At 43.3% G+C, this 144179-nt stretch overlaps 4 protein-coding genes across 8 annotated transcripts in view; 2 read left to right on the top strand and 2 right to left on the bottom strand.

Moving 5' to 3' along the window:
- MYOZ3 (myozenin 3) overlaps nt 1-10077 on the top strand; it is a 15267-nt gene extending 5190 nt beyond the window's left edge. Inside the window, exons 3-6 of the mRNA XM_080672245.1 lie at nt 2909-3063; nt 4110-4239; nt 4679-4841; nt 7758-10077. Of these exons, the coding sequence (XP_080528371.1) occupies nt 2909-3063; nt 4110-4239; nt 4679-4841; nt 7758-7926 (617 nt within the window). The 3' untranslated portion in view covers nt 7927-10077. The remainder of the gene's footprint in view (nt 1-2908; nt 3064-4109; nt 4240-4678; nt 4842-7757) is intronic.
- A 9562-nt stretch (nt 10078-19639) lies between these two features.
- On the bottom strand, nt 19640-31881 carry RBM22 (RNA binding motif protein 22). Of its 4 annotated transcripts, none has more exons than XM_080677075.1 (11): nt 31734-31881; nt 31233-31286; nt 30126-30229; nt 29549-29681; nt 25690-25790; nt 25411-25583; nt 24399-24599; nt 23297-23461; nt 22289-22377; nt 21978-22109; nt 19640-20720 (listed from the first exon to the last, which is right to left on the bottom strand). In XM_080677075.1, the coding sequence occupies exons 4-11, from the start codon at nt 29631-29633 to the stop codon at nt 20590-20592; spliced, it is 1077 nt and encodes a 358-aa protein (XP_080533201.1). In that variant the 5' UTR covers nt 29634-29681; nt 30126-30229; nt 31233-31286; nt 31734-31881; the 3' UTR covers nt 19640-20589. The 4 variants fall into 4 exon arrangements, with proteins under 4 accessions (XP_080533201.1, XP_080533200.1, XP_080533198.1 ...); XM_080677074.1 differs by having other exon boundaries at nt 30126-30320; nt 31734-31879; XM_080677072.1 differs by lacking the exon at nt 30126-30229 and adding an exon at nt 30291-30320 and having other exon boundaries at nt 31734-31873.
- A 5467-nt stretch (nt 31882-37348) lies between these two features.
- DCTN4 (dynactin subunit 4) lies at nt 37349-71191 on the bottom strand. Of its 2 annotated transcripts, XM_080671679.1 has the most exons (14): nt 71000-71166; nt 68216-68286; nt 65235-65413; nt 58058-58101; nt 55559-55666; nt 54146-54166; nt 53313-53386; nt 52961-53073; nt 52553-52662; nt 50172-50245; nt 46443-46497; nt 45096-45203; nt 43221-43318; nt 37349-39951 (listed from the first exon to the last, which is right to left on the bottom strand). In XM_080671679.1, the coding sequence occupies exons 1-14, from the start codon at nt 71132-71134 to the stop codon at nt 39738-39740; spliced, it is 1404 nt and encodes a 467-aa protein (XP_080527805.1). In that variant the 5' UTR covers nt 71135-71166; the 3' UTR covers nt 37349-39737. The 2 variants fall into 2 exon arrangements, with proteins under 2 accessions (XP_080527805.1, XP_080527806.1); XM_080671680.1 differs by lacking the exon at nt 54146-54166 and having other exon boundaries at nt 71000-71191.
- An 11986-nt stretch (nt 71192-83177) lies between these two features.
- Nucleotides 83178-105073, top strand: SMIM3 (small integral membrane protein 3). The gene is made up of 2 exons (XM_080677065.1): nt 83178-84844; nt 103723-105073. The coding sequence occupies exon 2, from the start codon at nt 103734-103736 to the stop codon at nt 103914-103916; it is 183 nt and encodes a 60-aa protein (XP_080533191.1). The 5' UTR covers nt 83178-84844; nt 103723-103733; the 3' UTR covers nt 103917-105073.
- Nucleotides 105074-144179: the final 39106 nt, after the last annotated feature.

The raw sequence follows: 144179 nt of genomic DNA, 5'->3' as shown, positions 1-144179 counted from the left end.
GTAGCACAGGGCAGGGGAAGCTGCTGAGCAAGGATGCGGGCTCAGCTGTAGCCCAGATTCAGTCTAACCCTGGGGGTGCCACAGAATTCATCCCGTCTTCAGCAAAGACCATGACCCCTTCTGTTCACCTGGGCAGTTCTCTGTAGAAGGTGGCAGTTGTGGGCTGTCAACCACTGATAAAGGGCACTTTGGCAGCATCCACCACAGACTGATCCCAGGTTTCGTAATTTGAAACCTCACTGTAATAAACATTCTTGTATTTATATCTTCGGGCATGTTTATTCAATTTTTCTCCCCAAGAATGAATGCCTGAATTGCTTAGTCAAATAGGTTTTGTCTATAGCTTTTTTCTTTTCTTTTTTAAAAAAAAATATTAAGCTCTGTTCATCTGGATAATATTTAAGAATATAATGCCAGGAGACTTTTTGTTATGTATTTGTTTTTTATATTTTTGTTTCTTTTTTTATTTTTATATTTTTAAGTGTGCAGTACATTTTCTTGTTTTAAAAAAATAACAGTGCAAACAATTACCATTTCTAGCCCTCCTTCTTCCTATGTCCCATAAGTCATCACTGCTAATATTCGGCATGGTCCTTGCAGATTTTTCAATGCATGTATGAACATATATTTATTTTTTTAAATATACAAGTGGGACCTTAGACTATAGATTCTTCTGAAACGTACTTTCCCCCTTCTAACTTACAGCGGTTTTCTTTATGCCTCTAACATGTAGAAGGTGCTCTCTCTATATCTGCTGAAAGAAGGAAAAATCACCCTCCTTTTTAGAAAGGCTCTGCAGGAAGGAGTCCATTGAATGGAATGAGTCACAACCCCTGACTGGCCTCAGTGCTACCTGATGACCACGTCCATCTCCCCGGCCCACTCACCCTCCCGCTACTCTCAGACAACTTTGGCACCCTCTCTCCTCAAACCTCCAATGCCTCCTCCCCCATCTTCATTCTCAGTCAATGCCTTCTTATTTCATTGAGAAAAGTGAAGTCACCAGAAGAGAACAGCTGCAAGCTGCCTCCTCCACATCTGTCTATTGCTTGGCCTAAGTCCACGTTCTCAGTTTTTCTCCCTGATGTGGTAGATGAACTCTCCTTGCCAGCCTGAAACCAACCCTTCTAGTTGGGCACCGGATGCCCTCCCCTCCCTCTCTCTTACTCAAGGATAGATATTCCTTCAGTAATTCTCCACTCTCTCTATTGCACTGTCAAATCTTCCCATCAGCTAACAAACATGCTGTTATTTCTCCCTCTTTAGAAACAAACAAATAAACAAGCAACCCCTCTTGATTGCACAGCTGCCTCCAGCCATGGTCTAGAGCAGCGGTCGCCAACCGGTGGTCCGTGAGGTCAGAAAGTTTGGCAACCACTGGTCTAGAGCACAGCTCCTCAGAGCAGTTGTCTCTATTTTCTTCCCCTTCTCCTCTTCTAACATTTTACCAAGCCAATTTCCAAACACACATAAAAGTAGAGTGCAAATCCCCATGGCCCTCCTTTCATTCCTGGAATCGAAAGCAAATCCCAAAGAGTATGTCATTTCATGCTCTAAATATTTCCAAATGCACAAAAATCATAAAAAGGACTTTTCCTTACACACCAAAGTTATCAGCACACAGAACAAAATAAGCAATACTGTCTAATAACCAGTCCCATAGTCAACTTTCTCCAATCTCCTACTTTGTTATAATGAGGATTCAAATAAGGGCCATTGTTTCTATTTGGTTGCTATGTCCCTTAAATCTCCTTTCATCTAAAACAACCCCCACTTATTTTTCCCATGTCACTCACTCTTTTGAAGAAACCAGGCCAGTTGCCCTGTAGAATGTTCCACATCCTAGATTTGGCTCATTGCTTCCGCGTGGTGTGGCCCAACAGTTCCTCTGTCCATTTTCTCTTGAACCCTCTCCAATAAGGCTTTGACACCCAATACTCCCCAGCAACTGCTTCTGTGAAGATCACCAATAGTAACCGCACATTACTAAATAATCATAGTCAATTCAGCCCTCATCTTACTTGACACATCAGCAGCATCTGACTGTTGATCAGCCCATTTTCCTTGAAATGCTTTAATCATTTGGTTTCCTGGACACCATGCCCTAGATTTCCTCCTGCCTCGCTGGGTGCTCCTCCCGGCCTCCAGGGCTCTGTCATTCCTCAGTCTAAATGTTGGAGCCCCAGGCTATAAACTGGCTATTGTCTCAACTATAAGAGGAGAAATAAGTGTGAAGTTGTTCACTGAAAACATCACACTTTATTTCTCTTCAATCTTTATCTCAGGTCAGTTACCTCCCATGAACTCAAGTCTCTCCATCTGGATACATACAAGTCTCTTTAAACCTTATATGCCCAATTTTGAAGAAAATTAGGGGGCCTTAAATACAGAGTAAGCATTATATAAGACAGAAATATGCTCATCTGGAAAGGTGGAGATCTTAAACTGAATTCCCAACTCTCCCCACAATTTCTCTTGCTCCAAACCTTCCACATCTCAGGGATTGCCGCTCCAACCTTCCAGTGACTCAGGCCAGAAAGCCTGCCGTCACCCTCCACTCTACCCTCTCTCTTTCATATCCCTTACACAGGGATTACCTTTAAAGATACCTAGGACCTGGCCATTTCTCACTACCTCCACCGCTGTAGGCGAAGAGCTGCACAGGAAATCCATGGAATACGTAAATACAAATGGCCAAAGGACATCTGAAACGTTCATATCACTGTCAGACACATGCAAATTAAACTCTGAGGTGTCATTTCTGCCCACCAGGTGGACAGAGTCCACTGAATGATGGCTCTCAGTGTTGGCAAGTATGGGGAGAAGCCGGCATCCTCACACACCACGGACAGTACCATGAGGAGATGTCCTTAGAAGTGTCTCTGAGTGGCCTGGCCTCTCCCCGCAGTCCCTTTGCTGGACCTGGGCAAGAAGCTGAGCGTGCCCCAGGACTTAATGATGGAGGAGCTATCGCTACGCAACAACCGAGGATCCCTCCTCTTCCAGAAGAGACAGCGCCGTGTGCAGAAATTCACCTTTGAGCTTGCTGCCAGCCAGCGGGAGGTAAGACAGCATTGTGCTCAGAGGGGAAACTAAGGCCCAGAGAAGGCCAGTGCTTTGCCTAAAACCAAATAGCCAGGTGAGGACCTCTGGCACCTGGGCAGTCCCTCAAGCTCCAGCTAGAGAAGGCTGTGACATTCCCACCAGACTGACCCCCTGCCTTGCTGTGTGAGCCTGGAAGTTTTATGTCTTCAATGCACATCTCTCTCCCAAGAGAAAATATAACATGGAGTGGGCAGGGGAGCTGCAGAGTGAAGGGGCTCCAGCTCCTACAAATAGTGCTGAAAAATAGTCATGTGTGCTGGGCTGAATTTGCAGCAAGCTAGATTTAGATTCGACCTGATCTAAGATGGAAAACACAGAATGCCTCTTTCTCTGCTTCCCACTGGAAGGACAAGACCGCGGACCAGGCAGCTGGTAGAGAAAGGAGGCAAGGATGCTTATCCTCAGGCTTCAAAAAGGCAGCAGGCAGTTTCGGCCACCCTAATGAACGCAGGGGCATCTCATCCGTGCTCCACGCAATTTCTGGATGAGACAGAAGGCAACTGAGGAGTTTTATGGCAGAATAATAACGATAACACTTACCTTTGCTATGTATCTAAGACACAGCTAGCTAAGCACTTAAATGTTATCAGCTCATTTATCGCTCAAAAAGTGAGATTATCATCATTATCTCCATTTCACAGAGAGGGAAACTGAGGTTCAGAGAGGTTATTTGCCCAGGGTTAATATTATAGTAGCCAATATATACAAAGCATCTCTCTGTCCTGGGCACTGGGTTTAGGGCATTGCACAATTCACTCATACCGTACCCCCCGCAGTATCTCCAGGAGGTGGGTGCTAGGATTATGTGCCCCCCTTGTTTGTGGAGGGTGATCCCTGGCCCCTTGCCCATCCCTCACTCCCACTCCCCAACGGTGGCTGGAAGAGCACCTAGGGGACAGTGACTTGGAACAGCGAAACCAGGGACAGTGTGCGTGGAGGGAGACACAACAGCAGGGGACGCTGGGTGATGGGGTCTGGCAATATCAAGGCTATCCATTGCCCAGGTTGCCATCAGCCCGGAGTTGCAGAACTGCCGCTCAGAGCTCCACATCTTCCCAGCCGGGGACCCTGAGGATGCCCAGCCTGAAGCTTCCCGAGTGGAGTGCGCCCCTAGCCCCAGTGCCCTGGCACCAGGTGAGTGGCCTCCCCAATCTGGACCAAAGAGGAAGGGCGGGGGTATGGGGTAGGAATCAGAGCATGGGCGTGCTGCTCCACAGTGGGGCAGGAAGAGAACCCAGAGCATCTAGTCCAATCTACCCCCTTCCCTATCCAAACACACACACCCCTCCATGGACCTAACCCAAAAGAAGCAGCAATGCACCCCAGATCACACAGCAAGTCAAGATTAGAAGTTGAACCTCAACTGGTAATTCCCCTACTCCAATCCTCCTTGTTTCCAGGAATGGGGAAGGTTACCTTTTGAGGGAACAACTTTTGGCATCACTCTCCCTGCCACACCCCACACACACTCCCCTTTCCCAGCTTCGGTCTTCCCTCCCCCAACCCTTTCTGAGGTGGGTGTGAGTGTGGGGGCCCAGGGAGAAAGGAACCCACATGCCCTGCTCACCTCCAGGCTATGCCGAGCCACTCAAGAGCATCCCGCCAGAGAAGTTCAACCAAACGGTCATCCCCAAGGGCTACCACTGCCCATGGCAAGAGTTTGTCAGCTACCGGGACTACCAGAACGATGGCCGAAGTCACACTCTCAGCCCTGCGCAGTATCGAAATTTCAACAAGTAAGGCAGGGTGGGCAGTTGGGGAGAGAGCGGGAGGGTGCACAGGTGCCAGTCATAATCCAGCAGTAGCTAAATTTCCTGAGCACTTTCTACATGCCAGGCTGTATCTGAACACGTCATAAACATTCATTGAGCTCTTGCTAGAACTTAATAGAACTCTTGCCTCAGCACATAGTAGGTCCTCAATAAATGTACAGGGAATGTGCCACACATCTCATTGGATCCTCCCCACAACAGGGTGCGGCTGGTGCTACAGTTTTCCCTATTCTGCCTGTGAAGAGACCTGCTCAGAAATATCAGCAACCTGCCCAAAGTCCCAAAACAAGGACGCGCAGGGCAGGGCAGGGGTCCAAGTCTGGGCTGTCTGACTCCAGAGCTTGGTTTCTTGTTCTCCATCACTGCTGTGTGCCACCTCTTTGACGCATCCTTCTTGGGTGGGACCTCCAGATCTCACCAGTCCTACATAGCTCAGCCTGTTCATTTTCATCAATGCCTAGGAAGTGGCTTTGAGGCTGCACCAAAGCAGGGAGTAGCAGTGAGACGTTGGACACTAGAGATGAGGGTCACAGAGGAGTGGTTTGTACTGTTTACAGCATGGGGCCTCAACATGGGCTTAAATGCAGACTCCTTACCTGGCTGTGTGACCTTGGGAAAGTGACTTAACCTCTCTGAGCCTCCAATTCCCTATCTGTAAAATGAGACTATTATTGTATCTACTTCTTAAGATTGTTGTGAGGATAGCATAAGAAACCATGGGCAATGTTTCTGGCAAGCAATAAGCTCTCAATAAACAAGAGCTGCTATTATTATCATTATTTACAGGTTGAAATGATAGTTGGAAAAGCTAATGGGGAATAAGAGGATATATTTAACATTCTGCCCGAAGGGCTCAGAAACGAATCATAGGGGTCCAGATAGGAGCTTGGCACTGGAGGAAGACCTTGGGCTAGGGGATGGATTTCAATTGCAATTGGCTTCCTCAGACTGATGCTATTTCTGGAAAATGCTCCTCTGGCTTGGACCACAGTAAGTGTGAAAGTGGAGGGTCCGCAGAGAGGAGGCCCCAGTCCAGCTCTTCTGGCATCTGCTCAGACCACACGTGGAGACTATGTCTGTCTGACAAAAATTGATGGGTGGCGCCAGGGCCTGGAGACCAGGCCCTCTGAGGAAGAGCTGAAGGAATGGGGGCGGGCGGGGGGGTGATGAGCTTTGAGAGGAGACTGCTGAGGCGGCATGTGACTGCCCTCAAAGTCAGGGAGGGCCTTGATGGAAAGAATTATACCCAACGGGTGCTGTGTGAGCCACAAGCCATTGGCAGATGTTCTGGGGTCTCTCGCCAGCCAGGCCTGTGCTCGCTCACCTCCTGGGGCCATCAGACCCTGCCTGCCCAGCTATTTAAAACCCTCAGCAGACATTCAGTCCTGACAGCCAGTTTCCAGGCTGGCCAGCTCAGGTTGCAGCCCCATCCATCTAAACCTCAGGTATGAAAGACAGACACATTCTCACCAGCAGAAGGGTCTTAGGGAGCCCTGAACCCGGGTCCTTCTGGGACAGAAGGACCAACTGAGGAAGACTGAAGAGGAACAGCAGTGTTGGTGGCCAAGCTGTGCCCAGGAGCCAGGTCTCTGGGCTCCTTGTCAAGGGCCCAATTGTGAGGCTTGCATTGGCTTGGAAACATCCTAGCCTGTCCCCCAGGGGGCTTGGCTGTTGCTGCCACAGCTTGGGTTAGTCTAAGCAGAAACCCTGTCTCGGCTGGAACCCAGGCCCTAGCCCAAGTTCTGCCTTTCCACCCCAGGGGCCAGCACTCTCCTCTTCCCATTGGGCCCAGCCTGTGGAGAAAACAGCACATGATCAATGCTTTTTATTTCTCTTAAAATTAAAGAATAGTTTTCAAGTCACATACTTACATTCTCTTAAAAACTAGTTATACAACTACAAAAGAAGGGTTCCTTTGTTCACTGTCCTCAATCCGTTTCCTTTCCAAAGGTAACACTGTTGTCAGGTTGGTGTGTAAGATTTCAGAACATTTTCTAAGGGCAGCCACATACCTATAGGGGATATAACATTGTTTTGTGTGTATACATGTGTTCTAATACTTCGCATTTCTTTTTGTAACTTCTTGTTTTCACTCAACATTATGCTTTTAAAATCTACCCTACTTTATATTGATCTTTTCATTCCTTTTGAGCTACTGTATAATATTCCATCATGTGACTACACTACCTCTGCTGTGTCCGTTCCTCTGCCAATGGACCCTGGGTTGTTTATGGCTTGTCACTAATCCCTGCTCATATCTGCTTCCTTGTGCCGTATGTGCATGTGCTTCCCGAAGCCATGTGCTTACAGGTAGAGTTGCTGGTGGCAGAATTTGCGTATTTCCAGATTAAAATGATCCTGCTAAACTATCCTCCAAGGGAGCAGCACCAGTGTGCCCTCCAAACAGTAGTATATGAGTGAAGCTCTGCCCCGTTATCCAATTATTTCTTCTTGCCAGTCTTATGGTTAGAAACGCAGGTCTGTTATAATCTGCACTTCCCTGATTCTCAATGCTCTTTCTCATCCTCCCCTTTTACTTCAGTTTGTGGCATGTTTCTCTGAGGGGAGATGAAAAGACAAAGGAAACACCCTGTCCCAACTCTGCTGCCTTCTGGAGCTTGCTTATGGGGAACCTAGAGTTCTGCTTAGGACAAGCCAATTCCAGCTCTGAAAACTTGACTCCAATTTCTAAGCAACAAGCCATCCCAACTAGGGGCAGAGCTAGAGAAACCTGTTAAAGGTAGTGCAAAACCTTGCTGTACAGAAGGGGAAACTGAGTCCCGGAGAGAGGCAGGGAGAGGACCCACATAGACCTGCATGTCAGTGTGCTGCCGTCTCGTTCCTTCCCAGCCCACCTCTCCTGCTGCTCTTCTCCCCTAGGACTCCCGTGCCCTTTGGAGGACCCCTGGTGGGGGAGACCACGCCCAGGGCAGGCACCCCCTTCCTCCCAGAGCTCACCAGTGGCTTGGAACTCCTCCGCCTCAGACCCAACTTCAACAGAGTGGCCCAGGGCTGGGTCCGCAACCTCCCAGAGTCTGAGGACCTGTAACCCCAGCCTTCAGTCCCCGGTCTCAGAGTTTGGGGAATACCAGGAGCCAAGATTTGTGGACTGCACTTCACAGTTTACAAAGGGCCTTCACACACCAAACCTATTGCAAATGGCCTCAAAGGTCACAAAGTTCAGTAGTCCACAAATATGGGGTTTAGAAAGTTTTTCCTTTTACTGAGATGCAGTTAGTCTTTATTCATGCTCTAACATTTACTAAGCACCTACTATGTGCTAGACATTGTGACAGCTCCATGCAGAGGAGTCCGGTCCCTGACCTAGAGTAGGAATAGATAGTAGGGAAGACAGATTTGTAAAGCAGTAAATTATCTTAATTTTGCCTAAAGCACCAGAGGAACAAAATGTAGTGAGGCAGGGGAGGGCATCTTGAACCCTGGGTGTGTGTGGGGGGAGGGGATCTATTACAGGACACTTCCCAGAGGATCTGAACAGGACTTCAAAGGAGGAGTAAAGTTGATTAAGGGAAGAGGGTGTGACTCCAGGGGAGGCAATCCAGGCCAGTGGACCAGCATAAGCTGGAAAGGTGGAGAACTGCCATAGGACAGGGTGTTCCAGAGTAGGGAGAGGGCTATGTTTGAGCAGTCAGTGACTCCTTAGAACGGCGGTTGCCAACTGGTGGTCCTTGAACCACTGCTGGTCCGTGAGGTCCGAAAGGTTGGTGACTGCTAGTTTAAGGAAACCTTTGGAGCAGCGTCGCCAACCGGTGGTCTGTGGACCTCTGGTGGTCCGTGAGATCCAAAAGGTTGGCGACTGCTGCCTTAGAAGGCCAGGTTGGGGTAAGCTGCACTAAGAAAATGGGGAAGTTTCTTAAGCAGGGGAGTCAGGAAGCCTTCCAGGAACAAGGCCTGAACTAGGGAGGTGGCCATGGGGATGGAAAGAAGGAACACCTCTCTGGGCACCTGGCAGGACAGGTGCAAAGTGGAGTACCTATAAAGACTCCTTCTTCCCACCTCCTTCTGCTCACCACTCTGAGCAGGCCTTGGGTAGATCTTGCTTAGTTTCCAATAGGAGTCATTCAGGGCTCTCCTCTGGCTCATTGGGAAGAGGAGAGAAAGGAATGCCTTAGTTCAAGTGGTGATGATGATGTGGTGATGATGATGGCAGCTTTTTATTGGATGCTGCAGTGCTTCAGCTGCTAGGAGGTTCTCTATACATCCAATTTCTAAAATTCAGTACAACCCTAAAAAAAAGTATTGTCCCATTTTACAGATGTGAATATCCAGGCTCAAAAGGAGAAAGAGGGTTGGCCAGGGACAGAGCCACAATGGATACTGACATATTCCAGTGGATGTCTTTTTGCACTGGGTGGCCAACCCATTGCCCGCTCACTCTGGAATCACCTCATAATAGTGCCCTGCCTTAGAGTTTAGAGGTTAAGAGTGCAGGCTGGGAAGTCAGACTGAATGGGATGGTTCTAATCGCCACTTCCAGCCATTTCTGTGGGCCTCTGTTTCTCACCTGTAAGATGAGGACAAGAATAGTAGCCCCTGTAAGGGGTTGTTGTGAGCACAATGATGGACACATACATAATGAGCACTAGATCATTAGACTTCATGCAACTACTGCTCTTAACTGAAAAGATGATCTTGTGGTGGATGCAGCTTGAGAAGCAGGCCTAGGACGAGACTGGAGATGAGCAGAGCAGAAGCCTGAAGGAAAGGAAGCCTCTGATCACTGCAGGGCTCCCTTGGCCCATGAATCACCTCTTCCCTTTGTTTCCATCACCTCTCCCCCGACCCCATTTCTCTTGAGGAGATGAGAAGGCCAGGAATCCATCTGGTTCCCAGGGCATGTGGGATAGCGGTTGCCTTTTCCTTTTGCTCTGGACTTTCCTTGTGTCCCACACAGTCTCAAGGGGCAGCAGCCTGATTCTTAGAATTGCTTGCAATCAATGTGTCTTGAATTTGGGCACCGTTGTATAAAGCCATGTTTCCATGAGCTGAAAACGAACCACTAAAGTGTCCTAAACAAAGAAGAGGATTAGGACCACCTTGGGTTGGCTCTGCTGTGCTCTGGAGGGTAATAGCAGCCACCACAGCACAGCTGACAAGAGCCTAGTGGGAGCCTGCTACACCCAAAGCAAATCCTCATTCCTTTCTTCTTTTGATAATATGCCTTTCACTGATGTTGTTTAAAAAAAAAAAAGAAAGAAAGAATTCTTACTGTAAAGATTTATATACAAACAAATAAAGGAAGAAGTAAAATGTGAAAGTAAAATCTGCCCACATAGCTCCTCCCCTGCAACACAGACCTTCCCGCCCTCCTGCTCTCTGCCCCATTCCCACATACCACAGGTAACCACTGGTAGCAGCTTGGTGCTTCTAGAATTCTAGGATTATTTGAACTGATAAATATGTACAGTGTATAGTTGCATAAGTGCGAAGATATGTTTTTGTTTTCATGGGATCATACTGTATTATATTGTATTTTGCTTCTTTATTCAACAGTAAGTAAAATGTGGATCCTGAAAAAGCCATGTCATTAACTTTTCATGTAATTTAGGGGCCCAACAAACCCTTCAAATAAAACTCTATACTTTTGCCTGGTTTGTTCTTTATGTAAATGAAATCATATAGTGATATGGAAATGAAAAGGACTGAGAACAGCCACAGCACTGGGAACCTGACATTAGTACACAGCAGTCCTGAACATGAATGAACTACAGTTCCATGCAGCAATACAGAGGCATCTCAGAAACAAAGTGGCAAGCAAAGGGAGACAGGTCCATATGTATATGTTTAGTAATGCAAGGCAGTGTTAAATAAAGTCCAGGTAGTGGTAACTTTGGGGGAAAGAAAGGGTTGTGCTTGTGAGAGGACAAACTTCTGGGAGAGCTAGACATTTTTATTTCTGTGATTGTGACACAGACATTGACTTTAAAATACTTAATTTAGTTGTAAATTTGTGTTTTATGCACTTTTTCTGTACATACGTTATATTTTACTAAAATAATCCTTCCTTTTAAAAAAGTTAATAGATTAACAGCAGATTAGATGAACACGAAAAATTAGTGAACTAAAATCAGCATTAATATACTTCAAGAATTTGCGAACCCCCACAATGGGATGAAATGGACAAATTCTTAGAAAAATACAATCTCCCAAATCAAATCAGGAATTATCAGAAACCCTGAATAGGCCAATAACAACCGATGGAATAGAAACAGTAACCAAAAAAGTCCCAGCAAACAAAAGCCCTGGTCTGGATGAATTCACAGAGGAGTTTACCAAACATCCAAAGAAGAACTAACACCTATCCTCCTCAAACTATTCCAAAAAATCCAAGAGGAGGAAACACTTCCAAGCTCTTTTTACAAGGCCAGCATTATCTTACTCCCAAAACCAGATTAAAAACACTACACAAAGAAAAAGAATTACAGGCCAATATCCTTGATGAACATACTATAGATGCTAAAATCCTCAACAAAATATTAGCAAATTGGATCCAGCAATATATTAAAAAGATCACATATCAATAGATGCAGAAAACGCATTCGACAAAATCCAACACCCATTTTTTATAAAAACGCTCAGCAAAGAAGGAATAGAGGGAGCTTATCTTATTACTAGAGGCCTGGTGCATGAAATTCGTGCACGGGAAGTGTGTCCCTCAGCCCAGCCTGCACCCTCTCCAATCTGGGACCCCTCGAGGGATGTCCGACTGCCCGTTTAGGCCCAATCCACCGGGATCGGGCCTAAACGGGCAGTCAGACATCCCTCTCACAATCCAGGACTGCTGGCTCCCAACTGCTCATCTGCCTGCCCTCCTGATTGCCCCTAACCACTTCTGCCTGCCAGCCTGATCACCCCCTAACCACTCCCCTGACAGCCTGATTGATGCCTAACTGCTCCCCTGCCAGCCTGTTTGCCCCTAACTGCCCTCCCTCCCTTGCAGGCCTGGTCCCTCCCACCTGCCCTCCCCTGCTGGCCTGATCGCCCACAACTGCCCTCCCTTGCAGACCTGGTCCCTCCCAACTGCCCTCCCCTGATGGCCATCTTGTGGCAGCCATCTTGTGTCCACATGGGGTCAGTCATCTTTGACCACATGGGGGCAGCCATCTTGTGTTGGAGTGATGGTCAATTTGCATATTATTCTTTTATTAGATAGGACAGAGGCCTGGTACACAGGTGGGGGCCAGCTGATTTGCCCTGAAGGGTGTCCCGGATCAGGGTGGGGGTTTCCTTGGGACGTGGGGCAGCCTGGGCGAGGGGCCTGAGGTGGTTTGCAGGCTGGCCACACCCCCCGGCGACCCAAGCGGAGGCCCTGGTATCTGGGATTTATTTATCTTCTATAATTGAAACTTTGTAGCCTTGAGCGGAGCCAAGACTCCTGCTCGCTCAGTGGCTGCAGCCATGTTTGTTGGGATTTATTTATCTTCTATAATTGAAACTTTGTAGACTTAAGTCGAGGCTAAGGCAGGCCAGGGCAGGCGGAAAGCTTGGCTTCCTCCATTGCTGGGTAAACCCAAGCTTCCTGCTCTCTCCGTGGCTGCAGCCATCTTGGTTGGGTTAATTTGCATACTCGCTCCTGATTGGCTGGTGGGTGTGGCTGGTGGGTGTAGTGGAGGTATGATCAATTTGCATATTACTCTTTTATTAGATAGGATAATAAAGGCCATATATGACAAACCTACAGCAAACATCATACTCAATGGGCAAAAAACATTTCCCCTAAGAACAGGAACAAGACAGGGATGTCTGTTTTCACCACTCTTATTCAACACTAGAGGCCCGGTGCACGAAATTCATACACAGGGGGTGTGTCCCTCAGCCCAGCCTGCATCCTCTCCAATCTGGGACCCCTCGAGGGATGTCCGACTGCCCGTTTAGGCCCGATCCTAAACGAGCAGTCGGACATCCCTCTCACAATCCAGGACTGCTCGCCTGCCTGCCTTCCTAATTGCCCTTAACTGCTTCGGCCTGCCAGCCTGATCACCCCCTAACCACTCCCCTGCCAGCCTGATTGCCCCTAACTGCCCTCCCCTGCCGGCCTGGTCACCCCTAACTGCCCTCCCCTGCAGGCCTGGTCCCCCCCAACTGCCCTCCCCTGCAGGCCTGGTCCCCCCCACCTGCCCTCCCCTGCTGGCCTGGTCACCCCTAACTGCACTCCCCTGCAGGCCTGGGTCCCCCCCAACTGCCCTTCCCTGCAGGCCCAGTCACCCCCAACTTCCCTCCTCTGCCGGCCTGGTCACCCCTAACTGTGCTCCCCTGCAGGCTTGATCGCCCCCAACTGCCCTCCCTTGCAGGTCTGGTCCCTCCCAATTGCCCTCCCCTGCTGGCCTGATTGCCCACAACTGCCCTCCCTTGCAGGCCTGGTCCCTCCCAACTGCCCTCCCCTGCTGGTCATCTTGTGGCAGCCATTTTGTGTCCACATGGGGGCAGGATCTTTGACCGCATAGGGACAGCCATCTTGTGTGCTGGAGTGATGGTCAATTTGCATATTACTCTTTTATTAGATAGGATAGAGGCCTGGTGCACGGATGGGGGCCGGCTGGTTTGCCCTGAAGGGTATCCCGGATCAGGGTGGGGGTTCCCTTGGGGTATGGGGTGGCCTGGGCGAGGGGCCTGTGGTTGTTTGCAGGCCAGCCACGCCCCCCGGCAACCCAATCAGAGGCCCTGGGATCTGGGATTTATTTATCTTCTATAATTGATACTTTGTAGCCTTGAGGGGAGGCCAGGGCAGGCCAGGAAGTTTGGCTTCCTCCATCGCTGGGAAAACCCAAGCCTCCTGCTCACTCTGTGGCTGCAGCCATTTTTGGGGGGATTTATTTATCTTCTATAATTGAAACTTTGTAGCTTTGAGCAGAGGCCAGGGTGTGCAGGAAGTTTGGCTTTCTCCATCGCCAGGGAAACCCAAGCCTCCTGCTTGCTCCATGGCCGCAGCCATTTTTGTTGGGATTTATTTATCTTCTATAATTGAAACTTTGTAGCCTTTAGTGGAGTCCAGGGCCCGCCAGAGTGGGCGGAAAGCTTGGCTTCCTCCATCGCCAGGGAAACCCAAGCCTCCTGCTCGCTCTGTGGTTGGCCGCAATCTTGGTTGCATTAATTTGCATACTCTCTCCTGATTGGCTGGTGGGCGTGGCTTGTGGGTGTAGCAGAGTGATGTTTAATTTGCATGTTTCTCTTTTATTAGTATAGATAGTACTAGAAGTTCTAGCAACAGCTATCAGATAAGAAGAAATAAAAGGCATCCAAATTGGAAAGGAGGAAGTAAAACTTTCATTATTCGCTGATGACATGATATTGTATATATCGAAAACCCCAAAGACTCCACCAAAAAACTACTAGATTTAATAAATGAATCTGCCAATGTAGCAAGATACAAAATCAACACCCAAAAATTGATAGTTTTTTTTATACACCAATAATGAATTCTCAGAAAAAGAAACTAAACAAACAATCCCATTTACCATTGCAACAAAAAAATTAAAGATACTTAGGAATAAACTTAACCAAGGAGGTAAAAGACTTGTACTTGAAAAACTATAGGACTTTGTTGAAAAAAGAGATAGAGGAAGATATAAATAAGTGTAAGAATATATGGTGTTCATGGATTGTTAGAATTAACATCATTAAAGTGTCCATACTACCCAAGGCAATCTATAGATTCTATGCAATCCCTATTAAAATACCAACAACATATTTCACAGATCTAGAACAAATACTCCAAAAATTTATATGGAACCAAAAAAGACCCCAAATAGCTGCAGCAATCTTGAGAAAGAACAAAGTTGGAGGAATCACAATACCAGATAATCAAGTTTTACTACAAAGCCATCATAATCAAAACAGCCTGGTACTGGCACAAGAACAGGCATATCTATTATAATAAAAGTGTAATATGCTAATTAGATTGATGTCCTTCCAGACATCCTTTCAGACGACCTTCCGGACAAAGCCGCAGTGCGGGGGCCAAGGCAGAGGCAGCTGCCGCAGCGGGAGGGGGCTAAGCCCCTTGCACAAATTTCGTCTATATAGTAAAAGTCTATATAATAAAAGCCTAAGCAACCCTGACGGTGGAACAACCAGAACGACTGGTCGCTATGATGCGCACTGACTGCCAAGGGGCAGATGCTCAACACAGGAGCTGCCCCCTGATGGTCAGTGCACTCCCACAGGGGGAGCGCCGCTCAGCCAGAAGCCAGGCTCACGGCTGGTGAGCGCAGCGGTGGTGGCAGGAGCCTCTCCAACCTCTGTGGCAGCGGCTGTGCTAAGGAGCAGCGAGCCAAGAGGTAAGGAGCAGCGAGCAGGTGGGCATTAAGGAGCGAGGGTTCCCAGACTGCAAGAGGGATGTCTGCCTGCCGGCTTAGGCCTGCACCCCCCGGAAAGAGACCCCAGAAATCGGCCCAAGGCATTACACTTAATTAATATTTGACAAAGGAGGCAAGAACATATGATGGAGTCAAGACAGTCTCTTCAATAAATGGTGTTGGGAAATTGGACAGATACATGCAAAAAAAAAAAAAATGAAACTAGACCACCAACTAACACTATACACAAGAATAAACTCAAAATGGATAAAAGACTTAAATATAAGTTGTGAAACCATAAAAATCCCAGAAGAAACCATAGGCAGCAAAATCTCAGGCATCTCTTATAGCAATATGTTTATGGATACCAGATATATCTCCTAGGGCAAAGGAAACTAAGGAGAAAATAAACAAATGGGACTACATCAAAATAAAAAGCTTCTGCACAGCAAAAGAAACCATCAACAAAACGAAAAGGGAGCCCACAGAATGGGAGAACATATTTGGCAATGATACATCTGAACCTATATGCAAATATGCATAACCATGGACACAGCCAATAGGGTGGTGAAGGCCTGGGGCAGAGTGGGATAGATGGGGTCAATGAGAGAAAAGGGGACATATGTAATACTTTCAACAATAAAGATTTTAAAAAATAAAAAAATAAAAATGCCCATAATGTATCACAGGAAGTAAAGAAATGGAAAACATGAGAGAAAAGTTGAAAGACATGGAAAATAAAATTAAAATGCCCAACACTACTACCAGGAGTTCCAGACAGATTGTACAAATGACTGGGGGTTTCTCAGACTTGATGAAAAACATAAACCCACATAGTCCTCACCCTGTCATGAGAAGGATAAATTAAATCCATACTTCAGAAACACTGTACTAAAATTATACAACTCCAAAGTCACAGAGAAATGTCAAAGGCACCCAGACAAAAGTTAAGATTACTTACAAAAGAACAACACTTAGAAGAATGAAAAAAAAAAATCTTCAAGAAGTGAGAGCCAAATAAATAAATTTTCAGACAAATAAATATTAAAGAGTTTTCCACTTACCGCTGCAAGAACTACAAAAGAACATTGTTTTGGGAAGGATCCAGAAAGAAAGCACAGAATTTAAGAAGCAACAGTAAGCAGAGAAATCAATTCCATAGGCAGCAGAAAGAATGCAAAAGAAGAAAAGATAAATAAAGTGATATAAATACATTCGACCACATCGGTTATCACAACAGATATAGATGGATAGGACTCACCAGTTTAAAGACAGATTCACAGATCAGATAATAAGTAATTCCAGCTCCATGCTGTTCACAAGCAGCACTCCTAAAAATATAACACAGAAATAAAATAAAGAAATGGAAAAGGATAAACCAGTCAAATACCATCCCAAATAAATGTGTTCTAGCTGGCCAATTGTGCTCAGTGGTTGAGCGCTGACCTATGAACCAGGAATTCATGGTTCTATTCCCGGTCAGGACACATGCCTGGGTTGCGGACTCGATCCCCAGTGGGAGGCATGCAGAGGCAGCTGACCAATCATTCTCTCTCATCATTGATGTTTCTATCTCTCCCTCTCTCTGAAATCAATAAAGATATTTTTTAAAAAAGAAATGTGTTCTACTCTCATACACTGTTGGTGAAATTATAAAATGGTATGGACACTATGGAAAGCAGTATGGAGGTTCAATTAAAAATAGAACTACTGTTTAACCCAGCAATTCCATTTCTTGGGTATATATCCAAAGAAATCCAAAACACAAATTCAAAAAGATATATGCACCCTTATGTTCACTGCAGCATTATTTACAATAGCCAATATATGGAAACAACCTAAGTGTCCATCAATAGAGAAATGAATAAAGAGGTGGTGCATATATACAACAGAATATTATTCAGCCATAAAAAAGAATGAAATCTTGCCATTTGCAACATTATGGGTGGACCGACCCAAAAGGTATTATGCTAAGTGAAATGTCAGACAAAGAAAGACAAATACCAGATGATTTCAGGGTATGTGTAGAATCTAAAAAAAAAAAATAATAAATGGACAAACAAAACACACACGTAACTAGAGAAAAAAATGATGGTCACCAAATAGGAGGGGGATTGGGTGGATGGGCAAAAAAAGTGAAAGGGACTAAGAAGTACAAATTGCCGTTATAAAAATAATCATGGGGACATAAAGTACAGCATAAGGAATATATTAAATAAAATTCAATAATATTGTAATAACTATGTATTGTGCCAGATGGATACTAAACTTATTGAGGTGATCTAGTCACTATGCTGTACACCTGAAACTAATATATGTCAACTATAATTGAAAAATAAATTTTTTAAAAAAGAAATGTGTTCTAGCCATATTACTAGAAAAGTAAGACTTTCTGACAAAAAGTATTATTGTGATAAGGATCTTTACATAATGATAAACCTATATTCATAGTGGAAGATTTAATAGTTTAATTCTTGACCAGTTATCAGATGAGTAAAGATATAGAAAATTTGAACAATAAAAATGTAGAATCCTGTACCAGCAAATTAGAGAATACTCATTATTTCCAATTACCTATGAAACACTTTTAAAAAATGAACACACAAAATGAAAAACTTTTGTGTATCCAAGGACACTGTAAAGAGTGTGAAAAGGCAACTCACAGAATAGGATTATGCCTCAGAGAATCAATATTCATGATTCCATAGTGATATGACTCAATAAAGGGGGCAAAGGGACAAGCCTTACTTCTTTAGACTTCCAAATAATACATATAATCCCCCCTCCAGGAGGGGGGTCGTAATTCTCCTCCTACTGATTATAGACTGGGCTTGTGGTTTCCAAAGAATAGAGCATAGGAAGGGAAAATATTACCTTTACCAAGAAACCTGCAAGACACCATCTTAACCAAGTGATCAAGCCAGAGACCTGGGGACAGGGGTCACTCTAGACCCCCTCCTCTTTCACCTCCATTTATTTCAGGTTCAACGTCTGACTATAATTTGCCTTCCAAAAATCTGTCACATCACACTCTTTGCCCCATGGGCAGTCACTTCAGTTGTCATGATGCTATTCCTTCTGAGCCTTCTCCATGAGGGGAGAAGCTCAAAATACAGGTAGTGAAAAGGGTTAGGTGAGACATTATGATTCGACAGAGATAAGTAACATGACCAAGGTCACACATCTGGGAGGTGCTGAAATGAGGATTTGAAATCAGGTAATCTGGCTCCAGAGTCTGTTTCAACCATTACTTAGTATAAACAAAAATGGTTTTTTAAAAAAATTTTTTTATGATTAGGTTTGACTATATCGCAGTAGAGTAACAAACACCAGCTGCTTTAACAGAAAAATCCCCAGGTCTCAATGGCTTACTACAACAGAATCCTCAGGTAACAGTGCTCTCAAGGCAGTGACAGGGGAACCTACGCCCTTCGCTGTGTGACTGTCACCTTCCAGAGATGGTCCTGCACATTTAGCCAGCAGATTGGGGGGTGGGGGGGGGGGAGCTCATAGGGTTGGGTGAGATGTTGTCACAGACCAGGTCTGGGAATGGCAAAGGTTACTTCTCACCAGTATACCCCCAGCTGTGTGCCCTAGAAGAGAAAGAAATGGAGTTTGGTGAGCACCTATTTTTGCCAAAATCTAATTGCTCTTAATTCTGACTTAAGAAACACTAATTGAGCATCTATTCTACACTTCAATTTACACTGACTTATGCTTTTCAAAAAATATGTATATATCCATTGCCAGACAGTGCACAAAATTTAGAATCTCTTCCTTCTCAAAAAGGCAATAGACAACTGGATAGTCATACATTTACTTATGCATATATACATATATATATATATATAGGTATCAAATTTGGCAATTATTAAAACACTACATGATTCATCTTATTCACAAAACGGTTAAAATCTTCTATATGCTCAAAAGTAGACCAAAAAAAAACCCCACAAACAATAAACCCCAAACCCTACCCAAAATGGTGTCAAAATATGTGAAAGTACCCTGTATTACTAGAAATAAGATCAAATTTTTGAAGTGTTTCTAACTTTTATATATTTTTTTTAAAACCCTCTAGAGGAAAACAAAATTTCTTCAGTGAAGCTATAAAATGGTGCTTGTTATATAGAGTATGTCCACCCCATAAATACATATTTTAGATAAAAGTAACATGGAATTTTGGCTTCAGGAAAAAGGGATTTGTAGATAAATTTTGCATTTCCTTTTCAAATACTTGTATAATATGAGAATGATTTTTTTTAAGTTACCATTTATCAACCACCTGCTGGCTGTGGGTCTTTTTATCATCAGAGTGGACAGAGATAAAAATCAAGTCTAAAGTAAAAATTTACATTTATATATAGCTTGTTTTTAACTTCCATTAACCTCAGTTCATCTACCAAAGGATAAAGAAAACAGAAATATAGAAATAAGCCTATGACATCTGGAAAATTGACCCGTTTTAATTTTTTAAAAACAAAAAAACACAACACAACATCAAATTATGTTTTACCATCTACAATTCAGTTATATCCAAACATTCTAAGACCAAACAGATTTCCCTGCCCAGAGCGGGGAATTAAAATGAGACACACGAAGGTGAATGCTGAAGATCAAAGTTCCAGCCGAGGTCACAAGTCTTCCATTCACACTCCAAAGCTTTTCGTTTCAGTCTGTTAAAGTGTTTTATAGGAAGTTCTTTAAAATAATTTCATCCCAGACACCAGGTTTCTTCAATGATACACAGCTTCATGACATTTGTTTCCATCCAAAAGGAATGCAAAGTAATTTTTATTTTTGTCTCTTTTGGTAGCGTAGAGAAGTAAAACTATCAGCCAGATTCCTTTAGTAATCAATGAGGGAAGGAGAGGTTAAGAAGAGAACTGGGCAGAGCTGCCTGCTGGATTCCACTTGTCTTTCTGAGGGTGTGACTTCAGAAGTGTTAAATCACACTTATGCCACTACAATGATTAGTACTAGTAATCTTTTTTAGATGATAAAAAGGAAAATACCTAATGGACATAAAAATGGTCAAAAGATTCTTTCCGCAGGTTAATGCACCCCCCTCCAAAAAATTAATACAAAATGAACATATAATTGGGATGGTAACTCCATTGGATATTCCAATTCACCCCATTGCTTGCTCCCCATAGAAGGGGAACAGGCATTAAGTTTTATTAGTAACCTTATAGTAGTAACCAGATGTGTCAATGGCAGCTTATTTGAGGTCCATCAATCAAAGCATGGCTATTGTTTTCTGACTGCCCACATCTGAACACATTCAGCTACTATGGAAACTACAAAGGAAGGAAAAATATATTTATTCCAGGATTCGTTTACTGGGATTTTTAAGCGCCATGTCTTCTGTAGAGCCCCAGAATGGTGATAATGTGCTAGGGGCTGCTGTGTTTCCCAGCATGAGCTCCCATTCTCTGAGGGTCCTGAGAAGGATAGTGGATTGGTCCTGGAGCCCTCATGAAAGGAGGAGGTGGTCCCATTGGGTGGAACATATGTGGCCCAAAACCTGCAGATGGGAGAACAAATGTGTTAGGCTTGCAGTTCCCCTGACAACCTTTCAAACCTCTGCATCTTTCTAAGGTGCATAAACCACTTGCACATAAACCAAATGACAAGGAGCTTCAGAAAATGTCAGTCCATAGGACTTGCTTATGAATGTCTCCCTATATTACTTCCTCCGTTTGAGAATCCATTCCTCTCAGTCCAGGTTAACAGAAAATTCCACAGGGCTCAAGGTATCTGATAATATGTCATCTGAGCCCCTGCTAGCTATCAAACATGCCAATCCTGCCAAGCAGGATTCCATCAGGATCTGGGAGGTGAGGAAGAAATCAGGCTGACCCTGAATTGATGGAATCAAATGATGGAAGACCCTGTCATCATTAACCTCAATGATTTATATTAGAATGGAGGGTGTTCTAAACCAGGACTTTCTTCAAAGAGTATGGGAACTCTGCCACAGGAGCATTGGCCACCTGTGACGTACACTGTTCACACTGTCACTGACATTTAAAAAATGTACTTTATTGATTTCAGCAAGGGAGAGGGAGAGAGCGATAGAAAAATCAATGATGAGAGAGAATCATTGATCGACTGCTTCCTGTATGCCCCACACTGGGGATCAAACCCGCAACTCGGGCATGTGCCCTGACCAGGAATCCAACCGTGACCTTCTGGTTCATAGGTCGACGCTTAACCACTAAGCAACACTGGCTGGGCTGTCGCTGACATTTCCTAGAGCAGCACTAACAAAGTGCCAGTCCTTCAAATGTGTACTACTGGCCACCAACAAGGTAAAGACTATGAGCCGAGTGTAACTAATTACACAACCAAGCACACTGTTTAGTTTGTCTTGTAATTCTTTGTATCAAGACTTTCATTTACATTCTGGCACAGCTCCTTATCTTTGTTGTAGACAGGTAACAACACTTTGTGAACTGTTGAACATCCACAGCCTGCACTTTAAGCAATGGTGCTCTAGGGCATCAGGATTACATCAGAACAGGGAACAAACTGGCCATATGTCACTGTAATCTATTAACTCCCATTCTGATTTTAAATATACTCAGATCTTTAGAAAACTGGTGACTTTCCCCTCCTCGGCAGGCCAGGAAAAAAAATATATCAGGAATCCTAACAAATCAGATTTACTTGAGGATTCTATGGGGCAAACTCAAAGGATTTAGACCAATAGACATGACTTGCAAAGGAACTTTTTGGGGCTAAGTCAGACTTATTTACTAAGAAGGAAGGTAGAAGGTACCTGGAGGTGGGGGTGGGGCAATTCCAGGTGGTGGTGGCAGGGCAATGTTCACCACAGCTGGAGGGCCACTGGGGGGCAGGTTGAAGTAGTTGGCAGAGGCTTCTTCCTCTGCTGCAGGAGGAGGAGGAAGAGCTGAAGGAGAGAAAAGAGCCAACAGTTAGAAGGGAAGACAACTGTGCAATGTTGTTTCCACCGCCTTTAAATCTGCGAGTTCCTGAGAGGAGACAGAGCTGTTGCCGGAGCCAGAGACCTGGGTCTAACACTCCGGGATCATCAGAGCATCTGTAGCTAGCAAGAAAGCCTGCACTCACCTCCTGGCAGGCCTGGAACGGGCTCCAGCTTGATGCCAGAGTCTGTGGTTCCATCTTTCTCTTTTTCTTTTCCTCGGGCTGCTTGGGACCTGAGAGACAGACACACACATCAGCACTGAATCCCTTCTCTCACACCTCTACTTCTCATGCTTCCTAGTCAAATGGAGTTTCTTCACTCCTTGCCTCACTTTTTTCCCCTTAAATGCCACAGTGCAGAGTGGATAAGATCAAAGGGTTTTTGTTTTGTTTGTTTTTTTCTAAAATATATTTTTATTGATTTCAGAGAGGAAGGGAGAGGGAGAGATAGAAACATCAGTGATGAGAGAGAATCATTAATCGGCTGCCTCCTGCACACCCCACACTGGGGATCGAGCCCACAACCTGGGCATGTGCCCTGACTGGGAATCGAACCATGACCTCTTGGTTCATATAGGTTGATGCTCAACCACTGAGCCATGCCAGCTTGGCATGACCAAATGTTTTGAAGCCAGAAAGACCTGGGTTCAAAACTTGCTGGAACTATTGTAAGGACTAGAAGAGGCAACCTATGTATGTTTAGTACACAGCCTAATTAGCACCCAGGAAGCACTCCATAAGGGTCGCTGCTGCTATTAGCAATCTTCTCCGTGGCTCCAGCAAACATGTTCCCCTTTGAGCTTTCAGGGCATTTCATCACTTTCAAACCTAAATTATTCTTCCCCACTGGACAGCCAGCCTCTAGAGGACAGAACCTGCGTCTAATTCATTTGTATACTCTCAAATCCACCTTCAGGCCCTGGCATTATACTTGGCCTATTGTAACTGGTCACAAAATACATGAACCCTCAAAGATTACTACACCAAAACCCAGAATAAAAGTCCAAAACAGGATACTTTGAACAACCACAGGAATGAATGTTAGACAATGAAAAATTCTTTTTGACCTATTCACCAAAAGCTCACTAGCCCCAGGTAATGAAACAGTTTTCTTGAAAATCTCAAAGATATTTTAAAATAGTCCATCCTCACCTTCCCCATTTCACATTAAGTCGACGGCCATTGACAATTAGCTTATTAAAGGACTTCTCCGCAGCCACTTCAGCAGCCTGCCTTGTGGCAAACTGGATGAAAGCACATTGCTGTCTCTGCACCACGGTGATCGTCCGAATCTCTCCAAACTGGTAGAAATGATTTCTGAAGGGATACAGGCAGAGAAAAATGATAACAACACACACGTTCCCAGAGGGTGACAGCAGATTATTCACTCTTCTACTGACTCACCACAAGGTACATGGCCCCATGGTCATCTCCCTAACTACCTGCAGGTAGTTTCCCCAATACCTTACCTACTATGACGCTGAGTATTGAAAGGAAAAGAAAAATAATGAACAAATAAAAAATTTATTCAACATCTCAGGGTCTTCCCCATGGAGGAAAGGGGGCCCAAGTTCCTTAAGGACCCTAAACCCTAGATAAGGGGATAGCCAACTATAGCCTCCAGGGCCCCACGAGCCAAGAATGTTTAAAGAAATGTTTTTAAAGGTCGTAAAAAAAGGAAGAGAAGGAGAAGAATCTGCCACCCCCTGGGGACTGTCTAGCTCACTTAGAGTGTAGTGGAGACAGGCTACCAAGGCAGCTTATGTTATAGGAGTTTCTTCTCCACTTTATCTCTTTGGGAGAGGTATTTCCACTCTCTGCCCAGATGTCTCATTTAGCTGACCAAAATACAAGCCAAGAATTATACAAATTTACCAAATGCCAATTTCTTTAAAAAGCCAACAATTTAAACCATAAGAATCTTATAATGACAAAACTTTCCTTCCCCTACATAAGTAAGCCTTCTTGACTGTGCACCCTATTCTAAAAACTCTATTTGGCTATTAGGCCAAATAGAATCTCATGTAATTATCACCACATGCAAGGATGGACTAAGGACTGTTGTTGAACATTACTACTCAGGCATCATAAAGAACAATTATATAAAAATTCTAGTCGACATATTTGCTGATTATAAAATAATTAAAGAAAAATGTATTTTTAAAGGATTATCATGCTTGCCTGTTTTTGCCCCCCACAAGTTATTCCAAGACAGTTTAAAGCAAAAAGAGCTCATAAAATTATATCCACAAACCTTAGATCTGTCTCAGTAATGGTATCGCCCAGACCACCAACATATAGTGTGGTGATAGTCTTGTCCTCTGGCGGGTCCAAACGAGGCATTGTTGAAGCCCGCTTTAGAAGCTTATCTGCCACAGGGTCATTGATTCCATAATATCGGTCTTTAATGTTCTGATCAGCAAGGGGGTCATCTGGATCTGTAGGCTTCTCATGTCTTTGGTTCAAGAAAGAACAATGCATAAAGATGAAACAAAAGAAACAATTTATAGGTATCACCCAACAGTAGCTACACAAGTGCCAAAAATATACCCGGAAATAACTTTTAAACTAAAACCCTGGTCATACCAAAACAAAATTATTGATATAGAACTGATATCAAGTGATTTACTGTATTACAAGGACTTGCCAGCCTCCTGAAATCCATTGAAATGACCATCCAGGGCGGCAGAGTTTCCTTAGAAATATTTTTGGCACAATCCACCCCCAAACAAAGGGTAACCAAAACATTGTTATCTCTCTCAAGGTCAATGGTTCTTAACACATTTGAGGTCTTGCATTCCACAGAGTATGATTAAAGCTATGGACCCAGGCCTAGAAAACGGAATAATATTTTTGGTGGGGGTGGGGTTAACCAATCCCAAGTTAAGAGCTCCTAATCCAGATGCTTGGCAGTCTTGACGGAAACATACTCACACACCCTTAGATGCCTTAATCTGACCTCATCGACTCACTGAGATTCAAGCCAGTGATACCATAATAGTGAAGACTTGCATCTCAGGGTAAATATCTGTGTTATACAGCACAGCAATTTAGCTTCCCAAGGCTCAGCTCTAAGTAAAAGCTCCATTATACGTAAAACTTTAATCAAGCTTTCCTAAATTTAACAGTCTTAAGATATGAGATATACCACACTAGTTGTATATACTTTTAGATTTTAAAGCAGAAATTGTTTAAACTAGCTCCTCCCACTTCTTAGATGACTAATCATCTAAAAGCAAATACTGAAAATGCACTTCAGCTCTTACCTGTATGGACATTCCTCTCCTCTCTTACATTCTCCTTTCACCCAGAAGGAGCAAATGTGGGGTCGATTTCTTTTGTAGTAGGGTGTGGTCCGGGCCAGTTTGAGCAGCATGTCACTGGTGGATGTGGCTTTCCCCAGCATGCCAACTGGCCGTGTTCCATCAGAGTTAGAAATCTACACACAGGGATGGCAAATTCAAAAGATAAATTATATAAACTGTGTCAATCCACTAGGATTCTTTTACCAAATATAAGACTACATCAAGAAAGTGGCAGCGTACCTCCCTCTCCATATTCTGTGTGTAGTACTCTTTGTTGACATCTGATTTTGGCATGTCATCCTTAAAAGACAACCCTGCATCACGAACCTGGATGGGCAGGCCTGGTAAAGGGAAGGAGGAAAAACAGGCATTTTAAAACATTATTGAATATACACACAGAATACAATATCATCCTTCCTCCACTTTATTTAGTACCAGAGGCTTTACTATATTTTTACTGAAAATCTTTAGCACTATCAGGCAAATATTGCTACAGAGCATTCTAAGAAATTGTCCTAATTCCTGAGCTATCATGATTCTGAACAAATGTTTTAGAAAATCTTTTAGATGAACAAACTTTGGGTATAGTCAGACTTGACCTGTAAATTAATAATGTATCTAGCTTTCATTATATCACAATTTATGTCAAATAAATGTAGCCAGACGGTGTTGCTCAGTGGACTGAGCATCGCCCCAGGCACCAAGAGTGTCAACCCAGGAGCTAAGAGATCATGGGTTCAATGCAGGCTTGATCCTCAGTAGGGGGCGTGCGGGAGGCAGCTAATAAATGTTCTCTCTCATCGATGTTTCTCTCTCTCTCCCTTCCTTTCTCACTCTCAAAAAAAAAAAAAATCAATAAAAACATATTTTAAATGAATGTAAAAAGTGGTTCATTTTAGGTTAGTCCTACAGATTGTCTGGATAGTCACGGTCATATAACAGGTCATTGTATTATAGAACCAGAACCCCTCCTTAACAAACATATAAATAGGTGACCAGGCCCTAGTTGGTTTGGCTCAGTAGATAAGAGTGTCGGCCTGCAGATTAAAGGGTCCCAGGTTCAATTCCAGTCAAGGGCACATGCCCGGGTTGTGAGATCAATCCCCAGTAGGGAGTGTGCAGGAGGCAGCCAATCAATAATTCTGTCTCATCATTGATGTTTCACTCTCTCTCTCACTCTCCCTTCCTTTCTGAAATCAATAAAAATATTAAAAAATAATGTGACCAGGACTGAGAAGCAGAGTAGCTTTCTGAATTTAACATATATAAATTCATATTTTCCTTTTACTATATAGTAGAAACTCTTGTTGAAAAAGTATTTTCTGAGAAACCAAGATGGCGGCATAGGTAAACACCTAAACTGCTGCCTCGCACAACAATTTCAAAACTACAACTAAAAGACAGAACGGACACCATCCAGAACCACAGGAAAGCAGGCTGAGTGAAAATTCTACAACTAGAAGGAAGGAGAAAAGCTCACAGAGAATTGGAGGTACGGCAAAGGGGCTTTGTGCGAGCAGAGAGGAAGGGCGGCTGAGAGCTTGGCTGACTTCCTCTGGCGGAAGGGGGAAGGAAGCCTCGGACCGGACCGCGAGCTGGGAAAGGCAGAAGTCTGAAGGCGCACACGGGCCAGTGCGCACAAAGGCTGCGGAGGTAGCCATAGGCTTTCCCTAGTGAAAGGGAGTCAGAGGATCCTGACTGAGCCCCAGTTCTGACTGCAGTGAACCCCGGTTCCAGGCGAGCCCCTGGGGACCCACGCTCTTGTAGGGGGAGTCTGGACTCTCGGGCGGAGACTCAGGAGCCGGGGAAGGCGGAGGACTGAAAGTGCGCACACGCGCCGCGCCGGTGCGCACAAGGGCTGCGGGGGTTGCCACAGGCTTTCCCTAGTGGAGGGGAGTCAGAGGATTCTGACTGCACCGAGCCCCAGTTCTTACTGCAGTGAACCCCAGTTCCAGGCGAGCCCCTGGGGACCCACACTCTTGTGGGGGGAGTCTGGACTCTCAGGCGGAGACTCGAGCTGGGGAAGGCGGAGGACTGAAAGCGCACATGCGCGCAGGGGCGGGGCTGACAGGAAGCCAAGACTGAGACTCCACCCCATCCAAGCTGAGCACAGAGGCTATTGCAATTTGGCAAGTCTAATCCTATAAGGCTGTCTCCAGCACCGGGCTTCTCCCAGCATAGACACAGCTGATCCTTACAGCCAACTGGCCCGGAGGTCAATTCTTCCCAGTGATACCAACAACAATAAAGACTTAATTACAACAAGGCTGTACACACAGTCCACAAAGGGGTGCACCAAGAGTGTCCACCTCAGGTTAACTGGGGAAGCAGACCCACTGGGCCATATTGAAAACCTAGCACAAATATCTACCTTACCAACTCAGGGATTCAGTGAAAATGCGGGGTCAAAGAATCAGATCACAAACGAAAGAAATGGAGGAAAACAAACGACTGGATATAGAATTCAAAACCACCGTTATAAGACTTTTTAAGAATATCCTAGAAAAGGCCGATAAATATAACGAGACCCTCGAAGATATGAAAAAGGACCAACTAGAAATTAAACATACACTGACTGAAATAAAAAATATTATACAGAGACCCAGAAACAGAATAGAGGAACACAAGAATCAAGTCAAAGAATTGAAATACAAAGAAGCAAAAAACACTCAACCGAAAAAGCAAAAAGCAAAAAAAAAAATCCAAAAAGTTGAAGATAATGTAAGAAGACTCTGGGACAACTTCAAGCGTACCAACATCAGAATTATGGGGGTGCCAGAAGAAGAGAGAGAGCAAGATACTGAAAACCTATTTGAAGAAATAATGACCGAAAACTTCCCCCACCTGGTGAAAGAAATAGACTTACAAGTCCAGGAAGCCCACAGAACCCCAAACAAAAGGAATCCAAAGAGGACCACACCAAGACACATCATAATTAAAATGCCAAGAGCAAAAGACAAAGAGAGAATATTAAAAGCAGCAAGAGAAAAACAGTTAATTACCTACAAGGGAGCACCCATACGACTGTCAGCTGACTTCTCAACAGAAACTATGCAGGCCAGACGGGAGTGGCAAGAAATTTTCAATGTGATGAATAGCAAGAACCTACAACTAAGATTACTCTACCCAGCAAAGCTATCATTCAGAATTGAAGGGCAGATAAAGAGCTTCACAGATAAGAAAAAGCTGAAGGAGTTCATCACCACCAAACCAGTACTATATGAAATGCTGAAAGGTATTCTTAAAGAAGAGGAAGAAGAAAAAAGTAAAGAGAAAAAATTATGAACAACAAATACATATCTATCAACAAGCCAACCTAAAAATCAAGTGAATTAAAAACCTGAGGAGCAGAATAATCTGGTGAATATAATAGAATCAGGGGCATAGAAAGGGAGTGGGCTGATAATTCTCAGGGGGAAAGGGGTATGGGGGGGTTCATGAAGAGAATGGACAAAAATCATACACCTATGGATGAGGACAGTGGGGGGGAGGTAAGGGCAGAAGGTGGGGTGGGAAAGGGGTGGAGGGGAGCTATGGGGGGAAAAAGGAGAAATAATTGTAATAATCTGAATAAAGATTTATTTAAAAAAAAAAAAAAAAAAAAAAGAAAAAGTATTTTCTCATAACTCATAAACAAAAAGTCACTTTCAGTTAAGAAAAAAAAGCTCTTACTCTGAAACAGTGGCAGTATATCAATCCTAACAATACAGTTGAGGCAAAAACCTAAAGCAAGATTAGCCTATGAACTTCTGGTAGGAATTGTGGAAAAAAAGCTTTGTATCTAGAAAGAAGCCCAAAACAAAGAAATTACCTACCATAGGAATAAGGCCTTTACCTCCCCTTGGCTACACGGATGCACATGAGGGAGTTTTAGGCTAGTTCTAATTAATTCCCAACTTTTCTTTAAGTTCCTACTGTTGTTCAGGAGTTCTCTAGGATGGCCTAGTATGGTTCTCCCCTTACAAGAAAAAGCAGAGCACAGCACACATTCCAAACTGGGGTCAGAACCAGAGGTAGAGCAGACATGGGAGATTAAAAGATTGGTTTGTTGTCTAGGGCACCTGCATCCTTTCAGATTTATTGGACAGGGCAAACATACCATACTCTAGATCCAAGAGGCAAGTCTGACAGACATTCTTCAATTTACTACAGGTTTGGCACACTTCAGTCTTCTTGAAACGCATGCGGACTCCGGGGCACCAGCGAAACACTGTGAATGGCCTGGCACAGATCTTTAACACAAAATAAGAGCCACAGAGTATGAATAGTCCTGACCTAGACAATCAATCCAGGAGACTTACTAACAATGGGGGATTCAAAGAAAGGATCCCCAAATCTAGGGTTTACAAGAAACCTTAGCAATCATCTAGCCTAAATGCCATTTGATATTTCAATCATACTTACAACACCCTGCCCCAGTAGTAAAAAATTCACATTGCACAGAAAGAGGAATTTTCAGTCCTTTCCACCCCATTAATAATGTAACCCTTAATCCTTCTGGGGGTGAGTGGAGAGTGTCAAATACTCCTTTGAGAATCTTATGACAGCTGTGACCTTCCTCCGCAGCTAAAATTCTCATGTGCACAATCAACACTTGGTATACAATCTCAGGGGGTTCAAAGCCCATCCACAGACACCAGTTAAGAACCCCTATAGTGAAGGGCTCATTTTCTTACCTCACACACTAAACAGTTAACAGCCAATGAGTATATAAATGATATATGAAAGTTGCGTAGCACTGACTTTTACTGGAAGACCTCAAAGTTCAGCAAGTTGAAAGCTAATTTGGTAGAAAAAAGGAAAATAAAATGACATAATTACTCTTTAACAGACATACTTACTTTGCATTCCTTCCCGTACTTTTCTTTGGTCTGAAATAGAAAAAACAGAAAAGAACTGGAGTTCCAGGAAAAAAAAAAAAAAAAAAAGACTAGATGTCTGCTTCTTCCCCAAATACAACCCAAGAAATGTGTGTGGCATCCTAAAGGGGTGGGGGGAGGGGGCGCAGGTATAAACTCTAATCACCTATGGATCTAACACCAAGTAGCCTGTGTCTTTAAACAGCCACAACTTTTAGGTTCACTACTGTCTCCCAAGAACGAAACTTCCTAACTGTTCCCACAGTTCCTGATTCAGGAAGGATGGAGCCATGGCCAATCCATTTTTTACAAAGTTTAGTCAGAAAGTAACTGGCATAGGCTGTGCTGATAATCCTGCATATAGTAAACGTTCCCTTCCCATAAGCTATTCAACATCTCGCACAAATCAACCTATCAACACCTGAGACTGTCACAATAATACAGTCCTAATTACTATTCAACGTTAACTAATTTAACCCTTATTTGTGACGATAGGAACACCTGACATTAAAGAGACAAGGTGCAGTGGCCAAAAGGCATTTGTTTAGGAGTAAGGAAACCTAGCTTCTAGTCCTGTTTCTCCTAACTTGCTGAGGTCCCTGGAGTGAGACTATATGAATTTAAATCCCAGCCACACTCATTACTTGCTATATGAAAAGAGATAAACTCAGCTTCTGGTTAATAGCTCTATCTCCCAGGTAAATGCTCAACAAACCCGAGCTATTATTATGACTCCTACATCACAGAATTGTCTGAGCTTCAAAGCGACAGAATAAGCATGACAGTCCTTTGTAAACTGTCATAGACCCTGGGTTAGTAAAGGAGCATCTTACTTTCTGCCTGGCTGAGAGAAGCAGTTCACCGACAGTTTGCAAGTACGTTGACAGAATACAAATAATTCCCGTTTCACACACCATCACTCACCATTCGGATATATGGGTTTTCTCCAAGACACGTCTGGCACAGAATGGGGAAGTCCTGGTAAAAATGGGAAATCTGGTTGAAGGCCAGGCTCCGAAGACCCTGCCATCTCAGCCACACCAGCGGCTAACGGGGAGATGGGGGGTGGGGGGGAGGGACGAAGAGCGAGGGCGGGGAATCGCAGGGCAGGAACCCGAAGTCTAGCGCGGGCCCGGTCGCGGGAGGGGGCGCTGCCTGCTCTTCCGGCAGGCGGCGGGAGGAGACCAGCACGGAAAGAGTGGAGGAGGCAGGCATGCAAAGGAGGCTGGTCTCGGACCCTGGCTGAGCCCCCTCCCTCCACGCCCGCAGGAGGGCCGCCCTCCGGCCTCCCGCTCCAGCCCAGCTAGGCCGCGGCGCTGACTCCTCCCAGGAGTTCCCTCGGCGGCGCCGCAGCCACGCCGGGCCGGCCCGCGGGAGGCCCGGCCTCGCCGACTCTTCCCGTCCTCCCCTGCCAGGCACACTCACCGCATCCTCCCAGTTCTGCCTGTTGTAGGTGTTGGAACCCAGAGAAGTCGCCATCTTGAGAGCGTCCGGAGGCAGCGGCTGCTTCCGAGTTGGAAGATAGGACCGCCACAATCCCGTCAGGTCCCGCGGCTGTTTCCCGGCCTGTGACGTCTTATTTGAGCGTCTCGTGCGCCCTTGCGGGCGGGGCCTTGTACGCCTTGGCGTCACCCGCTCGGAAACGCTTCACGTGTGTAGTTCTGATGTGTTAAACCCTGGTGCTGCCCTCTGGGTCCCTGCTTGGGATGAAGAACCACAAGTACATCTATCTGACTTATTTAATAGTTGAGCGAAAGAATAAAGGAACAAGTAATGAATGAGGGGGTGGGATTAAAGCAGCGTTAGCTCCCACTGAGCGCTGGGCGAACGTCGTGCCGTGCTAAGTCAGTGTCTTATTTAATGCTCACAACCACTTCTGTAGGGTTGCCAGAATTAGCAAGCAAAAACACAGGACGTCTAGTTAAATTTAAATTTCAGATAAACAACGAACCATATTTTAGTATAAACATGTTTCAGACATTTATACCCCAAAAATGACTCATCTGAAAGCCAAATTTAGCTAGATGCCATGTATTTTATCTGGTAACCACTACCCTCTGGGCAAGTATGATTGTCCCTCTTGTACTAGTACAGGAAAGGAAACAGGTTGAGAGAGATTAAGTAACTTGCTCATGGTCGTGTAGTAAGTGGTGAAGCCACAAATCCAAAGACAATAGTACTGTTTTTCCAGCTTCTGAAAAGTGTCTTAAAGATCAATACAGGTATTGTTTTATCGTTGGGGGACAACTTATAACCACTCTGCCAGTATTTTACTAATTTCAAGCATTCTTGTACCACGTTCATAATTTTTTTACATATCCTATCATCAAACTACCTAAGACGTATCACCTACTTTTTAAATGAGGTTTATTTAAAGTATAATTTCTGTACAGAAGTTTACCTTCTAATTATACAGTTAGGAAATTTTCACATACATTCCCCACAAATATAGCCTAGTTCCACCTCAGGAATTCCCTTGTGCCCAAATCAATCTACTTCCCACATACACTGTCAGTGGCAATCACTGGTCTGTGTTCTGTCTGTATAGTTTTGCCTTTTCCAAAAATGTTATAAATGGAATCCCATATAGCCTTTTTGGGTCTAACTTCTATTTCTTAGGATATTGTATTTGAGATTCATCAATATTGTTAGACATATCAATAATTTGTTCCTTTTTATTTCTGAGAATTCCATTGTATGGGTATACCAGGTGGGTTAAAAAATTCCATTTGCCAGTTGATGGATATTTGAATTGTTCCAGATTTCCATGACTATAAATAAAGCCATTAAAAACATTCATATACAGGTTCTTATAAGTACCTAGTAGTGAGATTATTTGATCATATGGTAAATATCTATTTTCCTGTATGAGAAAGCACTTGGATTTATCTGAGCTTCTTGATCTGTGGTTTGTCTTTCATCATATTTTGAAAATTCTTAGATGTCATTTGTTCAAATATTCTCCTGCCGTTTCTTCTCCATCTGAAACGTCAATTATACATTTTAGACCATTTGAGATTGTCCCATAGATCTGGAATATTTTGTTGTTTCACCCTTTGGGGGTGGGGATCAGTTTGGATAATTTCTATTGACCTGTCTCCAAGTTTCCTGATTATTCTTCAGCTATAACAAGTCTACTGATGAGCCCATAGAAGATATTCTTCATGTCTGATCCTATATTTTTTATTTCAATTTGTCTTACAGTTTCTACTTCTTTGTTGAAATCTGTTCACACTTATTATCCATATTTTCAACTGATTCTTCAACATGTTAATGAGAGTTTAAGTCTTCATTTGATAGTTCCAACATCTGTATATGGTTTTGACTGTCGATGAAAAACGGCTTGGTTTTTCTATGAGTATCTCATTTATTTTCTTGATTGCCAGTCAGTGCTTATCTGGGTAAAGGTAAGTAATGCTTGGAAATGGACTAGAGACTGGATAAAGAGTAGTAATGCTTGGAAATGGACAAGCCTCTTCTTCTGTCAGGCCAATTGTGTGGGTTTGGTCAATTTAGTCAGGAATTGAGCTGGGTTTGGGTTTTGTTGTTGCTACGGTTGCCTTCAGTGTACCACAGCTTTCCTATCCTCCAGCATTATTTTGTGCTTTAGGTTAGAATTGAAGAACTTTTCTTAAGTGTTGATATTTCATCCTTAGCTTTCAGCTGTCCTGCATACCTGCACCATGTGGTTAAGTCTGTGCATTTGCTCACCCCCAGTAGCTGATGTTTGTTACTAGCTGCTTCCTAGGTGGTTAGTGGTGGAGGGGGTCAGGGGTTCTTTGTTCTAATTCAGCCTCAGTCTTAAATAGGTCCCTTGTGGCCAGGTCTTGGGAACAGGTCTTTTTTTAGTATTTCTGCCCCTCCTCTCTGTGGCAACCAAACCCTGACTTGTATTTGCAGCTGGCCCTTCCTGTAGTGAGTGGTAGGAGATCTTTAATGGAATTGGTATAGAATCCTGGGGCTGTCAGGACTGTCCCTCTCAAAGTTGAGTTTTTTCTTACCTTGTTCCAGCAGCAATGGAGACAGGATTTGTTTCACCCCGTGACTTAGGCCTTTATGCTCCTTATGGGGGAAGGGTATAAGGGGGGAGGCAAGCTTTCATGTCTTTTCTAAAGTGGCAGCAGGTCCCTCCTGCATGCCTCCAAACCAAGGGAGGCTCTGAGAGCTCCAGCACCAGCCCCTGTCCCCGCGGGTCTTTCTTGTGAACACCCGGTGAAGGTCTTGGGAAGAGTTTGTGAATGCATGCAAGCTTCCTTAGCGTCTGAAGCTTTCTGGGGTTTTAAAATGCATGTTAGCCCAGAGTTGGCCTTTAACAATTCTTTAATTTTTTTTGTTGATTTCCTCTTACCTGCTCATATGCATTCAACACTTCTTCCTCCCATGTTCTGCTCCAGGTGAGCCACTCTACTACGTCTGATCTCTTTGGAGGATCTGTCCCTCCTTGAAATTCAGGGTATTTGACTGCTCTGCCACAACTCCAATAAAATGTATGATTTTGCCATCTATCGACCTTTTGTTTTCGAGGTGTCTGCATTATAGGCAGGAGGAACTCCTGAGTTCCACTTTTATTTTATTTACGTTTAAAAATATATTTTTATTGATTTCAGAGAGGAAGGGAGAGGGAGAGATAGAAACATCAATGATGAGAGGGAATCATTGATTGGCCACTTCCTGCACACCACACACAGGGGATTAAGCCCACAACACAGGCATGTGCCCTGACTGGGAATTGAACCGGTTCATAGTTTGACGCTCAACCACTGAGTCATGCCAACCGGGCTGGTATCATGTTTAGATTTAGTCTTAAAAACAAGTACAGGGAAAATGAAACATTTTTTAGTAAGTAGCTACTGTTTCTGCCAAAGGCTCTGAGCCAGAGGCCTGTTTAAAAACATGTGTTAGATGTGCCAAACTAAGAGTGATTCTTTTTCCTTGATTTTTAAAAAAGTATGTTTTTATTGATTTTAGAGAGAAAGGAAGAGGGAGAAAGAAACATGGATGAGAAACATTGATTGGCCACCTCCTGCATGCCCCCTCCTAGGGATTGAACTGCAACCCAAACAGGTGCTCTGACTGGGAATTGAACCAGTGACCCCTTGGTGCATGGGATGATGCTCAATCCACTGAGCCACACCAGCTGGACTTTCCTTGATTTAACCAGAAGAATGGGGGCTGAGGGGACATGAGAGGAAACAACTTTCTCACTGTTTGATTCCATATTATTTAATGTTACATTTCACTTAACACTTAGTCATTATCTTATGTGTCTCACATTTAAAGCGAAATGTATTTCACTACAGATGCCCTTGACCATAAGAAAATGAGGATAAGTACAGGAGTGCCCTCTTATCTGTGTGGGATACCTTCCAAGACCCCCAGCGGATGCCTGAGACCATTACAGTACTATATATACTATGATTTTTCCTATACATACATTCCTCTTCACATCAAGGAAGCACTTTATGGTGTCTCCTTGGCATATCCCAATTGCCAGCATCTTAGGGGCCATTATGAAATAAAATAAGGGTGACTTGAACACAAGTACTGCAAAACCAGTAGTGGATCTGATAACCAAGACAGCTAAGTGACTAATGGGTGTGTACAGCACGGATAGTTAGACAAAGGGATTATTCATGCCCCAGGTGGGAAACAGCATGAGGTTTTATCATGCTATTCAGAATGGCATGCAATTTAAAATTTATGAATTGTTTCTATCTGGAATTTTCCATTTAATATTTTTTGGACCATGGTTGACTGCAGGTAACTGAAATTCTGAAGAAGGGAAAACTACTATATTACAATTGAGCAATTGACTTAGCTCTGAGTTTTGTGTGTGTGTGTGTTTTTTTTAAGCAGAAATATTTTTAAATATATTTTTATTGATTTCAGAGAGGAAGGGAGAAGGAGAGATAGAAACATCAATGATGAGAATCATTGATCGGCTGCCTCCTGCACGCTCCACACTGGGGATTCAGCCCACAACCTGGGCATGTGCCCTCACCAGAAATCAAACCGTGACCTCCTGGTTCATAGTTCGATGCTCAACCACCTACCCATGCTGGCCTGGCTAGCTCTGAGTTTTTGAGTTTGCTCCAGGGTGCCCTTTGAATGGAATACATGAGAAACAGATGACGAAGAGGCCTGGATTTGGCCCTGAAGGAGTTTGCAATCCAGCAAAGGAGTTACACACATACAAAACCCCATCATACAAGGAAGAGGTACTACAGATTAAGATCACACCTAGATGGAAGTAAGGGAGAGATGGGAGGAGGAAAGTAATTTTGGAGGTGCAATGAGAGGGAAGAGTATTCATAGAGAAAACACCAGAACAAGAAAGCTCAAGGCAAGTAAGATATTTGGCTTATGACAAAGAGACATATGTAGATGAAAAAAAGATAAAAGATCAACAGCTATATAAATGATGATATTATTACTCAACAAATAGTGGGTGCCTACTATTTGTCAGGCATTGTTCTAGGCTTCACAGATAATTTAAAAAAAAAAAATCCCTGCACTGTGGAGGGTATATTCTAGTATGAGTACTCAGAAAATAAAGAGTACACAGTTAATGGGCTGGTGCTTAATGCTATGGGGGTGGGGCCACAGAGGGGGATAGGAAATGTATTTAGCAGGGAGGGCAGTTTACATCATTCAATATGGCAGTGAGGGGAAAAGCCTCACAAGGAAATACAGGGGAGGGCAAAACAGATGAAGGGGGTTGAGTGGCTACTGGTTGCAGTTGGGCCATTTTGTATACTTGAAAGGATATCTTTGGGAGCAATGACCAAGGATAGAACCTGGTAGAAACCAGCAACCTAACATTTATATAATGGTTCTGAATGTGTTTATAAGGAGCTCAAGTAACATCTACCCATACTACGTCACACTGAACCAACTTGATCTGAGGTTTCGGCTTAGTTCACGTAAATAAATGGACAAAGGAAGCATGCCCTACTGACTCTCATACTAACTCTCTGGACTCCACCCATCTTCTGACTGATCCATGCTGTTCCAGTCTTCATGAAACCAAACCAAAGACATCCAAGCTTTGTCTGCTTTATTTCACTACATTACGTTAAGCAATAAGGCAAAACAGGAACCTGCCATTCATAAAGATCAAGGAGTGCCCCTCATTCCCAAGAGACCAAAAAGGATGTTTCTTCACAAATATGCATGACATTTAGCTCATTACGCCTACAAACATTTTGAACAAAAGAAAACGTTGGTGGGCTAATCAAATCACAAATCCAAATTAATTTTGCCTTACGTTTCCAAAAGTAGTCTCTAGTGCTAATGACATCTAATTCGCCTGCAGTGGTGCACACTGACTGTGCATTAAAAATCTAATCTAATACACAAAAGCAACAAGAATTCTGAATTCACCAGCTGCAGGTGGCGAACCATTTCTACTCATTCACAGAATACGAGCTTGCACTGAAAACTATTTTGAGGAAACAAATCAATGGTTCTGTCATTCTCTAAGTTCATTTGGCTTATGAAGAAAAAAAAATTCTATGATCAAAAGTGTTTTTGTGTTTCTGTGTCACGGGGGGTGATGAGACCCATTACTTCAACCTTATTACTTTTGGGAATAAATACCAGCTATATGCCATAAATGTACAACATACAACTGTGTGTAGTCTATGCAAATGTGTAAACTAAGAAAGCTATTGTCTACTTTGATTCTCTTTCTCTGCTGGCAAATGGGAGCAGTGGCTTCACAGTAGGCTCCAGCAGGTAGTGAAATAAAAATTAATTTGACACTCTGTGGGGGATCACAACAAATTAAACTATTTCTATAGTTTGCACATTTGCTATTATACAACACCTGCCCCAACTTTTAAGAGGCTAAACCTTAATTATTATTGTCATAATATTAGGAATAAGTATTTGTTCTTACACTGTAGCATATACCAGTATATTACTCTGTGGAATATTGTTTCATAAAATTGGCTTGATCTTAAGAGTACCACTTAGTGTCTTTCAAAGGCTTCCTAAATATAATTATCTTCCAGGGAGCTGGCAAGATACTTGGTCTTGTCTATATCGTAGATTTCTATATATCTTAACCTTTTCTTCTAAACTAAAGGCTTGAACTTAAAAACAAAACAAAGATAAACAGAAAATTTCTCTTTTTACCAAAAGTCTGCTGGCCATCTGCTAACAATGCGTTTACAGAAAATGTGGTACAGCTCATGGTCTATCGTCTCAAGTTTCATTGTAGAAAACATCACAGAAATTCAGGTTAACAACCCAACTCCAGGATACAGAATGGAAACAGAATGTGTGCTGTTAGGCAAGTGTTCTGGGCTGCTTGCTGAGCTATTTTACAATCAAAATGGTCTTATTTGACACACCATATGATAAAAGTCAAACTCAGGAAGGGGAAAGGTTCTTTCTTAATATCCAGTTTGGGATTCAAGAGATTATAACTGTTAATCTCCCCTTGAAATCAATGGAAAGAACATTAGTTCAGATCATGCTTACAATCTAACCTTTAATATGTTTTGTGCATTCCAGAAGTGAACTTGTCCACCGAGTTTTCTTTGGACTCTTTCCAGGTCCCATATATTCAGAACAATCTATTGAGTTAAAGAGGCAGAGCAGAGAAGGGGTAGGGAGTTAAGACATATAAAGACTGCCTCCCTGTGGAAGCATTAACCTCTGGGTATTGTAGCAAAATTTAAAGTGAATGGAATTTGCCAACCCTTTGATATAACATGTAAGTGCCTTCTCAAATTCTTAACAAAAAAAAAAAAAAGTTCCATATTCTACTGGGAAAATTTTTTTTAAGAGCAACCAATAAATAAGTACCCTATATTCACTAAGAGAGCAAATGAGAGTGCCTTAAAAATTTCCAATCATCACAGAACTAAAGACAATGTGACAATTCCATTTTTCTGTCACATGGAAATCTATGGCACAATGGTAGCCATGATGGCAAGTGAAGAAGTATGTTTAGACTGCTAGGTTATATCTAATGGAATTCAGAAAGCAGTTGGTACATTGAGACCAACGCCAGATCGTGGCCAACAGGCCTACCTTTCAGTTATCATTTTCAGTTCATCTGTGAGATTACGATCCTGTGTGAGGTCAGACCAGAAGATAGTATGTCAGAGTTTCTCAAGTGGTAAATCTAATGCCACTCCGAGGAACAGCATCCCTTTTCCTCAGATGGAGCTATGCTGTTGTATTCAACGTGCGGGGTTCAGTGAGGGAGACACAGACTTTCTGGTGTTAACAGAAGTGAGAGGAACAGCAGTTGCCCTGTGTTCCTAATGCCTTGCCTATGCCCCACCCTCCTAGGACAGGATTCAGTAGTGTGTGGGTACATTGTTATAAACAAGGGCTAATGAAGCAGCGGCTTCCATGTTTTCACGTGGATTTGTGGTGACACTGTTCTTTGGGCTCTGCCCACCAGTGAAACCTTTAAGGAAGAAGTGGGCCCAAGCTGAGTTCCACATGCTGAGTGAGCCAGATGACTTCTGTGCCCTGGTCACTTTCCTCGATGGGGCGGATGGGCGCTGCCAGGTTTTTAAAATCATGCTTCATCTTAAAGCACACCGTCACTTCGCCCTCCTCACGTTGTGGGGTCACTTTGATGAAAATGCCCACTTTGTTGGCCTTTCTGAAGGCTATAATGCTATGGAAGGAAATAAGCACAGCGTTAGGCAGGTCACAAGTCAGCCAAGCCACTAAGACTTACAGTCATTTTATGGCCCAACAGGAAATCTGATGACAAGATAGAACCACCAGCAATGTTATCAGCAATGAAGAGTTTCTTCAGCAAAATGTTGATCTTCTTATTTTTTAAGTGTTACAAAAGTAAAATATAATCAAATTCAAATGGTAAAAAGTAAAAGCCTTTGCCCTTATTATTTCCTTCTGCATGAAGGAAAAACTGCAAACACTTTGGTTTTTAACCTACCAGATATTTTTCTGTATTTATAGTTTTCTGCTTTTTTAACCAACACAAAAGGGACACATTATTCTACAACTTGTGTTTTTTTTCACTCTGTTTATCAGAAACACTTTTCCATATTGGTACATAAAGATCTTCTCCATTCTCCTTAGTAGTTTCCTAGTATCCTATTCTATATTACCATGATTGTCATACACTGAGGTTGTTGTCAATGTTCCTATTATAAACAAGGGTGCTTCGAAAACCCCTTTTTTACCTTCATCTTTGTGCATATCCTATCTAATAAAGTGGTAATATGCAAATTGACCATCACTCCAACACACAAGATGGCCGCCCCCATGTGGTCAAAGATGGCTGCCCCCATGTAGACACAAGATGGCCGGCAGGGGAGGGCAGTTGTGGGCGATCAGGCCAGCAGGGGAGGGCAGTTGTGGGGGGACAAGGCCAGCAGGGGAGGGCAGTTAGGGGTGACCAGGTCTGCAGGGGAGAGCAGTTGGGGGGGGGGACCAGGCCTGCAGGGGTGGACAGTTAGAGGGGACCAGGCTGGCAGAGGAGGGCAGTTAGGGGTGACCAGGCTGGCAGGGGGGGGCAGTTAGGCATCAATCAGGCTGGCAGGGGAGTGGTTAGGGGGTGATCAGGCTGGCAGGCAGAAGTGGTTAGGGGCAATCAGGAAGGCAGGCAGGCGAGCAGTTGGGAGCCAGCAATCCTGGAATGTGAGAGGGATGTCCAAGATTGGAGAGGGTGCAGGCTGGGCTGAGGGACACACACACCCCTGTTCAAGAAATTCATGCACCGGGCCTCTAGTGTAATAATATTTCTATAGAATAAACAGTGATCATAACTCAGAGTTAAAAAAATTTCTAGAACACCATAAATCAGTGTTTTTGTAAATAACTTCTATAAATTAGGAATTTTTAGAATAGAAAAAATTCTCTCTAGTTTATGTTTCCATTTCAGTTTTCTCTGACATGCACTTGAAGTTTTTGGTTTAATAACTTAGCTTCAGCCCTAGCTGGTTTGGCTCAGTGGATAGAACGTTGGCCTACGGACTGAAGCGTCCTAGGTTCGATTCCGGTTTAGGGCACATGCCCAGGTCCTGGCTCAATCCCCAGTAGGGGGCATGCAGGAGGCAGCCAATCAATGATTCTCTCTCATCATTGATGTTTCTATCTCTCTCTCCCTTTCACTTCCTCTCTGAAATCAATAAAAATATATTTTTAAAAAATAACTTCAAAAAGTAATAAACAGAATTTGAGCTACTGCCCAAATGATACTCAGTCACCCTCAGAAAAGTTATTGGAATTAAACATTTACATATTTAAAGAGTACTGCCTAACTTTAATTTCCAGATATCTAAAAGTCCTATAAAGAATAGTAATGTGAAATGTAATTAATTCAATTTTGTCAATCTGTCATGTAATTACTCTGACTGGAATTTAATATCTCAGATGATCTATAATTTGCACTGGCTTAACAAATTTATGTACCTAATGAATGTAACTTAAGGACCCACATAAAGCAAAAGATTAAACTTTTGATTTGTATCAGATTCATTTTTTTAAATTCAGTTAAAAATAGAAAAAGGAAAAAGTCTGTCTGTCTTTCTATCCTTAATCCCCCAGGCAAGCATTGCCATCTGGGAAGCTTAAAAAAAATTCCAGATGTCTGGTGCCCCCCTAAACCTGTTGAAAAGAATCTCTGGGGTGGAGCCCAGGATACTACAGAGCAATAAAACAAAACAAACCACCTGCCCTGGTACTTTCTCAACTTAATCCATAATCACTGTACTAATCTTACCTTTGCTCTCCCTTTATTTTTCCAACCCATCCTATGTTCTCTCTTCTTTCCAATATCTTGCTGAGGGAGCTTTTGATTATTCTGTTACAAAACCTTAAACGTTCCCTGTGCCAGTCTATTAAGCTACTGCTTCTCAGCTCCAGGCCCACCTTCTACATCTTGGTTTGTGACCCAGGACTCTACTAATCACATTTCTGCTTTGTAAGCGGCTTCCTGTCAGGTTCCCGTTAGGGGGACTCTAAAGGGAGACTAGAGCCTGCAGGAAGGAGGGGCTTGCTCCTCCCTGGGAACTTGCTGTTTGTGTGTGGTTCCCATGGGCTTCACTCCAGCAACGCTCCTTCACCCAGAAAGTGGCAAGAGCCAGCTACAGTTTTCCAACTCTTGCATAACCAGCTGTATCGTGCAGGCCTCTGCTGCCACCGAGATGCCAGCTCCTGTAAAGCGTGTCCCCTCTCACCACCCCACAGGTCTGAATTTCTGCTCCACAGGGGTCCTCCTTCAAGTTTCTACATTTTAACAATTTTAACCATTTCCCTTTGTTCCCTCAGCCCTGGGGTGGTAGCTCTTTCATAAAATTGCCATCTCTGGGATACTTCAGAGTTTTTTTTAACCTTTGAAGTTACCCAGTTAACAATTCTTTATATTAAGTCCTCTCTGTTCAAATAACTGACGTGATTTGTCTTCAGACTGGATGCTGATGGTGCATTCCCCATTCAGGAAAAGGTTTGGTCTTCCACTTTTCAGTTATTAGGTCTGAGAGTAAAATCTATTAATTACTCTAAAAGAGTGAGGGTAGGGGTGGACAAATCCAGTGATAAATCTATAGGGATAGTAGTGTATTCTGTTAGCAACCTGTATTCTGTCCACAACCATTATACATCATGCACTTGAAATGTTTTTAACATGGGAAAATGTATTTATGTGAAAAAAACAAAGATTAAAACAACATGCTTACAGAATGATACCAATGATGAAAGAACAAACACCAAAATGTTAATGATGCTTATCTCTGGTGGTTAGATTTTATTTTCTTCTTCATGGTTTATACGTATTTTCAAAATTTCTATAGTAATTATTTTTATAAGAAGGAAAACATGCTTTTTAAAATGCAGATAAAATATGTAGGATCTATAAGTGGGCCTCCTGTATCAGCCAATGTGGGGGGTGGGGGGTGTCAGAGAACGATCACTCACTCGGGATCATCCTGAAAGTCCTGGGGCTCTGCCAACTCGTCGTACTCAGCGGCTGCGTCCTTGCCGGCCAGCACCAGTTCTTTGGGCGGCACCACCACCTGGAAAACAAGAGAGGCCTTCCTTAGAAGGAATCTGTGTCGTAGGACATTCATTCAACAGAATACAGCAAAGTATTACAGTGATGCAGACATTTAGAAATAATTAGCAAGACTCAAGAAACATAGTATGACAGCACTTACATGAAGTTTAAAATCACTGTTTAAAAAACAGATATTTCTAGTAAAAATATAAGGACAGAAAAATTTAAGGGAATGATAAAGTCAAGGGAGTGTTTACTTCATTGTGGCTGCATTGGGAAATTCAAGTGGGAAGGGCGTAGAGGTTTTAATTGTGTCTTTAATATTCTATTTCTTAAGGGGATGGAAGTACATGGATTTTTGCTACATTAGTCTTCAAACTTTGTGGTATATCTGAAACAGTTCATCCTTATAAAGGAGAAACACTGGTTGAAACATAGTATTTTCTGAAACGGGGATGTTGGGTATGTTTATGGTCATGGAAAACAAGCATTCTTCAGACTTACCCTTCTGTTGTAACTAGGCTTCAACTTTGCTATGTCAGAGGTTAACAGATAACGTCAACTACATTTCTAATTATGGATACAAATATGGCTGAGGGGTATAAAGACAAAGAAATACAGCAAATTCACCAGCTGGTTATATGCATAGGCAGTTATTTCTGTTTCTACTATTACTGGAACAGCTTAGTGTTATTTAACAAAAATAAAAAGAAACAAGGAGAGAGGTGTGTCATCTCTCTTTGGAAGTAATGCTAACAAGTGAAATAATAAGTCCTTCACTTAAGAACTAAAAGGAAGAAAGTTCTCATACATAAAGCACAGGAAGAAAAAAAGGGATGGGATAAAGACATTCTCTACTAAGAAGTATTATTTGAATAACAGCTAATTACAGACAGTGGTATCCTTTCTATCAATCTCTATTAATAAATATCACGCTGAATTATGAGTCAGTAATAGATGGTCTATAGAGAAAGGTCTTGATCTAAAATATCAAGTACTAGATGAATCACCAAATAGCAAAATGGAGAAAGGCCACATTTCATTTATTCACCTAACACTAAGAGTCAAAATCACCTATTTTAATATTTAGTTAGTGCTATGCATCCTCTATATAAGCAGAACGCATCTAGAGGAGGCATACCAGCTTTTAAAGGAGATGCTACTTCCTATGAGTCTTGCAGAATAAGCATTCATTACACTGAAAGAGTGGTGTGGGCATGTATGCCAGGGGAGTGGGGACAGGAGAGGCATTCTAGATAAAACGAACAGCATATGCAATTCTCCAGTGTGAAAGTTCACAAGCCATGGGATCTGCCTGGATCTCAACCATAAATATGTATGATTTGGAGAATGCTAGATTTGGGGATCTGGTGGAAAATCATCTGAAGAACAGAGAGAGGTGAGGACATTAAGGAGCTCTTCTGCTATGTCAAAGAATTTGAATTTCATTTCAGAGTCAGATGAATAGCAAGTAATCAGCATGTCATGATCAAAATCAGATTTTAGAAAGATCACCCTGGTGACAAGACAGAAGGTAGACTGGAATGGAGGCGGGGTGGACTGAAAACAGTGAGGTCAGTTAGGAAATTACTACAGTCCAGGGAAGAAAAGATGAATCTTTCAAACAGGGCAGTGGCAGTGTGTCTGCAGAGAAAGTAAAACCTTCGGAGGTAGAATCAAAAGAACTGATGACTACTTGGATAGAGAAATGAGAGACAGTACAGAGTCCTTTAAGTCACGTCAAATGAGGTCACTCCAGGAAAAATCAGGGTCAGAACAAGGCAAAATGCTCCCACCTTAGCAGTGCTGTTGATATTATCAGGGTCCCCTTCATCGCACTCTAGCAGTGTCACATGGGTGAGGTTCTCCACTGGATTCGTAAGAGTCAGCAGAACTTGGCTCTCCTGTGAAATAGGAAAAGCATCTCAGACATGTTCCACTATTGCCACCTAGGTCCACTTTCTTAGCTGCTATACCAAATATTTCACAAAATCATCAACACTCTTCCCCAATCAGTTCTGAGAAATAACACCCACCCATACCTCTCCATCACTGCATTCTCCAAGTGCTCACTCATTCCTACTCTATTATTTATATGTTAGGCCATATACTCTCTAGAGTCGCTATTTCACTGAGGAAATGGGACAGATCCCATAGAAAGGGCAAGTTACTAGATCCAGAAATTCTAAGAAATGTATATAATCTAAGTGATTATTTAAAGTTTACAATTTTTGTTACACCCAGTCCTCCACTTAAGGACTAAAAGGAAGGAAGCCCTCATAAATAAAATATGGGAGCCACAGGCTCATCAGAGATAATAACAGAAAAAAATGGCACATCAAGACTGTAAGATGTTTAAGATTTTTTGAACCATAGTTTGTCCTTGTGTACTCTCTTGAGATTAGCAAAAAAAGTTTAAAATGAACAGGGACTTTATAAATGTCTTCATGGGCACCATGAAAGGAAAGAACTAAAGAGGCTGCTGCAGCCCTAGCTAGTTTGGCTCAGTGGATAGAGCGTCGGCCTGTGGACTGAAAGGTCCCAGGTTCTATTCCAGTCAAGGGCACGTGCTGGGGTTGCAGGCTCAATCCCCAGTAGGGGGCGTGCAGGAGGCAGCCAATCAATGATTGTCTCATCATTGATGTTTCTATGTCTCTCTCCCTCCCTCTTCCTCTCTAAAATCGATAAAAATATATTAGAAAAAAAGTAAAGAGGCTGCTGCAGAATGTTCTACAATTCATAATGGGATGTAGGGGGAGGAAAGGGCATAAAGACCTCAAAGCAGAGAGGCGCTGTGGTAAAGAAGAAATCTAGACGCTTCCTGTTATCTGCTGCATATGCACACATGAGATGATGGAAAAGAGCTAAAGATGCCTGTGGGGTCCAACGTCTTTCTTTCCCCACCCGTTTCCATCTCTCTGTATGTGCACACTGCTCCTTCTGCATACATTCATAGATGCTATTGTTAAGAATCCCAGCTAAAGAACTTTAAAATCTCAATCCCTTTATTATTCCAAACTTTCTTCTCTTTTATCCCTTGCTCACTGTGTCCATACCAAATATACACAGCCACCCACCCATACATGCACACATTTTCAACCAAGGAATTCTTTCTTTTCCTGTTAATAAAGCAAAGTACTAACCTTCATGTAGCGAAGATTGGGAATCGACATGATTCTCACTTCTGGGATGTAATTGCTGTGAATGAATAAAAATACATTAATAGTCACTGGAGTCTTCATAAACTTATTTTTTAGATAGTGCAGCAAAGATATGATTTCTTCATGTTAATTAGAACATGTCAAATGAAAAGAATTTTAGAGAATCATATCTTCACTATAGTAAGAACCTAAGACATTAGACCAAATTGGTAATGAGTTCTTTCTAAAATCTTATGTACGTTTCTACTTTGGAGCCAATAGTTGTGTGGGTATCATGGAAGATATATATTTTTGAGATTTTATTAGTTCATTTCTATAAATCTAAAAGCTAATTATAGGATCCAAGAATGATTGAATACCATATTGCAGGAGTATAAAAACACTAGCACACACTTTTATATAGTACTTACTATGTGCCAGACAATGTTTTAAGTACTTTTCAAATATGAACTCCTGTACCCTTCACTGCAACTGCATGAGCTAGGCATTATTATTACCCCCATTATAAAGACGAAACAGCTAGGCTTGGGAAAAGAACTTATTTGCTGATAAGTGGCCAGGATTCAAACCCAGGCAGTCCAGCTCCAGGGTCCTTGCTCTTACCCACTATCTTATGCTGCCTTTCAAAATAAGACCACAAAATTGTACCATATGTGTTTATTCTGGATTCAAACTGTCCAGGTTCAAATCCCAGTTCAATATTTACATACCAAAGTATTTCTTTGTAAAGACCAGGGCAAGATATTTACCTCTTTTGCTTTGTTTTCTCAATTTTAAAATGAGAAGGACAATAGTATCTATGTCTTGAGGTTATTGTGAAGAATACATTAAATAATGTATGTAAAAGTGCCTGGAACAAAGTACTCATAAATGTTAGCAATTGTGCATATTCTATACGATAAAAGGCTAATATGCAAATTGAACAAACGGTGGAATCACCGGTCGCTATGACATACACTGACCACTAGGGGGCAGACGCTCAACGCAGGAGCTGCCCCCTGGTGGTCAGTGCACTCCCACAGGGGGAGCACCACTCAGCCAGAAGCCAGGCTCACGGCTGGTGAGCGCAGCGGTGGTGGCAAGAACCTCTCTCACCTCTGTCTGCGGGGAACGGGCCTAAGCCAGCAGGCAGACATCCCCCGAGGGGTCCCGGACTGCGAGAGGCCGCAGGCTGGGCTGAGGGATTCCCCACCCCCGCCCCAGTGCCCTAATGTCGTGCACTGGGACTCTAGTATTAACGTTAAGACAAAATCTATTGCAGACACTAAAAGAGTGTGTTCGGGGGTGGGGGGTGGGTGGGTTACAGGGAAGTGAACCTTAAAATAGAGGTAATTAGGTATTTTAACTTCAGACTAGATATTTTCCATGCTGGTCATCAGGTCTCTCTGAGTAACTTAATACAAATTCAAGGGCCCCATTATCAAGGATTGGGATTTAGCAGGTGTGACGTGTGGTGTGGCCAGAGTACATGTATTAAGATTCCCAGGCAAATACTGCCATGATGTCAGAAAAAAAGCATTTTTGCTCAAAGCAAGCTTAAGAAATTAATGCTAGGTACATCCTGCCATTCAGGATTTCTGTAATGTGTGTAATTCTTAATTAAGAAAGATGTGCGTACAAGACTTCACATATACCATTTTTATAGTTTTCTTCTTTGCTAACCAGTCATGTATTAAATAACAGTTAGGAAAATAGAACATATTTTATGGTGATTGACATTTATAAAGCATTTGCAAACATAATAGATCAAATGATTCTTCTCACAACCCTTAGAGCAGTGGTTCTCAACCTTTCTAATGCCGCGACCCTTTAATAGAGTTCCTCATGTTGTGGTGACCCCCAACCATAAAATTATTTTCGTTGCTACTTCATAACTGTAATTTTGCTACTGTTATGAATCGTAATGTAAATATCTGTTTCCGATGGTCTTAGGCGACCCTGCTAGCAGTTCTCAACCTGTGGGTCGTGACCCACAGGTTGAGAACTGCTGCTGTAGAGCCTAAGACCATCGGAAAACACAGATATTTACATTACGATTCATTAACAGTAGCAAAATTACAGTTATGAAGTAGCAACGAAAATAATTTTATGGTTGGTGGTCACCACAACATGAGGAACTGTATTAAAGGGTCGCGGCATTAGAAAGGTTGAGAACCACTGCCTTAGAGGGAGGCAGGATTGGTATTCCCATTTCAGAGACAAAGGAAGTAAGTTTAGACAAACAGTAAGTAACAGAACCCATACGAAGCCCTTTTAGTGCCTTCCTCCTAACTCACCAGATCAGCACTTCTCAACCTTTTGACTGGCACTGACTTTTTAATTGCTGCATAATATTCTACAGCACTAGTGTATGTCAACTTAATCAACTATTTCTTTGATAGTGGTTAATCAGCTTGACATTGAAATTATTTCAAGCTTTTGTCATTAAAATGTTACAATATACATCCTTATAAATGTATCTTTAGATATTGGTACTTTTGTTTCTACAGAATAGATTCCTGAGATGGTACTGCTGGGTTAAAAAGTCTATGTAATTTCGTCTTGATATTTTAGACCATTCTCCAAAAAAGACAAGCAAATCACCAGCCTGCCATCAATGTAAGAAAATATTCACCCAAATTCTCAGAAGCACCAGATGCTTTTTATTTTTTTAAAGATTTTCTAACAAGTCTCAGCATCTTTCCATTTGGTATTTATTGGCCACTGGAATTCCTCTTTTGTGAGCTGCCTGTTCAAATCCTTTTCAATTTGTGAGGAATTCTGCAGTCCATGGTATTAAACTTATTTGTCAAGAATGGCAAATACTCTTTTCTTTTTTTAATTTTTAAAACATATATTTTATTGATTTTACAGAGAGGAATAAACATTTGTAGAGAAACATTGATGAGAGCAAAACATTGATCAGCTGCCTCCTGTGCGCCCCCTACTGGGGATTGAGCCCACCACAACCAAGATACATGCCCTTGACCAGAATTGAACCTGGGACCCTTCAGTCTGCTGGCCTTCGCTCTATCCAGAGCCAAACCGGTTAGGGTGGCAAATACTCTTTTCTGTTCTACTGTCTCAGGACTTTGTTGTTCTCGATTTTGTTTTTACAATTCATGTTATTGTTTTTTGCTAAGGTCAAAGCTGTCTATTTTTTCCTTAGTGGCTTCTGATTTTCCTGCATTACTTAGGACCGACTCTCTCACCCTAAAGTCAAGACAATATTTTTTTCATTTATCAAAATATTCTTGTTTGACAAGTGATTTTCATACACAAAAATTCCCTCCTACTAACAAGTCCCAGTGAATTAACACTAACTTAAATCACTTATCACATTCAGTGAAGCATTATTGGAACACAGTTAAATAAAATGAACATTGTTACAGGGTACTCTTCAATCTACTATACTTTATTATTATTTTTTACTTTAATTTTTAAAAGATCATTTCCAAACTTTGGTACTTTGTAATTTGTAATGAATTACGTGTGACTCTCTACCCGACAATCCACCTACCACAATGCCCCAGACCACACTATCACTGTGTCACTAACACAAACACACCCTGGATTCTGTCTATAGATTTGCCTTAAACTCCATAGTGTATATTTCAAAACATAAACAGGAACAGAACAAGATTATTTTGATGTAGTTTTTCTTTTTTAAGGAAAAAAAAAATCCACACACCCAAAAACAGTAACCAAAAATACCCATCCCAAAATACTCACACAGCAACCAGCTGGATTTTAAATTTGATAGATGTTGGATTAAATTCTGGCTTGCTCAAATTATGTTCACATTTCTAAAAAAGTAAAAAATATATTTATCAGAGGAAAACAAGAACACATTCTGCTGATCCAGAGAGCTACTAAGTTTAGAAGGATAGCATTTACTAGAGTTTTGTTTTACTAGTATTTGCTGCAAAACCACGTTTTGAAATAGTGTGTGCTACAGATAACCAAAATATACAAAAGATGTTTTGAACTTTTGGATATAGCAACCACACTATCAAAAATTATACTTTTGCAATGCAAACTACTGAAATAATAAAACTAACATACTGAGTACTTACTATATGTGCTAAACAATGTAGATTTTGTTGATTTTTCTTCTTTCTTGTTTTCTTTTATATTATTTTTCAGTCCTTTTTATTTCCTCTCTACTAGCCTAGAAGGTACACATTCTTGGTTTAAGTAGATTTAAACATCACATCAACTTATGAGGTAGGTGTATTATTATCCCCATTTCATAGATGATGAAAATGTGGGACAGGAAGAATACATAATCTGTGCAACTTCACGGAGCCAGTAAGAATTGGAGCTGGGATTTAAATGCAAGTAGTATGATTCCAGATATCATGCTTCAAAATACAGTAACAATTATTTACTTATATCTTGAATGGATACTACATGCACCTGGTTAAAAAAATTGTTTTAATATAAAAAAGGTACACTAAAAAGATACCCATTACCTGTCCTGTCCCCTTGTGCCTCTCCCCTGAGCCAACCAGTTTCTCATATGTTTTTTCAGATAGCCTATGCATATAAAAGTATACAAATACATCAACTTTCTTTTTCACAATAACATAAAAGGACCATTCTTCTACCCTTTGATTCCCCACCGCCCCCCGACTCAATCTGTCTTGGAATTCCATACTAGCACACACAGAGGTGCCTCTGTATCCTACTGTAAAGATTCCTAATACTTCTTTAACTATACCCAAATTGATGTTTCTATGATTTTGCTTCTACAAATAATGCTGCAATAAGTATTCTTATACATCAATCATTTTCCACATGTGTAAATATTTATATAGAATACTTTCTTAAAAGTGGATCATTGGGTATGTGCATTTGTTATTTTGATAGATACTGCCAAACTGCTAACTTCTGCCAACCTGGTAATCTATGAAATGGTATCTCACTGTAGTTTCAATGTACATTTCTCTGATTACTGTGTAAGTCTGAGCATCTTTCCTATTTATTGGGTTTTGGGATTTCCTCTGCCATGACTTGTATGTTAGTATCTACTGTATTTTTATACTAAGATACCTTTTCCTTACTGATTTGCTAAAGTTCTTTACATATTCTGAATACTAATCCTTTAATTATATACCTTTCAAATTACTTTTCTCAGTCTATGGTCTCTTTTCATTTCATTATGGATTTTCTCTGAAGAGGGGGTTATCAAAATGATACCCCCCCTTCCTCTCTCTCTCAAATCAATAAATATATCCTCAGGTGAGCATAAAAATACTATTATTATACCTAAAAAATGAACAATTATTTTAATAGCATAAAAAAATACAGACAGTGTTTAAATTTCCCTAAAGGTTTCATAAATTTTCTTTCCTTCCTCATTCTTCTCCTTCCTTCTCTGGTCCTGTTCTTTTTTTTTTCTGTTGTTTAAATCAGGAATTAGATAAAGTCTACACAATGTGTTTGATATGCCTCTTAGGTCTCTTCTGACTTCATGCTGTGTTATTTGTTAACAGCAGCCACTATTCACATGTGGCTATTTAAATGAATTTAAAATGAAAGATTCAGTTCCTCAGTTGCAATGTCACATTTCAAGTGCTCAGTAGCCACATGTGACTAGTGGTAACCATGCTGGACTGTGTGATACAGAACATTTTCATCATCAAAGGGAGTTCTGTTGGATAGGACTGATATAAAAGGTTTCTTTTCTGTAGTTTTTTTTTCTTTTACAACTTATTTATTGAAGAAACTCTGTTGCTTCTTCTATAGATTCCCAGAGCCTGGATTTTTCTTCTTTCTTACTTTATTTTAAATTGATTATTTTTTGTCAGTCCTCTTTGTTTCCACTCTACTAAACTAATAGCTAAATATTCTTTCACTAATCTTTTAGGGGTTAGTACTATGAACTTAAACTTCTGATACCTCAGGTTCCACATCTGTAAAACAAGGGTAACAATAGTACCTACACTCACAGAGTTGTAAGGATTGAATTTATGTTGAAAGTATTTAAAATGTGCCTGGACACCTATACGTTCTATTTACTACCTTCCAGAGATTTTTATAGTGGTCAAACACCAATCACGTTGACTTTATTTTTGCTTTTCCCCAATACAAATGGCAACTCTACTTACCCGGCAGCGCAGGGACCGTTTGATCAGAAGATGTTTGTGACGAGGATAGAGCTGAGAAGCACAGACTGGCTGGAAGTCAGGCTGTAAGAGGCGCTGCTGAAGGGTGGTTACTAGCATGAAAGGCAGAAACCAGCCTCAGTTTAGTGACTTGCTCAATATCAGACTTATACAAAACAATTACATAAAACAACACTGCTTTTGTGAATAGTGTTCTTCAAAAAACTACCATATAGGAATGGGACATTTTAAAGTTCAAATGTTTATTTCTATTATATCTACTTTATTTTCTACGATTCATTTTACTTCTAACAACTATGCTATTAAAAATCTCAAATCACAAGGCATAAGAGTAACAAAAGTAGAATTAGTTGTAAAATATAAACCAAGTAGAATCATGTATAAAATTACCCTCTGTTAAATTGACTGGTCTTGTATAATAGTCTTCAGGTAGAGGTTCCACTTCATCTACAGCTTGAGCTGGCTCAATCTTTATCTCTTTCTGGTCCTCTCCTTCTTTAAGGCTAAAAGAGAAAAAGTAGTAATTTCTCAAGGGTCCACCTGATTATCTTCAAATTCTATGATATCAAAAATTGAAGTATTCCTTTATTATAGAATATTCTTTCTGTTTAGGTCTCTTCTAAGTATCAGAATCTTCTTCACTACTGGCAACTGTTATTTATTTATTTAAAAATCACATTCCTTCAATATTCATTTTGATACCTGCTTTTTCTCCTTAAAGGCACATAATGTCCAAACTTACGAAAGTCCAGCCAGGGTACTGATGGTTGCACCAGCTCGTGGTCGCTGAAGCCTGGTTCCAAGACCATATTTGTCCTAAACAGAGTTCAGAAATTCCTATTAGAAGTTCCACCTTTAAACATTCTATTTATCAAAAGAAAGAATTTTGGGTGGGACAGCATGAGAAGCTCAGGGAAATAAGCAAAAAACAAGCAAACAAAAACAAACTAATTTGAAAGCATCTTTTAAAGAGAGAAATTTGTAGCCCCACATCATCTTATCCTATATAATAAAAAGGCTAATATGCAAATCGACCGAACAGTGGAATGACCAGTCGCTATGACGTGCACTGACCACCAGGGGGCAGATGGTCAACACAGGAGCTGCCCCCTGGTGGTCAGTGCGCTCCCACAGGGGGAGCGCCGCTCAGCCAGAAGCTGGGCTCATGGCTGGTGAGTGCAGCAACGGTGGCAGGAGCCTCTCCCGCCTCTGCGGCAGCGCTAAGGATGTCCGACTAAAGGATGTCCCAGGGAGCGGGCCTAAGCCATCAGTCAGACATCCCCTGAGGGCTCCTGGAATGTGAGAGGGTGCAGGCCGGGCTGAGGGACCCCCTTCCCCCCAGTGCGCACAAATTTCATGCACTGGGCCTCTAGTTCTTAAAATAATAATTAAAGCACCAACATGGAGACTGAAAATACATTAACATAGTAAAACTGAACAAAATGTGATTTTTAAAAATAATCTAAATATCTAAACTATGGTTTAGACCAGAGCTATGTGGAATGTCTTCTTGGAACACCAGTGATCATCTACTAACTTCTTCAGAGCTAGCAAGAATTATAAAAGAGAACTTACCACTACATGAATAGTGTGTTGCTGTAGGCCCCAAAATAGCAGCAGGTTGCAACAGAGATAAAAAAAAAAATGCGGCATAAGATAGAAGCAAACTCATACAGCAGGCAGGTTATATGGGAAAGTTGGAAGAATGATGCATTTAATTCAAATCCCTCTCCTAAATACACTAGTGCATATGCTGTTTGTACCACTGGACTATGCAGAAAAACTCATTAAGATTTCATTAAGTCTTTGGCAAATGTAAATGCCTTGTGAGTTTTTTTTATTTTTTATTTTTATTAATTTTTTTTTTAGACAGAGAGGAAGGGAGAAGGAGAGATAGAAACATTGATGAGAGAGGAACATCATCAATCAGCTGTCTCCTGCACGGCCCCTGCTAGAGATTGAGCCTGCAACTGAGGTACGTGCCCTGGACCAGAATCGAACCTGGGACCCTTTAGTCTGCAGGCCAATGCTCTATCTATTGAGTCAAACCAGCTAGGACTGCCTTGTGAGTTTTAATGCTTTATTAAATTCTAGATATTTTTATATAGACCTTACCAATTTTTAGGGTTTCGATAGCTTAACTAATTCTCATGCAGAAGCAGTATGACAAGTTATTTAACCTATACAGATCACATTTCCTCAACTGTAAAATGAGGATATGCAATCTTTTCCACAAGATTATTATGACGATTTAATAAAATAATATGTGTAAAGTGCCTAGCACCGTGCTTAACACATCATTCATTGCCATTCAACAAATAGTATTTATTAAATGCCAACCTGCATGGCTCCAAGCAAACACAAAGAAAACAAATTGTTCTGTGACAGCAAATAAAACTTGGGGACAATAATAAAAGCTCCAAATCTTAATCTCTTCCTTCTGATGGGTAGCATGCAAGTAAGAATGACTTCCATAAATACTTCCTATCAAAAATTACACTTGCATATATTACTATCTATGTAACCACACAAATACACTGTGTAAAACTCAGTGTTTTCTTTATACTGGAGAAATATGGGAAGGTGCCCCCCAAATTACAACTAGAGCCAGAAAACCACCACTCCAAGGATGTCAAAGGTGGGCTATGTGGTAATATGAATAAAATCTACCACTTCCGAATTTCTGTAATATCCCAAAGTTGTTACAGTTCTGTGGTGCCTATAGAATTAAACACTAGCCTCTTTGGAGAATAATCAGAAGAGAAAGGGGAGTGATGGAGAAACACAAATGTCCTTAAAACTCAGAGAACTAATGATGTGGTAAGAGCATAACTGCTGGACTTAAACACCTATAATTTGAGGAAGCTTTCTGTAACCCATCCTTCAGGAATCCAGGGACAATGGCCACTTTCTGAAAGAGCCACAGTTCTCATGTCACAGAGGTCTTGATCAATGAACTGCAATCTCCTTTTTGTGCTAAGTGCTCACCGAAAAAGCCAAAGGCATATAGTTTCTACGTCGTGCCAGTTTCTTGCGATCTCGTTCAACCTTCTCTTTCTGAGCAAGCTGCTGGTAATATTCAATCAGTTTGTTCATCTGTAACAAATCAATGACTCAGTATTTTGTTTCATGAAAAAGCTAACAGGAAACATACAAAATTAATCAACTACACTAGCTAGACACATCATAAACAGAGAAAACAAATTATTAAGGTGGCAGGTTTGCCCTTTTCTTCAAAGAGAATTTATCTTCATTACATGATCTATTTCGGAATTGAAATGGAACCCTCAGGTGAACAACGGGAAGAAATGGGCAATGAAAAGGCTTGGAAATGTCATGCTCTCTCTTCACTGTTCTTTTACTTCATTACTTATTTCCTCTCACAAATGCTCCTATTTTTTCTGCATGCCCACAGGACCATCTATTTCTAAGAATGTGACATTTCATACTCTATTTTCTCTGCCACTGCATCCCACATTTTCATTTTTAAAATATATTTTAATAATAAAAACAATGTTATGTTAATTGGGAAAAATTTAAACAATGTATAAAAAAAAAATACGTGAAACTTCTCTTTTATCTCCTGTGCCCAAATCTACACTGCCCTCTATATGTTAATGATACTTCCAAGAGTATTTGAGAAAAAATGGAAATTCAACTTAGTTGGTGGGTTATGTGAAAAACAAAAGCATATTGTTTCCTTTGTCCAATTCACACTCGCGTATAGAACTAAAACTATACCTAAAATGTTCTATTAACTTAATGGGGAAAAACTGCCATTGTGATTTAATGTCTTACAATGAGAAGCACTTTCTATGTGTAATAGACACCAAAATACATGTTGTGGGCTTCAAAGCATAGGCCATATCCATTGATAAAATGGAAGATCCTGAGTATTTTTCTCCATCCTTCCTTATTTCATCCTCTCTCTAATGACCCTTTACTTACCCATTGAGTGTGAGGATTTTCAGGTTCCTGCCAACCACCACTCGTGTATAGACATACAGCTTTTATATGTATAAAATAAATACAGGTCTTTTTATTTTTCATGTAAGAAAAAAACTTGTAACATTCTTTTCCACTGAAAGTATCATAAACTTTCCATCCAGTACAAATACATCTGCCTCATTCTTTTTAAAAGCTGCATCTTATTACACAGGACAGATGTCCTATTAGGTATTTAACCATTTCCTATGATAGGACCTAACGGTCTCCCGGTACCCACACTTGTCCACTCACTTCAGTAGCAATTACGTTTTAGAAACACTAACCTGATCCTGGCAAGTCTTAGCTTAAAACCTTCAAAGGCTTTTTAGACTCCTTACCTCGGTCTACATGGTCTGACAGCAAGTACTTCTCTCCAGTCGCTCAATGCTAAGCTCCACTCATCACACCTTGTCTACAACCTGCTTTGCTTCTTCCACTTATAAAACTCCTTGCATATGCTGTTCCCCTGCCTTCAATTCTTTCCCTTCTGTGCCTGCTGTCCTCAAATCTTAGAAACGTCCTCAGATATAGACCTAACTAGTTGAAATTCCCCCTAATAAATGTCCACATGGCACAATTTCACTTCTTCATATTACTTAGTTTTTCCTGTACCTGAGGATTATTTGATTGATTTTGTTTTCCCATTAGACTTAAGCTCTATGAGGGTAAAAACCATGTATCCTTATTGTTCAGGACAGTCCCTGGCACATAGTAAGTGCTCGATAAATGTATGATGAATGAATATATATTTTTGTGCTTAAGTGTAAATACTTTCATAGGTCAGAGTCCAGAAAGTAGATACTGCTGAGAGCTCAAGAACTTTGTACTAATTTCAACTTAAAACAGTATATGTAAAAAGGTCCAATTCCCCACACCATCATCCAGGATATTTTCAGTATTTCTAATTTCTGCTAATGTCATAAGTGAATAATTATAACTTGTATTTAAACTGCAGTTTGTACATACTTCATTTCAATAGCATTTCATTATCTTTTTCACATTCTAGTTCCAGGGGCAAAAAAAATCAGCTCTAATGTATACTATAGAGATCAGTTCTGTATGAACTGTTAAAGGATGCTCCAGTCATGATTCTATAAGCAACCACTATTGAGTCAAAGGGCATCTTTTAAATTTGTGGTGTTTCCAGGAACTGAGATGTCTATATGTTAATGATACTTCCAAGAGTATTTGAGAAAAAATGGAAATTCAACTTAGTTGGTGGGTTATGTGAAAAACAAAAGCATATTGTTTCCTTTGTCCAATTCACACTCGCGTATAGAACTAAAACTATACCTAAAATGTTCTATTAACTTAATGGGGAAAAACTGCCATTGTGATTTAATGTCTTACAATGAGAAGCACTTTCTATGTGTAATAGACACCAAAATACATGTTGTGGGCTTCAAAGCATAGGCCATATCCATTGATAAAATGGAAGATCCTGAGTATTTTTCTCCATCCTTCCTTATTTCATCCTCTCTCTAATGACCCTTTACTTACCCGTTGAGTGTGAGGATTTTCAGGTTCCTGCCAACCACCACTAGCTGCAAAATAAAGGAAGATTAAACAAGAATTTTATAATTTTATTTTCACAAAAATAGGTCATTCTGCAGGCCACAAAATAAAACTTAAAAAACATAAAATCACAGAACTTCCAAGAACGAGTCCTAGAAATGATATAAACCAGAATGCTCAGAATAAAATTTTTTCTTTAAATATAATAATGGTGATAATGACCAACACCACAGCTAACATATGTATAGCCAGGCACATTTTATTCTCATAATAATGTTGTGAAGTGGGGACTCTTATTATTAGCCTTATTTTACAAATGAGGAAATTGAGGCTCAGGAAGTTATATAACTTGCCCAAAGTCACAAAGATAGTAAGTGGTAAAGCGAGGATTCAAAGCCTGACTCCAGAGACCCTGCTCTTATCTGCAACACTGCAATTTCTGTTTTATGGCCCTGGTTTGGAAAATAAGTTCTTAATATAAGAAACAAACTGTACAAATCATAATGGAAAAGATTATTCCAGAAAGCTAAAAGTAAAACCATAATGAATACTTTCAACAAATGGTGCTGCAACAACTGGATACCCATCTACAAAAAAATGAACCTTTATCTTACCTCACAACACATACGCAACTTACTCTGAAATGGACAATAGACTTACATGTAAGAGCTAAAACTATAATCTTTCTAGAAGAAAACATCAGTGAAAATCTTAGTGACGTTGGGTTAGCCTAAGTTTCTTCACTAGGATACAAAAGGCACAAACTATAAAATAAATTGATAAATTGGACCTCATCAAAATTAGAAATTTGTGTTTTTCAAAAGATACTGGTAAGAAAATAAAAAGGCAAGCCACAGACTGAGAGAAAATATTTGCAAAACATATACTGAACAAAGAACTTGTACCCAGAATACACAACTGTTACAACTCAATAAAAAGACAAAAACTCAATTAAAAAATAGGCAAAAGATTTGTACAATCATTTCACCAAAGAAAATATATGGATGGCAAAAAAGCACATTAAGACAATGCAAAGTAAAACCACAATGAGGTATCACTACACACTCACTGGAATGGCTAAAATGAAAAAGACTGACAATATGAAAGTTGTTGAGGAACTGGAATTCTCCTTACATTGCTGGTGAGGATCCACATGGTATAGCCACTCTGGAAAATAGTTTGGCAGTTTCTAGTCATTAAATGTACACTCACCCTACAATCCAGCAATTCCACTCCTAAGTATTTACGTAAGAAATATAAAAACATATCCATACCAAGACTTGTAGGCAAATGTTCATAGCAGCTTTATTTATAAGACAAAAACTAGAAAAAATCCAAATGTCCATCAACTAGAAATTTAATAAACAAACTGGTATAACCATACAACAGATACACTACTCATCAATAAAAAGCAAAAAATATGGGTGAACCTCAAAAGCATTATGCTAAATGAAAGAAGACACAAACAAAAGACTATGTACTACAAGACTCCAATTATATAAACCTCCGGAATAGGCAAAATCACAGTGAAAGGAAGCCTATCAGTGGGGCAGGAGCCAGGAGGTCAGGGCAAGAAACTGACAGCAAAGGGGCATGGGGAAACTTTTTTGGGTGATGGAATTTCTGTTACATGATTGTGGTGTGGCTATATGAGTATACACATTTGTCAAAAATCATAGAAGTCTACACTTAAAATTGGTGAGCTTCATTATACGTAAGTTATATGTTAATAAAGCTAATAAAAAAAGTGAAAAAATGAACTACAATGAGATGCCATTTTACAACCATCCTTTCGGAAAAACAATACTAAGAAATGCCAAGGGCCCTGGACGGTGTAGCTCAGCGTTAGAGCGTCAGCCTGTATACCAAAGGGTCGTGGGTTAAATTCCCGGTCAAGGGCCCATACCTGGGTGATACCTGGCCCCAGTCAGAGCATGTGCAGGAGGCAACCAATCGATGTATCTCTCTCACATGGATGTTTCTGTTTCCCTCTTTCCCGCTATCTCTCTCTCTCTTTCCCCCACTCTCTCTCTTTCTTCCTCCCTCCCCTCCACTCTCTCTAAAAAATCAATGGTATCCTCAGATGAGGATTAAAAAAAACAACACAAATAAGAACTGTCAAGGATCTAGAACACGGGCTAGTTTACTTTTATATATTACTAGGGGGAGGAAAAACTGGTAAACAATTTTAGAGAGCTAAAGATGTACATAACTTAAAACCAGCAGTTTTACTTTTAGTTATGCAGAGAAATTCTTACTCTTATTACTTAAGAAATACATACAGGAATTTTTCTAACAGTACTGTGTCGAAAGGAAAAAATTGACAACAACCTAAATGTCCATTAGGAGGAAACTGAGTAAGTAAACTGTGGTAAGTCATGCATGAAATCAACTACTATTATAAATATAACATCGATAGAGAGAAGTTGTAGCAGGATACATATGGATTTCCATTTGTTCCACACTGATAAACATGATTCGCTAGTGGTCACATACATATGTGGAGAAGTATAAAGACAGGCCCGGACACAGACACACACTGACTTCAGGATCGTGATGACTACCTCTCTCTAAGAGGCAGGGGAAGGGGGATGAGGGGGAGGCAACACAAGTGGTTTAAACTGATTTGGTTGTACTTATTCTGTTAAGCTGGGGGATAAATATATGAACGTGTATTATTTGTATAAGTTAAAATAACTCTTTTCAAAACAAAGAGGACTCTTGCTGAAGGTGTCACTATGCTCCCTTGCAAGAAATGGCAGCAATGACAGCCTTTAGTACATTACTCATAATTTAAAGTATGAGCAATGTACTCATACTTAAGTAGGCAACCATGACAAAGAATTATTTAAAAGAAATGTTTTAGCTGTAATATTTTTAAAAATCTAAATGTTCTACCCAATTGCTTCTTTAGAACTGGTAATTTATTCTAAACAGTAATTTGGGAGAGATAACAATGTCATTATGAGTTTTTCTCTGCACATTACTGACACAATGGCTTACTTACAAACCAAACAGTTCCAACTAAAGTGATTTTAGAGCTCCTCAGACACCAATGACAACATGGAAAAATGAAATTATCTGTACTCTTTTAAGAGCTCCAAGAACTCAATTATCACTGTCAAGATACCCTAGAAAAGAGATTTCCAGAAGCAAGCATAGGTTTTAAATTCTGAAAAAAAATTCTCTAATCTTAATGGCTCTCAATCTAAAAAGCATAAACATTCACTTACAGAGGAACAAATTGAGAAATCTACTTGGATTTGTACACTCTGTTTCTTTAATTTGCTAAAAAGAGACAGAATACAAACATGGAAAAATAATTTAACTCAATGAGGCATATATTATACCACTTCGAGGTGGTTGTTTTTTTTTTTTTTTACATTTAACTCAAACAAATTCAAACAACTTGCTTGCTACATTGAAATTAAAACATATACTAGGTGTACCAGTTAATAATGCAGATTTTTTTAATAGATGGAGGTACACATATGTTGATATGTATGCTATTTTGTTGTATTGACAGCAAGCTTCAAAACTTCATATGTCAAATTTGCTGAAGGTGTTAACATCATAGATATTTTTATGCTTAAAAATGTTGAATTTTGTGCCAAAAAAAGAGCATTTGCAGGAAGTTTTAATTCATTACTTTATTTTGAAGAAAAGTGCTGCTGAAAGTTATCATATACTTCGGGAAGCTTATGGTGAACATGCTCCATCTCAAGATACATGTGAACGCTGGTTGAAATGTTTTAAGTGATGATTTCGATGTGCAAGACAAAGAAAGTCCAGGACAACTGGAAAAGTTTGAAGACCAACAATTACAAGCATTATTGGATGAAGATGCGTGTCAAACTCAAAAACAACCTGCAGAAAGATTAAACGTTGCTCAGCAAACAATTTCTGATCATTTACAAGCAATGGGAAAGATTTTAAAGGAAGGAAAATGGGTGCCACATCAACTGTACGAAAGACAAATGGAAAACCGAAAAGTCATCAGTAAAATGTTGCTTCAACGGCACGAAAGAAGTCTTTTTTGCATCGAATTGTGACTGGCGATGAAAAGTGGATTTATTTTGAGAATCCCAAATGCACAAAATCATGGGTTGATCCAGGACAAGCATCAACATCAACTGCAAGGCCAAATCACTTCGGAAAGAAGACAATGCTCTGCATTTGGTGGGATAAGGAAGGTGTGATGTATTATGAGCTTCTAAGACCAGGTGAAACCATTAATACTGATTGCTACCAACAACAAATAATCAATTTGAACTACGCTTTGATCGTGACACAACCAGAATGTGCCAGATGACACAGCAAAGCAATTTTGCTTCATGATGATGCACCATCACACACTTCAAAACCAGTTACAGACATGTTAAAAGATCTTGCCTGGGAAGTATTAACCCACCCACTGTATTCACCAGATCTTACTCCTTCAGATTACCACTTGTTCTGATCGATGGCACACGCACTTTCTGAGCAGCACTTCAAAACATACGAAGAAGTGGCAAATTGGGTCTCTGAATGATTTGCCTCAAAACAAGAAAAGTTCTATTGGGACAGTATCCACAGATTACCTGAAAGATGGGGGAAATGTGAAGCTAGTGATGGACATTACCTTGAATAAAGCACTTTTGATGTTTCTCTTGAAATTACCATGTTTTCTTTAATTACAAAATCCACCATTATTAACCAGTACACCTAGTATATACAAATATTTACTCAGGGTCTAAAGAGATGCTATGGAATCATCTATAATAAAAGCGTAATATGCTAATTAGACCGGGCAGCTGAACGACCTTTTGGATGTCCTTCCTTCCAGGTGAAGCTGGGGCTGCGAGGGCCGAGCCCCTTGCACAAATTTTGTGCATCAGGCCTCTAGTTCTAATATAAATCACATTTCAGGAAATATCTACCCTCCAAGCATTTTTAAGGAAATAAGATATACTTGTCAATATTTTTGTTTTTGTAGAATATTTTATCAACTTAAAGTATAATGTAAAAAAAGACAAGAGCTCAAGCATTCTCAACCAAGAGGCAAAGTAAACAGACTCAAAGATTAAATTTTTAACAACAGAGTTAAATCTAAAGAAATGTCACCCATATTTACTTCCAAATTGTGTAGAAATTGTCCACCTTCATTTTAGTATCACAAATGACATAATGAATTTGTTATGAGCTTCTTCATATGTTAGTAAGCTAAAATCTTCTATGAAAATTCAAAATTGGGAATTTTTAACAAGTCTAAAAAGTTTTCAGGTAATTAAATGAAATTTCAGAGAAAGAAAAGAGACAATGGAGAGTTAGAAATGCTATTGTTTATATAAAAATTAAATAGCAACTCAAGATTTTGAACTGTCTAAAGAGTGCTACTACTTTCTGATGTTAACTAGGAAGTATAGAAAATGTAAAAATAAAGCAAGTTTCCTAATATAGATAATTGCAACCTCCACTATGAAATGCTCAAATGATGGACAGGTAATTAATTAATGCTGTAGGTAGTTTTAAGTCCATATACACATAATTTTTGTTTCACTGATAAACATATGTGTATACACATGTATACATAGACATACACGTATCTTTGAGCACATGTTTGAATGTTCCAGTATAGAAACTTGGGACATGGAATTGCTGGGCAGAAGAAAAAAAGCAATTTAAAATTGTAGTCTGACTGGTGTGGCTCAGTGGTTGAGTGTGGACCCATGAACCAAGAGGTCCCAGTTTGATTCCTAATTCCCATTCAGGGCACATGCACAGGTTGCAGGCTCGATCCCCAGTAGGGGACATGTAGGAGGTAGCCTACCGATGATGGCTCTCTCACTGATGTTTTCTCTCTCTATCCCTCTCTCGTCCTCTCTCTCTAAAAACAATAAAAAAGTAAAACTTTAGAGAGTTAGAAACATCGATGAGAGAGAAGCATCGATTCAGCTGCCTCTTGCACACTCCCTACTGGGGATGTGCCCGCAACCAAGGTACATGCCCTTGACCGGAATCGAACCTGGGACCTTTCAGTCCACAGGCCGATGCTCTATCCACTGAGCCAAACCGGTTAGGGCTAGACAATGAAAACTAAATGAAGAATTCATACATCCAGTACAGGTCTTTGTTCCCAGAGAACTCATATTAGAGTTGAAAACAATTGAAAAATTCACATATAAACAATATTAACAGTACAAAGTATTTAATGATAGCCAAAGAAAGAGTACAGATAAAAAGAAAGGTCTATAAAATTTTAGAGGAAGGAAACATGAAAGGGTGGAATGTGAGTTATGACTTCAAAAAAGGTTAAGAGTCTTGCCCCACCAATGAACCAGGACGTCATGGTTGGATTCCTGGTCAGGGCACATAACCAGGTTGTAGGTTTGGTCCCCAGTTGGGGCATATATGAGAGGCTCTCTCATACTCTCTCTTCCTCTCTCTAAAAATAAATGCGCATGTCCTCGGGTGAGGATTGGAAAAAATAGAGTGTAGAGCAAAGACCTATCATTTTAATCCTACTGTGGCCCCTTCAGTATGCACATTTTGGTTACTGACCATTTTTATTTCCACTGTGAGACCTGCTGTTCATACCTGTTGCCTACTTTTCTACTGAGTCTCTTTCTTATTTATTTGTAAGTATTCCTCATTTTTGGTTATTTATCTTTAGTGTCTTGTATAAGATCCAAATACTTTTCTTATTTTGTCACTTTTATTTTTAATTTTGTTTATGGTGTGTTTTGTCATCAGGAGCATTTATTTATAATAAAGAGCACCAATATTTTGACTCTAAGGAAGTATCAGATTTATAAAAGCTATTTGACAAACTCTAAGAAAACTAAAGAGCCCTGGCCGGTTTGCTCAGTTGTTAGTGTCTATCTGTGAACCTAAGGGTCTCGGGTTCAATTCCCGGTCAAGGGCACGTATCTGGGTTGCAGGTTTGATCCCTGTGCCCTAATGAGGGCACATGCAGGAAGCAACCAATCAATGTATCTCTCTCACATCGATGTTTCTCTCTCTATCCCCTCCGCTTTCCTCTCTCTAAAAATATCAATAGAAAAAAATTATCCTCGGGTGAAAATGAACAACAACAAAAAAACAAAACTAGTTAACATAGTCTGTGGGCAATTACAGCACTACTAATTTCACAAAATCTCATGTGGAAGTCTACCTCACTCACCCACAGATTTGTCTGCCATGCCCACATCTCTAGATGTCCAGCGACAAAATCCACAGGCCAGGTAATAGGCTTTCTTCATGGTGGTCTTGGCTGGGTCATCTGGAAGCTGTGTGGAGATGCTTGTGGCCCGGGTGGAGAGGGTGTGCATGCAGCCGGGACAGTCAAAGCAGTTGGCGCATCTATCATACAAAAAATACAACAATTCATTCATTCCACAAGTGTTACCAAGCACCTACCAATACCAGACATTGTTCCAGGTGTTAGGAATTCAAGAGAAAACTGTAAGGGAGGATTGTCTCTCACGCAAAAAGAAATAATCAAGTACTCCTGAGACTCTTACAAACTTTGTTTTAAAATTTCAAAAGCATTATATGTTCATTATTAAAAAAATAAAAAGCTAAATAAATAAACAAATAAAAAATAAAAAAATAAAAAGCAATCATCACAAAAGTTCCTGAAGAATTAGAGCCTGACCCAATCCTACTCTACAGAGAGAATCAATGTTAACAGTCTGGAGTTAAGTATTTCCAGACTCATTTCATGCTTGTACAGACCACAAAGTTCTGAGGAACACAGAAATGTCAGAGTTTATGCCTTTAGAGAGAACAGACCAACTGCACAATGGAAAACTGACAGGCAACAATACAACGATCAGGAAATTGGTTTGGAAAATAACTTCTTATTTGCTGTGCCAGAAAGCTGACACAGATACCAAACAATGCTACAAACCGGAATGCTTCAGAAGTGCTGCATTTTCAGGCTTCCTGGCACTATTCTCCTAGTGCTCAGTCAACATTTCCCCTTCAGGGGCCCCTGTACCTTATTCCTTTTGTTTTCCACAACCAGAGATTACCAAGATTTCACCACCAGTCCTAGACTTGGTCTGAAGTTCCATGTCATAACTCCAATCAGCACTGATATTTTGCCACCTGGATAATATCCTCAAATAAAGATAATAGTATCCACCTCACAGGGATTATTTTGAGGATTAAATATTAAAATTAATGTGTGGACAGCAAACAAAACTGTCTGGCTTATCAGAAGGTATTTCTCAGAGACAGGAAAGAAATAATAGTGGTTCATATCCATGGAGGCATGTGAGTGGTGGCAAAGATCTTTCACATCAAGCAAAAAACCAAATGGCTCCCAGGAACAACGAGCATACCTACTATCCAGATCTTGGTTTTTGTTTTTTTAACATGTTTTTACTAATTTTTAGAGAGAGAGAAAGGGAGAGGGATAGAAACATCAATGAATGAGAGAGAAACATCATCGATCGGCTGCCTCTTGTACACCCCCTACTAGGGACTGAGTCCACAACTTGGGCATGTGCCCTAACCGGGAATGGAACTGGTGACCTCTTTGTTCCTGGGTCAATGCTCAACCGCTGAGCCACACTAGCCGGGCCAGATCTTGGTTTTTAATATCATTCTCCAATAAAAGGAACCAGGGTTCCTTGGAGAAATGGCTAATTCTAGGAGTGAGGCAGAAAATACACAGGATGAGCCTAGAGTATTTTGTAGTACCAGAAAGTAAGAAAGTGCTCTAATGAATGAACAAACAACCCCCCCACAAACAATGACTGGGGTTAAGTCAAAGGAGTCCAGTTACCAATAGCCAAAGGTAGAAAATTTGAGCAAAAAAAGTAGTACTGGATTATAACCTAAGGTATAAAATAAATATCCAGGAGCCCGTTCTTCTTCAAGTAAATGATTAACTAAATAAGTGGGGAAGAAGAGAAATATCTTTCATGTAAATTCCAAATAATTTATGTAGACAACCCTCACAGAGGGGGAGCATAACTTCCTACTATTTAAGTGTGGGCTATGTACTCTTCCTTCTAAAGAGTACAGCATGGATGCAGTAAAAAAGTTCTTACCATTTGCAACAGCATGGATGGAACTGGAGAGCATTATGCTAAGTGAAATAAGCCAGTCAGAGAAAGACAAATACCACATGATCTCACTCATTTGTGGAATATAATGAACAACATGAACTGATGAACAGGGACAGATCCAGAGGCAGAGAAGCATCAATCAGACTGCCAGACCTCAGAGGGAAGGTAGGGGAGGGTGGGGGAAAGGAGGAGAGATTAACCAAAAGACTTGTATGCATGAATATAAGCCTAACCAATGGACATGAACATCGGGGGTGGGGGGGGGTGAGGACATGAGAGGGGGGGTGGGTTGGGGGGTTAATGGAGGGATGAGGACACATATGTAATACCGTAATCAATAAAGAAATTAAAAAAAAAAAAAGAGTACAGCATAGAAAAGGAAGGGGGCTGGGGGGGGGGGGGGAGAGAGTAACTTTACATGGGAGAAACCTGATAAGCACTAGATAAAGCCAGGTAATCAAGGTTAACATCAACAGTTGATAGTCATATTGAAAGTATGTTTCCTTGATATGCTGAGAGATACACTTTACTTCAGTGATCCTCCTCCCCAAAAATACATGCTAGCTGATGAGAAAAACAGACACATTCCATCTAGGGGGCATTCTACAATGTATCTGACCACTATTCAAAACTTTTAAGGTCATCAAAACCCAGGAAAGTCTAAGAGGATGTCACAACAATGGGAAACTAAGGAGACATAACTATTAAATATAACGTGGATATCCTGAATAGGATCCTGGAACAGAAAAGGAGATTATAAAAAAAAAAACTAATCTGAATAAAATCTGGAGTTTATTTAACAATAATGTACCAGTACTGTTCATTAATTGAGACAAATACACCATTCTAATATAAGATGTTAACAGTAGGGAACACTGGGTATGGGGTAAAAGGGAATTCTCTATCATCTTCACAATAATTCTTAAGTCTAAAATGGAAAGTTTATTTAAAGGATAAGTTTATCTTTGGCAAAAGTGATGCAAAAAAATGGAAAGAGCTAGTTAAAAAAGAGTTAGTTCCATGTGTTTTCTTACCAGCTATTACAAAAATAATTGAGAAAACAAAAAATGAATCCTGGTCTTACCTGTTCTTTTTTAGTTTGGCTTCAGCTGATGGCATATTTTCTAAGCAACTGGGGCAATAATGAGAGTCCACCTAGAAAGAAACAAGAAACCAAAAAGTCAGAGGAAAGGAAATTCAGTTTAGCTTGTCTCTGCCAAACAGTAAAATGTGAAGTATGTTATACTGAAGCAGAAGGTGAGAAACCACTCATCTGGCAGAGAACCTAAATTGTTTTCAGCTTAGGGTTTATTCCTCAATCACCTGTTTGTTTTTTCAAACCATCCAGATTTTGTAGGCCTTCTATTTTTCCGTTCTGATCTTTTCTGTGCCCTTTCATCAGGGTTTACGAATTAGATGTGTTAAAAATTGTCTATGTAAAAGAAGAACTCTATAATAACCTAAAGAATAGATTAATAAATAAAATAACCTAATTTGTAAAAATGTGATCAATTCTTCTTCTACCTGGTTTAGCTTTATTGGATTGTAGTAATTTGACCACACTTAAATTGTGAGAGACTTTAAAAGTTTTCTCATTACTGAAGCAATACATGTTCACTGAAGAACAGTATAAATTATCATTTACAGAGTCAGCTACAGCCAATGAGAGATATTTAAATGACAAATTAAACTATTAAGCTAAACTATTGTTTTTAACTCAAAAACACAGTATAAAAATTAAATTCATTGTATTTTTTAAGGTCTGAATAATTATTTTCTTAAATGTAGACAGATTCTATTTGACAATTCTAGAACTTTAGTGACCTGCAGATGGAAAGACAGATTCACTTGAACATAAATACTATAGAAACCGGCTTCTCTTTTCATCATCTGCTATAAACAGGACCATCTTTGACAAGATTAATACAATTGCTGCTCAAATAACCTCCCAGAACATAAGCTATAGTATTGCTAACAAATATTTGCGGTGACTCATCATAAAAGGCAAACTGTCAGTCATTCCTTTGTGCCCCCTTTCCAAAGTATGCTTGTCCCTTCACGTGCAGCTCCAATCCAGGTTCTCCATTAGAACTTTCTGGACTGCTCACTGGTATTATCCTTCCCCAATCCCTAATGGCCTCTATCTCATAGGTACACACCAGTCTGTAAAAGATGCAGTTACAGACTGAGTGTCATAGCTGAAGACATCCTTGGAGATCATGAAGACTGAGCTCCCTAGTAACCACTAAAGAAGAATCTAATCCAATAAATTTTAAGAGTGGAGCTGGAACAGGGAAGCATCTAAACGAGAAAGGACCTGCCAAGGAGATACACACAGGTACACAGGCATGCATGCATACACATACACACACACACACACACACACACACACACACACACACACACCCCACAGTGTTAATGGAGAAGAAATCCATGAAAAATCAATGCCATGTTAAATACATGAAAAACCAATACCATATCACACATATATGGCATTTTTCTATTATTTAAATACTTCCCCTGACCATTCTTCTTTAATATATTTTTATTGATTTCAGAGAGGAAGAGAGAGGGGGAGAGAGATATAAACATCAGTGATGAGAGAGAATAATTGATCGATGCCTCCTGAATGCCCCACACTAGGGATCGAACCCACAACCCAGGCATGTGCCCTGACTGGGAATCGAACTGGGAGTCAAACAGTGACCTCTGGGTTCCACACTCAACCACTGAGCCACACCAGCCAGGCCTGACCATTCTTAATATTGTGAAAAATATCCCCCCAAAATAATTATTAATAATATGTAAAGTGGCTTATAGGATAGGATATGTTTTTGTATGCGTTTCTTAATAGTCCAGGGATCTTTACTGAAGTTCTAAGTCAGGATGCTCGTTTTCAAATCTTGGTCATTCCAGTGTGATTTAGGGCTAACATTATGTGTCTGTTTCTTTACCTGTAAAATGATTTTTAAAAAAAGGTATCCACTCCATTGGGTTGTAGAAAGATAAAGGAGATTATGTAAAGCATGTGGCATATAGAGAGGACTGAATAAACTGTATCTATTATTACTATTAACTCTTCCTTCATGAGACTGTGAGTTACTCAACCGCAGGATTTATGTCTTCTCATCTTTTAATCCCCAAAGCTGACTGAATAAAGGAGATGTGCTAAGCGCTGCACGACTGGGTGATTTTTTTACGGGGTGGGATCTTTTACCTTCTAACAATCCCACCACCAACGTCCATTTGTTGTGAAAGACGACAGCACCCTACTCTCAGGGGAAGCGCTATTCACATAACACTTTCAGCTTCTTACATGGCATGCCCTACTCTACACGCTTTTCGGTCAGCTCACCCCATCCCTGCAGCAGGCCTTGGCCTGAGCCAGGACACAGAGGGGCCAGATTCTGGCCAAAGTAGAGGCAGAACTTCCAGGATGGGAGGGGCACGAATGACAATGCCTGCGTCCACTCCACGCAAATCAATCGTGGAAAGACAGTGTCTGACCCCTCAAGTGGCGCGAACTAAGCACGCCCACACCTTTTTCTCCCGGACCCACCCTATTACCAAACCCCCTGGAGACAGCAGGGTTCCCAAAGTCAAGTTCGTCCAATCAGAGGGTGCCCTGGAACCAGACGATCCGCTCAGCCCCCACCCAAGGCCGCTCCTTCTTTCCAAGTGACAAATTATGAGCAAATTAAAGCTCAGGCAAATATGAGTGACGGAAAACAGGCCAATCAGCAAGGTAGGAAAATGGTTATTCGCCTCCAACCGGTGGAACTTCCCCGCCCGTCGTGGTGACTAATATGAATGCCTCTCCCCCTCCCCCTCCCCCATATCCATCCTCTTCCTGGGACAACGGCGTTACCTCGTGAGACACACATTCCAGCGACCGCAGCTCGCTGCAATAGCGGCAGAAGTAAAGCTGCGAGAGAGGGGCCCGAACCTTCTTTTCTCCCTGGACGAGGTAGAGGACCCGCTCCGATTGCAGCAAGGACGCCATCTTGGAGAGGGAGGAGCCGAGGACGCGCCTGTCGCGTCACGTGATCGGAGAGCCAGCGTTTGCCTCGCCGCCGTCCCTACGTCTTTTCACGTAGACTTTGACGTCAGTTGTCCGACCCAGTGGGGCTTTGCGTCCGCGAGAGTCCGAATGCGCCTGCGCAGCAGGGATTCCCCGGTTTCTCCCCCACCGCAGGCCCGCCCCCCTCAGCGTTTCAGTGAGCGTCAGAGGCTTGCGTGGAGCTCATACTTGTCTACGGTTAAGTACAGTATCTCAGATCAAATCCAGACAAGCTCAGTGCCCTCCTTTTGTTTCTTGCAGAGAGGAAGGCAGCTGCTCTTTTGTTTTATTTACAACTGCCTCTCCTGCCCTCACCTTCCAGGCAAACATCCAGAAGGTGAATGGAAGGTTTCAGGGATAGAGTTCCATGGGAACTAGAAAGATGAGAGTCACTCCAGCACTTTCTCCTGATAGTCTTATCACTGGCCTGTAGGAAACTTTCACAGACTTTATCTCATAATGATACAGGAGGCAGTCAGACAAACATGGGTAGAGTAGGAACAATAGGCCAGGTACCAGCAGAAAGCCCTAGGTATCTAGAAGGGCAAAACTGGGAGGGGACCTCACCCCAGGGTAACCTTTCCTACCCTAGCATACATATCACTGATCATGTGGTTCAGACCCCCTGACCGCCTATCGCTGGTCATGCAGTTCAGACCCTCCCATGACCCTTCCTCCCCTGGCACGTCTCATCATGTGGTAGACCCCTTTGGAAGAGGAACAGGGGGCGGGAGAATAGCCTCATATGACTCCCATACAAGCCCTGGCAGGACCACTCCCTTAAGCATTAAGCCCTAGAGGTAACAAATAGGCCTCAGTTGTGTTTCAGCTCCAGGCCTGAAAAAGCAACAAGGCCAGGCGGAGTGACACCATGGCTGATGTCAAGACCAACAGCAAGGACTTACTGACCCTCTACCCTAGTACCAACCAATCAGTGGAGACCAGGACCCTGAGGAGACACACCTGGAAAGCTGATACATATTCTATTGAGATCCTCCCCTGAAACCTCCAGATAAAGCTCTTAAAACAGAGAACTCAGGGGCTCGCTCCCTCTCTCTCTCTTCTCTCTCTCTCTCTCTCTCTCTCTCTCTCTCTCTCTCTGTTAATCCTCACCAAATGATATTTTTCCAATGATTTTTTTTTTTTTAGAGAGAGAGTGGAATGGAGGGGAAGAGACAGGGAGAGAGAAACATTGTGAGGGATACACATCGATCGGTTGTCTGCCGCAGGGATTGAGCCTACAATCGAGGTGTGTGCTCTTGACCTGAATTGAACCCAGGACCCCTCAGTCCATGAGCTGAAGCTCTATCCACTGAGCCAAACTGGTTAGGGCTGCTCTTTCTCTCTTGAGCACCTTTCCTCCCCCATCCTTCCCTCAAGGCACTTAACCTTTACTTTCTTATTCCTACGCTCCGAGTCCCTTCTTTTGCCTCTGTAACTTGTTTCCTGAGCCCACACAGTCCTACTGGCTCACTTCTTTCACGGCTCATTTCTTTTTTATTTTTATTTTTTTATTTTTATTGATTTCAGAGAGAGGAAGGAGAAGAGAGAGATAGAAACATCAATGATGAGAGGGAATCATTGATCGGCTGCCTCCTGCATGCCCCCTACTGGGGATCGAGCCTGCAACCCAGGCATGTGCCCTTGACTGGAATTGAACCTGGGACCCTTCAGTCTGCAGTCCAATGCTCTATCCATTGGGCCAAACCAGCTAGGGCACGGCTCATTTCTTCTATCTCTGTGACTTTCTAAACAAACTTTTACTTCTACTTGAGTCTTGGCTCTGAATTCTTTCTTAGCCAACACTCAAGGACCTTGGTCTAACAGCCGTGGGCAAACTACGGCCCACGGGCCGGATCCGGCTATTCTATCCGGTTCTCTTGCTCTCCCCTCCGCTCCTTTACTTTGAATTTATATTAGTTCACACAAACACTCCATCCATACTTTTGTTGTGGCCCTCAAGTCAAAAAGTTTGCCCACCCCTGGACATCTAGTGCTACTTTGCTGTTAACAATTTGAAATTTCTTAGACTGTGAGCTCTTCCAAAACTCATTCATTTACAGGTTTCAAGTACTTATCATTAGGATTAAGTCTGTACAGTAGACCCTTTATCTGCAGCTTCACTTTTTGTGTTTCAACCTTGGTCGGAAAATATTAAATGGAAAATTCTAGAATTATGCAATTCGTTTTAAATCATGAGCTGTTCCGAGTAGCTCAATGTAATCTCATTCCATCCCGTTCTATCTCGTAAAGGAAGTGAATCATCCCTTTGTCCATCATACCCATGCTGTATACTAGTACACTATTAGCCCATTAGTCACTTAGACTTGGTTATCAAATCGGCTGATATCGCAGTTGTGGTATTGCAGTGCTTGTGTTCAAGTCACCCTTGTTTTACTTAATAATGACCCCGAAGTGGAAGAGTAGTGATCCTGGCAGTTCAGATATGCTAAAGAGAAGCCGTAAAGTGCTTACTTTTAAGTGCAAATGTAGGAAAAGAAACGGTACTGTATATATAGGGTTCAGTATTATCCATGGTTTCAGGCATCACTGGGGGTCTTGGAATGTATCCTCCATGGATAAGGGGGGACTACTGTATGGTGGATGTTCAATATGTATTGATTAATGATGCAATTATACTAATGAACGAACCTAGGTGTCATTTACATTTTTATAATGCATAAACTAAGGTTTAGATATGTAAAGTGACCACTTGGAACTGACCTAGCAGAGATGAGCCCATGTTACTTGCCACCGTTCTATGCTTTTCTTGCTGTATTAGTGCTGTATCATTACAACACTGTCTGACATTTGAGTTGGTGATTGAGAAGAAATGGAACTGAATATTAGCTAACATTTTCTGAGCTCTTACTGAGTGCAGGACACTGTGTCAAAACTTTACATATATCATCTCATTCAATTTTCACAAACACTCCAAAGGCAGTTATTATCATCATCTCTATTCTACAGTGCAGAAAACGGAGGCTCAGAGAATTGCAATGACTGGTCTAAGGCTTCCTAAATAATGCAGAATGCTGTTCTGTCTGAGTCCACAGTTTACATGCATTACCCCAATACATACTGCCTCCAGCAAATTTTCTTTCTTTTTTCTCTAGCTTTATTGAGGAAATTAAAATTTTTATTTTATTTTTCCATTAATTTTTAATTTAAATTCTTTATTGTTTAAAGTATTACATATGTCTCTTTTTTCCCCATTGACCTCACCCCCGCCCCTCCCACCCCCCCCCAATTTTTATTGTCAATTAAAATTTATTTAAGGTGTACACCTTGGTGATTAGATATACATTGTGAAATAATCAGGATTATCAAGCCAATTAACATATCCATCACCTCACATAGCTACCATTTTCTTTTCTTTTTTCTGATAAGAACAGAAAAGATAAGCCCTCTTAGCAAATTTCAAGTACTAGTATATAATACAGTACTGTTAACTATAGTCATATTGTTGTACACTAGATTTCCAGAACTTATCTTGCCTAACTGAAACTTTGTACCCTTAGACCAACATTTCTCATTTCCTCTCTCCGCCAGGCCTTGGCAACCACCATTCTCTCTGCTTCCATGAGTTTGGCTATTTTGGATTCCATATATTAGTGAACTTATGCAGCATTTGTCTTTCTGGGTCTGGTGTATTTCACTAGCATAATGTCCTTGAGATTTATCCATGTTGTTGCAAATGGCAGGATTTCCTTCTTTTTTTAACTTGAGTGAGATTCCACTGCTCAGTGACCAGCAGTCGCCAGCAGCACAATCCCAAAGTGTAGGTGACGACTAACATGGGCCCCGGGCAACAGCAACGCACAGACACTGGCATAGAAGACAGGCATTGGGAGCAGAGGGAGAACGAAGTAACAAAGGAGGACACCTGGCTTGGTTCCCAAGGTGCACAGTGCCAGTCTGCTCCACTGGTGCTTGCAGGCTTACAAAAACAGCAGCCATGGGTTGGGGTTTGTTGATGCCTGCCATAATATCCTGATGTAGTAGACTGGGTGGCTTACAATCACCACGTACTAAAAAGATTCTAGTTCAACCCTTGTATTTTCCAGATGGAGAAAATGAGGTCCAGAGAGTCAAAGGAACATGTCCACAGGTTTTCTCACTCCTAGTACCATATTCTGTTCTTTAATTCTGTAGGTGCTGTTCCCTGCCCAGCACATCAGTTCATTCATACCCGTAGCCAAGTAAGAAACTTGTTGCTCTTTTAACAACACTTAAAAAGAAAAGGAAGTTGCCGAAACCGGTTTGGCTCAGTGGATAGAGCGTCAGCCTGCGGACTGAAGGGTCCCGGGTTCGATTCCGGTCAAGGGCATGTACCTTGGTTGCGGGCACATCCCCAGTGGGAGGTGCGCAGGAGGCAGCTGATCGATGTTTCTCTCTCATCGATGTTTCTAGCTCTCTATCCCTCTCCCTTCCTCTCTGTAAAATATCAATAAAATATATTTAAAAAGAAAAGGAAGTTGCCTGGCCGGCATGACTCAGTGGTTGATCATCGACCTATGAACCAGGAGGTCACAGTTTGATTCCCATTGGGGCACATGCCGGGTTGCAGGCTCAATCCCTAGTGTGGGGCATGCAGGAGGCAGCCAATTGATGATTCTCTCTCATCACTGATGTTTCTATCTCTCTCTCCCTCTCCCTTCCTCTCTGAAATCAAAATAAAAATATATTAAAAAAGAAAAGAAAGCAAATGCAAGGGAAAGTGGGACGCTAATGGATAGCCTATTCAATTTGCCCTGGAAGTTTGCTGGAATTGTGTCATTTTGGGCACATGAGTTTCAACATCTCTGGAATGCTCTCCCCTTGGCTTTAATGAGAATTTCTCAAGGGAACCTCAAGCCTAACCAAAGCTTATTCTCATGCTCCCTTCTCTGCATGTAGTGGACTAACTGGAAGCTAATCTCAATTCTGTGGCACCAAGGAACACTTCCTCTGTGCTCTACTGAGGTTACAGAGACATGAGGTGGGCATCCTCTTTTGGCTGGAGGATGCACAGGGTGACCTTGGGTTAACCACTACAGCTGTTACCCGATGGCTGCTAATGCTTAAGTAAGACCTCTGGCCCCAAAAGTGCTGACTCATAACACACAATTCATGGCCATACACTATTCCACTCATCTCCTCCTCCTGCTTGTTTGCCCATTCACCCCTGAGATTCACAACCAACTCAAGAGATCATAGTTCTTAGTGAAATAAGAGTAAAATCATGAAACAATAAAGCCAGAAGTAACCTTAGAGATTTCCTAGTCTACTCCCTTTATTTTATTTTATTTTATTTTAAAATATATTTTATTGATATTTCACAGAGAGGAAGGGAGAGGGATAGAGAGCTAGAAACATCGATGAGAGAGAAACATCGATCAGCTGCCTCCTGCACACCTTCCACTGAGGATGTGCCCGCAACCAAGGTACATGCCCTTGACCGGAATCGAACCCGGGACCTTTCAGTCCGCAGGCCGACGCTCTATTCACTGAGCCAAACCGGTTTCGACCTACTCCCTTTATTTTAAAGACTAGAGGCCCAGTGCATGAAATTGGTGATTGGGGGGGGGGGGTGACCCCTCAGCTCGGCCTGCACCCTCTCGCAATCTGGGACCCCTTGGGGGATGTCCGACTGCTGGTTTAGGGGGATCAGGCCTAAGCCGGCAGTCAGACATCCCTCTCGCAATCTGGGACCGCTGACTCCTAACCACTCACCTGCCTGCCTGCCTTATCACCCCTAACCACTCTGCCTGCCTGCTTGATCGCCCCTAACCGCCTCTGCCTTGGCCCCCGCTGCCGTGGCTTTGTCCAGAAGGATGTTGTTCCACTGTCAGGTCTAATTAGCATATTACACTTTTATTATTATAGATGGAGAACTGATGCCCCAGAAAGGAAAGGACTTTCCCAAGGCCACTGAGGAAGTGAGAGGTGAAGCTAGGGTTTAAACACAGGTCTTCCTGTCAAGTTTATTGTCTTCACTAACTTGGCTGGATCTCCATCTTGACTTAATTCCCCACCCAACCCAAAGGCTTGCTCCTGGAGACCACCAGCATAATACTTGTTGAGTTGAATAAAATAGAGCTGAAGATTGAATTCCTGCCTCACTCAGTGCCTGACACAGAGTAGGCACTCAGTAAGTATCAGTTGAATGGGTGAATGCCATCTTCAACTATCTGAAACTTGCTGGCAGATGGAAGATGGTAACTGGAAAATATTTTTATTTTGATTTTTAAGCGGTGCCTTCTTTTAGAAGAATCAAGGGAAGGGAGGCAGATCACAATTTTAAATAGAAGATCAGGGTAGGCCTTGTGAGAAGGAAAGATTTGAGGGAAGAGTTGAAGGAGGAGGGGAGTGGGCCTAGTAGATGTGGGGGAAGAGCCCTTCAGGCAGAGGCTGAGCAAAGTCTCTAAGGCTTAACTAAGGAACAGCAAGGAGGCAGGGAAGCCATTAAAGAGTGAGCAAGGGGGAGAGGTAGGTATGGGCGATGAAGTCTCAGAGGTGAAGGGGTGGGGGGGACACTCATGTAATGTCTTCAAGGACATTTTAAGGATGTTGGATTTGCTCTGAAGGAACTGGGGAGCCATCACAGGATTTCAAGCAGTGCAGTGACATGATCCAACCTACAGTTAACAAGGGTCACCCTGGACGCTGTCTTGAGAATGGACTGCAGAGAGACAAGAACAGAAGCAGGGGTTCAGTTTGGAGATTACGGCAGTGATCCAGGCATGAGGTGACAGTGCCAGGAACCAAGAATTCTGACTATATTTTGAAGGTAGAGCCTGATGCCCAACTCTGGGGGGTCATGTACACAGACTGCCATGTGAAGGGTAGTTTGGAGCCACACACCAGGGAGGCCCTTGATGGGCCAGGGGATAATCCATTTCATGGTTTGGTTGAATTCAGCCTCTGGGAATTTGTTTGCTCAGAAATTATCAAGACTATTTGTTTCTTCTCTCTGAGGTAAAAAAGAAAACATCATGGAAAGAAGGCAATGAAGCTAACTTGTTAAGTCTCTAGTTTACTTTGTTCCAAATCACAAAGCATTCTGATTACCACACAGGAAAGCATATTTCACAAGAGGCTCAGAGAAAAAGCCAGTCTGTCGCTAAACACATTAATCGCATGGGTAGAGCTCCACCTTGGGCTGAGAAGGAGAAACTGATGTGGGACAGAGCCCAGCCTGTTTGGAATGGTACCAAGGGCTCTAACAAACAAGCTTTGTCCATTGCTGTGAAGGCAAAATGAGTTAATAAAAGTTAATGTGGGTAGAACATAGAACATCATAAGTTGCTATGTAAGTATTTGTTTTTAGGCCACAGCGATTAGTCAGTATTATAAGTGGGAAAACAGGTTCAGAGAGAGGAAGTGGTTCGCCTGAAGTTACACTGGATCTCCAGCTTACTTAATGAGCACTAAATTGGTTTCTTTTATTATGTTTGGACTAGAGGCCCAATGCACGAAGATTCGTGCAAGAATAGGCCTTCCTTCCCCTGGCTGCCGGCACTGGCTTCCCTCCGGCACCCAGGACCCGGGCTGCTTTGCTCCTGCCACTCCCAGGCACCTGGGACCTGAGCTGCTTTGCTCCAGCCGCCGCCAGGCATCTGTGACTAAGGCTGCTTCACTCCAGCCGCAGCTGCTACACACAGGGGGTGTGCTCCGAGCCATGCCTCGGCCGCTAGGAGCATTCCCCCACCCCTGGTGTGTGTCCTCTGGGGCTGGGGGTGGCACGCAGCTCCTCCTGAGTGGTTGTGATGCAGCCGCCTCCTGAGCCGGTCATGATGCATTTTGCACATTACCTGTTTATCTACACTAATAAAAGAGTAAGATGCAAATTGACTGTACCTTTGAGACACCCACCAGCCAATCAGGAGTGAGTATGCAAATTAACCCAACAAATATGGCGGGTCAATTTGCATATGCAGGCGCCAAGCAGCCAGGGGCAGGGCGGGAAGTTCTACACTGCCCACCCCAGCTGCTCCGGGCCTCTGAGCAGCGTGAGAAGGTGGAAAGGTGGCTCCAGGCTGGAGCAAAAAGGTGGCTTTGGCCAGAGCAAAGGCGGTGCCGGCAGCCAGGGGAAGGAAGGCCCATTCTTGCACGAATCTTCGTGCATCGAGCCTCTAGTATATATAGACTAGTAGCCCTGTGCATGAATCCGTGCGCGAGTTGCTGCGTGCCTCACTGGCCACCCCTCCCACTGCCGCTCGTAGCTCTCCACTACTTGTAGCTTGCTGCCCCGCCCTCCTGTAGCTCTCTGCCCTCCTGTAGCTCTCTGCCACTTGTAGCTCACTGTCCCGCCCTCCTGTAGCTCTCTGCTGGTCGTTACATGTCACAGCATAACAACCATTTGCATATTACCTCTTTATTATATAGGATGATTGGGATTTCCAGTTTTGCCCACACTCCCATCTTGGGCGCCTCTTACAGTTCATTTCTGGGGAACTCTTTTAGACTTCGAGCTGTCTGTGCCTCATCTGAAAATCTTTCTGCCCTCACAGGGAAGGAAGTTCAATGGGATATATTGTTACTCTTGAGCACCTGTGCAAGCCAGCCTCCAAATCTGCCCTCAGTGGTATTCATACCCCTGTGAACACTCCTTCCACATTACAGGGTTGTGACCCATAGCATACAACAGAAGTAGCAGTATGACACTTCTGAGATTATAAAAGTCTACTAGAGGCCCAGTGCATGCAATTCATACACAGCGGGGGTGTCCCTCAGCCCAGCCTGCACCCTCTCCAATCTGGGACCCTTTGAGGGATGTCTGACTGCCCATTTAGGCCCGATCCCAGGGCAGTTAGACATCCCTCTCACAATCCAGGACTGCTGGCTCCCAGCCGCTTGCCTGCCTGCCTGCCCGATTGCCCCTAACTGCCCTCCCCTGCCAGCCTGGTCACCCCCAACTTCCTTTCCCTGCTGGCCCAGTCACCCCTAACTTTCCTCCCTTGCCAGCCTGGTCACCCCTAACTGCCCGCCCCTGCTGGCCCGATTGCCCCTAACTGCCCTCCCCTGCCGGCCTGGTCACCCCTAACTGCCCTCCCCTGCCAGCCTGGTTGCTCCTAACTGTCCTCCCCTGCAGGACTGGTCGCCCCCAACTGCCCTCCACTGCTGGCCCAATCACCCATAACTGCCCTCCCCTGCCAGCCTGGTCCCCCCCCAACTGCCCTCCCCTGCTGGCCATCTTGTGGCGGCCATCTTGTGTCCACATGGGGAGGGCCATCTTTGACCACATGAGGGTGGCCATCTTGTGTGTTGGAGTGATGGTCAATTTGCCTATTGTCTCTTTATTATATAGGATAGTTCCTGTGTTGGGTGTGTTCTTGGATTGCTTGTTTGGGAAAAGCAAGCTGCTGGTTTTTGAGCAGCTCTGTGGCCACGTTGCAGGGAACTAAAGCCTCCAGCAATAGCCAGTGAGGATTGAGGTCTGCCAACAACTAGTCTATGTGCTTGGAAGTCGATTCTCAGCTCCAGTCAAGTATTGTGTTGAGTACAGAACCAGCTGGAAGCCTGACTGCAATCTCATGAGAGACCCTGAGCCAGTACTATCTGGCTAAGCAGCTCCTGGACTCCTGACCCCTAGACTGTGAGGTCATCAATGTTTGCTTTAAGCTGCTAAATTTTGAGATACTTTGTTACACAACAATAGATATCTAATATACCCACCTTCCCTTACCAGTTAGCCTTTGTTGCACTATGCATTCGTCTCTCCATCTCTGCTCCCTCCACCATTCTTGTGATCACCTGTGCACCCTCCATATATCCTCATCACCAACTATCTGAGGCCAAATCCAGAAGTCATCAAACCTGCTGAATCACTGGTGATACCAATAGGAGCAGAAGGTGGGCTAACATCAGAATTTGAGAAAGGTTTAATAAAGGGATTATTAAGTGGGTGGAGAGCGATCACAAGGAATACTGCAGTATCCCAGGGTAGTGAAGGTGGGTGCTGCTTATTGCCTGAATGCGTCAAGGGAGGGAGCGCTTCCTGGAACCAGAAGAGAGAGAACTGTGTGAAGAGGGCCCCTGACGGGAGCCGGACCTTTGGGTCCAGGACAGAGCCAGGCATTGGCAGCCCCTGGGGTGGAGGGTACAAATGCAACATGTCCCAGCTCTTGCCGGCACTTCCCTCTTAACTGAACCCAACAGGAAGCCAGACCTCAGGAAAGCCTATTTTAGTTGGTGTTCCCTCAGAAGCAGACTATGAGATAAGGGTTTAAGTGAAAGTCTATTTGAGTGAAAATTCATATAAGAAGCTCAGAGTACACGAGTAGAGGAGTGATACAGGAAAGAGAAGGTGACCAATAAGATTGTGTTATTAAGCCAGCTGTAATAGGGGTTTAGTCCCACAGAGAAACTCTGGGAAACAATGTAAGCATATGCCCCAGACTTATTCCTCCAAAAGGTGAGGGTTTTGGGTCATTTATGCCCCTGGAGTCTGGTTGAGGGCTGCTCCTGAGGTTGGGTTATTTCTTGGGTACTTCTGGATTGCCAGACTGGCAGACTGGCCTTCTTGTGGGTCTGGGGACAGTCCTCAGACACAAAGATGCAGATCTTGGCAGTTGGAAATCTGGAGAGAGCTGAAGTGGGTGAGATCCAAGGAATTTGGACAGGGCATTGACCGTGCCTGCTACAGGGCTCCTTGATGGGGTTAGAGGTGATACCACCCCATGCACAAAGCAGGATGGAGAAGTGTGTGGAGGGTGAATCTGGAGGAACAAAGAAACTTGCATTCATATTTAAAGTAAATAAGTAATATTTACCAACAATCTAAATTTAGTATCACTGTTTAGATGTCAAAACAATTTTTCCTCTTGATTCCCACAATTATTGTCATCTACTGTCTATCACAGTCATGCATTTAATGGTCTGCTTGTGTTTCTGTATTTTGCATTGTGCTAGGGCAGGAATCACCCCATTTCACAGAGTAAAAGACAGAGGTGCAGAGAGGACTTGGTTCAGTAGGCATCAGTTAGGTGTAGAACATTTAGAATCAGTTGTGCCACTTATTGGCTAGCTAATCTTAGACAATTTAACTGATCTTTTTTGGGCCTCTGTGTTCTCATGTGTAAAATGGGGGTTAATAACATTTTCACTATAGAATTGTAGCAAGGACTAAATGGTATGATGTATGTGAAACACTTGCTACATGTTAGATGCTCAAGAAGTGTTCTTAAAGTAAATTTTTTTTAAGGCAGGGGCTTTTATTATACTGGGTGGGGCAAGAGGGTTTACAGTTGTGGGTACATGAAACACAGAGTTTGTTCTTGTATTATTATTTATTGTGTTATTTTCCATAAGACTTTTCCCCCACCCAGTATATTTTTTCTTGAGACCATATTTACTTCAAAAATTAGACTGACTGGACTGAGGGTATCTGCCAGTAATAGGCAATCTTTTGTCTCTCAGCTACATGACTGTGTAATAATTGAACACTTTGGAATTAAGCCATGAGAATGGATTCAAATAATTATAACCACACTAATGAGACCACATGACTATCGTTCCACTCCAAAGCTAGAAAATGCAACCCTTCCATTTCCTTTTCTTTCTTCCTATCTGCTCAGTTTTATCTCCAATTCCACATGTTTGGAAAATTCCACCATTTTACGTCCTTGCCCAATCATTAGCTCAATTAGGTCTTTCAGCTACAATTTTAAAAGATGTAATTAAAATAAAATTTCCTACATCAGTTTTCATGCTAAAAGCATATTTCTTTTGAGAGTTAGCAAGCAAGTGGGGCTTCCTCAAAGAATAGAGGCATTTTGCCCAAGGATCTGTAGAGCAAAAAGAACCTCAGGAATTTTTCCAGGGGGACAGAGGAAGGCAGGGAGGGAGACAAGGGGAGTCTCAGTGCCTGCCTTCTCAGGAAGAACTGAGCTGTCTAGGGGTCTGTGAGGGAGCTGATATCTCAGGCAGAACGTGTCCAGCAGTGAAACAAGATAGATCACCTCACACAGACATGCTTTTAACTCAAAACTGTAATAATCTTAAGATCCTTGAGCCTTCGCTTCGAAAGCATTTTGGAAGTGTAAGTGACTTCAGAGAATAGCTAATTCGACTCCCTTCTTTTCACTTTTGGAGTCACAGGACAAACTAGTGACAGAGCCAGGGGAAGAAGGCAGGGTTTAGCGCTGTTTAGTGTCAGCTTAGGGCCCTACATGGTCCCAGAGTTCTGAACTTCAGGCCTTGATAAAATCAGACCCTGCCCCACATCGTTAGTGCAGAGTGCATAGAGTTTAAGCTCTGTAATCAGACAGTCCTATTCTGGTGACCTTGGGAAGTCACTCCACCTTCCTGAGCCTTGGTTTAGATTTTCCATCTATAAAAGGAGGCATTTTGGATGAGATGGTCTTCAATTTCCCCTTTTATTTTGAACATGCTCAAGGCCTGAGCTCCTGCTTTTCAGAAGAGTAAGCTTGAAGAACGCTGGACTACTGAATTAACATTTGTGGGTGCCAAGATAGGACCGGCAGTCCTGGTCGCTGGGTGGGTCACGGAGGTGGGCAGGAGATGGAAGCGCTGGCTTTGTCCTGTGTGGAGGCTGGGCGGGGACTAGTAGGGCATGGCAGGCCTCTCTGAGGCTAAGCTCTAATGGGCCCTTGATCACCTTGGTTGGGTTATTTCACTGTTATCAGAAAATAAACAGGATGCTCAGAGATAAGTTACAGCAGACAACCAACCAGCTTCACCCTGATCCCCTAAGTCAGCAATGTTCAACTGGTGTGCTGCAAGAATGTTTAAAGCATGCAATATCTGACTGTTTATTCAGGGGTCCTGACCCCTTTCCCTTGTCAAATAAACGAATGACAACAGCCAACACAATAGCCATCCAGCTCGAATGAATAAAAATTATACTTCTTTTTTGTCAAAATATAACATATTTGGTGTGCCACCGAATTTTAGTCCTTAGTTCATGTGTCATGAGATGAAAATAGTTGAAAATCGATGCTCTAAGCCAATCCTCACAGCAGGGGTGGGAGACAGTTGCTGGTACCTTCACTTTACAGAGAATGAAAGTCCACAAGGCGAAGTTTCTTGTTAAGGATCCTACACTCAGTACATTGCAAAGCAGAAGCTCAGAGTCCGGCTCCTCCATCCGAATCCATGGGTTAGGCTTCTCGCTGCGTAGCCTACACCTGAAAAGGCTCTTGGAGGACACATTTTGGGTCAGCCCTGTAGGGCTTACATACAATACAGAGAGCAGACCCCCCCGCCCCCCCCCCAAACCACCACCACACACAGACGGCCAAGTAACTGTCAGGGCCTCAGGGCGAGTGCGTGACGAGGATGCGAGGGGCACCCGCGACTCCTCGTTCTCCTGTCTTCCCGGCTGGCTCATCTCTCACCCGAAGCCCCGGGGAGCAGGGGGAGGAGCTGAGCCGGGTGGCGGCGCCCGGCCCGGCTTTCCGGGGGGCGGTCCCTGGCGGCTGTGAATTCCTGAGCCTCCGGATCAGAGTGTCCGCTGCCAGCCGCGTCCCCGCTGCCGCCGCGTGCGCCTGCCTCCCCGGGCGCAGAGATCCCAGGGCCGGGGGCCGCTGCCCGCTCCGGGGACTCGGAGAAGGCTGGGACCGTCCCTGTCCCAGGAACTTTCTCAGACCCGGCGCGATCCAGCTGCGGCGGGCGCCGTGCGTTTTAAAAGCAGCCGTGCGGAACCCGGTGAGTGGGGCCATCGGGGGTCGTGCGTGGGGCTCCGGTCCTCGCGCTGCCCCTGTCCTAGTGCCCTCCCAACTCTCCTCTTTTCTCCTCTCCGCCCCCTCGTTTCCCCACTTCACACGTCAGCATTTCCCCTTTTTCCTCCTCTCACCCTAAGTTCCAGCTGCCTTACTTACACACACGATCTTGGGCCTCAGGGGAGGCCGGACCTGGGGGTGGGGGGTGAACTCCAGCCCCACAGGAGACAGACTTCTGTCCGGTTGTCGGTCCCCTTTGTCTCATAGCCCCCTGCGGAAGGCGCTGGGAGTTTGGAGTCAGGGGTGGTGGGTGGCCGCCCTGGTCTATCGCTGGCACTGTCACCGCCCCGTCTCCATCTGTGAAATGGAGGAAATAGCCTTTGCGTTACAGAAGTCAAGTGAGAGAGGGGTGTGCCAAGCACCTGGAGAGAAGGCTTCCTTTCAGGCTCCCTCCTTCCCTCCTTGGCCTCTTTCCTGCGTGGGGACTTGGTTGTTCTGGTGGCCGGTTCCCTTGCATCCGTGTCCCTTCCACAAATTCCTTGAGGGTAGGGACTGTTTCTCTAGGCGCATCTCTGAGACATCCTCAGCACTTGGCACGGGGCCTGACACAATACTGTTTACTGAGGGGAAGAACGAGAGACGAGAGACGGGAGCCATACAAACCTGTCCCACGGCAGAGGTTCTGATGTGGAAGGAGCGGCCAGGCTGGGCTCTTACTCACAGGGACGGTCCCAGGGCTTCTCCGAGTCCCCTGCAGCTCCACTGGGTTCTCCCTGACAGCGCCGGTCCTGGTGGCCCCTTGGGCTCACACGTTCACCCCTGTCTATAGATTCCTCAAAGCGCTAGACTGCAGTTGTGAAAGTGGCTCATTCATTCAAGTATCAGCGATTCCGTGCGCACCTGCCAGGAACTGTGCCACCACTGCAGTGCCCAAGGAGTCAGGAAGGGGTGTGGGTGCCTGAATGGGGTCAAGAGTGGGGGGTGGAGGTGGAAAGAACAGTTCCCTGGGAGTCAGGAGACACTCGGAGTTACCTTCCACTGTCTGTAGGGTGCCTTCCCATCTGTAGGATGAGGAAGTGGGGGTTAAACAGATGGGCGGTTGTGGTTGAGCATCACGTGCTCTTGGATTATGTAGGCCACTTAGCCATCCTCCCAGCACATTCGAGACAGCCCGTCTGAGCTCAGGACAGCATGTACGTTCGCAGTAACAACTGACAAAGCCGAGGACAAGCGCTTCTCTGCTCCAGCAGGGACCTCCTGTTTCCAGCTGTCCCAGGCCATGAATCATGCTGTGGGAAGTTACAAGTCATGCTCCATCAAATCTTCCAAACACTGACCTCTCAGGGCATCAGGACTGTGGGCTCCACTGTATAAAAGGTCTGGGGGATCCCCCCTTTCTAGCACAGCCTGAGAATCACTGAGCTGTGTGAGTCATAAAACAAATTAGAGACTGGGGCAGGAGGGATGGGTCTGACACGGTCGGGTTGTATTCTGAGCCCAGGGGTGACAGACCCAGGGGTAAAGAGGCGGTCACAGCCTCCGAGCTTTTCCCAGCCAGATGCTGATCCTTCTTTGCACTTCGGTTTCCTCTCCATGGGTGAAACCTATAAAGGAAACATCTCCAAGCAAAGAGGATCTTTATTTGAGTTGATCTTACACTGCCACTATTGACTGTAGTATCAAAGATAGACACATGTACTCACACTCACAGTTTATAGGAGCAAATGTTGGTATTACCACACCCTGCAGGCCCCCACCCTGATTGGCTAGGTAAGATGAATGATGTAGTCATACTTGGCACTTATTGATGGCTATGAGCCAGACATTATTCTAAGCATTTTATATGCAGCAATTTATTTAGTCTACCTCAATCCTATGAGGTAGAAACCATCATTACATCCATTACATCCAGAGAGAGAGAGTAAGTGACACACCCACAGTCACTCAGGAACTAAGTGGCAGAGCTGTACTTTGAACCCAGGCAGTGTGGCTCCAGGGCCTATATTCTGAATTGCATTGAAATTGGGGGCTATGCGTTTAGATCTTGCCTCTGTCACTTGCAGGGTGACCTAGGGGGGAGTCAAATGACAGCCACTGGACTAGTGAATTACTAGGGACCCTGGTACCCTTCCAACTCACTGAGGAAACAGACAAGGAGTGTCAAGTGAGAATGGTGTATTTCCAGAAGTTAGGTGGCCAGAAAGGGGAACAAGTCAGAGTTATAGCTACCTGACACATTAGACAACAGCAAACCAGATTCAGTACGAAACCATGTACTTTAAATTGCTTAGTTGTATATAGATATAGCTTCCATATTTGGACTGATTGGCCTTTGACTGGCCAGTTGGGCGTGTGAATTGCTGGTGACCCACTATGTAGGATCAGGGGAAATGAAATGGAAGAGAGAGAAGGAAAGACAGACAAAACTAAACTGTGTTTCAATTAGTGATGACACATATCTGACACACATGTCCCTACTCCCCCATCCCGGGCCCCAGGCAGACATTGATAATTAGGACCTTGCACATAACCCCCCACAAAGCCAGGAAATCCTTCTTTATTTTTTTTTATTGATTAAAAGATATATATATATCTTTTGATTTATATATTATTTGCAGCTGCCACTGAGCCCCCCTGATTTATATATTATTTTGATATATATATTATTGATTTAAGAAAGGAAAGGAGAGGGAAAGAGAGAAACATCAATGATGAGAGATAATCATTGATCAGCTGCCTCCTGCATACCCTGCACTGGGGATCGAGCCCACAATCTGGGCATGTGCCCTGACTGGGAATTGAACCATGACCTCCTGGTTCATAGGTGGATGCTCAACCACTGAGCTACACCGCCTGGGTTAGGAAATCCTTCTGAACTCAGTGCTCTGGACAACCTCTACCAGTTGATTGTGAAGCTTTTATCTTGCTCTCCCAGACTTCCCACTTCATTCCCCTGCGGTACAGTCAAGTAAGTACCGAATCTCCTTCTGAGTGCCCTGGTTGCCTCTTAGGAGACTCCTTGGGGCTTTTTAAAGATTAATCTTCTCTCCCTGTCACTCCTTTCCATTTTTTCCTTAATGGTTTTCAAGCGAAGAGGTCCTGGACTTGGGCAGGGTTCTCGGGGAGGTGGAATGTCAGGGGAGCAGAGGCAGTCTTTGGGAGCCAGCCAGACCCTTAGAGTTAGATCACTTTGTCCATCCTTTCCAATTGACTGACAGGAAACTAAGGCCCAGTTTGAAAGAAGGAATTGTTTAGGATCACACAGTGTATTGGTTTTCTAATGCTACCATATCACAAGTTACCACAGATTTAATGGCTTAAAGAAATCAAATGTATTAATCTATTACAATTCTATAGGTCTGAAGCTTCCCTAGAAGAGAATCAAGGCATCATTAGGCTGTGTTTCTTTCTGGAGTCTTTAAGGGAGAATTGGTTCCCTACTTTTTTGAGTTGTTGACAGAATTCAGTTCCTCTGGTTGTAGGACCAAGGTCACTGTTTTCTCATTGGCTATAAGGGGTCATTCTCTGCTCCGAGAGGCCACTGCATTCCTTGGCTTATAGCCACCTTTCAACATCTTCCAAGCCAGCAACGGAGAGTCGAGTCCGTCTCATGGTGAATCTTCTGCCTTCCTCTTCACTTTTAAGGACTCGTGATTAGATTGGGCCCACTTTGTATCTCCCTATCCCAAAGTCCTTAACTTTAATCACATGGTTCCACCCTCTGAGTCATGTTTCCTTTTTCGTATTCAAGGTTCAGGGGCCCAGGACATGGACACCTTCAAGGGGCCATTATTTCATCTACCAGACGCAGCGAGGCAGGGGATTAGTGCCACTCTAGTGCCCTTGCAGCTGCCACTGAGCCCCCCTGACAGCCCACCTTATGGACAGTCTCCAGTCAGGCCAGCATGCAGCAAACACTTAGTCACCGGCAAGTCACAATGATGGATGGTAGAGGTTTAAACAGGATGCTGTGGATTTGGCCTGGGTTCCTCCTCTGCTGGCTCCCTGTTGGTTTCTAAGACTCTGTGATTGGCTGGGTCGGATAGTACATGTAGTCTTGTGCAGCTCTGCCTGCTTTCTGATCTCTTTGAAGTATTCTGGTGTTTTTCCATTTTCCAGCCACAGAGGAACAGATAGAAGCTCGGACACAGAACAAGTCTTTAGACTGTTAAGAATTTTGGAGGAGACAGAAGCCAAATGGGGTAAAATGAGAACAGAGCTCTCCTCAGGGACACTGGGTCATCAGAGAAATGCCTCCGATTTTATTTATTTCACATTTTTGATAGTTGTGTGTCCTGACCATTCCTCCCTCCGGCCCCTTTCTATGGAACAAAAGTCCCTGGTGAAATGGACTCTGTGCTGGGTTGGTAAATGCTTGAGACTAACTCTTACATTATGGGAGGGGAACTTTTTCCAGTATGAATGTAAGCTGGGATGGCCTTTTCACACTGAACTTGGCATGGGAAATCTCCTCCCCTTTTATCAGCCTCCCTGTCCTCTTCTAAGAACAAAGAAAGGAAGGTTCAGACCCTGGGCAGCGAATCTCACATCCCTTCACCAACCTCAATGCCCAGCGTCTGAATACAGGGAATCAAAACACTAATATGAGCTCACCAGCCCCAGCAAACGAGCAAGAGCAGATTCTAGAAGGCATTATTCTAAAAGTCCAGTCCTCCTCTGCCTGGTAAATACAGGGTGGGCTGGGAAACAAAGAGGTCCCCATAATCCTTCCTGGATGTACAGAGAGCCCAGAAAATGATCAAATCAGAGATTGTCAATTATTTTAGAGATAGGGTTCTGACTTTTAGGGTCACTGGACTTTCTGCAGGGTTGAGAAGACTCTCTGGACCTCCACCACTGAAGTTCCTGGAGTTGAGCTCAAATCTGAAGTTCCCCAGCTAGCGCATATTCATTCCTTCACCGGTCTCAAATGTATTGGGCATTTACTGTGTGCCAGGGCCGGTAATAGGTGCTGAGGGTACAGCAGCGAACAAAAGCTGAGGCTTCTGATCTTGGGCTTGTATTGGAGCAGGTAAAGATGGCCAATAAAAACAAATAAACAAACAAATAAACAGGCTTTAGATTGTGAAAAGTGTATAAAGAAAATAAAACAAGGTCAGAGAGAATCTGGAAAGATTTTTCCTAAGAGGTGACATTTAAGTTGAGATTGTGGACATTGAGACACTGGATGTTGAAAGGGAAGATCTGGCCCTGCCGGTGTGGCTCAGTGGTTGAGCATCGACCTATGAACCAGGAGGTCACCATTTGATTCCCAGTCAGGGCACATGCCTGACTGTGGGCTTGATCCCCAGTGTAGGGAGTGCAGAATGCAGTTGATCAATGCTTCTTTCTCATCTCCCTCTCCTTCTCCCTTCCTCTCTGAAATCAACAAAAATATATTAAAAACAGAAAAGAAAAGGAAGATCTTGGGGGAAGAGCATTCTAAGAAGAGGGAACATCACGAACAGAGGTCTCAAAGTGGGACCAGCATTTGGGACACAGGTTATTAGGTTACCCAGGCTCCTAGGTGGCCAATGGGGCCCCATCTTGGTACTTGGGTTGTCCTCTCTGTCTTGTCTAAATGCTCCAGCCCTAGCTGGTTTAGCTCAGTGGATAGAGCATCGGTCTACGGACTGAAGGGTCCTAGGTTCTATTCTGGTCAAGGGCACATGCCCAGACTGTGGGCTCGATCCCCAGTAGGGGGTGTGTAGGAGGTAGCCAATCAATGATTCTCTCTCATCATTGATGTTTCTCTCTCCCTGTCCCTCTCCCTTTCTGAAATCAATAAAAACATATTTAAAAATAAATAAATAAGCACTCTATTCTTCTCTGACAGTCTCACCAGCTCCCGAGGGTAGAGCTTTACAGGGTTCCCATAAGCTGTGTGATGCTGGTAAACTCCCAAGTCTACTGCCCTGGGAACCATCAGCCTCATTGTTCACATTCTGCAAGATGCTTGAAGAGATGCCGCCAGCATCAGTGACTCACAGCGGGTTCTAGCTGCCTCCTCTCTGGCCCCTGTGTCTGGTGGGAATGAAGCAGCAGCAGCACTGTCTGTGAGCTCTGGCAGTGACACCTGCAGGAAGCCACCTGCCTCTCTCTGCCTTTTCTCCCACTTTGGGATAATTAAGCTCGCCTGCCAGCAGGAAGTCATTTCTTTCATTGCCTTCTTTCTCAGTCAACTCCTTGGCGATAAAACTGGTTGGATAACCTTGGCAATCTCTCAAAAGTTAACTGTTAGCAGCAGTTCAGATGTGGAGGGTGTGCGTTTCTGGTGGAAGGTCAAAGCTGGGTCAGACTATCAAAGGGTATTTGTTTATGAAACTATCACTGTGGTTTCCTAGACCAGATTCAGAGCAGTCATGCACCCAAACTAAGGGTGAGGCCTCTGAACTCTGAATGTAGGAGCTATGCTGTGTTCACTAGCTCAGTGGAACTTATGTGAAGCCCTCACTGTGTACCAGCCATTGTCCTATGTGCTTTATGTGTATTCGCTCATTCAACTTCCCTGCCATTCCAGTGAAGTAGTTACTATCATTAGGTGTTATGATTTCCATTTTACAAATGAAACTGAAGCTTACATGGGAGAGGATCCAAGATGGCAGCGTAGGTAAACACCTAAACTGCTGCCTCACACAACAATTTCAAAACTACAACTAAAAGACAAAACGTCTATCACCCAGAACCACGGGAAAGCTGGCTGAGTGGAAGTTCTACAACTAGAAGGAAAGAGAAAAGAGCAGTGAGACGTGCACAAGCGCTGAAAAGCTGAGGTACGGAGGCGCACGAATCGGGCTGGCGGCGGGCGACTGGGAGCGCTGCTTTCTTCAACCCGAAGGGAGATAAGCTCCTGATTACTCCGAACTCCAGTTTCTGGGGAGATGCGGAGGACCCAAACTCCTACAGGGAGAAGCTGGACTGTCTGCCATGGGGTCGGAAAGTGAGGGTGGCTTGCTTGCAGGGCTGCACGCAGGAATAATTGTTTACTGCACTGGAGCGCTGGACGCGGGGAAGCGGTCGGAGACGCAGAGCCGGCTTACTGGCAGCCATCACTGTTTGCCACGCCCTATCCTAGTGATGCCCTGAGACCCCGCCCTGCACAACCTACAAACCCACCCAAGCTCCAAGCAGCGGCTTTAGCATATGAATGGCCTGCCCTATCGCAGCTTAACAGAGCAAACTTGCAGCCTGGGTCAGACAGCTCCAAAATCTCCAAACCCCAAGCAAAGAGGAGAAAAACTGTAGTTCTCACTGTAGCGCCTGCTGGGTGGCCTCAGACAGTAGCTGACCTGCACCCCATTGGAGATCCAGAAGCCAGTGCACCTAGTGGTCAGTGTGAGACACCAGATTTCAACTCCTCACATCCATAAGTGACACATTCAAGAGGCAGACTCAGTGAGCACCAAAGCCCCACTGAAACAAGTCCTGCACCATAAGCGTGTCTCCAGCGCAGCAGTTCTTCCATTATAGACACAGCGGGTCCTCACAGCCAATTGGCCTGGAGGTCAATTCCTCTCAGTGTACCAACAGTAATCAAGGCTTAACTACACCAAGACTTTGCACTCAGCCCACAAAGGGGTGTACCAAGAGCGTCCACCTCAGGTGATTGGGGAGGCTGAGCTACTGGCCCCTATAGGTCACCTACCACACAAAGCTACTCCATCAACACAGGAAAGCAGCAAAATGCAGAGATAAAGAAACATGTCATGAGTGAAAGAAATGGAGGAAAGCAAACTACTGGATGACATAGAGTTCAGAACCACATTTATAAGGTTACTCAAGAATCTTCTAAAAACCGCCAAGAAACTTGATGAGACCTTCAAGGACCTTAATGAGAATGCCAAAAAAAATGGAAAAGGACCAGTCAGAAATTAAGCATACACTGTCTGAAATAAAGAATATACAGAAATTCAACTGTAGATCAAAGGACCCCAAGAATCAAACCAAAGATCTGAAATATGAGGAAACAAAAAACACCCAACCAGAAAAACAAAAAGAAAAAAGAATCCAAAAATATGAAGATAGTGTAAGGAGCCTCTGGGACAACTTTAAGTGTACCAACATCCGAATTTTTGGGGTGCCAGAAGAAGAGAGAGAGCAAAATATTGAAAACCTACTAGAAGAAATAATGACAGAAAACTTTCCCTACCTGGTGAAAGAAATAGACTTACAAGTCCAGGAAGTGCACAGAACCCCATACAAGAGGAATCCAAAGAGGACCACACCAAGACACATCATAATTAAAATGCCAAGGGCAAAAGACAAAGAGAGAATCTTGAAAGCAGCAAGAGAAAAATGGTTAGTTACCTACAAGGGAGTACCCATACGACTGTCAGCTGATTTCTCAACAGAAACTATGCAGGCCAGAAGGGAGTGGCAAGAAATATTCAAAGTGATGAACAGCAAGAACCTACAACCAAGATTACTCTACCCAGCAAAGCTATCATTCAGAGTTGAAGGTCAGATAAAGAGCTTCACAGACAAGAAAAAGCTAAAGGAGTTCATCATCACCAAACCAGGATTACATGAAATGCTGAAGAGTATTCTTAAGAAGAGGAAGAAGAAGAAAAAGGTAAAGATAAAAATTATGAACAACAAAATGACATCAAATACATACCTACCAACAAGTGAATCTAAAAATCAAGTGAATAAAAAATCTGAAGAACAGAATGGACTGGTGAATATAATAGAATCAGGGACATAGAAAGGGAGTGGACTGACAATTCTCAGGGGGAAGGGGGTATGAGGGGTGCAGGAAGAGATTGGACAAAAATCTTACACCTATAGATGAAGACAGTGGCGGGGGATAAGGGCATGGGGTGGGGTGGGTTGGGGAATCAGGTGGAGGGGAGCTACGGGGGGAAAAAAAGAGGAACACCTGTAATAATCTGAACACTAAAGATTTATTAAAAAAAAAAAAAGAAAGAAAGAAAGAAACTGAAGCTTACAGAGGCAAGCCTCCTGCCAAAGCCACAAGGACTACATATGCTCCCAACACACCAGGTAGCTCACCACTTCTGGTCTTATTCTGCTTATCCTGCCTTTCCCCTTATTTCTTCTTTTTGAGCTCCTACTTCTCTTCAAAGCCCATGTCCAAAGGCCTCCTTCCTTGTAAAGGCTTTTATACTTAGACAAAAACAAAGGAATGAGAATGAATATTTTTGAGCATCTGTTATGTTCAAGGGCTTTATATATTTCGCCTCACTTTATCCTCACAATAGGATGGTGCAAAGCAGTGCTTTTAGGGTTCCTAGTGTACAGATCAGAAGATTGAGGTTTGGAGATTTTCAATAACTTTTCCAAAGTCACACCTCCAATAAGGGTGGAAAGCAGGATTCAAATTAAGATCCTCTTAACTCCAGAGTCAATGCTCTTTCTACTTCTTCCCTCTTCTCAGTAGCATGTGGTTTGGACCTTCAGGTAGCATTTCTTTGCCTTCTATTGCAACTAGAAGTTGTAATTAATGTCTTTTTTCCTCCATAAGAGAGTGAACTTCTTAAGGACAAACACTATTTTATTGATCTCTATCTCTACACCACTCCTTGATCCCCAGTGTTAATTACAGTGCCGTAAATGTGTCTTGAATTAGATTAAATTACTACTCTACCAGTTTCATACTTGAACTGGAGGGATAGGTCAAGTAAATCGAGCATACTGCTGGTTGATTTTTAAAAGTCATTAATATAGATTAATCATCTATCGTTTTTGTTGATAAAGATATGATCCAAGTTAGGGATTCTAACAAACTAGCTGAAGGAGGGTGGGATATTTGCTTGGATCAATGAGTCCCTACATAAGGCCAGGAATTATTAATCAGAGAACAAACATTCATAGAGTACTTATTGTGTGTGTTGGAACACTGCTAAGAACTATGTGTGATTGTCCCATGGAATTCTCCGAACCCCATGGGGTACATACCATTATTTCCTCACTTTTGTTTTTGTTTTCAGCTGAGGATATAAAAGCATTATGAAATTTAAGTAAGTTGTGCAAGGTTGGTCAGCTAGAAAGTGGTGGAACCAGATTTAAATCCAAGCCCCCTGGCCTCTAAGCCTGGGCGTTTAACACTACTCTGTAGTGTGAGTGTGAGTATAAAGGACAGACTTCCCTGCCATTTCCCAGGATTCCCTCCACCTATTGCACTCCCCAATACAGGAGCTTGGGGATTGTGGATTTAAGAATTGTTCATTCAGTATCAATACCGCTGAGGAGAGAGGAAAGGCATTCAGTGAGGAAAAGTGAGGTCGGTTGGGTGAAGTCTGTCAGGGCAGAGTGGAACCCAGACAAAGTTATTCATTACTCTCCCAGTCCTTCATCCCATATGCATGTGAGCTTTTCCCCCAATTTGGTGGAATCTCCCACTACAAGTAGGATTTGGCTATTACCTTCTTCACTAGATTTAATTGCATTTGGGCCTTAAGTTAAAGGGATGGAATGTAAAGGACCGATTCTGACAGGAAATTTCTCTCTCTCTCTCTCTCTCTCTCTCTCTCTCTCTCTCTCTCTCTCTCTCTCTCTCTCTCTCTCTCTCTCTCTCTCTCTGGGTTTGTGTGTGTGGGTGTGTGTGTTTTCCTGGAAAACAATCTCACCTGCTTCACCAATGGTGAAGTTGCTTAGGGCTCTGGGCCTCAAGGTCCTCTGTCACCGTTTACAAGTAAAAAGGTGTAATCAAGAAGCCTGGCTAGTGATGGAATTGAAAAGAGTATGCACATCAGGAGGCCTGAGTTCTCCCCTCTGTCCTGCCATTAATTTGCTCTGTGACTTTGGGGGAGTCGTTGCCTTCAATCTGTAAAGTGGAAAGTAGGTTATGTGCTTTAAACTAGATAGTGTCTAAATTCTGTGTAGATTTCCAGAATTCCATTAGTTTGTAGTAGTTTCATCTGCACAGGACAAACCCAGTATTGCAATATTTGTTTTCTAATGTTGCCATTACAAATTAACACAAATTTAGTGGCTTAAAACATACATTCATGATCTCACAGTTTCCATTGTTTCTATTATTACATTTTCCAGTTCTAGAATTTCTATTTGGTTCTTTAAAAATATCTGTTGTGTTTTTTCTCATAGTTTCCAGTTCTCTGTCAAATTTCTTAATCTTCAATTTTTTTTCTCCTTGAACATAATGGGCAAGGTTATTTCAAGTCTGACGATTCCAATGTCTGGAGTCCTACAGATCTTTTTCTATTGTCTCTTGTTTCTGATGGTTCTGTACATGTCATCTTGCCCTTTTTCATTCCTGCTTACTTTTTGGTTATGTACTGAACATTATGTTTGAGGGGGGGAAATTGAAGCCTATTGGGATGTTATCTCCTTGAGAGAGGATAAAGGTTTGCTTCTGCCAGGCACCTGGCAATCTGGAACAACCTTAATTCGGTTTCAGGGACTGTGATGATTCAAAGCAGCTTGATATATGTCTAGTTCACGCTTAGCACTAAAAGTGCTCATTGAAATCCAACCTCAAAATGCAAGGGGTTAAGTCTCCCTGTTTGGCGGGCTTGAACTCCCAAGTCTGTCAGAAACACTGCTTAGTTTCCATTCCCCACCAGTGGAAATGCCGCTTCAAATGCCAGACTCAGCGCCCTGGATTTCTGTCCTCCCAGATCTTAGCCTGGTAATTCATTACTTTGTTACTTCTTAGTGCCTTCAAGCATATTTCTTGGGTCCAATTTTTCTAGTTGTCCTCAGTGAGTATTGGTCAAAATGGTTTAGTTTGGCATTTGGTCTAGTACTGGAAATAAAAGTCCTAATCTTTGTAGATTGCATATCTCTTCCTAATTCTCTAAATCTAAAATGGCTTTGGCCAAAAGCAGTAACAGTCTGACCTGGACTTAGAAGAGAGCTGTGGATCTCCATGCTTGCACATTTGGGGTCCATGTGGATGCTTTGGAGGTAGCTGTGGGTAGTGGTAATGACAGGGTCAGGAGACCTGAGTTTGAATCCCATTTACTTAGCTTTATGATCACTAGCCAGTTTCCACATCTGTAAAATAACACATCCTGCACAGGATTATTGTGAAGGTTGAATAAGTTAATGTATGGGACAAGGCCCAGCACAGTGCTTAGCACTTGTCCCATACGTTTGTTAAAGAAATGCTGGCTTGTGGGATTTCATGTTTAAGGGTATAAAGGAGAGGGATACTTAACTTCTCTGTGCTCCTTGGAAGTAAAAGAACTATGTCTTCTGAGTAAATAATGATAATTCCTAAAAGAGTGACTTCTGTATAGTAAGCATTTGACAAGTACTTGGCAAGTGAATGAATGAAGGAATGAATGAACAAATACCCTGGACAAAGTTACTTGCTCTGGTAAGTGTCAACCAAAAACAATATTGCTCTGTCAGAGAGGTAAAGTTGCTGCTGGGGAATGAGCCTCATAATTAAAAGGTGGGTAGATAGCACAGATTATTCACCTTGAATTCAGTTATTCTAAAATTCTGACTTGCAGGAAATTTTAATGTAGGAAATTTATATATTTTTTATTAGAACTAAAAATTTTGCCATATGATGGAATTGGCTGGAACAGTGACTTGTTTGTTTGTTTGCAAAAGGATTTTTAGTTGCTTAGAAAAATGGTCTCAGAATAAAACTTGGTGTTTCCCCAAGCAGGAGACAGGGCACCCATCCCCTTTCCTTCCTAGATTGGACCATGTACAGTCCTTGATAGATGGGATGGATTTTCCACCTTTGGAGAAGGTACAATATTTTCTTCCTTTGGAGGAACTACAATTTTTCATCCTTACACTTAATCTTGTTAATGGACACAAAACCAGTCATTTTGGGATTATTAACTTTTGCATTGAATTGTTGATACTGCTCCAACTCAGGGCAGGTGTAGGGACCTGGTGGTGTCAGTGGTTGATGAGAACAGTGGCTTCCCTGCTTATCAGCTCAGGGTGGTGTTAATTCACTTTCTTAGACAAACTAACATTAAACACTTGTCAAGTTTATTGTTCATGAATGAGGTCAGCAGATAAAGGATGCCGGTTTAAAAAGACAGGAGTTTAGGATTGACTGCTGTTTTACCGCCCATGGTCATAAAAACATCACGTTTTTATCAGTAATAAGGTTAAGTTTGTGACGTGAATGGTTTGGACCATATTCTGACATGACCCATTCATTAATCAGAAATAAGAAGGAATATATCTGCAAAGCAGATCGATCTTTGGTTATTAATTAAATGTGCCGAGAAGCAGGGTTTCATGCATTCACAAGGAGCCAGTGCACCCGGATGCCAAACAGAGGTCAAACAGAAGTCAGCTAGCAGCAGCTCAGAGCTCTGCTTTTTCTCAAGCGGATTTTTTCAGCATGCCATTAATGATGCTGAACGTTTGTGGAGCTCTTATTTTGGGGACCAAGTTTTTCTTTCACGGTGCGGGGAGGGGGAAGTGAGTGGAATCCCTATTACCTGAGAAGGAAGAGCCCACAAAAGGACACGTGCTCAAGGACTGAGAAGGTTGACACAGGCGTATGCCACTCCCTGTGCCCTCTGTCGTCTGGCTACGTGGATGGCCAGCCTTGGGGCCCTGGGACCTAAGAGTCACGGGGAAGCTGAAGAGGCGTGCTGTACCCGGTGAGCAGGCTGTGCTAAGCAGACACCAGCAACATAACTGGGAAAAGTGATTTTCTCCGATGTGTTCAGTTACAAAAGAAAGTGACTTTAATGTCATTGTAACATGTACATTTTTGTGTTGTAGTGTAGTATTACTTTTATTTTGAATTGTATATGTGAGGGGGGTGAGCACTCTAATCTCTAGGGCTTAGGGCTTCTAAGGATATTTATCTAGCCCTGTTGACTGAGTAGGCCCCCAAACCTCCTCTCTTAGCCCCTTCCTGGCAGAGCAGCTGTACTTTTATCTGTGTGGTGTGTGTGTGTGATGGGGGTTTTAAACAATCTTATGTGCAAAAAGAGTAATATTAGTACAGTCGAGAATACACTTTACAGAAAAAGTTTCATTCATTCATTTACTTGTTCTGTTTTCTTAGATGGGACAGTGACTTGATCAGATTTATGACTTTGAATGATTCTTCGGGAAGGGAGTGGGGTTGAAGTGGGGGAAACATTGGGCCTCAGGGTTGCCATCTGGGAAACAAGGTTGGCTCTGGCTTCAGTGTTCTTTGAGTCTTGGTTGTGGATGAGCCCTAAGCCTGAGTTCCTGTAAATGACAGGTTTTGCTTACGAAAACCAGCCAGGGAGCTGATGTGTTCCTGGCATGTGGAGTCACAGACTCATGTTAATGGGTTTACCAGAAAGAGCTTTGTGGGGTTCTTTTGGCCCAAAGCAAGCTAGCTGTTGATGTAGTCAGGAGACCACAGAGAATAAGTTCTCCCGCCCACGTACCTCCTGAGCACTGTGCGTGAGTCCCTGTGACTCATGCTTCCATGCTGTAGACCTTGGAGAGAGTGACCACGTTTCCACGGCTGAGGCAAGGCCAGCCAGTGCTCTCCCTCCTCCGCAGGCCTGGGGGAGCCTCTCCCGAGGCTTCTCCTTAACCTCAGACTTGCCCAGATCCGACCAGACTGGCAACGGAGCACCTCGGAATCAATTCTCAAATCCTAATGCTAGAAGAGTTGTAGAGGCCTTAGAGATTGTTGAGTTCGGCGGTTCCCAAACCTGGCTGCACATTCAAATCACCTGGGCAATGGGAAGAAACCTGCCCCGCCCTCTTCCATCTCCTCTTGAGTCTAATTCACTAGGTCTGGAATAGGACCCAGAAATTACTGTTTTTTATACTGTCCGAAGGTGGTTCTCACTGCGCACACTGTATAACACGTGGTGACCACTGATCTAGTCTCAGACTTGAATCTTATTTGACTTAAAAATCATAAATGTATGTATTTACTCTTTTTAATACAGAGAATTATAAAGACCCCCCTATTTCCATTTTATCCCTCCATCCAGTTGATGTAAAAAAATTAAAAGTAAAGAAGACATATAGTTGGCCAGCATTTACATGAAAAGATGCTCAACATCACTAATCATCAGGGAAATGCAAGTCAAAACCACAATGAGATATCATCTTACACCTGTTAGAATGGCTATTATCAAAAAGAAATAGCAAGTGTTGGTGAGGATATGGAGAAAAGGGAAGTCTCACGCACTGTTGGGAATGTAGTTGGTGCAGCCACAGTAGGAAACAGTATGGAGGTTTCTCAAATATTAAAAATAGAACTGCCACATGACTTAGCATTTCCACGTTTAGGTATTTATCTGAAGAAAATGAAAACACTGCTTTGAAAAGATATCTGCACTCTCATGTTCATTGCAGCATTATTTACACTAACCAAGACATGGAAACAACCCAAGCGCCCGTCAATGGATGAATGGATAAAGAAAATGTGGTATATAAATACGGAATATTATTCAAAAATAACGAAATCTTGCCATTTGCAATAGACCTTTAGGGCATTATGCTAAGTGAAATTAGGCAGAGAAAGAGAAATACCATATCATCTTATTTATAAGTGGAATATAAAGCAAAATAAAACTTGAACTCATAGATTCAGTTAACAGATTGGTGGTCACCAGAAGCAGGTGGTGGGGGCTGGGCGAAATGGGTGAAGGGGGTAAAAGGTACAAACTTCCAGTTATAAAATAAATAAATCATGGGGATGTAATGTGCAGCATGGTGACTACAGTTAAAAATACTGTATTGCCTATTTGAACATTGCTGAGAGTAAATCTTAAAAGTTCTCATCACAAGAAAAAACATTTTTAACTATGTGTGGCGATGCTAACTAGACTTACTGTGGTGATTATTTTGCAATGTATATAAATTCAAATCATTACATTGTGCACCCAAAAGTAATATAATGTTATGTCAATTATACCTCAATTTTTAAAAAAGAACAAAAAAATCCAGAAAAGAAGAAAAAAAGAAAGAAAATGGGGTTGCTTTTTTGACAATATCAAATTCTTAGGCCCTGGGGATTCTCATCTATGCTGCTTCCAGTGAATAGAAAACCTATGTCCATTCCCATGAATCTTAGAATATTCTAAGCAATTAGCAGATGTCCTATAAATACCAATAACAATTGCAATAAATTTTCAGTACAGTCATTTCAAAAAAAGCAATACATGCTCATGTTTAGAAATTCAAACACTATAAAGACATGAAGAATGAAAAGCAAAAACTTCCACTCCCAGTCTAACACTCAAAAGCAATCACTATTAACACTCATAAAAGGGATTTCGCTCATAAAAGATTTTTCATTTTTATACCCTTACCTATCTATCTACTTAATTCTATGAAATCCAAACCAAAGGAATGATCCTATTCAAATTATCCTGCACTTAATTTTCCCCCACAGACCATCATTCTTTTTAATAACTATTAAATAAGTTAATATTATAACATATTGGAACAATGCTTGGTGTGTAACAAGCACTACATATTTGCTAAATGAAGGAATGAAATTGCAGTATGGTATTCCATTATATGTATATACCCTACTTTATTTTACTATTTATGGACACTTCTGTTATATTGGTTGCTATAAAAAACAATGCAGAAATGAGCATCCTTGTATGTACATCTTGGGGACTCTATAATCAGTAGCAAAGTATGGTAATCAGTACTGTACTTAGAGTGGCAACAGTGGGCATGGAGCCAAAGGGACTAGAAAGGAAAAGTTACTAATTACATAAAAGCAGGAAATAGGACTGGAATTGGGAATTTTGTCTGGGACCTAGAATCCTCAGGATTAAAGATCTTAGATCTAGTCTGGATGGTATTGCTCAGTGGTTGAGTGTCGACCCATGAACCGGGAGGTCAGGGTTCGAGTCCCAGGCAGGGCATATGCCAGGTTTTGGGCTTAATCCCCAGTGTGGGGCATGCAGGAGGCAGCCGATCAATGATTCTCTCTCATCATCGATATTTCTCTCCCTCTCTCCGTCTCTCTTCTTCTCTCTATAGTCAATAAAATAAAATAAAATAAAATAAAATAAAAAAGATCTTAGATCTAAAAGGAACCTTGGGAGGTTTTTTTATACCAGCCTCTGGGCAGGGAATGTGGTTCCCAAGTTGTGCACTGGGCCCTGGGGAGCCACAGTGAACTCACTGGAAAGTTGGTTGTATAGGGACTGCAAGATCTTTAATATTTTTGACAAGAATAGTGATATTTGACATCTCTCAGACACTGTGTAAACTACTGGCTCAAGAGAGCTTACAGTTTAACATTAATCCTACTACATTCCTTTTGATTATGTTATAATTTGTGGAGCTGAGCTTTGGGTGGTTGCTATGATACAGCAAGTACTGCACACCAATGAATGTAGAATAGGAAGTGAACACCTCATTGTCCAATCTGACTCTGAAGTTTCAAAAATTGTACAGTGTCCAAATGTTGCACATATCCCATTACTCAGTAACTAGTTAAGAATTAAAAACATATTTTTTCTTTCAATTTGTGTCTATTATCTTTTTCAAATAGTTACTATTTTAGTTCGGACATAAATGCTTATTAAGTTTCTTGAACTTAACTACATAATAAACAGAACTGCTAGCTATTTCTTTTGGCCTGGAGTGCTGTCAGGAAATTACTAAGACATTAAGGGTGCTGTGAATTGAAAAAGTTTGGGAGCAACTGATTTATATATTTTATCCATCAGAACTCTTTTAGCTTCAAGTCAGAGAAACCAAACTGGCAATGCTTAAGCAAAACCCAGAAACCATCCTATATAATAAAAGGCTAATATGCAAATTGACTGAACGGTGGAATGACCAGTACCTATGATGTGCACTGACCACCAGGGGGCAGATGCTCAATGCAGGAGCTGCCCCTGGTGGTCAGTGCGCTCCCACAGGGGGAGTGCCGCTCAGCCAGAAGCGGGCTCACAGCGCTAAGGTTGTCTGGCTGATGGCTTAGGCCCGTGGGGAGTGGGCGTAAGCCGTCAGTCGGACATCCCCCAAGGGCTCGCGGACTGCAAGAGGGCGCAGGCCAGGCTGAGGGCCCCACCACCACCGAGTGCACGAATTTTGTGCACTGGGCCTCTAGTTGGTTTATAATCTGGGATGTCTTGGTTTGCAGATGGCATCAGACTGGGCTGGACTATTCAAAACAGGCTCTATTTTTCTTTCCATCTCTAGCACAGGCTCTCCACATATGGGCAAGATAACCCCACAGCCATCCCTTCCAGACTCACACCCTTCAGTTTAGCATCCCAGCAGAAAGGGTCATCTTCCCCAATAGCTTGTGCATAGGAGCCCTGGGAGGACTTTGGTCGATCTACCCTGGGTTGCCCGCCTGTTCCTGAATTGAGGCTATGGAGATTTTTAATGGCCAAGCCCAAGTCACAAATCCACCCCTGTGCTCAGGCGAGCACCCTAAGACATGGAGTGTGTAGGTTCTTCACAGAAAAGAGGGTGTTCTGTTACCAGGAGAATGGGAGAAGGGGTACAGGACCAAAAGCAATGAATCTCCCATTTTATAGGAGAAGAAATACACTGGGAATTTGGTGGTTTAATAGTTAAACATCGAGGCACTGGAGTCCCACCCAGCTGGCTTCACTTCCTCAGGCCAATTAGCTACATCTACACTTTGTAAGGCTTTAGAGTCCTCATCTTTAAAATGGGAATAATTGAAGATAAAGGCCAACAAACAAAAAAAGCCCCAAGAGTCCCTACCCGCTAGGGTTGGTGGTTGAAGTGAGGCCTAAGTGAGTTAGTGCCTGTAAGTGCCTCGCACGGTGCCTGGCACACAGGAAGCCCCCAGTGAATGAGGCCTTTGTTATTATGGATCAAGCAACTTTAAAGATCACACAGCTCGTAAATGACTCAAGTTTCTGACTCCTGGAGTAGGTTTTCTCCCAACGAGGGAGGCAGGGAGAAGGTGCCAAACAGTGATTTCCTCTTCGCTGTCTGTTACAGAGTGACGCAGCATGGACGCCGGCAGCGAGGTCCCCGCGGAAGTCGCGCTTCCCAAGCACATCCTGGATATCTGGGTCATTGTCCTCATCATCCTGGCCACCATTGTCATCATGACCTCCTTGTTGCTGTGCCCGGCCACTGCGGTCATCATCTATCGCATGCGGACTCATCCTGTCCTCAACGGGGCTGTCTGAGAGCCTGCCAAGAGGGGGCAGGGGGGGGATGAGGGCAGCGTCCCCTCCCCCAGGCTCTCCCCCTTTCTCAGAGAAGCAGAAGGAGGGACTTTGGAGTATAGACTCTGAAGCTTGATATGGGAGGGGAGACCTGAGTTCTGGTTTTGATTCTGCCACTGGCCAGCTGCGTGAGTTCCACTGGGGGACCTAATTCTATGAGTTCCAGGTTCCTTATCTTTCAAATGGGGATTGCGATCCCTGCCCTTCCTACCTCATAGGGTTGTGAGAACCAATGACGTGGTGGAGGTTAAAGCTGTTTGTGAGCAATGAAGCCAACACCGATATACAGGTGTTACTGCTGGATGCTGAGAAGCTCGGAAGAACCAAAGAACCCAATTACTGATGACAGCCTTCAAGGTGGCGAGGGAGACAATGGGGCCAGAGCAGCCTTTGTCAGTGCCCCTCAGGTCAAACCAAGCAAAGGCACTCCGTCCTCATTCCAAGGGGCCAGCAGCGCACTGGCTCAAAGGGATTTTCTTTGATGTGCCACTCCCTCAAGTTTTCTAATTTGGGAGGGAATTCATCATGGCAGTGGGAGGGAGATGGGGGGAGCTTTCCAGGACTTGGTCTGTGCCAGAATCTCTTCCCTTCTACAATCTGGAGGAGGGCTCTGCCACGTCCTGGCAATGCCAAGGGAGCTGGGGCAACTCTTTCTGCTCTGGAGTCTCATAGCTTTGACACTCTAGCAATGTTGGAAAATGCAGGGTAGCTGAGTTCCCGGCCAGCTTTCAGCATCTCCAGTCCCCAGCGCCTCGTGTCCCCCTCTCCCCCAGCTCCTGCTAGATTTAGCTCCATGGTATATGTACCCCCTTCACTCACTCCCACCAGCACTGCAAATAATCCAAGGTACAGACTAATGTTTTAAGAGATGTTCCCAGGACTTTGGAAACTAGCTCAAAACAATGATGGTTATTTTAGATGCTATGATTTATATTTATATAAAGAGATTTCTGGACCACTCAAGCTCTTTGACCCAAATCAGGAGCCTCACTGGATTTATTAAATTATGTAAAAAGATAGCACAGATATCAGGATATTATTGTGTGAAAATGATGCTTTTACTTTGATCTGATCTCACTGATGTACACAACCAATTTCCAATAAAGTGCTAGAACGAGCATGGCTGAGGGCTTTCTTTAAAGAGTACATATTAAACTTAGGAACTCGGGTCAAAGGACTCCATTGAATTTATGGGTCATAGAGACACAGTTTGAATGCAGGACCGAATTGGAAAGAGAAGAATCAAATAGACTTCTAGGGTTCTAGCTTTGGCAAGTGGGTGAATAGTTGTGCAATTTACACTGACACAGAATGCAGGGAAGAACAACTTTGGAAGATAAGAATTTAGTGTTGGATGTGTTGAGTTTGAGGTGCTTGTGATATTCAGGTGGACACTTTCAGGATGCAGTTGGGAACCTGGGTCTGTTCGTTGGGATAGATCTTATGGCTGGAGATAGGTTTTGGGGGGTCACCTGCACAGGGCAGATATGGCACAAAACTGGACAGGAGCACCCAGGAAGAGTGTAATGCTGAGGGGGCAGGTGGAGAGGTGCTAAATGCAGGACTTGGAGACCACTACATAGTAGTGGAAAGGGTCTAGAGAGGACAAAGCAAAGCAAGGAGATTGAGAAGGTCAGGTGGTAAGAGGTGTATGAGGGATCATATCATACTTGGAGAATTAAGGAACAAATGGGAGCTTAGAAGTGGACACAGTGGGAACAGACAACTCTTGCCAGGAACAGGACTGTTGCACAGAGGCAGGAGTTAGAAGAGGGTATTGGGACAAGTGGTCAAAGGTAAACACAAAATGTATAAGTTGGCACAATAGTTTACAGCAAACTTTTTCTTATGAGTAGAGAGGACAATCTAAAGGTTCCAGACCCTTCATTCCCCCATGGACACACTGATTCAACAACACACAGACCAATTCCATTTCTGAGAAACCTTACGATCCATTTTGAGGATCCTGTACCCAGTGTGAGCGCAAAGCCAGCTGTACTGGAGCTGGTTGGAACATCTGTGGCTCGGTCTTGCCATAATCCCTCCCCCCAGCACAGCGGCACATGGCCACAAGGAAACCCTCAGCTCCCAGCTTCTCCCTGGGGAGGAAGGGAGAGGAGTGGACCAACACCCAATGTTCTGACCTTTTTAGGGGCTGCGGGGGGGACTGGTTTCTGTCTTGCCTGGATCTAAGCGCTGACAGGAAAGGACCCCAGGTAGGGAGCCACTGAGAACTAAAGCAACAGTTTGGACTAATACACACTCATTTTTTTTGGCTAGCAATACATTTAGGCCTTACTTCAATTTTGTTTAATTTAAGTTCTGAAGGCAGTAATAATCCAGAAGTCACCATGTTTGTACCAGGCAAATAAGCCTTCATGTAGCCCAATTGGCGAATGGGCGGGTATAGCTAAAGAACTCCATTGTATTACTGCTCTTTGGACAGTTTAACCTTGACTCCCCCACCCCCAATCCTATATAATAAAAGAGTAATATGCAAATTAACCATCACTCCGCTACACCCACAAGTCATGCCCACAAGCCACACCCACCATCCAATCAGGAGCGAATATACAAATAAACCCAACCAAGATGGCTACGGCCACAGAGAGCAGGAGGGAGGCTTGGGTTTCCCCAGCAATGGAGGAAGCCAAGCTTTCCGCCTGCCCTTGCCGGCTTAGGCCTCCACTCAAGGCTACAAAGTTTCAATGATAGAAGATACATAAACCCAAACAGAAATGGCGGCAGCCACGGAGCTGGAAAGAGCAGGAGGCTAGGGTTGCCCCCGGCGAAACCTGGGCATGTGCCCTGATGGAATCAAACTGACAACCTTTAGGTACATGGGACGACGCTCCACCAAGCGAGCCACACCGGCCACAACAGTACTATGGACACAAATCTACTTCCTGATTTACCTCGTCGGAATAGTTCACATCAGCAGGATCATACAATATATGACTTTGTGTGTCTGATTTTTAAAACTTAGCACCATGTTTTTGAGGTTCATATAGTGGTTTTAACAACAATCACCACCACGATGATAATGATTAGGATTAGAATGACTGAATAGCAGCAAATTCCGCAATTGCAGCGCATGCGATTCTGCTGTGCGGGAACACAAATACTCCCTTGGGAGGAGACCTGGACTATCCTCTTTCCCAGGTAGTTGGTGTTCACTCTGGGACTCTTAGCCCATGGGGGCTCAGGAAACCAGGGTTTGTGCACTGCCTCTCCTTTCTTCCCCCCAGGGCCCCCGTCACTGTATCCACTATGGTGCTACTCCTTGGGAGAGGAGGTTTGTAGATGGGGACCCCAAAGGTGGGTGTGCTTCGTGTGGGAAGTGAAGGGGACTCTTACCTTCTGCAGTGACAAAAGCCCTGCAGACACCCCTCGCAATTGTCAGTGTCATGTGGCCTTTCAGGAGAGATGTCCTTGATGGTAGGAATCTCCTCCACTGACTTAAATCCTTCTCTACAGCATTTCTTCAGAATTCGGAACACCAGGTTGTTCAGGATCCTTGAGACGTTCTCTTCCGTGAATTCTGGAACCTCAAATGGAGGCTCAGAGCACCTCTGACATCTCTGGGCAAAGACGCTCATCTTCACCTGGCCCATGGTGTCCCTCTTACCCAAGTGCATGTGGAAAAGGCCTTACACATGGGCAGAGGCCCAACTGCGAAGCGAGAACACCAGGAGCAGGTGAACCTGTGGAGGCAGAAAACGAGGCCCTCAGCTTGACCGAACCGTGGGCTGTGCCAGAGTGAACGTTACAGACACAGCTGGATTGGGGTCCCGGATCAGTGTGGGGAGAAGTGACCGAGTCCCTCGTTTCTATCTCCATTGTGTGCCAATAAGCTCGTGACTCACAGGTGTCTATCATTACGACAGCGGGTCACACGCTCTCAGAACCGAAGGGATCTCAGGCAGCGTCTAAGTCCCATGGGATCATGTCAGAGACAAGGCACGCACCGGGAACCTGTCAGGCCCAGGGACTCCGTGCAGAACAAGAACCGTTTCCTGACTCCAAACCAAGGCTTCTCCGAATGTAGATTGAAGTGGGTCAAAGGCTACAGTGAAGCAGCTGCCATTCAATCAGCCCCGACCCACAAGCAAATACAGGTGGGTGTTGATATCTCTGGGATGTTAACTCTTGCAACCTCCCTGCAGGGTAATACAACGACATAGCCACAGTTACAGATGCACAGGGGGCCCTGGAGCCTCCTGGGTTCGTGAAAATGGGGACCACATACATCAGCAGCAGAGACCATTCTGATTCCCAATCCAGCTCTGCTCCATCCCAGCTGAGGGGAGCGCCTGGCTCTTATCTGTGAAACGGGAATGATGTGCTGGGCTGGTTCCCAGTGGGAAATGGCTAGGCAGCAGGGATGACTCTTACCTTCTGCAGTAACAGGAACCGGCCAGCAGAGGGCAAGAGCAGAGGATAACACCCGGTTATCCTTCAGCAGGGCCTTCCAGGGACGCACAGGCCCCTCTGGACCTCTTGCATGGACTCTGGATGGGCCACTGCTCTCCTGTCTCCTTTTCAGTCCCAGCAGTCACTATCCCAGCAGGAAAGAGATGGCACGCGCAAACGATTTTCTGGAAGGACTTTGGCAGAGGAACTGTTGACAGGTGTGAGAGCATGGGGCAGGCAGCCAACCAGGGAGGTGGCACCCTGGAATCAGAGACCATGCAAGGTCTCAAGGGGGCAAGGAACACAGGATCACGCGAGAGTGGGCACGTGAACAAGGGGGCGGGGCCACGTGATCACGAGAGTTGGGGAGTGCCCACCTGGTGTCTGCACCCCTTTGTCTAAGGCAGTGGTTCTCAACCTTTCTAATGCCGCGACCCTTTAATACAGTTCCTCATGTTGTGGTGACCCCAACCATAAAATTATTTTCGTTGCTACTTCATAACTGTAATTTTGCTACTGTAAATGAATTGTAATGTAAATATCTGTGTTTTCCGATGGTCTTAGGCTCTATAGCAGCGGTTCTCAACCTGTGTCGCCACCCACAGGTTGAGAACTGCTAGCAGGGTCGCCTAAAACCATCGGAAAACACAGCTATTTACATTACGATTCATAACAGTAGCAAAATTACAGTTATGAAGTAGCAACGAAAATAACTTTATGGTTGGGGTCACCACAACATGAGGAACTGTATTAAAGGGTCGCGGCATTAGGAAGGTTGAGAACCACTGGAAGGGGTCAACCCACCTGCCCCTCCCAGACTGGTTTGAGGACCCTGGGAGTGCAGGCAGGACCTGGGGAACTAGTGACAGGCTGGGGCCCTGGGCTCAGCAGGTCCCTGGAGCTACAGGGAGCGCTGAGGGTGCTGTGCACTGAATGGGGCTCCAGAACATGAGAGATGCTGCCATGGAGGTGGGGTGGCTTCAGGGACTTGGACCAGGTAGCACCAGGGCAGAGCCACGTCTCACAGAGCGAATGCGGGAAGGCAGCCGGTTTGCAGACCCCGAATCAATTTCTTTTCGAGCTAAAACAAAATCTGCCAGGGGAGGCAGGAGGTGGAAGCCAGACACAGGAAAAATAATGGTACTTTGTAATCTAAGCCACAGATGGCGAGGGGAGGCGCAGCGTTCTCCACACAAGGCCCTCGCCCCCACGCAGCGGGACTCCACCGAGGTTACCAGCTGGGAGGGACCGCGGGACAAAGAGAGCAGCCGCCCAGAGGCACTGGTGCAATGACAGGACCCCGGTCCACTGGGGGTAGAGGAGGGGAGTGAGGGGAAGGGTAAAGCCCATCAGAGCAAATGGCCACAGGGTGAGGGGCCGCTTACCCAGAGGTCACAGGTAAAGGAGACACAGGCTGTGGGCAGCCCAGGGTTCCATTTTTAGCTCTGCCCTTTTACTGCTGTGTGCCCTCGAGGAAGTCGCTCGCCCTCTCTGTGCTGCAGTGGCCTCACCTGTACAATGGGCCACAGCTGCTCCTCACAGGGGTGTGGGGTGATTGTGTGTGTGCCCCACTTGCCCTGAGGGCATACCGCTCCCTAATCAGCACCCCCGCCTCACCACCCTTCCCTCCCCCAGCCTTTCAGGGACCGCAGAGGCCCCTCTGGACCCCGTGCATGGACTCTGGATGGGCCACTGCTCTCCTGTCTCCTTTTCAGTCCCAGCTGTCACAGTCCCAGCAGGAAAGAGATGGCACGCGCAAACCATTTTCTGGAAGGACTTTGGCAAAGGGACTGTTGACAGGTGTGAGAGCAGGGGCAGACAGCCAACCAGGGAGGTGGCACTCGGAAACAGAGCATGCAAGGTCTCAAGGGGGTGAGGCCACATGAACACTGGAGCGTTGGCACCTGAACAAGGGGGCAGGGGCACATGATCACGCGAGAGCAAGCACATGAACAAGGGGGGCACGTGATCAACTGGAAGTGGACACATGAACAAGAGGGTGGGGCCACGTGAAGATTGAAGGGATGTGGCCAGGAGCCCTCAGAAGCTGAAGAAGCAGGAAGGACCCTCCCCTGGAGCCCTCAGAGGGACCACAGCCCCAGACACCCTGATTTCAGATTCTGGCCCCAGAACCGGGAGAGCACATGATCCTGTTTGTTTATGCCAGTCTGTGGTCATTGGAGCAGCGGCCCCAGGAAATAGACCGCTCCTTGCCCCTCCTTTTGGGGCTTTGACTGGGTTCTGGGAATTGCTGAGCCCTGTGCTCCAGCAGGGGAGACCCCCTAGACCTCTCACTGCAGGGCTCACAGGGAGATCCATCCCTGTGTCTGTGCCTCGGCCCAGTCTCCGCTCCTCCGGGGGCTCCTTGGCAGTGACAGTGCAGTGGGCACACCAGGGCAGGCTGCTTGGTGGAAGTGCAGGCTACGTGGCTCAGGGACTCCTGGCGGCCTTGCTGCAGGATGATGCAGGGCACTCCTCAGCCCCGCCCTTACCTCCCAGGCCTTTCCCCTGATGAGTCTTGCCTGGGGCTCCCCTTTCTGAAGCACCCGGGTTGACAGGAGCCAGTAACTGGGTTTTCGTGCCCATATTTTAGATGCCAAAACTGAGGCTCAGAGTGGGGGAGCAGAGGTCCCTACCCTCAGCCCACCACCCCCTCAACCCAGCCCAGCTCACAGGTGGCTCCCCTAGCTGCCACCTGGTTGCTATGGTGTCAGAGAAAGAGGAGGAGGAGGAGATATCTGAGAAGCAATCCAAGAATACACACCAGCTGGCCCCTCTTTCCTCCCTCTCTCCAGCTTCCAAGCCTCCTTTGGTGCAGGTCGGCAGGGGCCTCTTCCTGGCCAGGCAGCCGGAAGCAAAGGAGGTCAAGGAGGCAGAGGGTAGTGGGTTCTGGGACCCCCACAGTTCCCAGACCAGGCGGGCTGTTTCCTGTCTCCCCGCCTTCACACATACAGTTCCCTCCACCTTGAAACCTTAGCTTGGCTTTAACTCCACTGGAGGACCTTCCTCATCCTTCAAACCTTAGCTCGGCTTTAACTCCACTGGAGGACCTTCCCTGAGTCACTTGGGGCTCCCTCTGCATCCTGCACTGTTTTCTGGATGATGCTCTCACAGGGCGGTGAGGTCTTGGGGATGCTAGCTCTGCCTTTGTACCCCAACCCCTGGCACAGACAGGTGCTCAGTAAACCCAGAAGGAAGGGAAGGAGGGCGGGGGGGGGGGGGGGGCAGGAAGGGAGCAAAGAAACACCTCTCATAGGATTGGAGAGGATCTGGACGGTGAGCACCTGGCACAGGGCTGGGCACGGAGCAAAGCCCACTCTCTTCCTGCCACCTCCACTCGAGCCTGGGCTCCAGCACCTTCTGCCTCATCCGATTTGGAGCTGGCTCAGGGGTCATCTCCATACCCGCAGGCCTGTGTCTGTTGCCCATTTGGATGCAAGGTAATTGCACCAGGATGCAGACGTGCACTTGACTTCATGAGGAGCTAGTGTGTTTGGGAGAAAGGCCTCCATTCTCCGAAATCCCAACTGTGCAAACTTGCAAGGGCCTGAGGGCTGACCTTGATTTGAGCAGGGGTTTTCAAAGTTTTCACACTGAATACTTTCTGCAAACAAAGCCTTACCTGATGATGGAAACTAAGCTGCTTGGGGCGAAATGGCCAGTGTTGAAGGCAACTGGGAGATGGGACTAGAGTCCCCTTTCCCTTGTAGCTCTGGGTCCCAGGGAGATGGGGGTTGGGGTTGGTCCTGGTGGTGGGATGGGGCAGCCAGGAGAGAGGGAGAGTCTAGTGGCTGACATTTACTAACTGGTACAGAAGGGCTTCAGTATTTTCAGAACTGCGTGTTCATGCCAGTGTGGCTGGGCCAACGAACTCATCTTTCCCAGTGAAGCATCCATCTTATATAAAAACTGCTGTTTGAAACTTTAACCCTGCTATTTGGCTTATGTAAATGCTTGCTTGCTTAAATAATAAGGAAAATAAGACTACTCCCACTTCAGAGAGGCCATTAAACCTTCCCCAGATGAAATTATCAGGGCTGGCACCAGGCCAAGCCTTTGGTTGAGGTCTCAAGGCCCCAGCACATAGGGGCTCTTTAAGAACTTGTAAAGGGGGCCGGAAACACCCCATATTTGGGAGACAGAGAAGGTAAAAACATATAAATAGGGAAAATTCCTCCATGTTGAGGCCCAGAATTTGAGAGACATTTTCCTCTGGACCCGCGCATAATAAATGTAACTTCATCTCTCTAAGTATTGCTTGGTTCTTCTCCGGTTTTCTGTAACATTAACGGTTCCATGAGCCGGGGAACAACTGTGCTTGGCCTTTTGGCCTCCGGTGAATGGGCCAGGTTTGGGGCCCGGGGGAGCTGGATAGGCCTCCGGGAGGTGCCGCTCTGCTAATTTAGCAGAATTGAACCGGGGACTCCGGGCACTCCCGGACGTCAGCCCAGGACCTGGCCGGCATCTGGAGAGAGTGGACGGACACTTCTGGACTGTCAACAGAATCAGTAAGGTAGGGCCCTTATCAGTCATGCCCACTCCAAGTGAGTGGAAGGGGGAGCTTGATCACCTCCCCAGAAGTCAAGGACTTCCTCAGGCAAATTAATCAGGAATCAGGTGGATATCTTTCTATTGTTTAATTTGTTTAAAAATAGGGCGGACCTATTCCACCCTAATAGGGCAGACCTATTCCACCTGTGGTGGAATGCAAAAGTCTCTAGCAGCTGCGAGAATTCTTTTTCTGAGTCTTTTGCTCTCCATCAGAGAGGGAATCAGCCCACTTAGCTAATTAGTTTGCTCTGATTTGTGAATTTGCTATATTAAATTGAAATTTTGAAGTCCTAGGGTTAATTTAAAGGTATAAATTTGTGACATTTCAAAGAACAAAGAACTTTTATTTATGGCTTTCTTATCTCTTTTGGTGGTTGGAGACTTCCAGGGGCAGGGCTTACAGCTCCACAGAGCAGAGAGATACAGGCCCTGTCCCTGCCTGTGACATCATAGTCCAATGTGAGCCACCTGAGGCGGAACTAAGGCTGAAGTTATTATTAACTGTCTATGGACCCCGTTAACCCTGGTTGTGTGTCTTGTATGGTCTGTTGTCTTCATGGTTGTGTGTTTTGTTTGACTTGCTGTTTTCAGTTATTTATTAGGATCCCCATAGAGGACATAACCTGGTCTTTCCCTTCCTCCCTCATCCTGATGCTAATAGCATCCATAACTGGATTAAAGATCTTTTCTTTCAGGATGCCCTCCAGGCTTTCAGTCCACAAGAACTCTCCCTACACACCCTTATCCTCATCTGCTATCTTTCCAGGCCAACTAAGAGTCATTTTTCTCCACAAGTCAGACCCCAGCCTCCAGCCTCCAGGAGGGAGGATTACTACAGCGGTAGTCTGTAGTTTTCTCCGAAACTCCCACTGTTTCTATTTCTTCCCTCTGTAGGACTTGTCTTCCTCTGACTCACAATCGGAAAGGGAGACAAGCAACTGGACTGGGGGACGGGATGGGGTGCGGGGGGGAGGGGGGAGGGGGTGGTTGGAGAAATCAAGAGTGGTAAAGGAGGAGGATTTAGGCTTAGAGTAAAAATCTATGAGGGAAAACAATGGTTACAGAAAGAAAAAAAGTATCCTTAAATGTAAAAAGCCTAAATATACAGGATCTCAGACCATTTGCCTTGTTTCAGGACAGAGTAAATGGTTAATGCAGAAAAGGGGGCAGGGTGTCGGCCATTAATTATGAAGCAGGGAGAGATAGGTTTTTGTTGATTTTTACTGGCTGCAGACTGCTCTGCTGGTGTAGGGGTCTGGTCCAGGTGTCTTATCAGAACTTCACTAGATTCAAGGTTGCAAGTTTTCTGCAAGTACTATTAATCTTTCTCTGTTCCAGCCTATTCTTTTTAAACCCTTCCAATACTAAATTAGACTGATACAATATACTTAAAATTGCATAAGGAAAAATATAGCAGTTTTTACTAGACTAATTTACCTGTTCTTAATTTTATCACAGAAGGTCTAGATATGTTTTCTTGAAAAAGTACATTTAAAATGTGTTTATAAATATTAATCTAAAAATGCTGACTGTTCACTTTTGGTAATCATTAAAGGATTGAGGTTTCTAAGAATAAAGAATTCTAATACATTTAAAAAAAACCCCACTAAACTCCCAGGAGCCAGGCGGAGGAGAAACGGAGCTGAAGTCCGCAGCTGCCCTGGTGATTTAAAACTGGTTGCTAGGCAGACTCAGCCCCCAAGAGCCAGGTAAAAGAAGGGGGGCTGGATGCCTGAGCTGCCTGCAGTGGCCCTGGAAGAAGCCTCAGCAGCAGCGAGAAAAGCGGGGACAGCAGACATTTACCTGACACTAGAGCTGCCCCGCTGCTGCCCAGTGAGTAATGAGTGTTTTACAACAAGCAATACAAGACTTAGGCCTTTGGCTTGCTGGCTGCAGCAGTTAAACCAGAAGCCAGTGACTGCTACTGGCCTTCCTGCAGCCCCAGGAATAGAGCAGTGAGCCCGGGATCTGTAAAGCAGCAGATAGAGCTAGTGAAAGCTCCCTGTTTGCAAATGTACTGAAAGGGTTCAGTACCCGTTGCTGCTGGAAGAGGAGGGGCTGAGATCCCCTTCCAGTGCACTCCCTTGGGAGAGGCCTGGTCCGCTGCTCTGCCACAAAGGGGACTGGCGGGAAGACAAGGGGCCTAATACCCACGCCACTGCCACAGAAGCGCTTTGCAATATGCAAAGCTGTTTCTAACTGCAACTCTGGCTGTTTTGGACTGTCAGTGTAACAAAGGAAAGGCGCTCTCCCTGGACCGGGGAGCCTTCAGGACTTTGAGATTCTCTTAGAGAGGAGGAGTCTGACTGAGAGATGGCAGAGACCCTATTGGGTTGGAAGGACCTAAGGCTGCATGTTAAATTTATAGATTACGGCTTTCTAGGCAGATGTCCAAGCCCAGTTATGTAGGGGTTAAGCTGCCTGTTTATAGCAAAACAACTTTCTCCTGTGCCAGAATAAAGTTTAGGGAAATTAGACAGGCTGTGTTTGGGCTAGAAAGAAGAACTGACCACCATGCACAGCCCTGACAGTGGCCTGAAGAAAACTGTATAATAGACTTAGATAATACCTGTGTCTTCATGGACATGGCTCCAGAGAGACAAGGACAATTTTACTTTGTGTGGGAAGGTCAATAATAGACTTTAGTCACCTCCCTAAGATATTTGTATAGCCCTACCATGTGTCATATATGGTAGCAGAAGATTTGGCTACCTAAGGTGGCCACAGTGCCTATATTGTACTTCATTGTTAATAATATTGCATTAACCTTATAGATTTGAATACAGTTGCCAAAAGGACAGGTGACCAAATGGGCAAGGAAAATACCCATCTGGTTTTGGTCTCTATTGAAAGACAGTTGGCAGCCTGTATACTGTCTTGCAGGCCTATGTGACCATGCCCATGTCACGTGTGGCACAAACCTCAACTTTAGGAAACTGGGGAAGGCCTGTGTAGAACAGAGGGAAGTGGTCAGTACCAGCCCTCTGTTACAGGAATTACAGACCCCGTGAGGTCCTGTGACATGTGAGACCCTGTAAAGGAATAAAGCTCCCTTAGTCCTTTCTGAGAGGGTGTGTCACCCCTCCCAGAGACCATATGAAATTTTAAGGACAAGTCAAGTAGGGGGAACCCTATTACAAGGACAGCTGTAATTGTCTACTTGAATATAGACACATTTTGAATTTCTTCTTACCAATTGAAGACAGTTATGTTACTGTGAGAATCCATAGAAAGGACTGACAAGGAAAATCAGAAGATCTTAAAGCAGGTCAGTATATTTTTCTCCTTATACAATTCCTCTGAAATTTGGCAATGCTTAATAAATCATGGCAATACATTTATTTGCATAAATTCAATAAGACCGTTTTCTAATAGTGGTTTTAATAACTGAAAACTTTGACGGGAGTATCATGTTTTAAAGAGCCCTGTCTGAACTCTGAAGACTTGAAGCCAATAAGAGTGCCAAGGAAAAGCCTGGTATCCTGCTTGGGAGCCCTGAAAATGGCTGGCACTGGAGCGTCAGGCCCATGCCCTACCATCACTGGTGGTTGGTCAAAGTAGAAGGGGAGCAATAAGGACGCCTCTGCATCCCTGCGGAACCCCCACGCACTCTAGGCCGCAACGAGTAGGAGGGCTACTGAGATGAGCCTTAAAACCTAGGGCGTGGGCCCAGGTGGAGTCGCTGCAGATGAGGGATTCACCTAACTCAACAGATACTGCAGGCAGGCCGGACGGCAGCTGGATGGCTTGGCTTCCTGGCCCTATGGGGCACACTAAGATTTAATCATGAAATTCCGGCAAAGGTAGTTAGTTACCATTCTTGTTGTGTTTATGCAAACAATCAGGCCAAATTAAATACAATAGATAAATTGGTCTTGATCTGGCTCTTTTTATAAACATAGAAGTAATTTTGAGGAGAAAAATTCTATTTCAATAGAGGTTATTAAAACTGAAATGTTTTCTTTCCCTTCCACTGGACCATTTGTTACAGTTTGTCTCTGCCAGGTCACAAGCCCACCTTCTTCTTTGCCCAGGTCTCATCATCCCTCTGACAGACAGCAAGGATCTCTTGGCTCTGAGAGAAAACTCCATCCCTCCTCAGCACGAAGCAGCTACAGAAGAAATTCACTGTCCATTTTCCCTAAAAGAATTCAGAGCTAGGATTCTTGAGGTAATATATTAGGCAGTTAGATAGACATGAGCAGAACAAGGACGATGGGCCAACTAGTGCTACCTGATGTAACTAGGTATTTCCACCTCTACATATGTGAGACAAGGGGCATAGCCAAAGAGGTATTCACCCAAAGTCTCAGCCCCTAGAAAAGGCTGGTAGCCTATTTGTCCAAAAGACTTCACCCCTTTGCATTTGGGTGACCTACTTACATTCAGGCTGTAGCAGCCACAGCTATGCTTATCAGAAAAGCAAATAAGTTAACCCTAGGGCAGGAACTAATCCTAACTGCCCCACATGAGTTCGAGGCTTTACTCTGGAACACACTGGATGTCAAACACTCAAGTCACCCAGTTTCAGACTCTCCAGTAGACAAAAGAAAAATCTGTAACAATTTATACTGATAGCAGGTATGCATTTACAATGGCTCACATACATAGTGCTATTTACAAGGTAAGGGGTCTCCACAGAAGCAAGAGGGAACCAGGCCACAGATGAAGCTGCCCAGGAGACTGCCCTAAAACCAGTGGGGCCTCTACAGATTCTAGTAACTCTTCCAGACCCTGACCTACCCAATCTAGAAAAGCTGAAACCCATAACCAGTCTTTACTCAAGTTCTTATAGGCTTTAGTCTACCCAGGAAGCAATCCAGGAGCATGTCCAAGACGCTACGCCTGTACCAACTTCTGATCCGGTTCATCCCTTCCACCCTCGTGACTCTGTTTGTGTAAAGAAATTTGCCACCCAAGGACTGACTCCTACCTGGAAAGGGCCACCTCCACGGCAGTCAAGGTTGATGGAATCCTAACATGGCTTCATTACACCTGGCTTGAGACAGCCCAGGCAAAATTGAGAGTCCAGGACTCTTCGGACTCTCTAAAGATTACTCCTGGCCCTCGTTCTGGGGCTTTATCTTATAAGCAGGCCCACTAACTTTATTAGGCAGAAAACTAAGATTATAGTCCTCAGGGGTAAATATAACTCCCTCCCTGACAATGACTAAGAGTCAATGATTTCACTCATGTACATAAAACCAGTGGGGAATGAAGCATCCATCTTATATAAAAACTGCTGTTTGAAATTTTAACCCTGCTATTTGGCTTCTGTAAATGCTTGCTTGCTTAAATAATAAGGAAAATAAGACTACTTCCACTTCAGAGAGGCCATTAAACCTTCCCCGGATGAAATTATCAGTGCTGGCACCAGGCCAAACCTTTGGTTGAGGTCTCAAGGCCCCAGCACATAGGGGCTCTTTAAGAACTTGTAAAGGGGGCCAGAAACACCCCGTATTTGGGAGACAAAGAAGGTAAAAACATATAAATAGGGAAAATTCCTCCATGTTGGAGCCCAGAATTTGAGAGACATTTTCCTCTGGACCCGCGCGTAATAAATGTAACTCCATCTCTCTAAGTATTGCTTGGTTCTTCTCTGGTTTTCTGTAACAACAGCAAGAAGTCAGTATACACACAAAAATGAAAATATGACCTTGGAAAAAAATAATGACTTCAACCTTTAATGTTCTCACAGGTTTTTGTTGTTGTTGTTTTTTTTAATCTTGAAGGGATATTTTAGAGGAAGTATCTCTTATCTAGAGGAAATATTTATATGAATTCAGCAATCCCATCAAGTTCTCTTTCTTTTTCTTTTGTAAAATTAAAGTTAAAATTGTATAAGAAGTAATGCTTGCATGTAATTGCTATAATGTGCATTTTTTAGCCAACTGTGAAACTGGTCTGTGATTGTTGGTTTACTCTGTTGTTAAATTCACACAAGATTGTTGAAGTTTATTTTTTTAAACCTATTCATGAGTGTCTATTTTGAATTTAAAATTTTTATGCCACTACAAAAAAAAAAAAAAAGTAAAAAGTTCTGGAGGGGAGAGCAGACAAGCTCTACGTGGCACAAGAGAGCAGAGCTGACTAGGGCCACTGGAACATTTCACTGAGAGAACTTTTAGTACACATCTCCTAACACCTCCATGGCTGCTTCGGTAGGTGGCATTCTCCTGTGGTGGGCTTAACCATAGTGCCTGAGGGGGCTGTCTGTGAAGGAGATTCCTGCCAGCCAGACGTGGGAAGGATGTGCGGAGTGGGACTAGGTAAGTTCTGAGTCCCTTACAGCTCTCAGTTTTGATTTCAGGACTCTCATGATACAAACCTTGATTTACTAAGTTGTAAACTTCTGGAACTAATGGTGAAGTGCTCCATTTGAAAAAAAGAGCCACACCGCCATCTGGTGATCATCACAATTATTCTTTTTTAGTCATTGGTTTTTGATTATTGGGAGAAAACTCATTAGTTTAACTTTTTGACATTTTCTTCCTCCAGTGCATTTTCTTTGTAGCATCCCCTCCTGAAAAGACCTATTTTGTTTCTACTTTATATTTTGATAAAGACAAATGTTTGCACCTACATTCCCATTCAGTTGTCTGATAATTTCCTGAGAAATGGTCAAAGATTATAGTTTAATTTAAAGCGTTGGATATGCATTTTCCAATTGTCCTTCCAGGGAACAGAAAAAGAGGATAGACTTCTCACCTCATTTTATAGGGGCAGCACAACTTTGATGCCCTAACCTGATAAGGAATTTATAAGGAATGAAAATTATAGGATACCGTGTTAGAAAGCTGAATCTATTTCTCTCTCCCCCCTCTCTATCCATCTATCGATTTAATGGTATATTACAACCATATTGTTTATTTCCATAACTCGAGATTGATTAATGTGTAAAGATAAACTGCTGACAACCACCACATTATAAGACATAGAGGAGGAAAAGCACATGACAAGCTCAATGATGCAGAACGTGCATTTGAGAAGGATGTGGGTGCAAGTGTTTATTTGGAAGATGATCCCAGGAAATCCAAGTGAGGAAACTGGGAAAGTGAGACAAAGTTGGAAGAGAAGCTAGAAAAAAAAAAATGCAGTGCCCAGCTGGTGTGGCCCAGTGGTTGAGCATTGACCTATGAACCAGGAGATTAGGATTCAATTCCACATCAGGGCACATGCCCAGGATGTGGGCTCTGAATGGGGCCAGGGTGCTTTGGCCCCTGCAAAGCAGGTAGTGCTCTGAGGCTCACTTGAAAATGAATAGCATTGGGAGGGGTTCAGGGATCAATGAGCCACCATTTTGGAGGCCTTGTCATGAGGAGAAGGCTCCTAGTGCCTCCAAAGTGTTTCCTGAGGGCGAATTTCAGAGCTCCCTGGATGCCAGCTCCTGCATTCTTTTTTTTTTTAAATAAATCTTTATTCAGATTATTACAATTATTTCTCCTTTTTCCCCCCATAGCTCCCCTCCACCCATTTCCCACCCCACCTTCTGCCCTTACCTCCCCCCCACTGTCCTCATCCATAGGTGTATGATTTTTGTCCATTCTCTTCATGAACCCCCCATACCCCTTTCCCCCTGAGAATTATCAGTCCACTCCCTTTCTATGCCCCTGATTCTATTATATTCACCAGATTATTCTGTTCCTCAGGTTTTTAATTCACTTGATTTTTAGGTTCGCTTGTTGATAGATATGTATTTGTTGTTCATAATTTTTCTCTTTACTTTTTTCTTCTTCCTCTTCTTTAAGAATACCTTTCAGCATTTCATATAATACTGGTTTGGTGGTGATGAACTCCTTCAGCTTTTTCTTATCTGTGAAGCTCTTTATCTGCCCTTCAATTCTGAATGATAGCTTTGCTGGGTAGAGTAATCTTGGTTGTAGGTTCTTGCTATTCATCACATTGAAAATTTCTTGCCACTCCCGTCTGGCCTGCATAGTTTCTGTTGAGAAGTCAGCTGACAGTCGTATGGGTGCTCCCTTGTAGGTAATTATCTGTTTTTCTCTTGCTGCTTTTAATATTCTCTCTTTGTCTTTTGCTCTTGGCATTTTAATTATGATGTGTCTTGGTGTGGTCCTCTTTGGATTCCTTTTGTTTGGGGTTCTGTGTGCTTCCTGGACTTGTAAGTCTATTTCTTTCACCAGGTGGGGGAAGTTTTCGGTCATTATTTCTTCAAATAGGTTTTCAGTATCTTGCTCTCTCTCTTCTTCTGGCACCCCCATAATTCTGATGTTGGTACGCTTGAAGTTGTCCCAGAGTCTTCTTACATTATCTTCAACTTTTTGGATTTTTTTTTTTGCTTTTTGCTTTTTCGGTTGAGTGTTTTTTGCTTCTTTGTATTTCAATTCTTTGACTTGATTCTTGTGTTCCTCTATTCTGTTTCTGGGTCTCTGTATAATATTTTTTATTTCAGTCAGTGTATGTTTAACTTCTAGTTGGTCCTTTTTCATATCTTCGAGGGTCTCGTTATATTTATCGGCCTTTTCTAGGATATTCTTAAAAAGTCTTATCACCGTGGTTTTGAATTCTATATCCAGTCGTTTGTTTTCCTCCATTTCTTTCGTTTGTGATCTGATTCTTTGACCCCGCATTTTCACTGATTCCCTGAGTTGGTAAGGTAGATATTTGTGCTAGGTTTCCAATATGGCCCAGTGGGTCTGCTTCCCCAGTTAACCTGAGGTGGACACTCTTGGTGCACCCCTTTGTGGACTGTGTGTACAGCCTTGTTGTAATTAAGTCTTTATTGTTGTTGGTATCACTGGGAAGAATTGACCTCCGGGCCAGTTGGCTGTAAGGATCGGCTGTGTCTATGCTGGGAGAAGTTCGGTGCTGGAGACAGCCTTATAGGATTAGACTTGCCAAATTGCAATAGCCTCTGTGCTCAGCTTGGATGGGGTGGAGTCTCAGGGCGGAGCAGACAGTCTTGGCTTCCTGTCAGCCTTGCCCTTGCGCGCATGTGCGCTTTCAGTCCTCCGCCTTCCCCAGCTCGAGTCTCCGCCTGAGAGTCCAGACTCCCCCCACAAGAGCGTGGGTCCCCAGGGGCTCGCCTGGAACTGGGGTTCACTGCAGTCAGAACTGGGGCTCAGTGCCGTCAGGAGCCTCTGACTCCCTTCCACTAGGGAAAGCCTGTGGCAACCTCCGCAGCCTTTGTGCGCACTGGCCCGCGCGCGCCTTCAGACTTCTGCCTTTCCCAGCTCGAGTCTCCGCCCGAGAGTCCAGACTCCCCCCGTAAGAGCGTGGGTCCCCAGGGGTTCGCCCGGAACTGGGGTTCAGTGCAGTCAGAACTGGGGTTCAGTGCGGTCGGAGGCTTCCTTCCCCCTTCCGCCAGAGAAAGTCAGCCAGGCTCTCAGCCGCCCTTCCTCTCTGCGCGCACAAAGCCCCTTTGCCGTACCTGCAATTCTCTGTGAGTTTTTCTCTTTCCTTCTAGTTGTAGAATTTTCACTCAGCCAGCTTTCCTGTGGTTCTGGATGGTGTCCGTTCTGTCTTTTAGTTGTAGTTTTGAAATTGTTGTGCGAGGCAGCAGTTTAGGTGTTTACCTATGCCGCCATCTTGGTTTCTCCAGCTCCTGCATTCTCATACCCAATGTTGTAATGCCCTTAAAAGCATACTGACCATCCAATCTATTCTTGAACACTTACAATCCCAATACAGGCAGTCTGGTCTGTTGTGGGGCATTTTTAACTAATAGAAAGTCCTCCCTTTATCTGAGCCATAACCTCTCTCCCAGTGACCATCATGCACTGATTTTTGTCTCCATCAGAGGCCATGCAGCACACTGTGCATGTGCACGATTTGTTAGCAGCTATCAAAATTTAAAGTATGCATACACTTTGGCCAACTTCTAGCAATCTATTCTGCAGATACACCAACAAAGTATCTATATATATAAAACCCAAATATGCAAATAGACCAAACGGTGGAACAACCGAACAACTGGTCACTATGGAGTGCGCTGACCACCAGGGGGCGTGTGTGGAACAGGGTGGGCGTAGGCCTCTGTGGGTGAGCCTCTGGTGGTTACTGAAAATTCTTTGCTCCCCTGCACTGCAGTCCCGCCTGGTGCTCGCACCTATTGCCGGTGCCGCCTGCTCATACCCACTGCTCACACCTGCTGCCGGCGCCTGGCACCAGTCCTGATCACTTGGTACCATCAGTGGGTGCCAGGCGTGACTGCCAGCCCCATCACCTCTGAGGGCTTCTCCAACTCCCTCTGCTCCTGAGGGGCAATAGGGGTTAGCAGCTGCCGCTTGCACCCGCTAATGGTGCTGGCCCCAAACGCTCCATGCCGTCAGTGGGTGCAAGTGGGGCAGGCACCGTCAGCTCGTGGGAGAGGACAGCGGAACGAGGCTGCCGCAGACAGGGGACCAGGGCTGCAGTGGGAGGTGGGGCCTTGGGTTGTGATTAGGTCATGAGGGTGGAGCCCTCGTGAATGGGATTAGTCCCTTATAGAAAAGGGTTCTCTCCAGGACAGCATCCTATGCTTGGTCTTTTAGCTTCCAGAACTGTGAGAAATAAATTTATGTTTTTTATAAGCCACCCAGTCTATGTAATTTGTTGTAGTAGCCTGAGTGGATTAAGACACCACCCTTTCCTCCTGTATCAGAAAAGAAAGGTCCTCTTTAGACCTCACTTGCCCTCTGCATTCTAGATCCTAGTCATCCCACTTGACTGGGGTCTTTTGTGCAATAAAACATCCCCCGCTCCCTGTACACAGCTGTGTTCCAAGATACAGCCATAAAAATCTTTGCACACAACACATACTCATCTGCTTGTGTACAAACATCACACCAGCACCAAAGTTGAGCAAAGGGGTGATGAATGGCAGGGGCACCATCCCAGTTACAACAAGCATTACTTCATGATACTGAGATGGGCACTGCCCTTACCTAGAGATGAAAAGAGAAAGATTGTCCTAAACCTTGGGAGGTAAACCCCACCGTGAGAGAATCCATTTTCACTTGTGGATGCCAGGACCTACCCCTTCACTGGCCTGAGATGACTCTGAGGTGAGTAGCAGATAGGAAAGGCACTGGGTGAAGAATATAGGAAGACATCCACTGTGTTTCCATAATTTCAGAATCAGTCAGGGCTCCATAAAAAATGGTTTAAACTTTGATGGGGAAATGGGGAGACATAAGAATCTCTATGGCTGAGCACCCAAGAGAAGAACGTTTGCATGTGAGCTATTTAAATAAACGAGGCTGACATCTGGCTGCTGCTGTGTGATATCAGCCTAGGGTCACAGTGACTTTGGCATTGCTCGAATAGAGCCATTTTTCTGGCTTTTGTATAATCAGAACTTTCTTGCTGTGTTTGATGTCGCTGATCACTTCTTCCTACTAGAAATGCCTTCTTGGCACCAATGACAACCCACTCTCCTGGTTTCCTTATTTCCTTGGCTGTTCCTTCTCTGTGTCCTTCCTGAGTTGTTTCTTCTCCCCTGTCTCTGGTGAACTCATCCATCTCCTGGTTTTACCTACTTCTGCGCTGAAGACTTTCCAACTCTATCACCAGCCTAGCTCCTTCATAGAGCTTCAAAATCAAAGCCAAAACATCTGCATTTGGCCACCTCCATCTGATGTCAAGCTTTGCCACTAGCTGCTCTTTGTATCTTCACCTGTGTCTCCCTTCAGATGCAAGAGAACATCTTTTTGTTTATTGTAAAAACCTTGTTTACCTCCTGAGATCACCAGTGGACCTTACAACAGTACTTGGGCCATTTCACTGAGGGCACAATGTACATACCTGTTTTTGAGGTAAAAGGCAAGCGGAGCCCAGAGGTTAAGACTTAGCAGAAATTCTAGACAATGAGGCCGGAGTGCTTTGGGAAAGGAGTCAAAGGCTGGTCCTGCAGTCTTCGGTGCTCTCTGAGACTCATCTGGAAAAAAACATCACATTTGGTAGGGCCCAGGGCCAAATGAGACACATTTGAGAGGTTTTCCCAAGGCTGACTTTCAGAGATTCCTTAGATGTCAGCTTCTCTAATCTCATGCCCAATGTTGTAATGCTCTCTACAGAATCCAGACCACTAACTCTATTCTTAAAAACTTATACTCCAACCCAGGCAACCTGGTCTGATGTGGGTTATTTTTAACTATGGTCTGTCTCCCCATGATGGCCATGCACTGATTTTATATGTCAGAGGCAGTTCAACGTGGTTGTGCACACATGAACAATTTGTTAGTAGTTACCACAATGTTAAATGTGCATAACCCTTGGCCAGTAGTCTCACCTCTAGGAATGTATTCTGCAGATATATGAACAAAAGTGTGTAAAGGTGTATGAGGATGTTCACTGGTGAACTGTAGTAGTTCTTCTTTTCCTCACTGGCTCAGGCTCATGAGGGTCACAAATGCTAAATCATGGATCATGCAAGGTAGACTGGTAAGTACCACAAGAAAGCTGCCAAGTAATATTAAAAGAATCTGCCTGTTTTCCTCTCTGGATTATGATCTCCATAGGGCACTAGGTCAAGTCTACTGTGTAATGAATTGATGTCTCCTGTGGGAAGAAAAGCTTCATCTTGCTGCTTACCTACTCTGTGGCAGGTGTTGTGAAACTGGCACTTTACTGTCATAGCTAATGCTCATAATGCGACAGGCCAGTAAACTAAGACAAGTGGAATAGGGAAACTGAAACAGATAGCTAAACAAACTGGCAGAGTAATTTACACAGATACAGAGGTCACCTCCCTAGAAATGACATCTAGGCCTCAACTGCATTTCAGCTCCAGACCCAGGAGAGCAGCAAAACCATATGGGTGACACCAGGATCAGCTGCAAGACTGATGAGTTCCTGCCCTGACACTGACCAATCAGTAAAGACCATGATTCTGTTGAAACCCTCTCAGTGGGGGGTTTCAAACCCTCCCCTAATATTCCCACTTGCAAGATAGAGATAAAGCCTCAAGACAAATGACCCAACCCGTGCTCTCCCTCTGGGGAGCCGCCCCCTCACTGCTCATAATGAGAGAGGAATTGGCCCACACATGTTCCCACATCTCTGTCAGGTGTGCCCTCTCCTCTGCAGAGGTTCTAACCCACAGGGGCCCTGTCTTTTCACAGTAGACAATTCAGCCATGCAAAAAAGGGATCAAGTGAGCAGGAAATGTGTAGGAATCAAGTGGGAACTAGGTGAACATGGGTCAACTGTTTATTCATAAAGTCACCTTCATCCTTTCCAGGCATGCTTTCCTACAGGGCACCTCCAGCACAGGTCCTCCTCTAAAGCTGCTCATGAACAAACAGGTAAAACCACAGAAAGGAGGGCAGGAAATAATTTAGAGATACCAAATTCCCAAACTATGGCAGGTATGATTTCTCACCCCAACAGTTTCCTCTGTAAGTACCCTTGGCTCTCAGGGAGAACAGCTGAGGCTGCAGGGCAGGGGTCAGAAAGGAACTGAAGAGACATTAGACAGGGTCTTTATGTGCAGTCACCACAGTTTATACAAGTGTATGTAAAACATAATAAGAGTATAATAAAAAATAAAATGTCACTTTAACATACCAATAATCAAGGCCACCAATACCAAAGGCAGTAAATGAGCCAGTCATAGGAACGAGATATCAAAAGCAAGAGTGTCTGAAGTACAAGTACACATGTGTCTTTTAGACATTAGTACCCTGTTATAGCAGGAGAGAGTATTAAAAATGACTAATATTAACTAAAAAATGTGCTCTGTATTACACTTTTATTTACCAATAAGAAAAAAATATTCAGATGGGCAAAGCAGGCTTGCCTGAAGTCACACAATCTTTGAATAGTTGAGCCAGGATTTAAACCCAAGACCATCTGGTTCTGTACCAAAGTCTTTCCACCATTCCAAATTCCAGTGAAGGAAATAAAGGGGATACCTGGTCAAGAATCATCCACTTCGAGGTTCAGGATACTTCCAGAGATACAGGTCAACCTACTAGTATATGCTTGAGATGGGAAAACACATAAACATCACCTTTATTGCATTTGATTAACTATCTCTTTCCATCATTGCACAAGAATTTTACATGTATCATTAGGGGTCATGCTATATTCCTTATAATGCAATTTCTAGGAAATTTTTTTATTCAAGCTTTCTCCATGTCCTCTATAGGGTCTGGCTGTATGGCCAAAATTATGATTAGCTAATATTAGCAATTTCACAATGTCTGGTTATTATTATATTGTGTAGTAAGGAATATGTAACTTGACATCATTCTGTATACATAATTTATTCTATTGGCCATTCAGTTCAAAGCTATATATGCCATGTAGATTAAGTTTTGCACCATCTTTGCTGAATTACATATCATCACACTATAGATGTGAATTGTCTTGTAAAATTTTATGTATAATGATGTCTTCCACAAATTTATCAAATTACTCAGGTTTCTAGTATTTATTAAGGCTTGAGCTAATACTGAAGGCTTTTCTGTGTTCACTTCATTATGGTTTTGCTACTGTTATGAATTCTCTGGTGCACAGTGAGTTGTGACTTCTGTATGAAGGCTTTTCCACATGTAGCACACTGATAGGGTCTTTCCCCAGTATGAATTCTCTGATGTAAAACAAGGTCTGACTTTTGAGAAAAGGCCTTTCCACATTCAGCACACATGTAAGGTTTCTCTCCTGTATGAATTCGCTGATGTCCTGGGAGGTGGGACTTCTGAGAGAAGGCTTTCCCACATTCAGTACATATATAAGGTTTTTCTCCTGTGTGAACTCTCTGATGTCCAATGAGATGTGATTTCTGACAGAAGGCCTTTCCACATTCATTGCATTTATAGGGTTTCTCTCCAGTATGTGTTCTCTGATGTATGATGAGCTGTGACTTCCGAGAGAAGGTCTTCCCACATTCAGTACATTCATAAGGTTTCTCCCCAGTATGAAATAACTGGTGTGTGATGAGTTCTGTCTTCCTGCTGAAGGCTTCTGCACATTGACCACATTTGTAGGGTTTCTCTCCAGTGTGAATTCTTTTATGTATAATGAGGTGGGACTTCTCACAGAAGGCTTTCCCACATTCAGTACACTGATATGGCTTCTCTCCAGTATGAGTTCTATGATGTATAATCAGTTGTGACTTCTGGGAGAAGGCCTTACCACACTCTCTACATTCATAAGGTTTCTCTCCAGTGTGGATTCTCTGATGTATAATGAGGGGTGATTTCTGGGAGAAGGCTTTCCCACAGTCACTACATTCATACGGTTTTTCCCCAGTATGAACTCTCTGATGTATAATGAGAGATGATTTTTGAGAGAAGGCTTTTCCACATTCAGAACATTCATAAGGTTTCTCCCCTGTATGAGTTCTCTGATGTACAATGAGATGAAACTTCTCACTGAACCCTTTCCCACATGCACCACAATCATATGGTTTCTTTCCAGTATGAATTCGTTGATGTACAATAAGCTGTAACTTCGTAGCAAAGCCTTTTCCACATGTAATACATACACAAGTTTTCTCTTTAGTTTCAACATTCTTATAATGAATAAGGGATTGTTTAGTTAAAATATTTTTACCATCACAGGGTATTACTCCATTTTGATTTTTCTCAAGATTAGAATTGGACAAATCATGGCTAGATGATTTTTCACATTCAAATCTCTCATCAGGATTTTTTCTTGAACCAATCTTATTACAACTAGGTAGGTCAATATTAGATTTCAAGTCCTTTTTAAATTCATCATAGTTACGCGGTCTTTGTCTTGAAGTATCTGGCTCTATGAAGTCTCGAAACATTTCCCCCACTGCCTTATATTTATGGCCTGCCTCCACAGTCACTCTGTTGTTACTAATAACTGTTACTTGACTGAAAAGTCTGTCTTGATTTTCTGGACATCTCTGCAGCTGGCCATCAACTTGACATACTTTTAAAATGGAGTACAATGAACCATCCTTTGTGACTCCTTTCAGTGTCTTATTATGGAAGGAAAAGGACCCAAAAATACATGATTGTGGGTTTTCAAGGTTACTCTTCCTGTCTAAAGAAAAGAAAGATAAATAAAACAATCATAAAGAACAGTTAACAGAACACAGAGGTGTGAAACAAATAACTGATCTAATGTAGATGAACTCAGAAAACAAGGATGGAAACAGGCCATTTGTAAGATAGTACAGCATATAGTATGATCAGGTGAATGGACAAACAAAGATCTCAAAGAGAAATATTCATGGCAAAGCTAGACTTGAAGGAGATAGAAAAGTGTTCGTGTTATTATCACTCTAAGCTTGGATTATTATACTAGCATCTTCCCATTTACACTGCTTTCTTAATGAAAACACCTTTCACCTTTTTAGTTTATTGATTTTATAAACCATTATATATATATATATATATATATATATATATATATATATATATATATATATATTATTGTCCTGCCACCACTATCTAAAGAAAAAAGTACTCTCTGGTACTCAAAATACTTTACTTCTCCTCTGTCTACATTCCTAATTAACAAATAATATAAACAACAGAATAATCCAAGATCATCTTATGGACTCAATATCAGAGTCACACCAAGAATCCAAACTTGAATTCCACTATTCCTCATAAATATATTTCCCATATTAGGTACATTTATCTTCTATATGCATCAAATAAAACTAGCAAAGTTCACCCAGAAGAGCCATATTTTCCTAACTCATATACTCCCTACCCCCGACCACCACACTACAGCAGTTTAACTTCATCTTCCTCCTTTGGCATCATCAATACTTGATATCTTTCAAAGCAGCTACTGCTGCATACTCGAAAAATACATTCTCAAATTCTGTTGCATCTCTTTAGACTCTAATTTTCTCTGAACTTTTAAAATTCGAAATTACATATATTGGATATTTAATTTTGTATAGCCAGGCACCTGGAAGTCTTAACTTCTAAAGTATAACCTATGTATCTTCTATGGCCTATTAAGACTTTTCATAAAAGGCCTTTATATATATGAAAGAGTGGGGATCAGTAAGAAATAGCTCCCCCTGTAAATACTTATAATTATTTAATTGATTATTAGTTGAATGCCTACTAAATTCTCAGCACAGCAGCAAAGAATAAGAGATTTCAATAAGTATAGAAACATAAACCTTAGGCACCAACCTGTTAAAATAAACAAACAAACTGACATTTCACTTCTCTTGTCTCCTTCCAGATTTTTACCTGGATAAATCCAATTTGATATGTCTCTCTTAATGATCCATGGTTCTTCTCCTTGTTCCAACTTGGAGATTACATCTGGTTTGGAAACTGGATGCCCTATTAAATGGAAAACACAGAGGAATTGGTATACACTACACTGAAGGAAGAAGAGAGGGTACAGTTCAAGTGTACAATGAAGCAGTCCAGATAGCCCTCAGCAGAGTAATGACCTCCATTTGGGAAGGTATGATGATCATAAAAGTTATTATATGTCAGGAACCACCTAATCACAGCAACTGATAAGGGAAGGTATTTGATTGTACAAGTCTGAGTTATGCAGAAAGCCATCCTTACCCATTGAGACCAGATGGCTGTAGTTCTCCAGCATCACATCCCTATACAGGGTCCTCTGAGCAGGGTCCAGTTGCTGCCACTCCTCCTGAGTGAAATCCACAGCCACATCCTTGAATGATACTAACCCCTGTAACAGTATATTCCTATTCAATCTGAAGTGATCATTCTTATTTCTACTACAGCATGCAATACTATATCTACACTTGGTTTTATATCATGTTATCTGGGATAAACAATGTACTAGTAATATATTGTCATTAGCTGGAAGAGCCAGATAGATCTGGAAAACAGAAGAGGCAAATAATAAAATGTCTACCTAATACAAATGATAATTTGATACATGATAAGGGCAGCATTCAAATAACTGGGAGGAAAGTAGATTATTCAATGAATAGTAGTAACAGGTAGTCAACAGGTAAAGAATAATGCTGAATCCAGGTTAAATTGTATCCCCTGAAAACTCATATGTGGAAATCCGAACTCCCAGTGCCTCAGAATGTTTCCTTATTTGCAAATATGTCATTGCAGATGTAGTCAATTACATGAGGTCGTCAGGGTGGATTCCAATCCAATATGACTGATGTCCATATCAATAGGAAAAAGTTGAACAGAGGGACAGGTAGACATAGAGAGAAGATGATGATATGAAGAGACATGAGAAGACAGACATCTATAATCCAAGGAGAGAGCCCTGAAACAGATCCTTCCCTCACAGCCCTTCGAAGGAACCAATCCTGCTGACATCTTGAGTTTTGACTTCTAGCCTCCAGAACTGTGAGATAATAAATTTACGTTGTTTAATCTACCCAGTTTGTGGTACTTTGTTATGGCAGTCCTAGCAAACTAATACACCATATCTGATGTCTTAGAAAACAGAAATACATTCCAAATGGAGCCAAAATTTAAATTATAAAAAAATACCAAAGGCCATAAAAGTAACAGAACAAAATATGAGAGAATTTTTATCAATAATTATAGAGGAGAAAAGGCCTTTCTAAGCATAACACTTAGAAATCACAGAATGTCAGAGTTCTTGAATTAGATCATAATATAATCCCCTCATTTTATAGAAACATAATCTTAGCTTCTCTAAAATCTAACAGTTCTACTACATATACTCAACAGCCAGTAATATAATGAAATACATCAATTGAAATAGCAATATCACATAACAAACAAGAAATGTTCAGGAAATATTCATGGGGGAGGGGGAAGAACACTCCATCAAGAAATTATTGACATGGCATTAAAATAAAGGACTTGGGTAAGTGTAGAGCCAAAAGATGTTTCTGGAGGGAGAATTAACTATTTTAATGATGTCAGCATTATGTTCACACAGTTGTCATCTAACAGAACCTGAATGATGTATTATTTTAAACTATTTGTCAGTCTTTCCTAAATATTCCATTATTATAAAACACTGCTTTCAGAATGAAAACAAATTAAATATTGTTTCAAATATCAACATTCTCCTGCTTAAAAAGCCTCCTTTGGACCCATCCTGATGGAACATGAAAATAGCCTCATCTCAATCTTATAGTTCCTCTCGTCCCACCCCATGTCCCATATTCAGACCATCAAGCTGCCAAGCATTTAGTTTATCCTCATAACAACTCTATTAATTTTCCCATTTTATGTTTGAGAAAACTGAGGATTACAGTGTTTAACTAACCACTTGCCAGAGGTTATTGAATATATGATTGATTAACTGAGATTTAAAAGTACGTGTTCTGATTTGGTAGTTTGGGTTCTTGACCACTGCCTCCTTGCTATTGTAAACATGATCTTTTATATTTTATGACTTCAATACCATCTGTAATCAAACTTTCCATGAAACAGCCTCCACTTGGGTGTTCCTCATATTCTCAGCCTTCCTAAAACCACTCTGCTCTTCTTACTTTTGCAAATGCTGTTTTCCATCCTCACCCTACCTTCCTTCATGATCCAAAGTTCAATAATCTTTTAATCCTATTTCCAACTTCCTTATAAAGCTAGTTGCTTCCCCCTCTCTGCTGTAACAGTTCCTTGTACTCACGTCTATATGTCAATGTTGATTTCCACTTGGCTTACCCCATTTTTCTCCCTCATTCCTCCTAGAAAAGAACCATGCCTAACTGTTCTTGAGACAGTCCTCTTTAGAGAACTGCAAATCATGTAATGGATGATGTCTTCAAGGGAGATCTGAAAAACCGGTACATCAATTCACTTAAGTGGTTTCAGGCCAGGTTATGTACATATCACCTAGCAACTCTTTTTAGGTTTTGATCTTTATTTTGCCTACCTTTGCCCTAATCCAAATTTTAGCTCTTTTTAACTTTTCCATTGGAATATATGGAAAACCAAGGAGGAAATTTTAAAAATAAAATTGCGACTCACTTGGGACTTCATCCTTTTCTGCTCTCTTCTAAAAGAACAGATGCCTGAGAAAAGCAAAACAGGTGATCAGCAGGACGTTTTCACAGACCAGACCCAGAATGCAGCTTCCTTTTCACCATTCTACAAACAACTAGGACCAGGAGTTGGGTGGATGACAGGCCACCCTGTGGGAGAAGGTCGTTTGGTCCTCGCAGAATGTTCAGCAAGCACCATGTGAAGGAAGTCCTCTTCTGACCACACAGAACTTAGACAAGGTTTTTTAATTGTATAGATGTGAAGATGTTACATGTTGATTTACTGACAACTTACTTTCCCCCCATGAACCGGAAATTATATTTGTGAAATGTTTTCAGGAGGCATAAACATGAATAGATCTCTATAAACATTTAATTGTAGATGGAGTTCCCTGGCAATCAGAATGGCAGATGGAAAACTATGGGATGTATTTCTTTATTCCTTAGAAAGAACCAGCAACTGAATTCCAACACTCTATTATCTTCCTTCAACTCGGCAAACTCTCCTGCCAATCAGTATTCATGGACCTAAATGTTGATTTCAACCTGTTTTCTGTTTAAATTTTTATTGGAAGGTACATACCTGGTAAGTTTTTCTCAGTCCCAACTGGAGGCATGCAGACAGGACTGAACTGGTTCAGAGGATGTGAGCGCTCCCATGACAGGGACACTTTATCAAAACAGATCTGGAAGGAAAACCAGGAGAAATAATCATACTAATTTCTTAGTACCCAGCAGGTACTCAAATGTTTCTTGAATAAAATGTAAAATGATTTCAATAAACTTAGAAACAAGTAGGACCAAAATCACACTTTTCATAATAATCCTATCCTTTTTGTTTGGTCTTGTTTTAAAATGGTCATTTCTGTGGGGAGCGTCAGATTAAGGGTGCAATGATGGATTTAAGAACTCAAGTTCCCTATGACCTGTGGAAAATTTAATGTATGTAAACCTTTTCCAGTAAATTAGGGCTGATCACCATGATGCCCTGATACCATTACTGCTCCATCCAAATCGCTGAATCCTGGGGTTTAGCAATCACACACCCCATAGAACTCCCCTATGCCCATCACATCACTGACCACCACATGGACACCCCCATCATTTAGTCCACAGCCTCCTCACCAATCACTGATTCCCAGAATCCCCTAAATCACCCACCCAGTATTCCCCACCAGTATGTCACCTTACATGCCATTTCGGATTCCACAGACAATCCCATCAATGACACATCACTCCCCAATTACTAGTCTCATAGTTCACACCATCCCAGACTCCCAAATAAATGCAGCACCAATCCCACATTCCTTCTCCACCAAGACTTCTTAAACCTCCAATCACTGACCCTCACGGATCCCTCCCTTCTCACAGCCGATCCCTCCCTTCTCACTGCCAATCCAAAACACTCATCACAGCAGGCATCCGCCTTCTGACCTGAGGCTCCGTTTTCAGGTCCCAAAACGCCGGTCACGGCTTAATGCGAGACGACTGTCACATCCATACTGATGAACTCTTTCGCTTCCTGCCTGGGTGAGCGGAGCGAGGGGCCTCCGAGCCTGCGCTGATCCGTACAGGGCTGCTTTGACACTTCGCATCCTCAGCGGCTTTGTTCAGGAGGCAATGTGGCCGCCCCCACGCACTGTGTGTGAATGGGAGACGCCCTGTTGAGGGTCCCTGCAGTTCCGTACGCGGAGGAATTCCTTCATTCCCAGCTGTGGTTAGGCGGCGCCAGGGCTGTGAGGGAGGGGAAGTGATGGAAAGGAGGATTATACAAACCAGTGAGGTGCAAACTTTGCAGAGAGATTTTACAGGAGTGTTGGGGAATACTAACTGCTAAAATATTTGGGCAAAGAACCCAGCAATGACTGAATGTTTAGAGACTTGCAAATTTGCTATACTCTTAAAGCAGTCTGACACATGCACAATTCAGGTGGCAGAGTGGGAGCCATACTGGCTTTAGATGTCTGATGTAACTTCTGTTCAAATCCCTATCACTTCTATTTTGTGCAGGTGCAGGGGAATCCCTTAGAGAGCCTGGATTTCAAACAAAACAAAAAACGAAGCAGAGACATCGCTAATAACACTCCACGGGAGAAACAAATGTCACAGTTTGAGTCTAAGCAAGCTAAATGTTTTTATACAAAAAACAAAACCTTCAGAAGGACCAGCAGAATTCAGAGACACTACATTATACTGTCTACGATGTAGTGTTCAACCAAAGAAACAGGAAAATATGACCTGAGGAACAAAATCAGTCAGAAACTGACTTTAAGTGGGTGTAAATGTTATATTTAGCAAACAAAGATATTAAAGAAGCTATTATAAACATTAAAAATTTAAGGGAAAAGGTGATAAAAGTGATGAACAAACAGGCAATTTCAAAAGAAAGAAAGTACATAAAAGAACGAGTTGGACTATAAAGAGACAGCAAGAGGAAATCTTGAGAGTAAGGAGCTTTTTTATGTCACAATTGGAAGGTAGTTAACTTACTTTATGTCTGTCAAAATTTAAAGAACAAGTAACATGTGTTTTATATAGATTAAAAGACAAAAATAATTCTAAGGCTGAAATAAAAATTTGACTAGATGGGCTCATTAGTAGATTTGACAAAGCACAAAGCAAAAGCAAAATCGTAAACTGGTGGCTAAATCACTAGAAGTTATCCAACCCAAAGAACAGTAACACAAAAAGATTGTAAAAAGTTAAATAGAACCTCAGTGATCTATGGAGCAATATTAGGCATTCTATCATATAAGTAATTGGCATGATAGATAGAGGAAAGAAAGAGGCAAAAAATATTTGGAGAAATGTCTTTAAAATTACCAACTTTCATGAAAAACATTAATTTACACATCCAAGAAGCTCAATAAACCTCAGATAGTATACCTAGACAACTAGCCACATTACCTTGGACATATTTCACAACATTGAAAGCACAAAGAATAAAATGTTGGAAGCTGATCCAACCTACAAAAGAGTCTAACAATTCACTAAGGCACAGAAAACAGTTTCACTCAATATCATAAGTTATACAATCATAGGAGGGTAAATACTGTTCAAGCTATTCAACATAGGGTTTTGAAAAGAAATAAAACATATTTTCAATGTTTAATTAATTGCAGGGTAGTAAATAGTTTTACTATATTTTCATTTCTCTATACAGCTATAGCCAACAGTTAAATGGTGTTTAATGTTTTGACAAAAAAAGTTTAAAGGTCACAAAACAATTAGGGCTAAGAGATTACTTCCCAGGAACCTAGAACAAAAGCCAGCCAAATCCTTTATTACACAATAGTAAATGCTGTTTAGGCCTTTCTTTTTGTTGTAACTTTTAAGCCACACGAAAACTGTAATAACACAAAAGGTGGTTATCCAATATTCTTTTTTTTCCAAACAACCAGTTTCCCTAGAAGTTTGGCCACCTATCAGATAGGGCGCTGATTAATGTTGTACTACATCAGCTTGGAGGAATAGCATCTTTATAATATTAAACTGTCCTGTGGAGGAAAGCTGCCTCTCAGCTTTTTCAAGTTTTTCTTTTTAAATATTACTGAGATGAGTTAATTGATTTTTTTTTTTTTTTGAGAGAGAGGGAGAGGAAGGGAGAGAAATGTCGATTTGTTGTTCCACTTATTTATGCATTCATTGGTTGCTCCTTGTATGTGCCCTGACCAGAGATCAAACCCACAAATCAGACGATGCTCTAACCAACTGAAGCTACCCGGCCAGGGCTTAGCTATTAGTCTTCATATTTGTCTAATCTATATACATGTGTGTGTGTGTTTAGAAAATAACCCACTTGGTCACAGAATACTAATTTAAAGCACTGTAAGCCTTGATTTGCAGGCATTTTAAAGAAATCTCTAAGATGTATTTCCCTTTTCGTCATAACTTTACTCACATCCATTCAGGGAAGTGGAAATGCTGACCACAAGAAGTAGGAAAGGCCTTGGGCTCAAACTCAGTTTCCACCGTGCAGTCCTCAAGTCTTCAGTGAAATGTGATCTCACCCGGCAGAATTCTTGCAACGGAGTAGGTCTGGTCGCTATCCCTAGGCTTGCCGCCAAGTGCCGCCTGTGCCTCCCTGAATCTGCGTCTTTTGTAAGGAGAGTATTGGGAACTGACGTGGGGACCACAGTGCTGGAATCGCGTGGAACTGGCCTGAAAGCCTCGCGTGCACCTGACCTATCACTGCGCCCTGTGCCCCACTGAAGCGCAGGCATTCTGGGAGATGCAGTTTGCAGTCGGAGGAGCGAGCGCCCTCTTTTGTGCAAGTGTGCTCTCCTTGGCCTGGTAGCACTACCCCAAGGGCCAAGTCCCTCACTTGGCTGGCCTTGGTCACAACTGGAGGTGTGCTGAGCCGAGGAAGTGCGTGCAAGCAGCAACAGAACTCAGCAGGACTTTGGGGTAGGTGTGCACTGGAGTGTGTCAAAAGCTGCTGTGAGCCCTAGCCAGTTTGGCTCAGTGGATAGAGCTTTGATCTGCAGACTGAAGGGTCCCAGGTTCTATTCTTGTCAAGGGCATATGCCTGGGTTGCGGGCTCAATCCCCAGTAGGGAGTGTTTAAGAGGCAGCCAATCAATGATTCTCTCTCATCTTTGATGTTTCTATCTCTCCTTTCCTCTCCCTTCCTCTCTGAAATCAATATATATATATATATATATATATATATATATATATATATATATATATATATATATATACTGCTGTGACCCTCCATAACCTGGTCCCTGAGCCAAGTTAAACTGGGCGGGCGGACAGGTGGGCGGACCCAGGACTACTTTCTTGCAGGTACACTTGCATGTAGGTGTCCCACCCTGTGCTCTGGAGAGTACCCAACCCTAACGCTATGTTGAGGAGTGCCTCTGGGGTTTGGAAAGAGAGCCTGGGGAGCAGGCTTAAGCCGTCAGTAGGACATCCCTGTGAGGGCTCCTGGACTGTGAGAGGGGGCAGGATGGGCTGAGGGACCCCCCCCCCCACCCCAGTGCATGAATTTCGTGCACCAGGCCTCTAGTATGATAACAATAGCATGAAGGGGTGCAGAATGGAGCAAATATTTTATATACCACTGGAATTGAGTTAACATTAATCTGAAGGAGATTGTGGTAAATTAATAGATAATGTCTAAGCCCTTGAGCAACCACTGAGAAAATAACAAGTAGTTTTAAAATCAACAGATACTCTGCCCTCAAGAATGTAGAGCATAACTTCTCAGTCCTTGAATGTGTGCTGTGCATAGTGACTTCCCCAAGGGATTTTACTTTTCTAATAGACAAACCCTGATAGAAGACCCAGACCTCCAGCCTTGGATCCTTCATTCTCCTTGGTTGCTATTCCCACCTTTTCCCACCCAGGACTCTCTGCATGGAGCAGGTCCAAGGAACAGAAAAATGACTGTTGAGACTGCCTCTCAGCAAGGCCCACGTTTCTCGGTTTGACGTAAACATCAGTTTATATATGTGCATGCACTGTACTGGAGCATGAGATATTTTTAAAATATATGACTCAGAGTCCTCCCTGACTCAGACTGGCCTGTCACAACAGGCAACCAATGGGGTTCTTGTTTTACTAATAGGTTCCCCACATTAAATGAGCTAAGTGTTTCGAATAGCAATAATACATGCTCATTGTTAAAAACTCAGACATATAACTATAAAGAAGAAAGTGAAAAGCAACGGAATTTCACCTCCTAACATAAACACGATTAACATTAGATGTTTACAGAAATGGAGCCAAGTTTATATGTTTATAGCTAGAGTTTTACTTAGCAGTACTCCATAGACGTCATTATATTAAAATGGCTCGATAGTATTCCCTCATGTGGGTGTATCATCATATATTTAGCCAAGCTCCTATTTGGAAGCCTGGTTTCTTTTCACTTTTTCAGTAGAAAAAACACACACGCAACAATGCTGAGATAAACCTCTGGTTCCTAGATTATTGATATTGTTTGGTTTAATATGCGATTTGAATTTTATCCACAAGGGGGAAGCAGGCTACTGTGAGAAAACAAAGATTTAAAACACAACACTAGAGATTTCTTTAGCATACATAAGCTCACCCCAACCTTGTGAGGCAGGCTTTAGTGTTTTCCCTTTGTATGGATAAGGAAACATAGTGGGCAGAGTAAGCGAGGTGTATGGATTTTCACCAACAGTGAGTGCCCAGGGGGAGTGGAAAGCTGGCCTCTGATTCCTAGAGCTGGCTCTCCACTTGTCACTGCGCTTCCAGAGTTGGCAGCAGTCAGACCTTCTCCCCACGTCCCATTCAGTTCTAGGAACTGTGCCGGACACTATTCTGAAACAAGTAAGAGGCTCCTTGCTCCTCAGGGGGGCATTCATTATCAAGTGCGAGCACAGACTTATTCATAAGTAGTTGAATAACTAAATGCCCCAGAATACAGAGAGCCCAGGGAGGCAGGAGAGTCGCTCTGACAGTGAGCTGGGCACAGCTTTATAAAAGAGGCATGACAACAATACGAGTTGAGGTTTATTTAGCATTTTCTTGTAAGAGGCAGAATCTCGTTTAAAGCTCCCCATGGACTCAGAAGGCAGTATATCCTTTTTACAGAGAAGAGGCCTACAACCCACACCCTCAGTGTTTGCTTGGCAGGATCTAGAAGGGATGGTAGACCTTCATTGGGCAGAGCTCGGAGAAAGACTCGTAGAGAGGGAAACGCAGAAACAAAATCTGGGGGACAAGAAAGGTCGGCACATTTGGGACTACAAGGGGACCAGTGTGCTTGGAGTATGAAAGAGGAAGAATCTGAAGAGATTAAAACTAGAGGAAGAAAACGGAGCCAGATTGGAGAAGTCTGTGAATAGCAAGCCCAGGAGATCCTACTGTATTTTATATGCAGGCGGGGAACCGACCACAGAGAATGACATCACCTGTACTTTATGAAGATTACTTTGGTACATTGCATAAGGGAACAAGGAGGCTAGTTAGGGGGTTGTTAACATAATTCTGGCTAAAGATAAGAAGGAATGAGAACAAAAAAAGCATTACTGAGATAAAATCCACAAGATCTGACATCTTATTATATATTGGGGGAAGAGAGAACTGTGTCTCAGGTTTTCATGTTTGCGCAACTGGGAGAATGTGGGGGTGTACCCCAAGAGAGGGGCTGTGGGGAAAGAAGCGGTAAGGTCACTTTTGTTATATGAGATTGGGGAACCTGAGCCATCTCTGGGTGGGGTTGTTCAGTGGGGAGTTAGAAGCAGGAAGTTGGTGATTTAGATGTGCTACCTGAGAATCAGAAGAAATGACCCTGGAGCCAGCCAGGGACAGTCTATTCTTGAGATTCAGCGGGGGGTGTTCATGCCTTGGGAACTGTTGAGAAGAGACTGCTCCAAGACCTGACTGCTGTCTGACCTGTGAGTTGGACCTGGGTCAGAATGGAGATTACTCACTGCAAACCCACCTCCCTTGGAGACTAATAGTAATCGGCATAAACCATTCTGACATCAACCAGCACCCATCCTCTGCCTCCTGGTGCATGCTGCTTCCTGGAACAGGTCACTGTCCTGACCTGGTCAAGCATGTATGGTAATTTCCCATACCGGGTAGCATTCACGTGTTATCCCTCCTTTATTTTCATTTTTCCCCTTTTTTAAAAGTAATTCTTTATTGTTGAAAGTATTACATATGCCCCCCCCCTTTCCCCCATTCACCCCCTCCAGCTCCCCCACTCCCTCTTTTATTTTCTATGTAATTCTTTGGCACCTGCAAGCGTGCAGGGATCCATTTGCCTTGCGGCCACCCAAGACATGCCTCGTAGGTAAGTTCCCCTCTCTCAGTTACCAGACTGAACTGGGCAGCCTCTTCCTTCAGTCTTTCCCTACCCTCCGCTTACAGAGGTAGATTTTCAGACCCAGGAACTTTTTCTGAGTCTGTAAGTACTTAAAATAATCTGTAATTCCACTGCCAGCTTTCTGTCCCCGGGAAATGAAATCACACGTGCACAGGAAGGCGTATGGAGGCTAGTCACGCAGCACTGTTTGCGAGAGGCCGGGTGGCCAGAGGAGTGAGCCAATGAACCATAAAACACCCACACGGTGCCATGGTTAAAAATTAAGTAGATTAAAAATACTAACATGGACCGATCGCTAAAACATACAGTAGTGAGAAAAACAAGTTGCAGCACAATAATAATGTGTAATAGTACTTATGGAAAAAGAACAAGGAAGTCCAAAAATGCTGCCAACTATGTATTTTAAATGCTGACTGTGTGCGTTTGTGTGCGTATAGAGAACATTCTGGAAGAATAAGCATACTGCTAATTGTGCTAGAGGGGCGTTGTGACAAAAATGCAGAGCAGAAGGGGTAAAATGGGATTTTAGCCTCACTTGTCAAATTTTAATTTTACAAGGAGAATATAATCACATATCACTCATGTGGAAAAACTCTCAAACTTTTAAAAAATCATATAGATTCAAGGGGAAGAAGAGAGCATGGAAGAGATAGGCACATATTCCGAGACTCCGGGTTGGACACTGTTACTGGGAGCACTGGAAGAAGCTTCTGGAAGTGCGAGGTGGAGGGGGCCGCTACTGCGGCAGCCGCTGGATGGGCTCTGTGCGCTCAGTTAGTTTTTAACACCTTTCAATTACAGCACAAATTCCTGTGTCTTTGAAAGGTCACCATGCCCCACCACTGGCCTTGGAATGAGGCTGTTCTACGTTGTAAATGTCCTAGGACTTTTCACCCAATTCCTGTGTTTGCACCTGCCCCTCTTTCCCAGAATTCCACAGTGGTTGCTCTTGGTGCTCTCATTCTGATCCTTCAAGCTGCCTATGAAATCCACTCCCACCCCGTCCAGCCCCAGCACATAACCTGCCGCATCCGCTCGTCTTCCATTCAGAAATATTCCCAATCTAGGTCACGTGTGAGAGGATTGCTGGGGGAGGCCTCTGATGGACTCTCTCAAGGGACACTGGAATAGATGTAGCTAAGACTGAGAGGGGGAGGTGCCAGGCACGGTGCCAAACTTCATAGAAAGTATCTCTAACCTTCCAACAACCCAGTAGGTCAATACTATTACAACCCTCATTTCATAGCTGAGACTTGGTGTGGTGGTAAGATGGGGTAGTTGAGTGTGTGTGTGTGTCTCACTACTTGAGTTTGTCTTAAGGGACTGAATGAAGGTGGGGTGTGGGGGCTGGGGAGGGGTGTGCGGACTAGGGAGGAGGAGGGACTGGACTAGGGAACAACTTCTCAGGTGCTCAGGGGGGTTCCGTTTGCCAAGTGCCCTTATAGCCATGATTTCATCTGATTTCACCACAGCGCTCTAATGGTGGGGGTCATTAGGGAAAATAATGAGATGAGTCAAGCTGTAATTCCCTTAAAGTGGCAACCATTGGGTCAAAGGCTTCTAGGGCCCATTAACCTACTGTGGGGCCTTGAGCAAGTCTGCAAGGGGCGCACACAGGATGTGCACTCTCGGTGGCCTCCTTTGGCCCAGCTCCTTAAGGACCATCGAGTTCCTGGCAGCCGCTCCTCCCAGTCTGGAAACTCGTGGCCAGGCACCTCCTGCTCTCCATGCCCGCCCACCCCAGCCGATAAAGCTGAGTAGCAGAGGAGCCAGTTTTCCGGGGTTAATAAACAGGCTGTTTATATCCAGGCGCAGCCACGGGTTGGGAACAGACAGGCTGGGAGGTCACGCTGCTTCTGAATGTTTAAACATTTGCCCAGGGAGCCTTCTGGGATGCAAGGACAACTCGGGGCCCGTCGCCCTTGTGGGGTAGAGCACCAAGGCCCTCAAACCTCACCTCCTTCTCCCTTCTTCCCACTATGGCTCTCCTCCTCTTTCCTGTCTCCTGTCACTCTCTCCTTTCTTCTATAATGGAAAGGGGATCCATTTTCACTGTAGACACACCCATAATTCATCCCTGTATCTCAGTTTCCTTCCTTGTAAAAAAAAAAAAAATGGGGGTAACTGCCCAGCTGCAGCATCAACCCATGAACCAGGAGGTTGTGGTTCGATTCCTGGTCAGGGCACATGCCCGGAGGGGCATGCAGGAGGCAGCCGATCAACGATTCTCTCTCATTGATGTTTCTATCTCTCTCTCCCTCTCCCTTCCTCTCTGAAATCAATAAAAGTATATATATATATTTTTTTAAATATATTTTATTGATATTTTACAGAGAGGAAGGGAGAGGGATAGAGAGCTAGAAACATCGATGAGAGAGAAACATCAATCAGCTGCCTCCTGCACACCTCCCACTGGGGATGTGCCCGCAACCAAGGTACATGCCCTTGACCGGAATCGAACCCGGGACCCTTCAGTCCGCAGGCCGACGCTCTATCCACTGAGGCAAACCGGTTTCGGCTAAAAGTATATTTTTAAAAAACAAAAACAGGGGTAACAATGGGGCCCTCCTCACAGGGTGCATGGGAAGGTGCCTAGCACTGTGCCTGGCACACTCTGTGGGTACTTAAAACACGTTTGTTTTTCCCTTTTCCCCCTTCAGTCCTCCTTTCCTCCCTAACCCTGGCCCCGCCCTTTTCTCTGTCTAGTTTCCTGCTCCAGTCCTGCTTCCCACCTCCATCCCCAGCACTTCCGCCCCCTCCACTGTGCTTATGGGGCCTGGGTGGGTGAGAGGGGGAGCCAGGCTTAGCTCTAAGACCACTGTGGGACCAGCCAAGCCACTCAGCCTAGGCACTGACCCACAAGGACACACCCTAGGCCTCTTTGCTTTTAATGAACAGTCAGTAGGATTTGGGGGTGGAAGGAGAATGTAGAATGGGAGAGATCAGGGTATTTTAAGCTTTGGCTTATAATTGCCTTCCATATGTGACTCTTCCAGTGGCTTAATGGTCAGAGATCGTCACATAAATCGCTGTGTGACTTTGGGCAAATCCCCTTCACTCTCTGGGCTTCAGTGCAGTGTGGGATAGAAGTGAAGGGTGTAGGCCCTGGAGCCAGGTTGTCTGAAATGGAACCCCATCCCACCACTTACTAGCTTGGGTTATTAACCTCCCTGAGCCCCAGTTTCCTCAATTTTAAAATGGAATTTATATTATACATACTTTATTGAGTTGTTATGGGATTACATAGTCTGTTTAAAACACTTAGACCAGAGCCTAGGCATCACTCAGTCAATCCTAGCTGTTATATGTGAATGACAGGTTGAATGGAGGGTGTGTGCCCATGGGGAGAGCAGGCATTCTCAAGTCCTGAAACCTCCCATTCCTCCTCTTTGTTGACCTCTGGAGAAGAAGAGCTCAGAATCTTGTACACAAAGTCCTTGCCTGTCCCAGGGAGACCCTAGGAAACTAGTCAAAGGCTTTCCAAACCAGGTGGAGCCGTGGGAGGCCATGTGACCCATGGAGCAGAAAGGGCAGGGAGGTCCCGCGCGACGGCAGGACGACGCTGTGATGAGCTGTAGAACTGCAGG

The sequence above is a fragment of the Plecotus auritus genome (assembly GCF_963455305.1).
Source record: "Plecotus auritus genome assembly, chromosome: 6".
Lineage (NCBI taxonomy): Eukaryota > Metazoa > Chordata > Mammalia > Chiroptera > Vespertilionidae > Plecotus > Plecotus auritus.
The sequence above is the reverse complement of the archived record's forward strand: the minus strand, read 5'-3'. Positions and strand labels throughout refer to the sequence as shown.

Coding starts and splice junctions, on each gene's coding strand:
- RBM22 (XM_080677072.1), bottom strand. CDS start 31,787: ATGGCGACTTCTCTGGGTTCCAACACCTACAACAGGCAGAACTGGGAG. Junction 31,287..31,733: donor GGCAGAACTGGGAGGATGCG/GTGAGTGTGCCT, acceptor CATTTTTACCAG/GACTTCCCCATTCTGTGCCA. Junction 22,110..22,288: donor CGTTCCAGGCCTGCCAGGAG/GTGAGTGCAGGC, acceptor TCTCTCCTTCAG/CTCTTCCTCCTCCTCCTGCA.
- DCTN4 (XM_080671679.1), bottom strand. CDS start 71,134: ATGGCGTCCTTGCTGCAATCGGAGCGGGTCCTCTACCTCGTCCAGGGA. Junction 65,414..68,215: donor GCCAAACTAAAAAAGAACAG/GTAAGACCAGGA, acceptor TTTGTATGATAG/ATGCGCCAACTGCTTTGACT. Junction 43,319..45,095: donor ATATCAACAGCACTGCTAAG/GTGGGAGCATTT, acceptor CTTGTTTTCCAG/GTGGTGGTGCCGCCCAAAGA.
- SMIM3 (XM_080677065.1), top strand. CDS start 103,734: ATGGACGCCGGCAGCGAGGTCCCCGCGGAAGTCGCGCTTCCCAAGCAC.